This window comes from Nipponia nippon, unplaced genomic scaffold, assembly GCF_047370975.1.
Source record: "Nipponia nippon isolate SJK-2023a ecotype South Korea unplaced genomic scaffold, ASM4737097v1 scaffold_39, whole genome shotgun sequence".
NCBI classification, from domain to species: domain Eukaryota; kingdom Metazoa; phylum Chordata; class Aves; order Pelecaniformes; family Threskiornithidae; genus Nipponia; species Nipponia nippon.
In genome coordinates this window covers 1,521,837-1,644,747 of record NW_028262357.1, presented here as the reverse complement: position 1 = coordinate 1,644,747, position 122,911 = coordinate 1,521,837, and the positions used below count along the sequence as shown (strand labels likewise).

The following is a 122,911-nucleotide window of genomic DNA, read 5'->3' as shown; positions in this document are numbered from 1 at the left end:
AGGGAACAAAGCACCTCACATCTAATAGCAAAACTACCTCCTTTTCTTAGCTACAAGTGGGAGAAGAGGAAGTGAGTAACTAGTAACTCTACTCACCCAAGGAAGCATGGGTATCAGAAACAAGAACACAAGAGCTAGGGAAGTTCCCCACCTTTTTTTAGCTCTGTTGAAAGCAAGCACAATTACTTGTTCATGGGCACACACAGACTTCTTTGTTGTGTGGTGAACTTCTTCCTTTTGTTCTCCAAAAGACTGTGAATCCAAATTACTTCAGGCTGGAGACTTCTTCTCCTTAACAGTACCCAAAGGGTGAGCTAAAGCCCATCGATATCAGGAGAAAGCCTACGCCACAGCTGGATGGGAGGCAGAGTTAAATCAGGGCTCACCTCTCGTCCTCAGTTCTCAACTTGCAGTCCAAAGGGACGTGCTAAGGAGCTCGTAGAAAACAGGAATGATAAATAGCTATATGGTCTTCCTGATATCAAAGAGCTTGAATTGACTCTTCTGTCTTGGAATGAACCCCAGGAAAGAGAAAAGCAACATTCAGGTCCCAATTTGGATGCCAGTCCATGAGCTGGGTGGTGGAAAAAGCTGCCAAGGGGTCCTTGCTGGAGTTACTGGGCGGCCCCAATTCTTTCTGCCCAAGTAACTTCTCCAAACACAGTGAGGATGGAAAGTCCTTGAGGAAGATTTCCAGCTGTCTGTCACCAGCTGGGAATCTGGTCCGTCTAGTTCAACAGCTGTTCCTTGCAGGACTTCTCCCTGCTGGGCATGAGGACTGCTGCTCTGGGAAAAGAGAAGCTAGTGAGAACCATCCAGCATCCAAGTCACAGGGTACAGGACAGGCAGGTTCCAGCATATCCACAGGGAGAAATACTCGGTATTGGGCCTAGACAGCAGCCTCTTCTCTTTGTGAAGTACACATAGAGACTTGAAGCTTTTGCTAGCGGTGTCCTGTCACTTCTGTTCTTTCCCTTAGCAGTGAAAATTGCATCTAGCTCATGACTGCGGTAAAACGTGTGCTTGTTTTACTTTGCCTACCAGGCCTTGACATACTCTTGGCTTTGATTTCCTAATGAAAAATGCATGTATGAGTCACTAATCATGGATGTCGGGTATTGACAGAAGCCATCCAGCTAAATGGTCATGCTGTTGTCCCCAGCTCCCATACAGCTGCTGTAGCTAAAAATTCCAGCCCAGATAATTTAAGAAACAGGCACAAACCTACCCTTTAAGGAAAGCTACATGCTCTTTAGCAGAAACTAATGGTAGAATGCAAACATGAGTCTAGAGGCTGGCTCTAGCTCCCCATTTTTGTCCCTGACTCCACAAAGGCCTTTGTCTAAGGAAGGTAAACCTTTATTTGGCTAAGACAAACCACTCTTTGAAGCAGCAAACTTTGTAGAAGCAGCAAATCTTGTAAAAGAAATCTCGTAAAACCATATATTCTTCCCTGTTAGCAACTGGCTTTGATTTGCTAGAACATTTTTCTCCAGAATTGCTGTGGTTTTCAGCTCTGGGCCTTTGGAAAGTTTCTTGACCAAATTTTCTGGAATTGAAACATATTCATGCTGATGTCTGCACGGGAGTTTGGCATGCCTAAATGTCGGATGGGTATTTGGAAATGTTTGTCTCAGGGACTCCAGAACTAACCCGCGCTTCCAGAACTGCAGAAGGTTTTTCCAAGGAAATACGTTATTTTAAATTTTCTATTCTTTTCTGATGCATGGGTGACATTTGAAAGGGACTGCTCCTCAGGGAGAATATATAAATCAGCAGAGGGTCAGTGGAAGTTTCTTGTGTGGACTTTGTTCCAAACACTTGTCTTTCAGGTCTGTATTCTCTCACTCTGCTTCACTGCTCCTTGCGAAACACTTCAGCCCTGGCTATCCCTGTAATAGGAGCTCTGAATTGGTCATCCAGTTGTAACTTGGTGCATCTTATGCCTTTGGATATGCTGGAGAACATGCTGGGGACATTAGTTAAAGCATCCAGAATCCTGGTTTATGATTACCCACTGCCATATAAGGAATGCTTATCCTGAATCTATTGCCCTGAAATCACCCCTGTCAGCATCTGCAAGAAGTTTCTTAAGAAATGGATGCAAGACAGCAAAAATGCATGCTATCTCCTCACACAGGAATTGCATCTGAAATGTTCCTCTCCTCCTGTTCTCAATTATTTGCCAGATACACTGTTCTGACACGCGTTTTCTCAAGTCTTCCATTATAAACTCTTTCTCAGGTTGCCTTCCTCAGTGGGAATCCTTACCTGGGAGACCTTCTGTAGCTCATTTCTTCTTTGCAGCCCCCCAGTAACTCTGGACAAATCAAACCTCTTTTCTCCCTTCTCCTATGCCTACTCTGAAATGTTTCTTTTTTTTCCCTCCAAAAGTATTTACTTGTCACTTATTCATGAGATAGTCATGATTGTGTTTCTAACCACTGCTCTCTTCTTATGCACTAGCAGAGATTTTATATTGGTTTTGCTGCCATGGCAACTTTGCTGCATCTTTTTTTAAATTTATTTTAAAATTTTTTTAAAACTCTTTTTTTGGCAACAGAGAGGAACGCTGGCGTAGCTGAAACACCACCCTTTTCTCTTTGTGCTTGTCACAGCAAGGTGAAAATTAACTCTGCCTTTCCAAATGGAGGCTGCTGCTAACGACACAGCGCGCTCTGCTGTTGTGAGCACACAGAGACGTTTCAAATATTAGTCCAGCTGAGCCTGTTGATTTGCTGCATAACACTGCATTTTTTTTTTTTTTTGGCTGTGCAGCATTCATTTTGATTTCCAAGTGTTCGGAGAAGTGTGCTCACACACTCCCCGACACTCTCCTCTTCATTCACCTGTACGGGCGCAAGCCATGGACACGACATGCACAGTTTTGTCCGTGAAGTAGGATAGATGCATGAAAGGTCAGTCCCTTCTCTTCATGTTCCCCTTCACCTTTCCTTCCAGCTCATTTGCAGTGACATTTCGTGTAACATTTATTAACACCTCAGCTCGGCTGGCCTAAACCATTTCAGTCTCAACCTCCTCAGTCACCTGGCACTTCTTTCTTCTTCTACGCTTTTGTGGCGCACTGCAGTTGCCGCATGGGTGGCAAATCACGTACTGGACTAGGTCTTCTCTCTGCATGAAATAGAGCCTTTCTCTTCATTTTCCCACACTATTTTTGTAGTTGACTGTTTTACTACTTGATGTAACTTTTCTTTCATTTCCAATTTGGCTTTGATTTGTAGCTCTCTAACGCCTTCCTCATTTTATTTCTTCAGTTGGACTCATTTAATTAGTTCTGTTCTTCTTTCTGATATAATTTTTCTTGGGTTTTTTTCCCTTTCTTCTTTCTTCTGAAAGTAATAGTTCACTCAAAGACTACTTCTTTTCACTGGAGAAATGCAGCTATTGAGGTGATAGACCATCAAAGGGAAAAAGGCTAGGAAGAGCAGACATTTTCCTGCTAAAATGTGTGTGCCCTTGTTCTGTAAAAGACCACCAAAATTATAATAAACTTGAAACAGAAGGATACATTATCATAAACAATACATTTGGGAATGAAAATGTATTGGGTGACATTCTTGATACTCATGGCCATAAAAAGCTGGTTGCTTCGTATGACAAATAAGGGGAAAGTCATGTACACGTTATTGCTGTTCAGTGCATTTATCAGTCATCTGGATGCAGGAGCTAAACGCACCGTTAGCAAGTTTGCTGATGGTACCAAACTGGGAGGTGCTGTTGACTCTCTTGAGGCACAGGAGGCCTTGCAGAGGGATCCAGGTAGACCGGAGCATTGAGCAATGATTAATGGGATGAAGTTTAACAAGAACAAACTCCGGATTCTGTGCCTGGGATAGAGTGACTCAAGTATAAACTGGGAGAGGAGTGGCTGGAGAGCAGCACTGCAGAAAGGGATCTGGGGGTGCTGGTGGGCAGCAGGCTCACTGTGAGTCAGCAGTGAGGGGTGCACCAAGCACAGCACGGCCGGCCGGTCAAAAGAGGGGATCGTCCCGCTGTATTCAGCGTTGGTGCGGCCTCACCTTTAGCACTGGGCACAGCTCTGGGCCCCACCGTTTACGAAGGATGTGAAGATCCTTGAATGCCTCCAGAGGAGGGCAACAAAGCTGGTGCAAGGGCTGGAGGGCATGTCCTGTGAGGAGCGGCTGAGGGCTCTGGGCTTGTCTGGTTTGGAGAAAAGGAGGCCGAGGGGCGACCCCATTGCTCTCTGCAGGTTCCTGAGGAGGGGAAGGGCAGAGGGAGGTGCTGAGCTCTCCTCCCTGGCATCCAGTGACTGGACGCGTGGGAATGGTTCAAAGCTGCACCAGGGGAGGTTTCGACTGGACATTAGGAAGCGTTTCTTTATGGAGAGGGTGGTCAAACCCTGGAACAGGCTTCCTAGAGAGGTGGTCCATGCCCCAAGCCTGTCAGTGTTTAAGAGGCATTTGGACAGTGCCCTTAATAACGTGCTTTAACTTTTGGTCAGCCCTGAATTGATCAGGCAGTTGGAGTAGATGACCATTGTAGGTCCCTTCCAACTGAAACAGTCTATTCTATTGTATTCTATGCTATTCCGTCTCCACTTACAAAACACACACAAAAAATTATTGAAGTTACTGGGAGAAATTGGGATGGCATTATCATAGGCACTTTACTGCGACAAGCACACTCTGTTGCTGATACCACAATGCCTCCTTCATGATTATCCTACCTTCCTGAAGGTGCAGTTTCACATGACTATATTGGCAACACTCTGGATCCCACTGGCTCCAATTCTTAAAAGTACCATGCATGTAAATACATGGTAGTTACCTAAAGAGTGCTATTCCAGACGTCCTAAGGCATACTGAGGTATCCACATGGGGCTGGCAGCTATGGGCCTGGACCTCTGAGGCGCCTGTCCCCTTTTGGAGCAGCACGTACCCTAGCAGCATGTAAAATGACAGTAAACGCCTGTATTCAGGCACCTCCATCTCTCCCGTGTTGTTCTGACTTGCACTATTAACAGTGCAGCTCAGCTTACCATCTCAGTAAGAAAACATTAAATTGTATAACCAGCACATTACTGGCAAATTTAAATGTATGCCTGACACTACATCTGTGATAAGGCTGTCTTACATATCCTGGACAGAACTTCCTTATCATATATGCATACAATTAATACAAACACGATGCAGCATGCAGAAAAGGAAAGAAAAAAGCGTACATAAGGAGCAAGGTTTGTGATTCTCATGTAGAAACGAGGCTTTTTGTCTCTCTTTTAATGTTAAAGTAACCTTTTACTGTAGAAAAAGTGATTTATTTTCTCTTGGTCAGCTATTCCATTCTGCAATCTTAGATTTTTAAATATAGAAAACTACAAAAATCCATACAGGTTTCTTGATGCCATTTGATGTTTCTTTGCATTTAGGATATCAACACGAGATAGGATTGATGTAGAATATATGTGAAAGTATTTAAGCTAGGCTGAGCCTCTAGAAGCTGATAGGTTTTAAACTACCCTGCAATAAATGAATCACTGGCTTCAGAATAAATATTAATAGCCATGGCTTTGCAGAACAGTTTAAGAAAACACACTTATTAAAGAAGACGACCCTTAATGATGACCCATGCTAATGCAGGTATGTTAAGGCTATGTTAAATGGGAAAGTGTGCACTGCGCAGGATAAAAATCCCCAGGAAGAGCTGCCAATCATGTACCCATGAAAAACAATGACCGTTACCCTGTTAGGAACTTTACACTTGGTAAGTGTTAGTAGGGCAGCATTTCTTAAAATGCAAACTGTAAAACATCAGAAAGCAGTTTAATAAACAGCAAAATTCTCTCAGTACTAGGAATATATGTGCACATTTTCATAATCCAAATGAGAAAGTGGAACAAAACAGAAGAATACAAATTAACAGATATTTACAGAATGAAGCCTGATTTTTATCTGGATGTAAATCAAAACCATTGTGATAACTCTATAGATGGCACTCCTTGGATTTTTTTTCCTCTCCAAAAGACTGGATGTCTGTTTCATTTTAAAAAGGCTGAGAAATACCACACTGAAGGAGAAAAGAACTCTTGAGAAGATTTATAAAAGAATCTCTCAGGAGAAATTTAATTTGCTAGCCTTTTTGGCTAGAAAGCTCTTTGGCTTACAGCTGTCAGAGAAAAAAAAACACAACAACAAACAGAAGGAAACCAGATGTTTTTGTTGAATCTATCACTGTACTTTGGAAACCTACAATGTAAGTGGAAAAAACATATTGCAAATTGTGCCTACTACTTTTTTTTTTTCCCACTCTATTATTAATGCTATGCCATTAAAATCCATTTTGGTAGTCCAAACAAGTCTTAACTGTTTAATAAAGAAATGAATTCGACATTTTGTGAATACTTATCAGACTAATGATTAGCAGATATTCAACCATCAACAAGAATGTTAAATATGCATACAAATTGTTGTAGAAATATTTAAAGTTGATTCCAACTCTCAGAAATTTGCTAGGTACAACAATTTTAAGTACCATTAAATCACTTCTGAGTAGTGAAATAGGTCTAAAAATAGAAGCAGTAAATGAACCCATCACATTCAATAGCTCTGTCAAATTAACAGTTCATCTAGAATTTCATAATAGGGCAAGAAGCTGATGGACTATGTCCAACAGACTTTAATTTCTAGCAATGCCTCTATACAGGAATCCATGTGAAACCACACTGCTCACAGACAGGACACGCTTATAAACTAAGCAGACAAGTCAAAGTTTGAAAAAGCTTCAAAACAGAACAGCTCACATTTTCACAAACTGTTCCTCTAAGGTGAGCACTGAGGGGAAAGTTCTTGCTGTGTACATTTCTCTCTTGTGTATGATGACTAGGTCTCTGGGATTTTGAGATTCAACACACAGCGTTGCTGAATAAAAAAGGCAAACACTGCTTATTAGTAACTGCTAGCATTGCCAAAACACAGGATATTAAAATGATTGCTTGTTCATAAATTGATTACTTGGTCTCAGTTTTGTCTTCCTAAGTGCACAGTGTAATATTTAAAGTCAAAGCTAGCTCCGTACTTTTTAAAACCTTGTTTTTCTACTCTTCTTAGATTAACAACAGTCAGAAGTTACCTAAAATAGCCCATTAAAATGGGCAGGAAAACCAGAAACAAACTGCAAATTCACTCTTCACCACACAGCGCAAAAATCATGGTCACAGCTTCATATTTAATGTGGAATCACTTTAAGTATACAATATTTCAAAAGATCCAGAAACTGGTTAAGAGTTAAAAGCCAGTAGAACAAAAATACAGGAAATCCAAAATACATCTTTGACCTTTTTAATCCTAAATTTTAGGGTCACATGCCTGAATAGACAAGTTTTCTTTATGAGGAAAGAAACTTTGGTATGGAGTTGAACTAGCCACATGAATAGCACCGGTAGCTTTCAGAATAAATAGTAATGGCTCATGAGACACCATGGCAGCAAGATATCCTCTTAAAAAAACACTAAGAACAAGCACGTGCTTGGAGCTATATATCAAGGCTGGACAACAGAAATTAGTGTAATCTTTTTTTTTAAAGTAACTTTAAAGCATTTCTGCTTTCTATATTTCTGATGCTGAAATTAGTAAGAAATCTTTCCTAGAAGGAGAAAGCTTTCCTTTTATTTGCTAACCACTAATCACTCCCTTAAAAATTGCACTCTGATGCTTGAAGAACACTGTATTAATTTTTTTCTTTAAGTCTTTAGACTCCCTCTATTTTTCTAAAGTATTGTATTTTTACTCCATAGGCCCATGCTGTTAGCAGTAGGTGTTGCAAACAGAACATCCCCCTACTCCAAGAGTTACTTATTAAAAAGGTCAAAGATAAATTCGACCTCAAAAGGGAACACAAGTTTTTTTAATAAATGGTACCAGAAATAACAAATAACATTTGTAATGTGTGATACTCTCCTACAGCCATCGATAAAATAGTTACCGGAATGTTAGTCTATGTTAATCTGTGTTTTATGGATTTGCAACAAAGCATAACACACGTTGAACAGAATGAATGAAACTTCAGTTTCCAGTGTATAATGAATTTTAGTCATTTAATAAATTTTAGTTTTTATTTGTGTATTCCACTGTAGTGCTGTGACAACAAATCACACCTGTGTACCAAAGCATACATCAACAGTATGATGTAACTTTACTTACACCACTGCTATATTTAGCTTTTTGAAAGAGACATAAGCATACACTATGGCCACATCAAATAATTTTCTGGGTTTTTTCTTTGATAACCTTCACTTTTTCAGTAATACTTCATTTTTAAATTTGAATTATTGAAAAAATCACAGAAAGTTTATACAGGAATAGCTATAAGGAATAACCTCACAGGCACTGATATGACAAACATTTATTTTAAGGGCTGAGAGGCATTAATATCATATTGACAAAGTTGACTGAAAAGAATGACTAACTTTGTCTAAATGGGAAATGCCTGCTTTTGCTCGTATGTTAAGAAAACAAATTCAGAAAGTTATTTTTTGGCCTTGCTATGTCACAAAGTCAATCATACAAAGACCTACGCATTTAACCTAAGATGATAGTTTTAAAAGCCCTTCTATGAAAAATAAAAACATCATGCAAAACTCTGATCAATTATGCAGCTGCTTTAAAACTGTTGCAAGACCATACTGTATATATTAGCTTTTATACTGCTAATGCACAACTAACAGCAAACTTGATTAGATTAACACAAATTTGTCTTAATTACACCGTTATATCACACTAAGGAGACAAATGCCACAAGATTGGCAAAAACATTTAATTCTGAGCACTCAAATGGCAGGATAATTATGTGTTGTAACCCCTTCACATTTAGAAAAAAACATAATCCTGCAGTCTCACTTTACAAAAAAAAGTTCTGTAAAATATTAATTGGGAGGGGAACAGTTTATACTATCTAACACAAAGTAACTTATACAACTAGTGTCAAAGGCAAACAAAAAAACTTGTAAATAAAAAGTCAAAATACACATAGCAACAGAAGCACAAATGCTGCATTAAATACAGTCAAGATAAGACAACGCACTTGTTAATAAAAAAGAAAAAAACCAGAAAAGTTACCAAAGTTAGCAATACATTTAAAGAAAATGCAATGAGGGAAAACTATTTTTTCCTATGACAACAGAGTTTCCATTTGCAGTCTTTCCATCCATAATTTGTCTGGTACAGTACATCCATTAAAATATTCAGAATCTCACAGAAGAGCTAGGTTGTTCTCTTCCCAATCTAATTCCCGAGTTGGGTTTGGATGTTTTAAACAGACATTATTATGAATGAAGTAAAAGCAAGGCAACAAATGGACTTCTTATCACCTTTGATCTTAGCACTGATGACAAACATTTTTAAAAGTTATCATAATCTTTTTTGTCTTTTTTCCCCTCTGCTTCAAATCCATCAACCCCATCACTGTCCCTTCTCCTTTTACGATTATTATGGATGTTGAAGCGTTGATTCATCTGTGGTAACGGATCCATTCCTAAAACTTTGTGTATTTGACGGAATGCAAGGAGTCTCAGTGCAAACTAGAAAAAGGGTAGAAAGAAGACATTTCTGTTAGAAACAAATATCAATTTTGAGTACTTTGTCAAACAATTAATGAAGGACATTAGTGGTGTATGATATTATCCTTAACTCTCATTATCCCCTCTTCCTTCCCCAAACAAAGTCAACACAACAAAATGTGTATGTCACATTTGCTGCTTCTGTACAAAATACATCATCTTAGCTTAAAAATAATGCACATATGTTTTAGCTGCTGGACCTGCACTGCAGCAGCCAAGGCTTGTCACATGTCCCATTACACCTTAGCAATCTTTAGCAAAAGGATCAAGCGAAGAGGTAGGGGCAGTAACATCTTAAGCTGCAAGTATGAATGGTCACCACTGTAAGTGGATACAATAAATATTAAAAATTAAACTTACACAGACTTATAAATAAAATATTAAATGCCAATGTAATTTTAAATCTAATAACATACTGCTGTAGAGTGAGCATCTCTACAGATATATATAGATGGCAGTGCTTCAAACTTTTCAGGAAAATATGTTAATTTTAGTGCAAAAATGAACACTGTTACAATCCTCTGTTGTGACATTTTTATTGCCTAGCTTAAGACTGAGCATCTGAAAGACCAACCTATATTCTAAGAAAGGAAAATTCATGTCCACCATATAGCTTCATTTAAAAAAAAAAACAAAACCAAAAAACACCCCAAAAACCAGCCATCAAGTTTAGTTACTTCACACATATGTTACCTTACCTGTGCACTCGAAGTAATATCCTCTCGTTGCTGATCTGTCATTACAGCAAGTGTATCAAAAGGATCTTTTTCACAAGGGTCCAGAAGGCCAGGACCACCTACAATGGTTAGGCTAATTAGTAGCACATCTCTACCTTACTTCAACCAAGACTACAGATTTTACTTCAGTTAAGCATAAGTACACAGGCACTGATCGAATGCAACTTGCCTTTAAGGATGATTCCTGAAGATATACACTCAAAAACTCTTCTCAGTGCATCCCCAGGACTCTGTGGTCCAGTAGCACTGCTAATCGCTTTTTCCACAAGCAACTCCATAGCCTACATCAAAAATAAGAAAATACAGCCAATTTAGAAGACGGATTAAAACAGAAAAAAGCTGCTACTGTTGTTCAATACAGAACTTTTGTATCCAGAATTCTGAAGAACATTACACATCATAGAACACTTTCCAGTAAAATGGGAAAAAAAAAATCAGATCTTTTATAAAGATGAATAAAAAGAAAGCTGGTGCAAGATTAACACTGAGTACTGATACTGATATGCTGCTCATCACAAGTTGTTCAAAAGTTTTCTAGAAATGTATATAGTAGTAGCCTACATACGCAGGTAGACAATTTGTCCAGCCAGTTTTTGAGAGAGTATAAAACATGGTGAGCTACCTGAATCTGTCAGCCACATGAATATAAACAGCACACAGTGTATCTAATGAAATTAAGATGATGCTATAGAAAAATAATTTGTTTTCTACAAGAGTACAGAAACTTAAAGCATCAAAAATTTAATGATCTTTTAAGTGGCTACTAGTTCTTCAGTATAGCAAAACTGAAGTTCACAGCAAGTTTTCTCCTGGATATAGGTTAACACTAACTCTGATGTTGAACAAGTGTAAAAAAACCTTGATGATAAACAGGCTTTCTAAAATTTATACATTGTTTGATATTAATTAAAATGGTTTAAATGCTTAAATATTGTTTTTTTCTGTGAATATTTCCATTGTTTACTTTTACTAGACACTATTTTTCCCAGAAAAACCTATTTAAAAATATTTGCAAAGGCAAACAATAGCTTTCCTTAGTTTTTTTTTCAGCATTAAATGATGTTTCAATACTACCTCTTTGGCAAGTTTAATTCTCAAACAATGCCCCTCTCTTCTTTTTGGGTGTTTTTTTTGGGGGGTGTTGTATTTTGGTCCTCCCCCTCCTCAACGAGTTTACAGTTGTTCAAATGTTGCCTTTTATTTTTACTTTCCAGAAGTAAATGCCTATGCTGATGCATGAAAGTAACTATAGGCAGTATTGATTACAATCCTTCACTAAGGGTGCCCATTCCTTTCTATTTTAGCTCTATTTACCTGACAAATTTCAATTCCTGAGCACAGTATTTCCATACTCCCACTGTATTACTCAGGATTTAGCAACAGTAATTTAGTTGTTTTCAAGTATGAAGCAAATACAGCAGGAAAGAAAAAAAACACATAATGTTTTTGCATTTATTCAAGTCTAGTTCTTTTGGATCCTCATACAACACACTAAAGTCTACAACTTAATCCCAAGAAAATGTGAATTATGATGCCCTGGTGTTTATGTGCACAAAAGGCTGGATTTCAAGTTTGAAAAATCAACCTTGAATAACAGTTCCTTCTAACTTGTAGGAACTTGACAAAATTCTTCTAATTTATTTTTTATTTTTAGGTATATAAAGAGGGCGCTACTAATGTCCATATTTAGACTTCCTACTATCTTCTATTCTTACAACTACTTAGGTTCTTTTTGAAAAGCTCTGGCATCTCTTTGGTTTGTAACAGGCTTCTAGCATACAGGTTAGGAGAAGTTCTGTATCCGGAAAAATATATTTCTTAAAGCTACGAAATTCCATCTGTGACTGGCAGAAATTACATATATTTAAAATCACCATTTTCATTCTGTCATTGTTTTTATCAGTAAGACTTTGGCAACAGGCCAAAAGAACAGCTGACTACACAGACTTCAGTGTTGATCCATGTCACTGACAATGCATCAGGGACCAGGAGCAAATCAGGAATCACTTTTGGAGAGAACTGAGACATGGCGAGGCCTGACATGCTGCTTCATACCTCTCTTCCCTTCTGGATGTGCCTTAGAACAGATAATGTGAGAAATAAGAAACAGCATTCCTTGTTCTTCATCTATGTGCCTGCTGTGTGTTGCAATAATTTTAAGAATGCTTTTCTAAAAGTATGCCAGGGTTGATTCTTTGGCAACTCAGTATCATAGTGATACCAAGAGGGCACTTACATACTTCCTAGCTTCCTTTAAGCTATATTGGTACAGTGTATCTTTCATGAAATGCAGCACAGAAACTGGCACTATTTTTTACTTTAAATATTTAAAACCCAGAAATAACTGCTCCACATTTTTTCCAGAAGCAATAAATATTATCAGAAGTAATTTAATAAAATCGTCTGCAAGCTTAGTACAGTTGTAAAACATTTCTCATTGAAATAATGCCAGCTGTTCAAACTGCCTTGACAATGTTAGTACTCTTCCTGCCAAAACTGAAAAGGAAGCAGCACAGTGCAACAGGATTTGGTCTGTGAAACAAAACAGTCAGAGCTAAGTTTACTTCCACATGATACACGTTTCAGAGATTTTGTTTCAGACTAACTTTGTCCAGCCCACAGATTGAACATCTGTTAATATCTGGAGCACAAGTTGCACTCCTGGAGAGCATCACTTCAGACAGTTAATGAAAAAGGAATGCTCCAAGAACACGCGGCTGCAAGAATTAAGAGAGGTAACCCAGTACAACCTAGAGATCTAAGTGACGCTGATTAAAATGCTAATGGTGACACATCCACAGACTGAACTGAAGTACTGTGGTATTTCATCTTGCAGAAGGGACATACTAATGATCACAGGAATTACTGTGATTTGTTCTTTCAAGTAGCCTTTCTGTTATCACAGAACTATCTGGGCACAGCTGACATTTTAAATAAGTTTCAGTAAACTCCAAGCAATTCAGAATAGGTGGTTAGAAAAAATTAGATTCTTTTATACAAAGTAAAGGAAAAAATGCCAAAATCTAGAATAAGAATGCTACCCACAAAGAACACAAAAGAGCAAGAAAATTCCTTTTGGGAAAAAAAATAAATTCCATCTCCAAATGATAAAAACCTCAGAAATTAATTTTTTAGAAGGAATCTGGATTATTTGTTGGGGAAAAAACCTCCAACACCCCCCCCCCCCCCCAAAAAAAAAAACAACCCTACATTACTTCTTGAAAAAGTCTACATTTAAAAACTGTAGTAACACTTCCCTGTGCTTTACTTGCAGTACTATGTGTATTAAAAAGACTCACTCAAAAGAACATTACTCACCCAGCTTGGAAAATCAGACCAAGTTGGAACCCGCTGACAGAGGTCACGAAGAATACGTATGATAATCACACACGACTGCAGACCATTAGCTCTAGCCTTGAGAGCAATACAAAATCAAATTAATTAATCCCAGCACCTACAGCAAATAGGAGTTACTGAAAGACTAAAACACCACTGTTCAATGGAAGCTCAGATACAAGATTGAAACAAATCATTCTACAACTTTATTCCGTGAGCTGCCATTTACAGCAGTATTTTATACAGGGTTAGTAATTTAAGGTGGTAGAAGTCAAAGTGCACAGGTTATACAAGAATAACATTTCTTGATCCCCTGTACACTTTGACCTATGTTCACTTGTAACAATAAATACAGTATCTTTCTATATTAGAAATAAAAAGGATAAAGTAAAGATCTAAGAAATAGGTATAGAGACTGAAAGGTCAAGGGAATCTGTTTGGTTTCTTTATTGTGCCTTTGCCAGAATGCAAAGTCACTAAACCAAACAGTTGCTTCTCACCTTTCATTCCCTACACTTAATGCACTTAAAGAAACAGGAAAAAAAGTCTTAAATCTAAACACAAAGCTTTAAACACATATTCCATTATTTAAAGCAAAGTTACTCTGCAGCCTTATGGAATATATAACAAATATACAACATATAATCACCCCAAGCGAGTCAAGCTTTCAACATCGCCTTCTCAATGACCAGAAAAAAAAATCATGTCAAATGAGCAATAACTGCATAAAGCAGTTCCTCCATACTCAACCTTCTACATTTAAATTTAGGGACCAGAAAAATATTAAGTATTATTAGCATGAACAACGCTGAGTGTTTTCACACAGTTAAACATTTATATTGCAACTGAACTAATCTCTCATAAGGCTACAAGAAGAAAGTAAAATGATGTTCCGAACCTGGAACCACTTAGCGTGGCGTAGAGCAGCCAGAGCGTCAAGGCATTTTTGCCTGTCCAAGACGTCCGGTGGGTCTTTCACCATACCCGAGGTTACATCTAAAATGGATTGAATTGGCAAAATGCAGTGAGGAATGGGTGTTTGACCAGGTGAGCAAGACACTTCCTTAAAGTAGCTTCAATGTCACACATGCCATTTAAAGTTTAAACCCTTGAACAACAAATGTAAATGTTCAACAGAAGCCATTCAATTAGGATTAGGGCATCAACCCAGTATGAAGATCAAGAGCATATTATACTTTAGCTCTGAGGTTATTTTCAAATGCATTGCAGATTATGCAATGCGTAGTACTTCTTTATTTCACCTAACACTGGAAAAACACATATGCCCTAAAATTAAATACTGAAGGAAGGATGGTTGGACACAGTGCACCAGCACAGAGAACACAAGACAGAAGGAACACAAAAATCCACTTTAACCAAGTAGAAACATTCAAACTTCGTTTCTTGTAAATTGTAATGGTCACGTGTTATTTGGGACCTATTCTTAAAAGAAAAACTAACTATGACAATCTTAAAAGCTAGATGTTTTGTAATGATGTTATTTTTATCATACCCTAAACTTGAAATTATTTTGCTTTAAAAACCTGACTAAAGGAATGTGAAATGTTCTTCAATATTACAGAGTTTCATTACTTTGTAGTACTCTCTTACTCATATAAATACGAATATTATGAAAGGGAGGCCCTGCTTCACTAACCTGGTCTCCTTCTATGACAAGGTGACCCACTTAGTGGATGAGGGGAAGGCTGTGGATGTTGTCTACTTGGACTTCAGTAAGGCCTTTGGCACTGTCTCCCACAGCATTCTCCTGGAGAAGCTGGCTGCTCATGGCTTGGGTAAGTGCACTCTGCACTGGGTTAAAAACTGGCTGGATGGCTGAGCCCAGAGAGTGGTGGTGAATGGAATCAAATCCAGTTGGCGGCCGGTCACAAGTGGTGTTCCCCAGGGCTCAGTGTTGGGGCTGGTCCTGTTCAATATCTTTATCAATGAACTGGATGAGGGGATCAAGTGCACCCTCAGCAAGTTTGCAGGTGACACCAAGTTGGGTGGAAGTGTCAATCTGCTGGAGGGTAGGAAGGCCCTACAGAGGGACCTGGACAGGCTGGATTGATCGGCCGAGGCCAACTGTGTGAGGTTCAACAAGGCTGAGTGTCAGGTCCTGCACTTGGGTCACAACCCCATGCAATGCTACAGGCTGGGGGAGGAGTGGCTGGAGAGCTGCCTGGCAGAAAAGGACCTGGGGGTGCTGGTTGACAGCCACCTGAACATGAGCCAGCAGTGTGCTCAGGTGGCCAAGAGGGCCAATGGCATCCTGGCTTGTATCAGAAATAGTGGGGCCAGCAGGAACAGGGAGGTAATCATCCCCCTGTACTCAGCACTGGTGAGGCTGCACCTCGAGTCCTGTGTTCAGTTTTGGGCCCCTCACTCCAAGAAGGACATCGAGGTGCTGGAGCGTGTCCAGAGGAGGGCAACGAGGCTGGTGAAGGGTCTGGAGCACAAGTCTGGTGAGGAGCAGCTGAGGGAGCTGGGGTTGTTGAGCCTGGACAAGAGGAGGCTGAGGGGAGACCTTATTGCTCTCTACAACTACCTGAAAGGAGGCTGTAGCAAGGTGGGGGTCGGTCTCTTCTCCCTAGTAACGAGTGATAGGATGAGAGGAAATGGCCTCAAGCTGCGCCAGGGGAGGTTTAGGTTGGATATTAGGAAAAACTTCTTCACCAAAAGGGTAGTCAGGCATTGGACCAGGCTGCCCAGGGCAGTGGTTGAGTCCCCATCCCTGGAGGTATTTAAAAGACAGGTAGACGTGGTGCTCGAGGACATGGTTTAGTGGTGGACTTGGCAGTGCTAGGTTAATGGTTGGACTCGATGATCTTAAGGGTCTTTTCCAATCTTAATGATTCTGTAATATATGTGCTCCAATATCATTTGGGATGCAAGAAAGGATCTGAAAAGGGACTCCTTTACTTAAGATCTGGCAGGAAGAAGAAAAGCAAGGAATAGTTTAAAAAAATCAAAGCAGAATGTCTGAAAGATAAAGAAAATATAGTAGATCTTGTATATTTAAATGTTCAGAAAAGGATTTAAGTACCAAGCCGATTTCTTTGTTACCAAAAAAAGAGACGACAGGCCCTTTTGGAAGTGGTTTAATCAACAAAACTGGAACCACTGAACTATGTGAAATGGTATCCTCATGTAACTTAAAAATTGTACAGATATAATGCAGTGATCAGCTTTAGAAGTTCTTTGTTTTACTAATTATGAAAATGTCTAGTGACATTTTCACATCATGAAAATGTGACTAGTAACAAAGTATATTGGTAGCATAACTGGTGATTACACCAGATAAGATGAAACAAAAAGCCCTCACTCAATGGCACTCATTTCACAGGAGCTGGCTGCATGGAACAATAGTTAACTCCAGGAAGATATAAATTTAGGTAAGTTAGAGAATAAAATTTAAAAAACATATATATATAGAGAGACTCATTAAACATGCCTGCAAAGAGAAGCTTTTAGGGGTGCTGCAGAAAGACAGCTCTGAAACCACCTATTTTACACAAATGTAAAATAAATAGTAGGATACTTTACTATACAGAGAGCTAAAAAGCCATGAATTAACGTGGTGGTACAACTTTGCAATATAATAATTAAATTTAATCTGAACTACTACATTCAGATTTGAGCATTTTTAATAGGATGGTCCCATTGCTCTGCATAGAGCTAAAAGGGGGAGGATATTAAAATAAGAATGAAGCTGAGAAGAACAGAGGTATCTTCTCACACAGGTATTTAAACTTATGGACTGCATGTTAAAGTGGAAAGATGAAAAACTGCACTAACAAGGCATTTACAGAGCAAATGAAGACATTTAAAGTGGTATTTCCTTTAAAACAAAACAAAACAAACAAACAAAAAACCACCAAAGGTAAACCTATACAAGAGAGGTGCCAGGTAAGATAACTGATGAAATGAGTACAATCTGGATATAAGAAACAAGGAGTATATTTAGAGAAAACCCACAGCAGGAAAAAAGTGGCAAAGTAAGGTTGAGAAATTGAAAATAAAAATATGGGTTGTTGGGCCTAGTAGCCTAATCAATTATTCACATTCTTCTAAAACTAATATGTAAATAGGTGACACTGTGTAAAATTTTAGCACAATAATTCATTATATAATTGGAAACTCCAATTGCTTCTAGCTCTGAAAAACTTCGATTTGGAAAATAATGTTACTAAAAAGAATTACAGTTTAAGTGAATCTTACTCAGTGCTGGAAATGTCTATCTAAAATGTGTTACTAATAGATACCATATGAACACCCTTGAAACTCAGAAAGACTCTGAAAGTCTGAAGTTGCCAAGGCACCTATTGCACTAAGAGTACATTGACTGAAAAAATGTATCAAGGAAACTCTTGTAATATTTAATCTGTGGATTTTTGCATCTGTTTCACATTTCAGGATTAACCCCTTAAAGACTATTTAACTAAATTCAGATGCCTAATCTACCACCCTGTTAAGCTGAGACAAAAAAACTGAATTAATTTACAAAACACAAGCATGAATGCTTACCCTATATAACTTAACTTATTACTGGCCTAAATATAAGGGGTTAATCTTCAGTTAGACATGCTGTGTCCACACTACCTCTTCATTAAAAGTTAACAGGTATATCAATTTAGGTAAATTTTATTATGGGAAATACATTTTACCCAGTCAACTATTTCAAGACTAGTGTGAACACTGCTTAATTCTAGGAGAGACACAAAGACGAAAAGAAAAAAAAAACAAAACCACAAAGTAACAGTAGATGCTAGGACTATGCATCCAAACCCCCTCCTTTGTAAAGCATGGCAGGTGTGACACTGAGCTTTAGAAAACCTTGGTCAAAAATCCTTCCGATGTCTTGGCAGCAACCCCTGACAGGAATCAAGTCCCTCTGCTAGAAGGCTTTGGACCGGGGCTGTTAGCTAAGGATAAAAAAGACACACGCGCACACATATAGGCGTTTATAAGTATGTACACTTTGTTTGCTGAAGGAAAGATTCCACAGCAGGGGTTAGAGCACTTTGAATATATCAGATTTCGGTAAACTGTCAAACGCACAATACTGTAAGAAACAGTAGCTATGCGGTTAACAATTTTATTTCACTGTATTTTTTTTTAGCCTTTTATCATGTAATGGGATTATTAGACATCAAACATGATTCTACTCCACGTGCAAGTCTCAGTCTCATCTTTACTCAAACTGGTTCTTCCGGTAAAGCCTTCCTTATCACCTGAACTAGCTCCCCAAGCGGGCTAAAAAAACCGAAAACTTTAAACCATTGTAAGACACAGAGCATGAGAAGCTGCAGTAAGAAAAAACACAAAAACATACTGTTACTCTGCAGCAAATAAGCAGCAGTCTTCGTAATAAGGCCTTCCTTGCTGCAATAATTTGCAATTCAGTCTTCTATTTGCTCTAGTTTCAGAAGTGAACGTTTCTGCACATCCATTTTATACTGCTCAGTGTCTTGAAGAGAAATCTAACTTGATTTTGCTTGCCTAAAGGCAGTACTGCATTCAGCAGTGAATAAACTCACAATGATCATTTTAACTCAAGTGTGGGTCAGACAAAAATACAGATTTGTTTCCTTTAGGTGGCATAAATTAAGGGATTGATGGCAGTAATTTGAAATTTATTTTATTTTTAGTCCACATCATAAAATTTTAGGCCAGAAACCACTTAATTGAAATTGAGTATTGTGGCAGGAATCAATACTGCACTTTTGCACAGTACGTAGAGAAATAAACATGGTGTTTAAGGTTAACTTCATTTAATGGTTAATCTAATTTAATAATTAAATCTTTTAAGTTAAAGTATTCTTTATCAACTTAAAATAATATGTGAAGTCTGATTCAGCACAGACAAACCAAGAGCCATGTTACACTTAGATTGTCAAAAAACAAGTCAAATTGGTTGGGTGTGACAGTACATGTACAAAGCCTTTATAGCTAGGAATAATATGCACAGCTTAAAAATCATGTACAAAGCACTCTTAAAGACTCTTCAGAAGTCATCCAAACCAGAGAATGCATCTTGAAATTTTTCTTTCTGATTATGGAGGACGATTTTGTTAACACAGCTTGCTTACAATGCACTAGTCACAGCTACAGGACATTTACTAATGCAATATAAAAACCTCAAGTATTTCAGAGGACATGTAATGATGAGATGAAATAAAAAAACCTCTGTGGCTTATATAAATACGTATATACGCAAGCACATGTATACATACACACATACAATTTTTTTCAACCTGCATATGAGAAGTGTTAAGATAGCCTCCGATTTCCTATTTGTAGGTTCACTGTCAAACACCAGAACCCTGTTTGCCATGATCTCTTTCAACTATGAAAATACAGGATTAAAAGGAAACAAAAGTTAATTTTATCTGACCCGTAAACAAAAAGAACCAATGTACTGCAGACATTAATCATGCTTGTTGGCTTAAAAGCTTTTGGAGCTTTGAAAGTGTTACAGAACAGACCCTAAAGCAACACTGCTGGCACCAGAGAAACTGTGGACTTCAGAAATGTAAATTGATTTACAAGCTCCACCTTCTGCTTCAGCTCAACGACAAAGCCATTTCTTATTGTACTAGTCTGGGTTTGCCAGTTGGATAGAAGACTGATTGTAATACCAGGAGCGTAAATATACTCAAAAAGCACTCCAGACAAAAAAAGCAACCTCAGAGAGCTGGAAAAAATCGCATCGTCTTTTTAAGGTAGAAGCACTGTTACCATCAAAAGTATTACAAAAGTGCATTTTAAGTGGTGCGGCTATTTGGAATGTGTAAGTGATGGTAATACTGATCCAGTTGGAACCCAAAAACCTGTGATTTGATTTTCTAAAGCCATACAATCTTTCTCGTAGGGCAAGACTGCTCTAGAAAGCCAGTTTATAGCCACTTGTTATCAAATCCTTAGTTTTCCACATAATTTTAAAAGAGGGGAAAAAATAGTCAAGTTTGTACCTTTTCCAGAAAGCTGAGGTTGGATACAAAGTTAGAAATTTTAAAAATTAAATAAACATAAATATAAGCATTTATTTTAACCAACTGTTCTCTACCGAGACTGGTTGTTGAAAAACAAGGTTTCGATCAAATACGTGTGCCAGCATGTTGCCTTCCAGGACCTTAATGCCATCTTAAGCAGAACAGATAAACATAAAAAAACAGGTGAGAAAGAAGTAACATCTTTAACAACTTCCCAACCTCCATCCCTCATGTTCTCCTCCCGAATGACTGGAGATGTCAGGGTGATAGTAACTTGCATTTTGGGTTCCACACATGAATTTAAAATTATTGCTGCTTCTGGGATTGCACACTTGATATCGTATTTCTCAGGACTTATTACCTAAATATTGAGAAACAGAAATTTCCATTAGCATGTGGCCAATAAAAGTAAGGGGAAGAAAACGGATTTCAACATAGTCTTTTTAACAGAAAGACAGAAATGAAATATAATTATATGAAGCAGATACCTCAGTGTCTCCTGAAGAAACCACAGTATACACAATAAAGATAAATATATGGACTTGCATACTGTTTCCAAATCATTAATGAAAATACACAGCAGTCACCAAGAATGCAAAAGAGAAAAAAATACCCAGAAAGGAAATTCATATACAAGTAAATTACATAACAAGAATCTTGACAGTGTCTGAGATAAGTGCCACTTAAAATGTCAGCTGGATATATTTCTCATTGGAACATATGAGCCTGTAAAAAGCACAAAGATGCAGCAGTTGTTCTTCAAGCTCACGGTTACAGGATGGGTACTGCTAGGTACATTCCATACTTGTGTGTCACAACATGGTAAGAACAACAGGCAAGAAAAACACCAGGGAAAAAATGTCAGAGTAACTAAAAAGGTGGTTATTCCGAATTGCTTCTTGCAACTAGATTTAATAACTCTAAATACCCCCAAAAGGAAGCTGTAGGCACCTCTGTCACCTTCTTCCACAAACTAGAGGGAAAACTGACTTCTCCACAAAGCCAGACCAAGATGTGCAGTTTTTAAGTTTTCTTCTGTTCTGTTACTTCAAACAAGAGCAAACTCAAGATTATTTTCTCATTAATCTGATCCTGCTAAAGCTTCAACCATGCCACTGATTCTGCTGAGCACTTTACCAGACAGTATTGAAATACTAATGCTGTGACAAACACTCTATAACCATGGTGGACGGGCTTTGCTCAGCAGAGAGCAGAGACTTTATTCTACACTTTCATTTCTTGTGGAAATACAGCAAATGGTTTATATGAATTCTGCTGAATGGTCTAAGACTGTTTTTAAAAAAAAAAATCACACAAGACTTAGTTAACTAATTGTGGAACTACAAAGCACCGACACATACAAATCAGAAACAAGATGTAAGTACAAACAGACTGGCATTAATGGAGAACTTTCACCTCCAGGCAGCAAGCTCCCTGTAACACTGCACAAATTAGCTCTATTGCTGCTGGTAACTGGGTAACATTCTGTCTTCATTTCTATTTCCCAATTAAATGAAATCTGTTAAATGATGATTTGATACTACACCACTAGCGTAAACACCTAGACACTTGCACAGACACAATACATGGAAAGCAAAACATGCTGCATAGTCCCTGAATTCAGATGGAAACACTCTGAAAATGGAAAGAAAGTGAACCTGAGCTATGAAATTTGGCACAGTGAGCCCTGCAGACATTTGACTGGATGAGAGATTTTTACAGTATCTCTACAAAAATTCAAATCCAAAAATCTAGATTCTACTTACTGCAAGTTGCTTGGGAAGACTTTCAGCAATACGACTGAGTAACGTCTTTGAAGGCTTCTCAGCACATAACAAAACAAGATTGACGTTTCGGTCTCCACGGAGTAGCAAACCTTTAGCCAAAACGCCTACACGTAAAACTCCTTTCAAAGCTCTGTGAATTATAGTTAAAAGTTGCATTTAAAATAATACAAAAACCTTAAAACAAATCCTGAAGATAGAAACGTGAAATAAAATAGGAGTATTCCACATACTTTTGAGGTCATAGTGACATATACCATATCAAAGCCCAAAGACAAGAGAATCCCTGGAAGCACTGACAACAGTGCAAGAAAAAACTTCAGAAACAAATGATGAAATTCTTAAAAAGTAATTAAAAATAATACCTGTCTTTACTGCCATCTTTTTTGTCATCTCCCTCTTTGTTCTTGCTTTTTTCATGATCAGTCATGTTGTCAGAAACAAGTTTCAAAGCCCGCTCAGTAATAGAAACAATTTTTTGGACTGCTTGAAGTTCCTCCTCTGTTGGATATATAGCAGCATGTTTGGTCATCACATAGCGGTCATCAGAGGAGTCAGGGCGGCGTAGAGGCTAAATAGACAAAAAAGCATGTTTCTGAAATTTGGATACACTTTGAAGTTCACAAATGGTAAGTGACCAAAAACCAAACATGTGGCTAAACAACAGAATATTCAAATCTTAATATCGCTGAAATGTAACTCAACATGAACTGAAGTGTCCCTGACAACTTACACTGGTCACAGTCATTCATGTCTGAAAACATTAAATGTATCAAAATTAAACAAATGATGAAATGATGAAATCCTGGGATCGAAAGTATCTCCCCAACATAAATACCTATTGTCTTTCTGTCAACTGGGAAATACTTGCATAATAAATTGTCCATGACTGCCTCATGACAACCTCCCATGCAAACCATGGTCAGCTGTAAGACCACATCGTGTTGCTCAGTGCTTAATCCAGTTAGTTCATCCGCCAAAGATGGGGGCTGCACAACATCTGTGTGAAAAATATTATTTCCTGTATTCAGTCTGAACCTCTTTTGTCTCAGGTAAAGCTGGTTGTCTCTCGCCCTCTCATGACTGTAAAGAGCCTGGCTCCATTGTCTTTATAATGCACAGGTATTAGAAGGCTATTACATCCCACTGAAGCTCTCTCTTCTCCTGGTTGAACAAGCCCAGATCCCTCAGTCTCTCTTCACCAGGCATGCGTTCCAGACCCCTGACCATCCTGGTAGCCCCACACTGAACCTGCTACGGTTTATAGTATCTTTCTTGTACTGTAAAGCCCAAAACTGAATGCAGTATTGCAGTTTGGGTCTAATGAAAGCTGATCACTTCCCTTCATCTACTGATTATGCTCCTGTTAATATAATACAGGACGCTGTCGGCCTTCATTGCTGCCACGGCACACTGTTGACTCGTGTTCAGCTTGCTATCTGACAAGATCTCCAGATCCCTTTCAGCAGGGCTGCTACGCAGCCTGTCTCTCCCCAGCCTGTATCAGTGCGAGGGGCTATTCCTTCCCAAGTGCAGCATTAGGCATTTGTCCTTGCAGAATTCCATAAAGTTCCTGTTGGTCCATGCCTCCAGTCTGCTTAGGTCCCTCTGGATGGCAGCCCTGCCCTCAAAGGTATCAACTAACAAATAGGCTGGATCATTGGGCCGAGGCCAACTGCATGAGATTCAACAAGGCTAAGTGCTGAATCCTGCACTTGGGTCACAACAATCCCATGCAACGCTACAGGCTGGGGGAGGAGTGGCTGGAGAGCTGCCTGGCAGAAAAGGACCTGGGGGTGCTGGTTGACAGCCACCTGAACATGAGCCAGCAGTGTGCTCAGGTGGCCAAGAGGGCCAATGGCATCCTGGCTTGTATCAGAAATAGTGGGGCCAGCAGGACCAGGGAGGTGATCGTGCCCCTGTACTCGGCACTGGTGAGGCCGCACCTTGAGTCCTGTGTTCAGTTTTGGGCCCCTCACTCCAAGAAGGACATCGAGGTGCTGGAGCATGGCCAGAGAAGGGCAACGAAGTTGGTGAAGGGTCTGGAGCACAAGTCTGGTGAGGAGCAGCTGAGGGAGCTGGGGTTGTTGAGCCTGGACAAGAGGAGGCTGAGGGGAGACCTTATTGCTCTCTACAACTACCTGAAAGGAGGTTGTAGCAAGGTGAGGGTCGGTCTCTTCTCCCTAGTAACGAGTGATAGGACAAGAGGAAACGGCCTCAAGCTGCGCCAGGGGAGGTTTAGGTTGGATATTAGGAGAAACTTCTTCACCGAAAGGGTGGTCAAGCATTGGACCAGGCTGCCCAGGGAAGTGGTTGAGTCTTCATCCCTAGAGGTATTTAAAGAACGGATAGATGTGGTGCTCAAGGACATGGTTTAATGGTGGACTTGGCAGTGCTAGGTTAATGGTTGGACTCGATGATCTTAAGGGTCTTTTCCAACCTTAATTATTCTATGATTCTATGACCTATTCTCTCTACCCTAAACTGATTCAGTTTCACACCAGCTGCAAACCTGATGAGCGTGCGCTCACTCCATCACCTTTCAGATCATTGATAAGGTGCTAATGAGACAAATCCCAGGATAAACCCATGTGGTACTGCACTTGTTACTGACCTCCAGGTAGAGTACGACCCACCACTAACCATTATCCTCTGTGACTGACGATCCAAGCACTTTTTATCCATACATCTGCCCACAATTAGATAAACAACGCTGTATAATGCAATTAAATAAAATAGAAAGTAGTACACAAATCCAGAGTGACTTGTATTTCAGAAGAAACAGTATTTGTCTTCAAGGCATCCTTTTGTCATTTTGGTGGACTTAATTTGGAAGACAGGTCCACCTACACAGTTTCATTAGCATATAATTTCTTTATTAAGAAACAATGGAGACAACTGAAGTAGCACTGAATAATTTAGCTCTTAACTGTGCCTCCTGGTAAGTATGATTTATTTTTTTTCTCAAGTTAAGAAACTCACAGCTGGTCCTTGGGGCTGAGGAGGCATTCCTGGTCTAACTCCCAGCAGGCCCAGAGGTCCTGGAGGACCATGCGGATATCCTCCGTCTGGTATTCGGCGACGGTCATCCCAGTGATGCTGCTCTTCCTCCATTCTCCTCCAGTACATGTCCTCTTCATATCGCCTGAAGTGCATCAATCAAAGTGTTCTCTTTAAATAGCAGTTAATAGTTGCAACCATTCTAAATATATTCTTGTATGTCCTCACTAACTCATTTCTAGCAGTCATACAGAAATACCAGTGAACTCCAGAGGGTAACTAAAATGAATGGGCATTTTGAAAGTGGGTCTGAATTTATAGCAAAATAATTCTAATAAGGCTGCATACCCCTGAGAGACTGAACACTAACAAACAAAAACCTCAGAGGGATAATGACAATTTAAAACAAGGCAGCATAGAGTTCCCAAAACAAGTATTCAAAATAAGTAACTACAGAAGCAGAGTTAGTTTTAGATAATCTGACTGCAGCTTTGTCTCATTCATTGATAAAACAGAATGCATTACCTCATTTCCATCCTCCAGCGTTCTTCCTCTTCTCGCCTTCTCCAGTATTCTTCTTTCTGCATCTGTTTCCTCATCTTCTCTTCTTGAATTTTTCTTGCTCGAATACTGGGCTTTACTTCTACTTGTAAGTCTGGGTTTACTTTTTTCTAGTTCAGAAAAATAATAAATGAAATGTTGTTTTTCCTCTTGTCATCTCAAGGTTACAGAGTTCTTCTGACATGTTAACACACACTACCGGTCTATGATAAACTCAAGGGGAGTAAAATGCAGTTTTAGAACTGCATTGAATGAGTAGCTAAAGAAGGAAAATCTATGTCCAGTATTTTCAAGGAAAGAAATATCAATGTATTACAAATAGCATGAATTCCCTCTTCGCTTATATGAGAACAAAGCAATTTAAGATTAAAATGTTACATGAAATACTAAGTAATTTGCTGTTCATTCTGTAGCAGGATGACTACTCTATAGCCTGAAAGAAACATTTCATCTTAATTACAGTGTGCTTCCTGATCCCCTGTTCCTGAAGGGCCCCAAATACAGGGGCATAACCATGAGTTACTGAATGAAATTTTCCAGCAATTTTTTCTCCTCTTTCATCCCTTTCATGATTATGCAGGTCCACTGTATCTCCTGTGACCACAATAGATTCTTCCAACATAATCTTATGATAATCAAAATGCACACCATATGTCAGTATGAGTGCCTCTCCATTCATGACTAAAAAGTCTGCAACAATTGTTTCTCTAATGTCTCCACAAAGGGTTTATGTGGTTTATCCTGCTGAAAACATTGAGCACTACTATTTTACACTATTTGAAATTAATGGTAAACAACATAAAGAACCTAGTGTTGCTTGCATATGTTATACCATACTTTAACGTTGTAAATGTTGCCTGAAAGCAATGTTCAAAATGTTTAAAAAAACCCAAACAAAAATACAGTTTCACAGTCTGCATTACTTCTTTAAAGACTATACTCCCTAAGAAATATGCTTCTATACCTTTTTTTATATGCTGTTTCCTCAGAGTACCTACTTTTGTCTGGCCTTTAAATGTAAGAACACGTAAATAGTCAGCTGACATCTGGTGGATTTTCAGACAGAAGCATCAGCATTTCTACTAACCTTATACTGAAGTCTGTGCCGTCTCCCTTTTAAGTGCATCTCCTTGGCATTAGGATCATTAAAACTGCATTCACAAAGTTTACAGTGAAACCGGATCACCTTTCCTTCATCATTCCTTACCTGGAAAATAAAGTTAGAACACATTTGGGTATTTTTTTTAAAAACAAAGCTGATGTAAAAATTAATCTAATTCAGTGACATTGGATAATGTCTACCTGGCTCAAAACTTGCTAAAAAGTTCACACAATAACTGAAAGAATGCAAAATACAACTTTCAATTCTGACAAACACACCATTGTGCTTGGTAATTAACAAAGTTGTTCCATCCCAAACAGTACACAGCTTTAAATTCGAGCCTGAATATATTGAGTTGAATCATTACAAACTTGCAAATCATGAAAAATTTACATCACACTTCATCGACATACCTCATGCCACCACATGAAGAATGCCCCACTGAGCATAAAAGAAACATGCACAACACAAAATTATGAACATATGCACAAGCCTTTGCATGTCCAATGCCTTGTCATTCTTATCTTCAAGGAGGACCCAGGGAATTACAGGTCAGTCAGCCTCACCTCGATCCCTGGGAAGGTGATGGAGCAGCTAATCCTGGAAACCATTTCCAGGCGCATTAAGGGCAAGAAAATCATCAGGAGTAGTTGCCATGGCTTCACCAAGGGAAAGTGATGCTTGATCAACTTGATAAAGGAAGAGCAGTCAATATTGTCTGCCTGGACTTCAGTAAGGCCTTTGACACAGTCTCACCATAATATCCTCATACACAAGCTCTTGATGTATGAGCTGGATAGGCATACAGTGAGGTGGACTGAAAGCTGGCTGCATGGGCAGGCCCAGAGGGTGGTGATCAGTAGAATGAAACCTAGTTGGAGGCTAATAAGTAGCAGTGTACCCCAGAGGTCAATACCGGGTCCAGTCCTTTTTAACATCTTCATTAATGATCTGGATGATGGGGCAGAGCGTACCCTCAGCAAGTTTGCTCACAACACAAAACCGGGAGGAGTGGCTGACATGCCAGAGAGTTGTGCTGCCATCCAGAGGAACCTCAACAGGCTGGAGAAATGGGCTGACAGGAATCTCACGAAGTTCAGCAAGGGGAAGTGCAAAGTTCTGCACCCAGGGAGGAACAACCCCATGCACCAATACATGCTGAGGGCCACCCAGCTGGAAAGCAGCTTGGCAGAAAAGGACCTGGGGGTCCTGGTGGGCACCAAGTTGAACATGAGCCAGCAGTGTGCCCTTGCAGCAGAGGCGGCGAATGGCATCCTGGGCTGCATCAGACAAAGTATTGGCAGCAGGCTGAGGGAGGTGACCCTTCCCATCTAGCTCAGCACTGGTGAGGCCACACCTCGAGTGCTGTGGCCAGTTCAAGAGAGACACGGACATACTGGAGAGAGTCCAACAAAGGGCCGCAAAGATGGTGAAGGGATGGGAGCATCTCTCCTATGAGGACAGGCTGAGAGCTGGGACTGTCTAGCCTAGAGAAGAGAACGCCGAGGGGGGATCTTCTTAACGTATATAAATACGTAAAGGAAGGGTGCAAAGAGGACAGAGGCAGGCTTTTCTCAGTGGTGCCCAGTGCCAGGACCAGAGGCAATGAGCACAAACGGAAACACAGGAGGTTCCCTCTGAACACCAGGAAACACTTTTTTACTGTGAGGGTGACTGAGCCCTGGCACAGATTGCTCAGGGAAGTTGTGGAGTCTCCATCCCTGGAGATACTCCAAAGCTGTCTGGACATGGTCCTGGGTGACTGGCTGTAGGTGGCCCTGTTTGAGTGGGAGTGGATCCCCAGGCGACCTCCAGAGGTCCCTTCCAACTTCAGCTGTTCTGTGATTCTGTTTCATGTTGAACAAATTTTCACTAAAATAGTTAAAAAATAATACACATTTTCATATCAATACCTCCTCCACATAGTCATGGCCCACTGGCTGGACATCACTTTGCAAGGAAGCAAGAGTTGTGGGAGTCACTGGTTCAGCTGCTGTGTCTGGTTTTACTTCCTGTGTTTGTACTGTAGCAGCAGGAGTTGTTTTAACAGTTTCAGCTGATTTCATTTCTTCCAGTTTACTTCCTGTTGTCTGAAGCTTATTGCCACCTATAAATCAAAAAAGTTAAATCATTAACTTTCATAAAATGGGAGTGTGATCATGCATGATGTGCAAACTGAAGACTTTATTTGCAAATATCAATGTTCTGGCCAAAGCATTATCAGCCTTTTAAAATTAGTTAAAACTTAAACATATTTAAAATACAATTAAAGATTTTTTAAAATAAGTTTAACAACATTGAAGTTATTTAAACACTTGGCTTTTTATTTTAGCAAGAAAAAATTCTGCTTTATATAATTGTAATTTTCTTTTTTAATTTTCATGCTTTTTTCAAAAGAGAGAGGACTGAATGGGAACAACTCAGCAAATACATTTTAATAATCTCTTTTTGTCATCAGATAATCTTTTTTTTGGTAAATGGATCCAAAAAAGTACTTCAAACACTTATAATATTTGTACTAATAAAGGTAGTATACTCTCAGTGTTGCAACTGCATAGGTCTTTCCTTCAAGAGCAGGATATATTATTGTGGAACAGCTGCTTGCCATCTCTAAATGTTTGTTATATTCATTTCAAAAGTTTCCACTGTTAGATTTCCACTGTCACAAGGATGTTCCAGTTGCCCAGTTATCAACTGCCAACCTACTGCAGGTTGCCTTAACAGCCCAGGCTGTAAACTGAAATTAGGACCAAGCAGACTATAAACTGCAATACAGCTACTGCATAAGAAACCAAAGGTGGGAGGCTTCTCATGAAGGTGGGAGAAGCCTCCAAGAGAGGTCAGGTGGAGACAACTGGGCAGAAAATACTACAGATTTTGAAGCAAAACTTTAATTTACATTCTTATATTCACCTATCAGTAATTCTCTTAAACACAACAGAGTTACTCATGCATAAAGTTAACTAGATACATTTGTATTTGCTGCACTAAGTCTTAAAAAAATTATAGAATAGGTTAGGTTTCAAAATAAAGACTGACTTCTGTACTTGCCAACAAAGTTTATTTTCGGTGTAGATATTTTCTTTACAGCTATATTAGCAGCGGTTGAAGATGTTTTGTTGTTGGACGCAGTGTTAAGTGGTGTGTTTGCTGTGGGAGTAAGAATTTTCACTGCAGAAGATGCAACAGAGGAGTTCACAGTACTGCTGCTAGTTGCTATATTTGAAGCAGAGGCAGTTGGTTTGGATGCAGATGTGGATGTTGAGGAAGTAGCTTGGGTAACCACATTTGGTTCAGTTGAAGGAATGGGTTTGCCAAGTTTTGTGTGCAACTTTACTACCTATAAGAATAAAGAGAAATTCATAATATGATCTCCCTGGGATAACTAAAAAATTATGTAAACACAAACATCATGATAACTAAAAAAAAAAAAAAAAATCAATATAACTAAAATGTTAGCTATTGCTTCTTTACAAAAAGTAATCTTGGGTGGGAAAAAAAAAGATGGACATGTATAAGCTCTTGTCACCTGTAACAAGCAAATAGTTAATAGTTATTTCACATTGCTCATTTCCATTAGAAATTCAGACATTTACTCCAAAAGCTGCATAGATGAGAACAGAAAGCCAGTAAACTCACAAGCCAGTACAACTCAAGGAAACAGTGTGACTGTTTTGTTGCCTGGTTGCTTTTTACTCTCCCTCCAAAAAGTGCAGTACATTGAACTATTTGGTTCCAAATAATATTTGTAAATAAGTGTTATTTAATTCAGAATCAACAATACTGTCTCTTTTGATCACTACATTTTAAGAGTATTCATATTGAAAGAATTTCCAGGTTACCTAGCAGAACTGAGAAGATTCCTTAGACAAAGGGGTTTGTTTTCTTTTGTTTTGTTTTTTTAAAAAAAAGCACATCTGCAGAGACAGTTAAGGAGGATGTGAGATGCATATTTCAGAGCTCTTTAGTATCTCATAGAAAGTAAAGAAGTACATGCTTATTCTTAGAAGTAATAAGCAGAGGCCTTCCCACAACACGCTTGAGATAGAATAATACTTCATTTTGGTGACAGCTGACCATCACCTGAAAAAGCAATACCTGTAGTCTGTAAGAACAAAACAAGAAAAATCAAAACTAAACACTGGGTTTGAAAGTAGCAGTGAAAAAAAATACAAATCTGCGAGACATGCCTTTAATGCAAACACATGTACACAATCATGACACACACACAACTGTATAAACACACTTCTTAGGTTTTTGTTCTTATTTTTTTAAGTATGTTCCCCATCAGAATACAGACATATTAGTGTCACTAATACTATAAATTTAAGTTCAAGCAACTCTTCAAAATTACTTTTTTCCAGTAGAATGCACAAGATTCTTCAGTGTACCACAGAAATAAATAGAGTCCTTTGAGATTTCCTTTTTACACTGATAACAACCTAAATTAGCAGTCGTTAGTGACTATCTATGAGGAAGAGAAAGCTACATCCAAATATATAAGGATAATATATACTATACTCCATATACTCATGGAGTTATTGGTCACAACCCAAAGATTTAATGGCTCAACTTATTAATGAAAGAAAGAACACTAGGCAAGTCTATCTAAATTATAATTTTTGCTTTTGTACTAACAAAAAATGACACTGGGAAAATTGTTTTAAATTTGCTATAAGATTTATTTATTTTAATAGGAACAATGTCACTGATGCCACTTTCTACAGTGTTCTGAGATGCAAAGAGCTATAAAAGCTGAATATTAACACTGTATTTGTTACTGACATTAATTTTTCCAGAGCTATGAGGAAAATCTGTAATATCTAAACAAACATTCTACACTGCCACTGCATTTACTATTGCATGGCCAAATTTAAAACCCAGGTCACAGGGGTTCACAGTGCAGCCCACAGTCTTTATTCCAGAATGCCCACCTAACTGCACCCAAACAGTAGAGAAAATATGCTTACCGAAAGCCCTCCAAACATACTCATTATAAAGTCTGCTACAGGGCATTGTTCCTTGCTCCCATATGCCAATTTTCTTTGCAAGAAATACCAGTGATGCACTATAGTCCTGTCCCTTGGCACTGACTCAGCTTACAGTGTTTCAAAGTGCATGGAAAGCTTCACAGCACCATATAAATAAGACAAATGTCAAGAAAAGTATAGAGAGTCAAGGGGCAAAAGCATGCCACTGTATGCCCTCACTGATTCTTTTCCCCATCTTACTCTACACCTTCTTCCTATGATTTACATACTTTCCCCAACACATCATCATCTCACTGATGCCGTGACAATATTTTCCCCCCTTTCTCCCAACAAGGCCCTTCTAATAGTGAGCTTAAAGGTAAGTTTGACATAGAAAGCAGAACTAAACATCTTTAAACAAAATAATTCAAATTATATTGTTTCTGTATATTTTCTTCTCTCTAAGATGAGAAAAAATGACAGGAAGAAATATACGACTGACTTGCATAATAAGAACAAGAGAAAACTCTTACTTTCTGATGCTTGGCTCCACGGATATGGGCAGCATAAGCATCTGCCCCTGTACAAGACACATCACAAAGCTCACAGCGCAACTGATTCTGAGTTCCACGAGCAGAAGTGCTGCTGTTATTGGTGTTCTGGGAAGCTTTTAATGCAGCTTCTTTCTTTTTGTGTTTCTGGCCTTCTAAGTGTTCTTTGTAAGTCTGTTTAAATTAACAATATACACACAATAAGCGATCTTTGTACTGCTTGTTCACCATTCAAGTGAATACATGTAATATAGAACATAGCATAAAACACATGCTTTGTATAATAAATATTTCCTCCACTGAATATTTCTTCCATATGACATGCTCTAAGGCATTAGCAGGCCACTTCGAAGACCAAGAAATTTTCTTCTCCACCATCAGGATTCCATTTTTAGGTAATACAATATGGGCTTTTCTCATCTAACTTCTCACTTGCACAATCAAGTACTGGTCAACAGTATTACCATTAAAAACTTGGTATGATAAGAAAAGTGCAGTTTCCTGCATTGCATTCAATTATTCTTGATTTTGAATTTTCCTCAAACTGTAAGACCACAGTGATTAAGTGTATCCAGACAACTAAAAAAATCCATTCAAAAGAAGGTAGCGGATAAATAAAGCTGTGCTGAAAATGAAATGCTGAAGTTGATATTTGTTCCTATACCAACACTGGCAATCAAGAGAGCAGACAGGGTGGGAAATAATGACAAGTTTACCTAAAGAACAAGAACTGTTTAGCCAGACACACACATAAACACCCTGCATGAATTGGTATCTACTTTCTACACACTTGTACCCACTGCGAAACTAAATTGGGATGCTGGAATACAATGAAGAATAAATTTTCAGGCTTACCATTCACAAAATTTATAAAATTCCATGGTTTTGAAAAAAGTATTTTCTAAGAAGTTTGCTATGCTAAAAGAGCAAATCAAATTCAAAGTTTAGAATATTTCTGAAGTCCAAAGCACAGCTGAAGCTTCTCTGTACAAGCTAAGGGGATGTATATTTTTGTCTTCTCACAAAAACTCTTTCTATAATAGTGCACATTTTCATCTAATTATTCCTTTAGTAGAAGTACAGGATCAGATCTTTAAAAATCAACAAATATTCTTAAAGGGGTCAGTTTTTAGCTGAAGGAACGATGACTAAAGCATATAGCAGAATATTACATAATACAGGTACCTGTGGTCCAGCACAGCTGATCTTACAAACATCACAGTAGTGGATCTGGGGCGGTTTGGGAGGTTGTTTTGGTTTCAGTTGCTTATTTTGGAATGGTGCCTTTTTAGTAAAGGTGGTCCCTGTCCAAGCAGCTGTTGCAGCAGCAGCAGCAGCTGCTGCCGCTGCTTGTTTCTGTTGCTGCTGCTGCTGCTGGTAATAGGACGATGCAGCTGAATACACTGCAGCTTCATAGCCGGAATAAGAGGTACCTCAAGGATCAAAATAAAATAAATGTTACATCACTGTACATCATGTATCAATTACATAATACACTAATTCAAAACATGTTGCATAATAGAGTTGGGGGGGGGCAGGGCAAGATATGAATGATTTATTGAGGTTTTGTTAGGCAGTCTGAATTTTTCTTGATGTTTCACAGTACACAAATACACAGCTACCAATTGTATCAGGAATACATTTGATTTTAGACACATCTTTGCAGACACACAGTTATGTTAGGTATATCAAAGCATCCCTAAAGAATATGTGAAATTTCCTGGTACATCTAGTAAGACTGAGTATGATATAACAAGAATCTTAATAAAAGATTTTTCAAAGGCCACTTGAAGTAAGCAGTCTTCCAGAACTAGATTTACTGTTCAAGTTTCAAAATGGCAAGGAGGACAGACATTATGTAGAGGAAGGGGGAAAAAAATGAAGATAAAAGACAGAACAGCTAGTGCTATTACATTCTATTTCACTGATTTGTGTTGTTTTAGTGCAGAGAAGCTACTTGCCCACTAAAACCTGGCTATGCAGTCCTTGATTTCTAGTATCAAAGCTGAATAAATCAAGGAAACTGGGCTTTCATACCTTTGAGCCAGTTTTCCCATAAAATTTCTACATCTACTGGTTCAACTATTCTAATCCTCTGATCAGGCTCTGTCTCAAGGAAGTCTTAAAATCCTTTTTTAAACAGAAAACAAAACAAAACAAAAAGTTCAAGGTAGCTATAATATGCCAGTTGATTACCATCTGGCCGTAAAGTTAAAATCTTTCCATCTTTAACTACTTTTTGGATTTCTAACGTTTGATGGAAAGTCTCTTTTTCAGCACCCATTCTCCTCCCATTTTGGGTCAAGACAACCCAAACTTACAAGATTTACATGGGACTGTTCCTCCCTATCTCTTCAACTGCTGTTTGATGACAGCATGCTCCCTTCCAATTTCCCTGGGTAATATTTGTGTAGATGCGTTTCCTTATTTTTTCTATCCCCCATCTTTTCTCTCCAAACCTTACAGTAAGTCACAAACACTGTGCACGTAGCAATGCCAATGCTTTGTATATTCTCACATGAAACACAATAGGCACATACAAATATCAAACCTCTTTTAAAGATACATCAAAATATTTTGCCATTATAATGATTTAACTGGTTGATACTTCTCCATAGACTATGATGGAATTGAACACAAACTGCTAGAATTCTGAGTATTTAAAGCCTCTTCTGTAACAACTGCAAAGATCCCAGCAAAATAATATGCAAAATTCTTACCAGAGTAAGTAACCGCTGTTGTACTGTACGTTGCACTTTGAGTATACGATGGAACAACAGTAGCTGCAGCTGCTACTGGCTGCACAGTAGAGGATACGGGATATATAGAAAACGTAGTTGTTGCAGGACTTGGGGTTGCAGGTTTTATAGCTGTCACTTGTCGTGTTTGTTGGGCTTGGGTATACTGAGTTGCCCCTTGGCTATATCCTGCTTTTGGAGCTAATTAGGATAGAAGATAAAAGTGTACAAACATTGATATGTTTTAGCTGAATGAAATGCAAACCATACTAAGTGATACTTAATGATATGCTGGGGAATAAAAGAGTAACAAGTGGGTTTTGTTTTGTTTTTTTTGTTTGATTGGTTTTGGTTTTTTGTGTTGTGGTGTTTTGGTTTTTTTACAGTCATGGTTATGCATTATGTGCCATGTATCACACAACTGTTTAATCATGTCACAGCTCACACTAGTAAGCCTCAGATTGATTGATTTATTTTGAACTGTGTTGCCATGTTTTCAAACAACCTTCTCATTCAATGGTTTTACTAGAGTACACTAAACCAAAGTACACCTAAAATTTCCTATTATTTCTAATTAAAGTACAAAAAAGTAAATAGGATTTATGCTTTGTACCAATCATGATACCAATAATTACAGAACTACATACATTAAGTAACTAAAGAATTAAAAAAGAGGGTCTTCTAACCAAGTTATCATCTGAACCCACCGTTGACTATTTGAACCTACTTCAGCAAGGTTTCTAGACAAATCAACAAGAATTTTGCCTAGAAGTATGTTTAGAGTGTGTTTAGTAACAATCCAAACCTCAGAGATAGCTACTTATAGCAATGTCACAATAATGTTCAAGTTCTAGGTGCAGCAAATTTTTCTATGCTGAGAGAGATTACATGACAAAACAAAAAAATAACCTGGATAATGTGAAATATTCAAAAAACTATTTTTGAGGTATTAAAGTAGTACACAGACTGTGTATAATGACAGCAGTTTGAATCATGCCACCCACCTGTCTGGTAGTACGATTCAGCTACTGAAGGTTGAGGCTGGGCAGCAGCAGCCACAGCCGCCGCAGTTGCTGTTGGCTGTTGATAGTACTGTTTGCTGTCATAAGCTACAGCTGGGGCGGTAGATCGAACATAGGAATAGGAATCCTAAAAATTAAAAAAAGAAAAGCAGGCAAATTTCTCCTTTAAGTATATATGTGGAGTTATAAAAGTCATTAGCAGAGTCAAAGAAACAATGTATTTTCTTCTAGTCTACTAAAGTAGATTTATAAAAACTTTTACAGATACAGTATACACAAATAAATGCATTAAAGAAATTTATGTTTACAGATACTTCAGGCCTTAAAACAACCCTGATGGTCTTTTTCAGACTTAATACAGGAATTAACCTCATGCTATTAAATCACTTTCCCTACCAAATTATTTTTGTTACTGAAAAGCAACTACTCTCACTTGTTTTTCATGATTGTATCAGATTACATTTCTGCAAAATATGAAGCACAAAATCCACCAAAGATCTCCACAAAATGTGAATTTCTACAAACCATGATAAATTCACAAGTTTACAGACATGACCCTATGTTGGATTTAAAAATCCCATCATTAGCGATACTTTCCTTGGTTATATTTTTTAGAGTGCGAAGGTGATACTTTGCAAACCTTCTTTACTTTCTGGTGTATCAACTCGTCCATTAGGGAACCATATCCAGTCTACAATGGCAAGGCAAGTAGCTCATTCAACACCTCTAGAACTCAGTAGATGGCTAGTAAACTTAGAAGGGGAGAGCCTGGAAGCCACTAGATGTATGTGCCTATATTCTCTCATGCTCACCATTTTTATGGTAAAGCATAAAGAGCTGATCAACTGAGGAGCAGCAAGGCATGAACTACTACAGCTGAAGTGTACTAATGTATAAAAATTCTTTTTATTTCCAAGAAATATAATAATAAAAAAATCTTTTCATCCAAGATGTGTAAACTGGAATTATTTTTATTTAGTTTAGGGGACTCTCTGTTCTGTCCTAATGCATCTAACAACTGACCTCATAATTATGAGTACACATGCTACTGGAAAGCCTCCTACATTACAATTCACTACCATATGTAACAAATTATAAAAGCTGTACAAAAGAATTGACAACATGCAGCAGTAGTATAGTCCTTTTAAACAAACCAAAATACCAATTAGAATCTAGATAATGCCTTGATAAATTTAGGACTAAAAAGTTAAAAAATTATTACAAGAAACACACTATTTCAACATCCAAAATGAAAACAGACAAACGTCTCTCTTTTGTAGAAGCCTGTAGCCACATAAGGTTAGGCAGTGATCTCACAAAGGGTACCCAAAAACTACCCCAAAGGGTAGTTCCTCTGCTAGGGCAATCTTCTGTCCTCATATGTTTGGTGCTAGAACTCCTGTAGCACCCAGGAATCTGACAAGGGAACTATTTCTACCTCCACTGAAAACTTTTATCGGAACATTTTTTTCAGCTACATCAGTTCCACGACTCAGTTCACTGCACGCCACTCGAACATTTAAGCTAGCTGAGACAATACAGTACTACTCTTTTCAGCAGTAGTTTCACATAATCACCTGGAGGTAAACATCAGTTCATTGCTTATTGTGTGAATGTCTAAATCTTAGCTACTGCAGTACTAGTGCTGATAATCCTCTATACGGGCCATGTGAGACTGCAGTCACCTCACATTCTATCAGTTTTCGCTACTAAGTAATTCGAGTTGTACTCAAACTGTGATTCACAGAAGAAAAAAAAATATAAATATCATCACATTCTCTTATCCAAACAGGCCTCCTCCTTTTAAAGTATCATTTAAAAATCATACAACAGGAGTAATTTTGTTTTGGAACCTACCTGGTAATTCTGCGTAGTGACAGGAGGTGGTGGTGGTGGAGCTTCTTGTTGCCTCTGCGTATAACCATAATCTGTAGCTGTGTGCGCTGTAGGATAGCCTCCATACGCAGCAGCTGTTGCAGCAGCTGCAACAGCCACTGGGGCAGGCCTGGCTACTGCAACTGTAGCTGCTGCGGGAGCATAGGCTGCAGTAACTGTGTGCGCAGCGACTGGTGCCTGGTGGACAGTGTAGCTAGCAACTGTAGTTGGATGGGAATAGGCTACACCCGAAGCTGGCTGCTGGCTATATTGGAAAAAGACAGTAAGTAAATAATTAGATTAATCCAACATAGTAAGCTAATGCATTTCAAAATCCCAGATTTGATTAACACTTCTCTGTTCTACAAACAGACCTGGAGCAGCTATCTATCTATGCATACACTGTAATGGCTTTTATTACCTCTCTTTACTCCCATTAAAAAGGCCATATCATTTTCAAGTTTCTGTGGATGCACACATATCATGCAGGTGATGACTCGGGGTGGGGGGTGAGGTGTTTGTGTTGGTTTTTTTTTTTCAAGCAGTGGAACCCAAGTCTTTAATTCAAAATAGTACAGAAGTCTTAAACTGTTATCTTTTCACAACTGACAAGTTTTTAAATGCTTTAGTAGTTCTTCAATAAAACTGACATACCCAACAAATTAAGAAAAATAACTACTTTTCTGTGAGAGCTCACTACTGACCTGCACTTGCATGAAGTTTTTCAATAAACCATATTAAAGTAATGAGATTTTAAAGGCTTCCATGAAAATTAGCTCAAAACTCTTACATTTAAGGCAGAGACACTTTAAATACACACTTCTGATAGAGGACTTCTCCCACAAAAGTTTAGTTATAAAAGCTGGCCCCACTCGCTCATGCAGAAGTCCACTGCCTTACAACATGAAGCATCAAAAGAACTGACAAATTGAGTGAGAAGACTGCTACCAGAACTCTGGCAATCTTCCAGGCACATGCTGAGACTAATCTGCCTCTCTAAAATTTGCAGGTAGGACATTAATATGTGGCTATTTACTAAAAAGTTGTAAATATTAACAGTGGAAATAAAAAATGATGGCTTCAAAGGTTTAATTATTTGAACAGAAACTAATATTATTGTCCTATACTAATGTGTAACTGTGCATTATGATTAGAAACTTAGAGCAGTTATTTTGATTTTTTAAATAAACAAAGTGAAATGGGCAAAATATCACTATCTAGAATGATGACATGAAGTGCGGATTGAGTGATTATTCCGAATTTTTTAGTACACTTCCTGCACTGTTGTTCAATAACATTTAAGAATCTCTACAGGGATTCACATCTCCATAGCACTACTAAAAGGTAATTCAAAACCAACTCCATGCCTATCAAGGAGGTAGTATCATCTATTTTTCAGAACAAAATAGAAAAATGAAATCTCGCTTGTAGCAAACATATTCAGTGGCACAATGGAATTTCAGTATGATTATGCTCAAAACCAAAAGGAACCACTTACAGTATTTTTTCCTAAAGACTGCAATATTCTCTCTGACATAACTACCAGAAACAAAGCACCTATTAACTTTGGAAAAGATTTTTTTTTCAAAAGATTTTCCCATAACTCCCTTGTGTTTAGTAATTTTTATGTATTTATTTTTAGAAAAACTGATTTTGTCATTTTAATTACAGCAGAAGCCATTAACTTCAATATAGTAAAAGAAACATTCTTACAGCAGAAACAGAGAAAATTTTATTACTATTGGACTTCCATGCCTGGACTCTACCTTCTTCCCACTGTAGGCCCCTGGTTACTTAAAAGACCACTTCCATCCCATCCAAATTTAAGTCAGTTGTGAGTTGTACTTAGAATCACGTTTCATTTTATTTTCAATTTCTTAGCATAACAGTAGAAGGAAAAGACCTAAACCACTTTGGTGTAGCTCCCACCACTGCTTGAAACAATTCCTCCTACTTGACGTACACAGGAACACTCAGTTTCATATGAGAAATTGGACTCCACCAGAAAATTCAGGAAGACTATTTTATGATCGTAAAAGTGAATGACAGGCTATAAAATTAGGCTGCATTATCTCCATAACTAACAGAAGTGTAAAATATTCACAAATTCTGAGGTAATTATCATATATCATATATATCTACTAAAAACACATTAAATTGAGAAAACAGACAGCAGACTGTTTAACTCAGACTGCAGTTGAACACAACAGTCCAATACCACCACCAAGGGAAGTCTTGCTCCACCCTATCCCCACTCTTATTCTTCCCTCCTCCCATATACCAAACCTGGCTATGCCATGCTATTCCATCCCTGGTGCTAGCTCTGCTACTTGTCAAGCTATTCAGGGCACTGATTTAACTCATTGATCTAGCAGAAAACAATGAGTTTTTTTTTTGCTGGGCTCATTTTCTAATGCTGAGTGCCAGAACGCACATAAATTATACATAGGGAAACAAGGGAAAAAAATGGGAGAAGAAAGAACAGGGACCTGTCTAGGAAGCATTAACTTGGCTTTTCCAAGTTTCATGAAACCATGCTTAAGATACTACTACAAAATACGATTCAGTGCTCACAACACACTATGAAGTAACAGTACCAGTCAGTTTATAAAGCAAATGCTTTTGTCCTCAGAATATATATGATTAAAGCTACCTGACAGTTTTCAGTATTTAATATTGTGAAGAGATTATGATCACTATCAGCAGAACTATTAACAAGATTCTGGTACAGACAGTTTCCTGTCTTCTGTGCTATTTTTGTATCGAAATTCCTTATCATGGTATAGAATTAACAGCCCCAATCATTTGATTTCTAAGGCTAACACAGTTCTATGACCATGTTTACTTTAGCAAACCTGTTCCCCTTGCTTCTGCAACATCATGCAGAGCTAGTGATCGAGTTTGCAACACTGCAAGAAAAATATTCTAGAACTGACTGCTTCTTCCTTTTTAAAAGTTATGTTACATTACGTTACAGAAATTGCCATGACATCTTTTCTAAACTTATAACATTCCTTTTTCTCCCCATGGTCTTACTGAAAACCTTTTAACATTAAGATGACCAGACATTTTCATGTAATTAATTTACATAAAAAGATTTTTGTGCCAACTTTTTCATTTAACTTACAAGACTTTTTATCCTTGTTTGGCGATAGTGCCTTATCGTATTTGCTGAGATGAACTCACCTCCTCCTAGATTATTTTGCCAGACTCCCTATTCCACTGATCTTTCTTTGTAATTCATCTGTGCACCTATCCTACTATTATCTATTCTTCTTTCTCAACTACAGATGGCAAGAACCATCTGCATCGCTTCAGATGAAGTTTCAGCTCTGCTACCCACTCTGCTCCAGCCAGTGCTCTCTTTCCAAACAGTCTAGCTTCCTCAGAGTAGCTTCTTGTAAAGTTACCTGTGTATTGACAATAGTTTCCTTGCATCAAATCTCATGACATGCCATACTAATATAAATACTAAGTAAGACTCAGAACCAATCCCTAGGGAACTCCACTGCAATTATTCCTATTTGATAATTACTCTTCTAATTCTACTAACCACTTCTACCAGCTCCTTCTCTACAATTCTTTTACTAATCTCTACCTTAAGTAATAATTTTCTGTACTGCACCACATCAAGCATTTCAACTTAGTCCCAATAAATAAGACTTCAAAAGATTTAGGCATGTGATCAAGTTATTAGAGCAACAAGGAAATACAGTATGTCAGCTGAGCTATGGTAACAAACCACATGCATGCTCTTCACCACAACAAAGGTGGTAATTCAGTTTAGCTTAATCCCCCAACACAGTGGGAAAAAGTTGAACCAAATTACTCTTTATGTTCTATGGGCTAAGGACATGCAAACAGGTACTGCAGCACAGCAGACAGAGAAGCTAACTCATTGACCTGGTAACTTAGCCAGTTTTCTTTGTAGATCAATTTTTCTCTTCCCCAAAATAAGGTCTAATACCCTTATTACCATCTTTGAATTCAAGGAATTCCAGCTCTCTTCAATGTAACTTCGTATTACAGTTATTACAGTATTTTAATTTACTATCAAAATAAACATCATTCTTTAAGAAGTTATGGGTGAAGGACTTGGCAGCTTCAAATTGTACTGTGCTGTATTGCTATTATATTACCTCTTCCACCAGAAGTTTTCATTCAAAAAGAATACATTTCATTCATACCACAGCTATTTCTTTAACTGATCATAATAACAGTGCTTCCCCACCAAGCTGACTTTTAATATCTACTTTCTAGGAACAACACACATTCTTTGATGCTCGTCTTCCAGCTCAGATTTCTATTTCACTGTGTTTTCACTATCCCAGCCAGAGCAGGTTTACAGTCTACGTGTTGCACTCAATTGCTCTGCGCCAGGTTGTGTAGATAGATGTTTCAGTCAACTACAGAAGGTCATTTCCAGCACCTTACCTAATGTATTTTGTCTCTCCCTACCTGCTTTAAACTGCTACATGCATATTGCTATTTCCCCATGCTCTTTGCTTTCTCCTCCCAATTAAGCTTGCTTCTATTCAAAAGTTTTACACCTCAGTGTATACCTACCTTGCCCTCGTCTTCCACATCCTACCAAAGTAACCTCAAGATCGAGAGAATTAATTCTTTATTCACAATCACTGTATTACAGTGCACGAGAAAAGTATTTTTTGTCAAACATCTTTCACTCAAATCTTTGAATAACACCTATTCTAATTTCTACTGGCACTAATGATGGGAAATACTAATCTTTCTGATACACCAGTATCAGAACAAGTGCCATATATTATGAAATACCACTATGATATTAAAACTCCTAGATAAGACTGACTGCAGTGAGCTGTGACCATGTATCGTTCTCCATGCTAATCTCCAATTCCATGTCAATCTGATTTTCTGGGGCTGAGGGGCCACACTGGCTCACAATCTTGCAGAATTCATCCCAGAGCAAAGGCCACAGCAAAAACTAGCCTTGTCCACACAGCTGGCTGGTGTATGAAACTCCTTTCACTAAGTGAAAGTACATTTTCCCAAGACAGGTGCATGTTTTGACCTGATAATTTGCAAGACTAACACTGCAGCTACTTTCATGGTATCAACATTTGATATCGCTGTGTACACTCATAACTGTGATTCTGAAACAGTATAACATGTAAAGATCTTCTCATTTGCTAAGTCTCCATTCCAAAACACTGAGACATCAAAGAGTTATGAAGATCTCCCTGCCCAATTCTACACGACACAATCAATTCGGCTACAGTATAGCTTTAAAAAAAAGTGTAATTATAGGTAGATACTTAGCCAGAAAAATTCCAGCCTGAACACTTACATTTGGCCAAGTGGTATTAAAACACTAGCAACAAAAAATCTACACCCTGAGGACAAGCTCTCAAGACAGGTGTTAACCACCACTACTCCATACTAGCTATTAAAATAACTAGATTAATTTCATAATTCTGTTGGTAGTTTTTGTTCCCCTTGTCAAAAACCAGAATATTCAAGCAACAATTAAAAACCTTTTCTGAACTGCACAAAGATCTTTAACAGTGAAACTGTAGCAGTGTTTTTGATACTGAAAAAGAAATATGGACTTCCAAAGTGAAAAAAAGCTGGCAGCACACTTAAAATTATCAAGTCAGAAGCTAGCTAGGAGGCAGAAATTGCTGATCGATAGCAATTAATGAAGTATTGGTGTCCACTTAGCAAAACATTGCTCTCCCGTTCCAAAACCGCACAGGTTTGTCTAACTTAAATAGCTATATAATGTAGGTTTGTAAATGAGCAACATTCTTTCACCAAAAAAGCTTAGATGAAAACTTGTGTTATAACTGTTAGATCTAATATAGCAAAAGCCTCACTTGCTAGTTACTTTTCTATAGTAACACTGATAGAAGGTCTGGATTTCCTGTGATATATCAGCCCAAGAATGGCAGAGAATTAAGAGCAATTAAGAAACAAATACTGAATTCTCTTCTGTAGAACACTTGGCTCACACCCTTTTCATTTCCAGCTATTAGCCTTTCCTAGTAAAAAAGTTTTGAGGCTTTTTTGTAAAAAAGTAACTTGAAAGTAGAAAGCTTTATTTATTTTTTGCACAATAGCAATATCAAGAAAATACAACACGTTGATATAAAGCTATCTATTTTGCCACGTAATAACTTCAGATGACTTAAGATTGTAAGATATTTTATTTTCCATGTTAAGATATTTGCGGAGTAAGTCACGCGTTAAGAAACTTAATAAGGTATCTGTAGCAGTTATTGTCAGAGGAATACATTTTCAGGAAAATGCAGTCTATTTCCATATAAGATATATAGCACGTAAAAGGAATATATAGAGGAAGCACATAAAAGGTTCCCTATAAGCCTTGCTTTTCATCACACCGACTGATTTAATTTCAAAACAAAAATGAATTGTAACTCATGTGCATGGAAGCTGAAGAAAAACAAAAATGCTGATCTCCAGTGCATCTCCGTACTAACAACCAACACACACACACATATTAACGCTGCTGCTATTCCAGCTCTGTTTAGGGTGCTGAACACTGAAAACTCTTCCTAGACGCAAAAAAGATCTTAAATTTTTTAGTTTTCTGAAGAGTGCTATTTTGATATAGAGTTAAGATCAGGACTAAAACCAATTTTGTCTCTATTCAAACTACAAGCTTCCTCAGAAACTACAACTTCTAAAACATATTTCTTGCAGGTCTCTTTTTTTTTTTTTTCCATTTAAAGAAATGATTTTCAGGCCAGCTTAGCACAACATTTAAGCTACTCTTAAAATAATTTTTAAAATACAAATATCTTGAATTAAAAAAAACCACCACACTAATTAAGACTTACTTACTGAATTCTAACTTTTAAGAACATTTGAACATTTTAGCATTAAGGAAACCACATTTATTTGAGACCTAACTACCATATTTCTCAAAGTGTCATAGATTATTCTATTAGTAGCAGAATAGCAAAAAATACTGTTTTGCAGTTTTTTCTTTCAGGGATATGAAGACTGAAACAAGTATGACCTAACTCTACAAAAACTGAAAGAAGCACTACAATCTGCTGCTGCTTCCGATCCTAACCTAGGAAAAGGCACTACTGAATAACTGGTCAGATGAAGTTTCAGGTGTATTAATGGAACCTGGGAAGAGCAAAGTAAAAACAAAATAATAATAATAATTTTTTAAAAAGTGACTTTTTTCCCTCCTAAACACACTTGACAATAAACAGCATGAAATGGTGAAATGAAATACTGCACTACAGTACGTTGTACTTTAGAACTGACTTTACTTCTGCTTTTCTAGAGCCTGTCACTCACTACGAGCATAAAATTTTGAAGACTGACTCTATCTTTTTAGAACGTTAATGAAAATTATTATTTCCTATTATTACAATTCTGTGAACAGAACATTGTTTATAACGCAATTCAGTAAGAATCAAAAGCGAGGCCTGAAGGCATGCAAATGTGCAATGCCCTCTTGAATTCTGTTAAATTTCAGCAACTCCTAGTAACGTATTCTATGGTTTAACTACATAAGGCCTAAAAAAAGTCCTCTGTAGCAATTTTGAATTTCCCTTCCTCTTCCTTGTTTCTAAAAACATCCTTGCATCATTACATTACAAACAAAAAATACTGATTGCTACTAGATAGCTAAGCCATATACTCACCTCAAAGATGAATATCCTCGTGTTTTCGATACCCCCTTACTGCTCTGTTAAACCTTCACACGTAGTTTCACAACCTGATTTAAATCTCATCAAATTCTGCAATGTTTTCCTCACTGTACATCAAAACACAACTCTAAGTGTCTGTAACAGTGATGCAACATATGCTCTGTATCTACCGCCCTTTATGCAGTTGCACACAACGGAGAGCACATTGCCTACACTGCTTTCTTCATTATCGAAACATCGATTTTATTCCAGTCTAGCCAACAGCCATGTTCACAATGATAACATGCAAGACAAAAAGAACTGAGCTTGAGATGTTACGTCTGCCAGAAAAAGTACCAACTACTAACATTCTCCCTGTCAAAATCACAGAATCACAGAATGGTTGATGTTGGAAGGGACCTCTGGAGGTCGCCTAGGGATCCACTCCCACTCAAGCAGGGCCACCTACAGCCAGTCACCCAGGACCATGTCCAGACAGCTTTGGAGTATCTCCAGGGATGGAGACTCCACAACTTCCCTGAGCAATCTGTGCCAGGGCTCAGTCACCCTCACAGTAAAAAAGTGTTTCCTGGTGTTCAGAGGGAACCTCCTGTGTTTCCGTTTGTGCTCATTGCCTCTGGTCCTGGCACTGGGCACCACTGAGAAAAGCCTGCCTCTGTCCTCTTTGCACCCTTCCTTTATGTATTTATATACGTTAAGAAGATCCCCCCTCGGCGTTCTCTTCTCTAGGCTAGACAGTCCCAGCTCTCAGCCTGTCCTCATAGGAGAGATGCTCCCATCCCTTCACCATCTTTGCGGCCCTTTGTTGGACTCTCTCCAGTATGTCCGTGTCTCTCTTGAACTGGCCACAGCACTCGAGGTGTGGCCTCACCAGTGCTGAGCTAGATGGGAAGGGTCACCTCCCTCAGCCTGCTGCCAGTACTTTGTCTGATGCAGCCCAGGATGCCATTCGCCGCCTCTGCTGCAAGGGCACGCTGCTGGCTCATGTTCAACTTGGTGCCCACCAGGACCCCCAGGTCCTTTTCTGCCAAGCTGCTTTCCAGCTGGGTGGCCCTCAGCATGTATTGGTGCATGGGGTTGTTCCTCCCTGGGTGCAGAACTTTGCACTTCCCCTTGCTGAACTTCGTGAGATTCCTGTCAGCCCATTTCTCCAGCCTGTTGAGGTTCCTCTGGATGGCAGCACAACTCTCTGGCATGTCAGCCACTCCTCCCGGTTTTGTGTTGTGAGCAAACTTGCTGAGGGTACGCTCTGCCCCATCATCCAGATCATTAATGAAGATGTTAAACAGAAAAAATGCTAAAGTTGGCAAGTTCTCTAGAAAAGGAAAGAAACTTCACTAGTATGGAAAACTGTATTCAATTCTTAAAACATTTCCTGCCTTTAAGCTCCGACTTTGCTTTTCTAGTACCAGTAATGCAACTTCAGTTTAACCTACCACTGTTACATTTTAGTAGCAGACAGAATTTTACACGTAATTTAACACCCCAGAGTTAAGCCTACAACCATCAATCCATTTTGAGGTTACAACTACAAAGGACGTAACTACACCATTAACAGAAAAGCTACCCCAAGTATTTGGTTCCTAAGACATGAGCCTGCTGCAAATTTCAGCTAGTTGGCAGACTTCCCTCCTAAAAATGACAAAGGCTCCTCCGATTAGTGAGGCAACTTTCCTCCCCAATTACCACCACCTCCTCTGCCTTCCCATCATTAGTCAACTGCAATACTGGCATACAGCCCATGTTAACAAACCCAGAACCCCTTATTGACTTTCTAATGTTGGCATATCTCCTTTGAGAGTGGGACATCACTGATTTGAAAATAAGCCTATCAAAATCTTTTTATAAACAGCAGTAGCTTACTGGAGGCTTCTTGTGTAGATTAAGTAAAGTAAAAGAGCATGTTTAGGATAGCACTTAAGACTAACATTGGTTGAACAAAAGAGAATCAGCACCACGCAGCTCTATCATATTCTGTGAAGTCTCTTTTGCGAAAAATGCACATGCTTTAAGATGTGATGCAACTCAACATACCATGGGCATAAAATTTGCAGGAAGCAAGCATTTGGAGTTTTTCTGCTGTGATACAGGTACCTTCATCCTATGATAAAACTATGATTACTTGCATTCCCCATGCATTTTAGAATGGGGTGCATATTACACAATACTGTAAGACGAATAAATGTTTTTCTTAACACAAGCTTAAGTCTAGTAGTACACTTTAACTTCAGAAGAAGCCGAAGTCCTACTCAGTATTGTCCTTATCTGGCTGTTGTCTACCAGTACAAGTCTGAATTATGTTTAGTGATACTTTAAGCTTGGGCTAGTAGGCCTGTGTGAATTACAGCCCTAATGTCTCTGGAAGACTGAATACTTTTGAAACCAATATCTAGTTGAAGAAGAGATAACTGGGGCAGACACTGAAGACAAAAGTAAAGTTAATTAGAAGTACTAGCAAATGTGAAAAAAACACTCTACCTCTAAACAATTCTCAACAGCCAACATATCCATCCAAGCATTTCACCTTCCTTTGCTGTTCTGCACCAGCCTCAAACACCCTGTAACATGGTGCACTGCACTCAAATTACAAACCAGCTATAACTGCAAGAGTCCACTTCCATATGGCTGCCTAGAAGACTGCAACTTAACCTAAACTCACAGGCACTGTGGTCTGCTCTGGACCTGAACTGCTAAAATTGCCTTTATCTGTGAAGGCTTGCCACACTTGGTAATATTCATGCTACTTGAAGGCAATTCAAAGTTAACAAATCACTCCTAACTACCCAGGAATCCCCCGTCTGTGCCCTGTCTCATTAGAGCAGGGACACGGTATGAATATCACTAAGATGAAACTCAGACACTTAAAGATTCTTTATCTTCTTAATAGAAACCAAAATCTTAACGCAAGGTTAATTAAATGAGACTACCACATTTGCACAGTCCTCTGTCCAAACATTTCTCAATGCTCCTATCTCTCCACCAGCACCCCCACATTTCAATCAGCCGGCTTTAGAATACAAGCATAACTATGCCCCTCTCCAGCACCGAATCAAGAATGCTAATATTCTTTACACATGAAAGACAAGCCAATATTAGGTTGTTTGTTTCAAACTGAGTAGACACACAGTGGTTCAGGTGACCTACAGAGCACAGACACAGAAAGGAGGACTAGTATCACCAAATTCCACATTTTAATACAGTTACTTAAATACGTAACAGATGAAGTTTGCATTGCATGCAGGTTTATAACCTTAGGCCTTAATACCACCACTAGCAGAAAGCACAAATTGTAAAGGTATTGCAATACTCAGAGAAATTTCCTGTATTGGTATTCGCATAATCTAATGCTTCTCTCATTATGTCATGATATTATTACTGGGTAGTACACACAAAGTATTTTGAATAAGCGGGGCAGCAGGAAGTTTTATGCAGTGACAACACTGAAGGGAACAAGAATGCTTCTAATCCATTATTTACAACTTTAAAGGGCACTTAGTTCTTTCGCTGCCTTTGATTAAATATGAAACGAGTTAAGATTTCAAATGTGGTTTATGAAAACTACTGTTTATGAACTAATAAAGACAGACATCTATTTCCTTTCTTATCTAGCCAATTCAGGGAACTATTCTACTTACACTGTTACAGGAGTAAATTCGTTATCAACTCCTGCACACGCTACTTCTGAATTTCCCAAATCCAAGATCTAACACCTGAACAGCTACTAATCTGGCCTTTATAACTGCTTCAAATATCAGTATTTAATTTAAAGACTATATTCCTTGGACAAATTTTAATTTATCCTTTCTGTGAAGGATGAGACTATTTAAATGATCCACCATGGCCACCCGTAAACTTGAATCACAGGAAGACACAGTGATTTCTATGCCAATTTTCCAGTTGTTGATTTAAAGCAGCTATTTCCTTGAACCCAATGGTTCTAATATGTTGTCCCTTCACTACTATTAATGCAAATTAGAATATTATCATTTTGAGAAACTGGAGTTCCAGCAGGGTTTATACAGGTCTCCAACAAGTCTAGAATTAAATACAGAAAACCTTTCTTACAAGTACCTTTTAAATATCACTTAGTACAGCAGATTTCCTCCTTTGAGTCCTCTGAGTGGGAGGACCACGACTGCCATGACTTTCCATATGTGGATGCTGAAATTGGAAAGGACCGGTCGCAGCGGTTGAATGTTCATAAGTCCATGCGGCCTGATGGGATTCATCCCAGAGCATGGAAGGAGCTAGTGGATGTTACAGCAGGACCCCTCTTGATTACCTACTGAAGGTCTTGGGAGTCTGAGGAGGTCCCTCCTGACTGGAAGCTAGCCAACGTTACTCCAATTTACAAGAAAGGCATGAGGCAAGACCTCACTGACAGACCTGTCAGTCTAACCTCAGTTCCTGGAAAAATTATGAAGAGCACTGGGTGCTACTGAAAGGCATTTAAAGAACAATGCAATCATCAGGCAGAGTCAACATGGGTTCACAAAGAGAAAGTCTTGTCTAACTAATTTGATATCCTTGTGTGATAAGGTCACCTGCCTAGTGGATGAAGGGAAGGTGGTGGATGTAGTTTCTCCAGGTTTTAGGAAGGCATTTGATACTGTCCCTCACAGCATCCTTCTGGACAAGTTGTCCAGCTGTGGGATGAGTGGGTTCACAGTGTGCTGGGCAAAGAACCGGCTGAAGTGCAGGGCTCAAAGGGTTGTAGTGAATGGGGCTACATCTGGTTGGCAACCAGTCACCAGCAATGCTCCTCAGGGCTTAATTCTAGGGCCAATTCTGTTCAGTGCATTTATCAATCATCTGGATGCAGGAGCTAAACGCACCATTAGCAAGTTTGCTGATGGTACCAAACTGGGAGGTGCTGTTGACTCTCTTGAGGGACAGGAGGCCTTGCAGAGGGATCCAGGTAGACTGGAGCATTGAGCAATGATTAATGGGATGAAATTTAACAAGAACAAATGCCAGATTCTGCACCTGGGAAGGAGTGATGCCAGCACAAGTATAAACTGGGAGGGGAGTGGCTGGAGAGCAGCGCTGCAGAAAGGGATCTGGGGGTGCTGGTGGGCAGCAGGCTCACTGTGAGTCAGCAGTGTGCCCTGGCAGCCCAGAGGGCAAACCGCATCTGGGGTGCACCAAGCACAGCACGGCCGGCCGGTCAAAAGAGGGGATCGTCCCGCTGTATTCAGCGTTGGTGCGGCCTCACCTTCAGCACTGGGCACAGCTCTGGGCCCCACCATTTACGAAGGATGTGAAGATCCTTGAATGCCTCCAGAGGAGGGCAACAAAGCTGGTGCAAGGGCTGGAGGGCATGTCCTGTGAGGAGCGGCTGAGGGCTCTGGGCTTGTCTGGTTTGGAGAAAAGGAGGCCGAGGGGCGACCTCATTGCTCTCTGCAGGTTCCTGAGGAGGGGAAGGGCAGAGGGAGGTGCTGAGCTCTCCTCCCTGGCATCCAGTGACCGGACACGTGGGAATGGTTCAAAGCTGCACCAGGGGAGGTTTCGACTGGACATTAGGAAGCGTTTCTTTATGGAGAGGGTGGTCAAACCCTGGAACAGGCTTCCTAGAGAGGTGGTCCATGCTCCAAGCCTGTCAGTGTTTAAGAGGCATTTGGACAGTGCCCTTAATAACATGCTTTAACTTTTGGTCAGCCCTGAATTGATCAGGCAGTTGGAGTAGATGACCATTGTAGGTCCCTTCCAACTGAAAATTTTCTATTCTATTCTTTGAAATTGATCAGAAAGTATTTAGACTCTCTTCTTTCTGATGCAAAGTTTGGGGGTTTTTTTAATGCATGTCTCCAGCTGAAGATTTAACAGTTTCATACTTGGAGATATTCCAAGAAAGGTCTTTATCCTAAAAAGAACTGCACAGATTTTTTGCACTTAGCTGAACCAAGTGCTGAAATCAACAGGATTCTATATATTATCATTAGGGATCAGTGACTGAGACTCCTTTACAGTTGCAGCCTGAAGTTCTCCCCATACATCAGAATTTTTTACAGCCATTTTGTCAAGGGAGAACTGCAAAAATGTGACCAGTAATGTGTTTATTATGAAAATTTATGTTACTTGCTATAAAAACTACAGCACTAGGACTTCTAAATGGCATGTATCAAAGAACTAAGGTCTTCAGTTTCAAATGTCTGATGTGACCTCCTAAAACAACTTGCTGTTTTGAGCAACTCTTAAAATCCATGGATTAGTCCTGTGGCTAGAAACATTTTTTTGGTAGATTTATGAGGCTTACCTATGTACTAATTATGCAGACAAACATCCATTTGTTTACCTATTATCCTGGTTTCTAAGAATGCAAAAATTTCATTATTTTGTAAACTGTTACTTCAAATACTCGTAACAATCTTAGAGGACCTGTTGCAGTACTAAATCTTTTACTATCTTCCTCTGCCATCACCACACCACCGTCTCTTTCTCAAACATACTGGAGTGGAATATACATTTTATAGCACTCTGTAAACAAGCTCCTAAGGACCTGCCAAGTCCACTTCATGAAGGTAAGCTCCCTTTTAGACATTTTAAGTGACTCCTGTGTTTTCTGCTCAAAATATTGAATTCACTCTTATGAAAGGTCTGCTTCAACACTGATTGCTGTATCTCCCCACTTTCAGACGTGGTAAATATACAAACCATTTATAGGATGTAGAGTCTTTTACTGATAGCAAAGGAAATAGTATCTTGCACTTGTGATAGCAAAAGAAAAGCTTCTTTTGATCGTTTTTTCCATTTTCTCAAGAATACATTGAGGATTAACTATGAAAACAAGTTTTGAACTTGAATGTTACTCCAATTATGTTTTCATATTGCAATTCAAAGGGAAATTTCAAACGAGTTGTTCAGGTTCAGGAGTCTAGAGACCACCTCAGCTCCACAATAAAAAGAATAATAATTTTAAAAATTCATGTCCACTTAACAACTGCAGACATATGGATCTCAGTTTATTATTAAAGATAATTTGTTTACTTACAAAAAAGAAAAAAAAGAAAATACTATTTAGAAATTCCTTCATGCCCCATGACAACTCAGTTTCAAATTTCACTATAACTGTCAAGTAAAACATAAACATACTGTGAGCACCTAATCTTAAAAGAAGACAAGCTAAGTTTACTCCTCTCCTTTAACTATTAAACATTGGAGTAAATGAAATTTAATGTACTTTATGTCCATTTCCAAGAAAAAATAGATAGAAGGAATTGATTGGGAGTCATTCCAAGACCTCAATAAAACTGTATATTCCTGAAACTATGTAAGGTATCCAGTTCTTATTAGCTAGTTAACAGTAGCACACATCTGCATTCGTTTGTTAATAAACTCTCATATACTTCCTTCATTCTGTTCTTCCCCATTAACCAAGACTTAGGAGTCAAGGAAGGTCTTTATGACAGATTTATGAAACGAGTAACGTACCTTCAAACATGGACTTTAAGGTGCTATTCCAATACAAGCCAAAAATGTGAAGATGTTCCTGACTGTATCTGGTTTTTGCCAAATTAAGTAATCTGGTTTCAGAAAATGTGAGATAATACATGCTAACAATTACTTTTTAACACTCTGATACACAATTTGGATGCACAAAAACTACGAAGATACAAAGACTTATGGCAGTGTGTCTATACAAGATGTAAGAGGTACAGTTACCGGCTCATGAGCTCCACTAGAAGATCTGCTCCTGGTCTCAGATATCAAAGTAGGAAATCTTTTTAAAAGGTGCTTGGCCGTAAAACTACCTTCTCTACTTTATCTTAGAGACATTAATTATAACATTGCTTCAATGGAATGCAGTCCGATGTATTTTCTGGTGCTTCAGCTATACCCTTATCCATCCAGCCTCTCATAGGTTGGGTTCTAACCTATGTTAAAAAGGATTCTGCCCTCCCACACTGACATAAGTGGGAGCAAAGACTTGGGGAGCAAGCCCCATCTTCCCTGAAGCTGAAGGAGGAGAGGGGCCCAGGGGTGGCTGATGGTAACTCACTGGTGGTGTTGACTGCAAGTGGCCATTTTAATTTAAGGGCCTTGGGACCTGATGCTGCCGCTGATCCTCCTCGCCCGTGGTGCCCAGCTCCACCTCCCCACCCTCACACCGCTGGGGATACAGGGAGGCCCTTACCAGCAGGATAAGAAAACACACCCGCAGGCAGGGCAGGCGAGCAGGAGGGTCCCGGGCACAACCACCCCGGAGGAGCGGGATGCAGAAGAAGCCCCCGCCCGGGGTGGGAGCACTGCCGAGCCCGAGGGGGCGGGGAGATCCCGACCGGGGACCCGGGACCGGCGGCGAGGCGGGGAGAGGGGGCTGCGGGCCTGGACAGAGGGAGGGGCGGGGCAGGGCAGGGAGGGGTCGCGGTAGTTACCTGTACTGGGCAGCAGCCCCGCTATGGGTGAATCCAAAGTAGTTGCCGGTGGCCATTTTGGCATCTTCTCCCAGCCGGCTGGGCACTGCGGCGACGATAACCAAGAGGCGGCGGCAGCGGCGGCGGCGGTCGGGGCCATGACAGGAGGCCCGGCAGGAGGAGGGGGGGAGGAGGAGGCAGAGGAGGAGGGGGGGAAGGAAGAGAAGGGGACAGATAGACAAGGGACAGAAAGAGCGCGCGAGCGCCAGGTCAGACACGGCGCCGCAGGGACTCCCCCCGCCCCGCTCCGCCGCCCCGCGCGCGGGCCGCATCCCCTCCCCCTCCGCGCGCACGGACACACATACACACCGAACGCCGTTACTCACCATAGGTGAACGAAACTACCGGGCATATGGGAATCATGAGTCCGAGCTGGCAGCGACCGCGGCGGCTGAACTCTCAACTCTCACCCCCCCTCCCTCCTCCTCCTCCTCCTCCTCCTCCTCCTCACCGCCGCGCTCGCTCCCTTCCCCCCACCCACCCACCTACGGCGACAACGGCGGAGTGCGGACGGGCCGACGCCGTGCGCACGCGCGGGATGTGCGAGGGGCCGCTGGGAGTTGTAGTCCGGCCGGTGGCCACGCCCCCTGCCCCCCCACCGCAGGGAAACGCGCTGGCCGCCGCCGCCGCGACGGAGCCGCCGCGTCCTCCTGTGCGCATGCGCGGGATGTGCAAAGGCTCTTGGGAGCTGTAGTCCGTCTCCCTCAGGCCCAGGCGCGACGGGGAGCCGCTGTCGGGGGAGCGCTGCGCTTAGCGCCCGCCTCTCCCCGTTCTCCCTCGCTTGTCCCCTCTTCCGCACCCGCAGCCACACCGTGCCCCTGCCCGCGGACTCGTACGGCAAAGATAAGGTCGGTTTCTCATTCTTGCCTGCAGAGGCACGACGCATGGCAGCAGGGAGCTCCAGTAACAGAAGTCCAGGTGAAGCGGGGTCACCGCCGCCCTGCCACACACTGGTGCTTGTCCCTGCCACACGCTGCACACGGCAGTATTTACCGGCTTTCCCACACAAGCACATGGTCAGCTGCAGCCCAGCACACGCAGCAGGTACCCAGTTAGTTCTCTTGCAAGGCCCCGGAGCTAGAAGGCAGCAGCTGCAGTTAGCACACGCATGCAGAGTTCACAGCAAGTCCTCGGACTTGTCTAAACTTCAAACCAGTTTGAGATTCACCTGGGCCCCCAGCTGCACCACCACAACAGCACACGTGAAGAGCAATGCCACTGTTGTCCACCTAAAGCCACGTGCACATCGTCTGGCCTGTCCCCAAAGCACCGCAGCTGACCTCTCCGCAAATCAATTCTGCAATAGTTCCTATGTGCTACTTGTACGCGTGAGGTAAAGCCTCGCCCATACAGGGCCCGTCCATTTGCAGTTTCTAGGCACTAGCAGTCCATCAGATTGCTTGTAAAAGCTGTTGGGCAGAACATTGCAGTCAGTGCAGTAACCTCCGGTTCAAGTGACCGAATTTCCATCTGTTCCCCTGTTGCACCTTTAGGCAATCTTTCCCTTGGAGCAGTGGATGCTTCTCGAAGCTCTGAACAAAGCAAAACTGAAATCCTTAAACGCTTGCATCTCAATTGTGTACTTTGTCTGCGCTATGATGTGCATTTTTCATAAACTAATCAGGACCTATAAAACACTTCTGGATTAATTAAAAAGTGATCATTTTAGAAGCATTTGTTTTCCATAAGCCACACCCACTCAAAACACCCATGCTCGGGATCTCTCTCGTGGCACTCACAAAGGCACGGGTTTCCCTTACCCTGCAGTACCTGCGGTCATCTTAGGCAGTAAGACTTCAGCAAAGATTTTTTTTTTTTTTCATAAAACAAATGAGAAGAGGGAGTAATTTCTCATCTAAAGCTTACATTATTGCAGCTGCATATGAAGTATTGCTCCTTAAGATGCCAAATATCCTTGCCAATTCACTGAACATTATTTGTTGGTCATTATTATTAGTTTCAGGAACTAAATAGTACTGTACCTCTTGTTCTTTCTTATCCTAATCAAGCACAATAGGAAAAGGAACCTGCATGGGAAAAGGAATGAATTTCCAACCTGTGTGGTATATTTCCACTCAAAGTGCTTTTCTGTGAAGAAAGCAGGTATTGGGTGAAGACACTTAATTACTATTGCTTATAAAACAAAAGCCCTAATCCTGACGTTATCTACAAGAGTACTTTAGAAGAGCATTCTACACAAATCTTCTGTAGAAGAGCATGACTTCTGCCATGAGAACATCAACGGACTCAGGATACATAAATGAGAGATATCTATATTCTCCCCGCCTCATTTTTAATAAAAATTGTTCATAATTGGACCACTGGATCATAGTACTTGCATAAAAAGGAAATGGAAGTTATCTTTGTTTCACTGTCTTTCAAGTTTTTTCAGTTATAAGCCTTCCACTATACTGATAAATATACAGTATTCAATACATATTTCATTAAAATATAAGCAGCTATATAAACACAAAGACATTCACACACCTTTTAACACTGTAGCATTAAACCTATATTTTGCAGGTGGGTAGGCCTGCAATTGCATATTCCGTCTTCATTGATGAGGTAAACTTGGAATATTTACCCTCTTTTCAAGCTTTGGCTCCACAAGCTGAGGAAAAATAAAAGCTTTCTTATTCACAGTACAAATTACTGTCTTAGGTTTCATAACTTCTTTCATCCAAGTAATTTCTAGTAGTTCTAATTCAAATATTCCACCCTATATCTTGTGATTTCAGCCCTGCATATGTCTGAGCATAAGCTCCCATTTGGCAGCCTGATTCAGCTGCAATTTCAGCAGAAGTTTCAGATTACTTTTCCGAGTGAATTTTGCATATTGAATCTTCAGTGCATATATCACTTTAAAAGATTACAACATACTTTATGAGAAGTCACACTTACTGTGACCAAAAAAAAAAAAAAGGTTTCCCATTTTCTTGGAAAAAAAATCCCAGTGGTATTATACAAGTCTTTCCCTCAGCAGTTTCCTAATAAGAACCTGAGGCTTCTTGATGACTTCGTGAGCCATTACACAACATCTATTTATGTTACTACTAGCTCGCAGGATCAGATTCATAGTCTATACTTAAAAAACCTCAGTGGGTTATAAAACAAGATTGCATCTCTGTAAGACATGTGTATCAAATTTGCTTCAAAATGAAACAGTAATAAATTCAGATTAGATGCTTTACGGCATTTTGAACTTTAGTGATTTCTGTATCCTTAACTGGAAGGAAAACAAATGGAGTGATAAAGTGCAAATCATGTGGCAGAGGGAGAAAGGCAGAAAAGCTATAGTGAAACATTCAAAACATTTTTTTTTAAATAGGAAAAAGAAACTTCTCCATCTCTGTTCCTAGTAAGATTACAGAAGAATAGCCAAGAATTTCCAGAATGAAAATATACACTGGAATGCAAAACTTCAATTTGGGATTAAATAGTACAGCTACTCTATTTGTGCAAAGTTCAGTGCATCTAAAAATATCACAGACAAAACCAGCAAGCTAGCATTCAGAAAAACAAACCTTTGACCTTCATGTCACCTATATGAAAGGAGATCTCCAGTACATGGTGAGGAAAAGAAAGCACCATATAACATGCAGTGTCATCAGTCCTACTTATTTAATGTCCAAAATGTACATCACGGCTGCTACCACAGGACTGCAAAACTGTAGTTGAGACACAATGGGGAAAACTCTAAATCTTTTGCACCTTCTCTGTAAACAACTAAAAGTGAGCAAACATAGGCCTTTTTGGGTTTCCTTTTTTTTGTTGTTTTTTTTTTGTTTGTTTGTTTGCTTGGGTTTTTTTTTTGTTTGTTTGTTTTTTGGTAGCAGATGGAGATAACATTTCTCAGAGGTAACCTTCCAGTTTACATGTAAAACCAGACTCTCAGCTGGCCTTTGTGTGACCACCAGAGGGCAGGGCAGATGTAGCAGAGGAGTAAAACTTTCCTACACGGTGGAGTACAGACTCTTAACAAAGGCTGCGCTTCTATTTCCTGAAAAGGTAATTTAACACTTAGTGCTCTCTTTGTAAAAGCCCTAGATAGAAAAAGGCTTAAAATCAGTATAAGGAGTCCAATGCTATCTTCTCACCTGGAAATTATTTCAGGTAGCTACAGAGAGACAAGACATTCATCAGCTTATCAACCTTCTTATTTTGAAGTGAAATTATGGGTTTTTTTAAGCAGTAAAGACAAAGACCATATGTTTTCACCAAGGTTTTAAGTGATTAAAGCAAAAAAGTGTTACCTTTTAACAAAGTTTAGACGTTGACCAATGACCATAACAACAGAAGTGTTAATAATTTATTAAATCACAAATGGAAGTTATCAGCATTTAGAACACCAAATTGCAACGTAAAAAAACCCACCACCCAAACCCAAGCATTATACAAAATTATGCAAGTGTTAATGCAAACTCAAATTACGCATCCTATGCACATGAGAAACAGACAAGTTACAGTACATAAGCAAAAACACTGCCTGGCAGTATCCCTTACTCTTTCTTTCTTGACACTTTAATAAAGTTAGTGTCCATATTATAGACTAACTTTCTCTTCCTCAGCCGATTTCTTCATCCACCTTTTAAACTAATAAGTACTGAATACTAAAACTTTACAGAGCTGTCCCTCATTCTGCCTGGCCCAAAATGTGTTTCCTACCAGTTCTACTATTTCTAACGAGAGGAATCAACAATCGCGGTTAGTAATTGCTATGTGATCAGAAGCATGAGCCTGTATTTTTCAGCATTCCCATTGAAATCTGCATGCTAAAATTTCTCTTTAAAGAAAAAGATAATGCTTCAACATTCTTCTCAGCCAAAGACATGTGTGATATGAAATGAGGCAATCAGGCAGTTACTAGAAGAATTTAAGCCCTTTTAAGGCAGCTACAGAAGGAAAGTGTCTGATGAAGGAAAAAACCCATTACAAAAATTTATTTTAAGAGCTCAGAAAGCGAACTATACCCCTGGAGGGGATAGACGACTCACTCAGAAAGTAACAGAAGAAATTTACCTTGGAAAAATTAAGGCCTCTTTCCCACAGCCAGCATTTTTTCTTAGTATCTTCTTTCTTTTTTTTAAACAGAATAAAATATAGTAAGAGTAATTTACCAGAAAGCTCAAACAGCCACTATACTCAACGACCTGAATAAACCTCAAAGAAACCTATCATTACTGAAAAACAGAACATGAAATCCGCAGTTGTAGCAAACGCTCCTTTCCCCTCACTGACCTGTTATTTGGGAATTCAGCTGTAAAAATTAACTTGGTGCTTGCTTTGGAGGAAATGCTGCAGGTGGGAGAAATTAACTCATTAAGATCCAGCAGAAAAATCTCTTTCTTTTAGTCATTTTGATTTATTTTAAAGCTGAAGGACTTGATTAAAAATGCATAAAGAATCGTTGATTTGAATGTGATGCTAGTAAAACCTTAGCGTTCTTTGAGTACCAAATGTTGACCTATAAGAAAGCCAAGCAGATAGGGATTAGAAAGACCTGAACTGCCATTACTATTCTAATACGAAAATGTAGTAAAAACCTTGAAAAGAATGGCTATGTTTTTTCAAATTAATATTCCACATGTGGAGACTATCTTGTGTGGAATAGGTATTTTCTTTTTTTTTTTTTTTGTTGGAGTTAAGCATTAAGTATTAAAAGATCATCTCTTCATCTTCCACAATTATATGGTTTGACAAGCCTGATATTTGCGCAGTGGTGATAATTATTATATTTGCACGCAGGTGGTTTACTGTGCTTTGATTCTATATAAACAACGATAGTTTTATTTTCCAAAGGTCAGGCATGTAGTAAGAACTGTAACATTATGAAACAGGCAATTTCTAAGAATTAGTTAAAAGAGTGCACTTCTATTAGCTTCCTGTTCTCCTGCTACTAAAGTGAACAAGTGAAAAACTGGCTCTCATACTGAGAGTATATACCAGTTTACCTCAATTCATGGTGAAGGCTGTAAAGACCTCATGGATCCCTTCTAAAAACCTCTTTGCCCACCTCCCGTAAGTATTTTTTTAGAAATACTGCCTAGGACTTGCAGCTGCTCATGCTGACTCTGGGTGATTACCCCCTCTTGAAACATGATGCTTGTCCTTCTGGCCCGTGTTAATGAACAGGGATCTTTGGAATTTGAAAAAGCCCAAGACTTTTGATTTTAGATACTTTATTAATAAGTGTTTGTTCTTAAAACTACAGAGGCCAATCAGCCACCACCCCACTACACCTGTACCAACAGTAGCTTTATCTGGAAGCTAGGATTGGGATTAGAGTCCACTTCCTATTTTTGATAGTTTTCTTGCACTTTTTACGAAAAGCTTGCATTGTCATGGTAGCTGAAGCACAGGTTTAGAGGTAATAACAATGAGAAGAGGCCTAACCGACACTGATAACGGGTATCTGAAGCACTGGCATCCTGCCATGCTTACAGCACAACTACAGGACCCATTGCTGCAAACAGCGGTAAGCAAAGAGTAACAGGCCGTGTTCGCTTTGTGTGAAGTTGTATTGACTACAATAATATTTTAGTGTTAATAAATCTTGTCATAAAGAGAGGCTCAAGCAGGCATTGGAAGACACAACATGAAACCACTCGTGCTCCGACAGCGTGCTTGGCCTCTTGCAGTTAGCCAAGGCTGCTAAAAGCCTTCTCCTTTCACCAAGCTGGGGGCAGAGGAGCCGCTCCCCACCTCGCCTCTTCACTTCGGTTTCTCCCAGAGGCTGCTGCGTGCTTGCAGAGATGGACTGAGCCTACAGCCCCTCGTCAAGGCCCCACGCACCAGGCCGCACCGGCAGGGCACGGAGGACGCAGCCCTGTCTGGTGTAAACGTGCTACAGAAGTAGGAAAGCCTGTCAGGTGATATTTTCAAGGTTTTTTTTTTTGTTTTGTTTTTTGGAGGGCTTTTAAAAAATAGGTGTTTAGAACAGCAGCAGAGACAGTTTTAACCTTCGGTCCCTTCAGAGCCGCGCTTGGCCCGAGGGGACTGCCCAGATGGGAGCCCCCCAAGCCCACCCGCGCCCCAGCCCTGCAGAAGACGGCGAAAGGCGGGCCGGCCGGTGGGAGAAAGGGGAACCGGCGCCTTCCTCAACAGCGCCTCGGCCGCCGCCCGGGGCTGCGGTTTCGGTATGCAAAGCCGCCGCCGCCTCACGGCGCTTCCTCGGGCACGGCTGCTGCCCGGGCGGCTCCGGACGAGATCGAGGAACCGCTGCAGCGTCCAGAAGAAAACGGCCATTTACGGATTTCTTTTATTATTTAAGGGCTCCCGTTAGGCATTAAGCGTCCTCCTCCCAACCTCCTCAGCGGGGGGCAGGCGCCTGGTGAAGGCTCGGCCCCGGCCCCGGCGGCGCCTCCCCTCAGCGGGGCCGCGGCGCTGCAGAGGCCCCGGTCCCAGGCTGGGCCGCGGGGCGGGAAAGGCCCTGCCGTCAGCCCCGCAGGTTTCCCTTTGGCAGGGCGCGTTTCTGCCCCCCTCGGCGCTTGGTTGGCGTGAGGAGGCGGGGAGCGGCCCCGCGGGAGGCATTTGCTGCTGCCCGCCCGCCCCAGCCCCTCGCCGGGACGGGGGAGGCAGGAACGGGAAACAAAGGGACGCGTCCCCTTTAAACACCTCCCCACCGCTCCCTCCCACGTGGTGCAGGGTAGGGGCGGGGATTCCGCGCTGCGTCACTTCCGTTTCTCTCGCGGTGCGGAGGAGCGGCGCGCGGAGCAGGACGTGAGTGTTGGGGTCCCCCCTCGCGCCCCACCGGGGCCGCCGCCATTTTCTCCCGTCCGCCGTCCCCGTCGCCGGCTGCCGGGGCCTCGGCGCCTCCCGGCCGGCGCGGAGGAGGCGCGCTGGGTGGCCGTGTGGCGAGGCTTCCCCTTTTCCTCGAGTGCCCGCTGTGCCCTGCGGGAGGGATGCCCCGGCGTGGAGCGGGCCTGGGGCGGGAGGAGGAGCCGCTGTCGAGGAGAAGCTGCCATGTTGGGGGGGCAAAGAGGATTTGAGTGAGGGAGAAAATGGCGGCGGGGAACCGCCCGGCTCCGTTCCCCCCACGCCGGGATCTGACCCTGCCCGCTGAAGACCCCCGACCCATCTTTTTTGTGCCGCCTTTTCTCTCCTCCGCCGCCGGTGGCCTGCAGCCCGCTTGCTGCCACCCTGCCCCGGGAGGACCTGGTCGTCCTTGCCCGTGCCCCCCATTCGGGCCCTCGCTCCTTTCCCCTGGGGGGCAACACGAGCCGTGGAAAAGAGGAATAGGGGAGGAAAATGGCGGCTGGGATCCGCCTACCTGGTGTTCCTAGCTCGTCCTGGCTTGTCTTTCTTCTCTCCCTTTCCTTCGTCCTCTTTCGGCCCGTCTCTTTCGGCCCCTGCTCGCACCGGTGCTTCGGTGTCTCCTCACGCTCTCCCTGCCAGCTTCTCCCGAGGGGCACGTGCCGCCCCCCATTTCTTTTTCCTCCAGTTTCCGCCCCCACCTTCCTCCATGTTGTCACTCCCTGTCCTGGCGCGGACCCTGGGGTTATCCCCTGCTGGGGCCTGCGCCCCTCGCCTCTCAGGTCTTTTCTTGTTCGGCTCCTCGATTTCATGTCATTGCTCTGCTTATTTTTACATCGTCCCATTCCAGCTCTCCTCTGCCTCCATCCTGCAGCGTGGTTTATCTGTGTTTCCCCGTACCCTGTTTCATTTTCAGTGCTACAGCTTCCATCGTTGTGCTCCAAGCTGTTACGACAGAACTTACCCTACTTTAGAACCACGTTGATCCATTAGCATTATGCAGACTCCGTTTTTTCATTTGCATATGTTTTTTTTTTTTTCACTGCCAGTTTAAAAACACTGCTATTCCTTTTTGTTTCCTGAGATTTGCTTCTTCAGTGTTTTCTTAGCCTTTCCTAGCTGTAGTTCATTTTATGTAGTTTCTCTCTGGGATGCTTATTTTTATTCTGAAAGAACAAATGAGCTATTTATCTGTTACAAAGAGTTTCTAGTAGCAGGCAAGATGTGCAACTGCTATGTCTAACCACATGTTTGCATACTAGAGAGATGTAGAAGCACACCTGGCAACATGTATTCAAGGAAAGTTGCATGTCTACTTGTTTGGCAAATGCAGTAGACTCTAGTGACTGATGTGTTGAAGCTGCAGTGGAAACATTAATTGCAGTACTGTAGTTCACTGTAACCGAGGTGTTTTTCAGACTCTTGTATTATTGGTGGGAACTTTAGCTTCGTGGATGATGATTGTGCAGCATGTTGCTTGCAAATCCAAGTGGGCGAAATGCCCATGTAGGAGTAAAGATAATGCTAGGGCCTTAATAGTTTATATTTGTGAATGTAATATATAGAATTCAACTGGAGGACAGTATTGTATTGTATTTTTTACATTATGGTTTCTGCCATATCCACGGGTCTATGAAACTGGTGGGAAAATTGTCCCTTTGTAAACAGTTACGAAACTGAAACGCTGCATTTAATGCAGTTGAAGCAAAAAGGGGAAGAGATATAAGAGGGAAGAGTGTTTGAGATCGCATCTCCAACGTGTATTAAAGCTTATATAAAAAGGCAGAAAGTCTTTAGGAGGGTTTTGAATAAGATGGGCTTTTACAAACAGGTTTGAAGATGGCTTTCCAGCCGTAATTGGACATACTCCGTGTACAGTGTTCTCACATTATTTTTCTCTTCCTAGAATGCCTAAGTCAAAGGAACTTGTGTCTTCAAGCTCGTCTGCCAGTGATTCAGATAGTGAAGTTGACAAAAAGGTGAACATTATATGTGGTTTATTACTACTGTATTAACTCTTACATTTCAGGCTGGGGTGAAGGAATTGTGTGAGCGTTACGTCACGACATGCATGTCATTCCATATCATTTATCAGATGCTTAACCCAAACCACCCCCCTCTCCCACCCCCCAACAACTACAACAACAACAAAAAAACCACTTCCCGAGATTAGGGTTTGGGTGGATAGGATGCTTTTTGCCTTGCAGTGAACTTTTTTTTCCTAAGTTGTGTTTTGCTCTCTTCAGGGTTTTCTGTATGATGTATCTAACTACAAGCTTCCTGGCATTTTCTGCTGCTTTGTGGCAAGTAATAGCAGGCTTCTGTATAAGCTGCCCCTGGTGGCAAGAATTTGGACTAATTTTGAGGACAAACCCCCCCCACCCCCCCCCACCCCCCGCCTTTGGTATCTGGATTACTTGTCCAAAACAAAAAGCTCCACTTGCCCTGTCCTTCATGTGCCACTTGCTTATCTTGTTTGCATGTTCTTTTTCTCTATTTCAGATTCCTACATTTACTGTAATACCATCTGCTAGTTTCTCACTTAAAAGCTGAGCCAACCTGAATGTCTTCAAGTTGATTAATTTTAACACATGTTGACCGTTTTAAATGTATAAATGGAGTGTTCCCATTTATTTTTAATAGTTATTTAATTTATAAGTGTGTATAAACTTATTAAACTGTATAAACTTATTAAACTGCATAAACTTATTAAACTGTTTTGTTGACAAACAAAACCAGAAAAAAACCAGTGAATTTATCTTTTTAAAAAATGTTAGGTGGTAACACAGACATAAGGTCTTTTAATGTAGTATGTGAAGAGACTTGATCTGCTTTACTGAACTGGTTCAAATGTGACTTGGTTGCACTTTGCAAATTAGGCATTCTGTCAGCTCTTAATATAAGAGAAAATGGTCAGGTGATTTTTTTGATAGGGAGCTGTATTCTTGAAAAGACGTAGTCTAACAGTCTGCTTTAGTGGGCAGTAGGGTGTTTGGTTTTTTTTTCCCCTGCTACAACCTCCTATATTTGTTGGAACTGTTTGTCTTTAAAGGAGGTTATCCACAATACGATTGTAGCAGGTGAGACTAATTTTTGGTATCTTTGTATTACTCTTTTTTTGGGATGGGCATGGTTACTATATAACCATTAGTAGAAATAGTAATTTTGTGGCATCTGTGGGTAATCGGATTTACCAGTGACACTGTCTGAATGTTTTAAAAACATGTTTAATTTATCATGCTATGAGCAGAGATTAGATGCTGATTTAAAAAAAAAATATTTCTCTGTTGGACGTGATTTCCAGATCCTTTCTTTATTATCTCATCTAGTGTTTTTCTTTTCCTAGAAGAGTTGTAAGCTGTCCTGCATTTTTTTGTTGCACTCAGAGGAAAGGAAGGTGAAACTTGAATCAGACTTCAATTTTTTTATTAAAACTACTGAACCAACAGTATTGGTGCGCAGAAAGAGTAGGATTTTTGAAATGTATTTTGATCTAATTCAGTTCTCCTTAAAGCCAAAATATCAGGTAAACTTTACTGGGAACAGAATTAGGCTCATTTGAAGTTTTTTTTTTTTTTAAATTCTAGTCTAAATGTACAGTATTGGATTTCTGCCTTCACAACAGGAAGGTGATAATGTGCATTGCATAGTAGTAGTTTGTGACCTCTAACGTAAACTTTTCTGTAACTTATATAATGAGTTGTGGTTCGTGCTTTTTTTATTCTTGCTCCAAGGCAAAGCGGAAAAAGCAAGCAGCTCCAGAAAAGCCTGTAAAGAAACAAAAGACTGGTGAAAGTTCAAAAGGCGCAGCTTCTTCTAAGCAAAGCAGTAACAGAGACGAGAATATGTTTCAGGTAAAATTGATGACTCTTAGAGCCTGGTTAAGGTAACATGTTATATCATCTTCAGTATAAATTTTACGAGGTCATCTGAGTATCTTGACAGCATAGTGCTTGGTCTCCTGAAGCCTTGGCCAAAGGAGATTATGATGCTAGCATGCAGATAGATGCTCAGAAAAAGCATTGTCAGATTTCAGCAGAGTAAAAGAATCCGAGTTGTAGCAGTTGGTCTAACCCTCGTGTCTTTGCCTGTGGTAACTCTGGGTAGTCATTTTGTCGGTAAATACAGCACTTACCATGAGTGTACTGTAAATATTAGATCAGGACTGTCTCTACATGGAAATGTTTTTTAATCAGGGCTCTTGAAAGAAAGGTTCTTGGAAACCGAAGTATGGACTCTTCATTCCTGTTTAACTAGGTCAAGGGCAACTTGGCTTCTGTATTATAAGACAGTGTCTTGGAATAAGTTTTGCTTGTTCCTTTGTTTTATGGTGCAGGTTTTTCTCACTGAACATCAGAAAGATTGTAATTTTTGACATTGTCCTTGTTTTTAAGATGGGATGAATATAACTTTCTCAGTAGCAAGATGCGTTTGTGAATTCAGGGTATTGCAGTTCCTGGGGTTAGCTGAGGCAATAGCAGTGTGTGCTGAAAGCTGTGCAAGAATACACGTAGCTCAGAATTACCTTTTTTAGGGGTGTGAATCGAGACTTACGAAATGCCTCTGACTAGCTGGCTGGAAAGGTACTTAAATTCATAGAGACTTTGATTGTCAAGTTTGTGAAAAGGTATGGGAGAGGTGCCTAGTGAGATGGCCCGAAAACTGAGTAAGGCAAAAGAAATGGTTTTGGGCTGTAGCTGTGCAAAGCAATATGGCAAAAAAAAATCTTTTCTAGAGAGAAGACCTGCTTAACTGATACTGTAACACAGGGCAGTTATTTTTAATGTATCAGTTCTCACTTTCCTCTTCACGTATAGTTGGGAGGGAGAGCTTCAGTTGAAGGCAATGCCTAGACTTCCCTATCAAAGGAAGGGTATAATATTTCTAGTTCTGCTGGGGCATGCTTTGAATTATGTAGGAAAAATGAGATTGTGTCTTCTACACCTTATGAGGTGAGCTGCAGTTAAAACTCAAAAAAACTCTGTATAAGCTTTATGCTATGTTTGTTCAGAAATTCCAGCCTTGGAGAAAGCTGTTAAGATTTTTAATACTCCCCTGATGCAAAAATACCCAAACCCTTTCAAATGAAAGCAAAAGTATTTGCATGCTCTGATTTCTTTCAACCTTTTTGACCTAAGATAATAAAAAGTTACTAAAAACAGATAGTGGAGGACTCCTATTAGTCTGATAAAGAACAGGATTCTTCCAGTGTTGAGTATAATGCAGAAAAAATATTTGAATATCACCTTGACCTAAAACCATCAGTGTTAGTCTCTGCCTGCCTTCTAGTTCATCAACAAAATTTTTTTTAGATCCCTTATTGTGTTATGTGAAGCATTGTCAGGTTTTTTCATGCTACATCAGCTTCTGTGCATTAACTAAGATGCAACTGTTTCAGTGTAGAAATAGCACTGTAGGTCTGAGGATACTTCCCCTCTCTCCCCCCTATCCAGGAGACCATGCTAGAAGATATAGTTGCATGTTAATTTTCTAGGTATGGTTTTGTTTGTTCCAGGACTATTAGTAATACTAGAAACTCTCCTTTCTGCTTTCCCATGGCAGTAAAGTGATCTCTGATGTGCTAGTGGTTTTGCAGTATAACTTACAAGTGTGGCTTCAATTGACGGGAAGCAGGCTGTAAAGCGTTCATAGGATAGCCAGAAGTTCTGCGGTGTCCATATTTTGTGTGGGAGCGGCAGCAAATGATGTGAAACTTAGAGGCTTGTTGTTCTACACCCTCAGGCTGTGTTTTTAAAGTATATAGGTTCCCTTCATACAGAGGTCATTGTGACTGCTGTATTCAGAAGATTCAGGATTTTCATAAAAATGTATGTTTTATTTTTGTTAGAGCCTGATGTTGGTGTAATGGTATTCTTGAAACTAATTATGAAGAATAGTATAAATGTAAGCAGAAGGAATTAATTCAGTATAAGAGACCAAGTGTATTTTACTTATTTACATGTCTTGGCCTTTTTAGGTTTTATAGGTAGCCTAGTATACTTCGGAATTTTTTAAAAGATTTGGCTGCAGCTGGGGAGCAGAAATTTATCTTACTCCCATTTGTGATGTATTACTAGAGGCCCTAAGGACAAGCATTATTCATGTTAGTGTGGAAGGGTTTAGTGTTGATACATTAGATTCTTGTCGGTGGCTTCAAGCCAACGTGAGCTCTGCATCCTGTGCTTTGGTTAGTTTGACAAATCCTGTTATCCACCTATGCCTGATTTGGATAAGGTTTGTTAATGCTGTCAGGATGCAGTATTAATGACTACCCAGAGTGGAACCACATGGCATGATCAGGCATTTCACTGAAATTGTTACTTCAAAAGTCGCCCATCTGTGTATTGTCCCACCTCTCTTGTCCTTCTCATTTTTTTTTTTTTTTAAACTTTGGGTCATACTAGCTCTTTGACTTGTGAGAAATAAGTTCTTCAGTTTCCAAGTGTAATGTCTGTATCTATCATAGGCTCTTGAAAGTAGGTAAATATGTAAGTTTTTGATGCTCTGGAAAGATGATTGGTTTAGCACATTAATTCTGAAACTTAGGTGGTCACCGATGCGTTTCACAATTGATTTGCTGTGTTGCAAATCTTACTGCTTACAGGACTCTTTATTGTGCTTCTCCTAATGCTATACATATAGTTATCAGCTAAGAAAGAAGGATGCTTTTTTGCTGTTTCTACTTCCACAGTGTGTATACACTTTAATCAAGACAAACTGGAAATAGGAGGAAAGACAGTGAAGAAGTTTGTTGCCGAAACTCATACAGGAAGTCAGTTGTATAGCTGTGAAAGGAAATGAGACACAGTTCAGTGCATTTTATTCTAAGAAACAAAAACCTGGAAATAATGCTTCTAAAGTCTTCTAATATCTGTAATTCAATAGAACAGTGTAATCTAAGGAGGTGTAATATTTAATAAAAAGCACATGAACTTGTCTGTGAAGGTTCAACTGCGGTAACGATGCAGTGATAAGTCAATACAGCCCTTGGAACACTACTGTGGTTATGGAGATACAAAGGTGTCTTAGATCAGTGAAATTATTCTAGGGCTATCAGCTGCTGTGTGAAAAAAGAACTGTTCAGAAATGAATCTGTGCCAGAATTGCAGGTAACTGAACATCAAGAAACATCAATTTTCTTAAATAGTTAAATTTAGATTTGGCTTGAGGTTTTTAACCTTAGCTGTTAATTGAAACTGTACTTTAGAAGCCTGTTTAAAGCTTTGAGCAGTGGCAACTGTTTTGCACAGAGTTCAACTAAACATTCAAAATCTAATGTGCACATTCAGCTGAAATCTAGACAGTGATGTAAAACCTGACTTAATTTCAGCATTTTCATATGGAACTGTTTCCATTTAATGTAGACTTACTGATTGAATAGATGTGAACTTTGCATTATTGCCCCTTGCCTTACTGTAGTTGAATTAAGACATACAGTCTTATCCTTAAAATTCAAATCCTAAACCCTTGCACTGTATTTGCAGCTGTAATCTGCTATATTGTTTTAGACTTTCTTTCTCTAGAGCAAATCTGGAATTACTTGGCAATGCACTAATAGTCTTTGATAGCTCTGGAAACAAAAAGTGTTGTGGAGTACTACTACTTGAAGCTGTGCTTAGAGGTGACCTTAAAACTCACTGAAGCATTGAAGGGTAAAACCAAGAAATGTTCATGTAGGCTATTTGGGATATTCTTTGCCAGCAGTGCTGACTGACTTGGGCGTGGTACCACACGTGATCTGAAAGAACTAAGCTACTGTGACATCATATCTTATTTCTGCATGTTAAATTTGTACTACTGTGAAAGTCTTTAATAAATCAATCGAAAAATATTGTCTTATAAACTGTAATGTCTTGTTCATTGTAAAGGATGCTTTGAAGTAGGAAAACTGCTTCAGGCTTACGGTATCTAAAGATGCCCTCGTGGTTTTAAAATCAATGGAAGGTTATTAAATTGCATTAAATTGTATCACAATGCAAGATGCATAAACTAAGGAAGTTAAAAACTAAAGTTAATGTTTTATCAGGAAGGAATATTCTATCTTAAAATTGTTTACTTTAGAATGTGTTCTTTCTTCATTAAGTGTATCCAGAAGGTGCATACAGAATTCTAAGAAGTTCTTACATGAACTGTATTTGATTGTGTTTTTATTATCTGATTTCTGATTCTCAAATTCACATTATACTTTGAATTTATGTGAACAAATAGTTTTATATCAAATTTGGAAAGAACTCTAATGAGCCTAAATCTGTAAATGCATGGTTGTCAGTGCGACTGCTTCACTTTCCCTGTGCTCCCCTGCCCTGCCCCCCCCACCCCAAAGCACCCTCATAATTCAGTTAAGCCACTGTGGTGCAGAAATTACGGAATTCCAAAATCATTTCATACTATGGTACATGCTGGTAAACATAAAGGATTTGAATGTTTTTTTGGAACACCTGATATGGTGATAGTCTTTTAACCACAGTTCCAATGAAGTGCCATGAGGACTTGGGAGTAGCCATGGGACAGCTGGTGGCTAACTTTCATTTCCATCTGTATTTACTGTGTTTAAAAAAAATAATAAAAAAAAAACACCAAACAAAAACCCCTCTAGAAATTGTGGTAGTCTCATGTTAATATCTAAGTTGCTTTCTGTACATGTGGAATGGACTAAAATTTAGATTTGCGAGTAGAGCTCCCTCCTTCCCTGTTTACAACTGCTGCAAACAAAGGTGGTTATAATAGAGGCAAAATTTTATTTCAGAAAACAGTAAATTAGTGGCTTTTCTAAGAAGTAAGCGTGTTAAGAATATAGGTATTTCTATTCTAGGAGAGGTACTTTTGCACTGTGCATTGAATGCTCAACTCATTTTAAGTCGTTCATCCATTTATATAGTCATTACTTATTAGCCTACTGACTACTCTGGATTAAGCTTTTGATCTAGTTGTTTCTCTGGTGTCTAAAATAAGCTGCAGTGTGCAATGTCACATGTCCGAGTCTGATACTGCTGGGAATAGTGAATGCTGTAATATGTAAAATACCTAAAAGACCCTTATATGTGTTTTGACAGATTGGCAAAATGAGGTATGTCAGTGTTCGTGACTTTAAAGGGAAAGTCTTAATTGATATTAGAGAATATTGGATGGATCAAGAAGGTGAAATGAAGCCTGGCAGAAAAGGTATTGTTCTGCTTTGTTATTTTGTATTAAAACATTGTCTGCAGTTTGCTGGAGAACTTTGTGTATCAGATTTTTATACTTTGTTGCTACATGATATTTTTAGAGCTGTATTTTTACTTTTTTATAATTTATATTTTAACAAAGATCAGTTTTATCTGTAGATTATAAACAAAATGAAAGTGGGTTCGTTTGAGTCTGTTTTCCTAAATGGATCCTCCATGATTTATGAAAAACAAGGCATCAAATACAAGCACATCTGGTGTGGGAGTTGTAAACATAGCCATACTTTTTCATCCCCCCCCCCCCCCCCCCCCCCCGTTGATTAACTTAATCAACATAATTTCTTTCTTTCATTACAAGCGTATTTCTTCAAAATTCACTGAAAAGCTTTAACTTACTCACTTGTGATAAGATGTTAATTTCTTTAAAACATTTATGTCCTTCAATTTCTATCAAATTGTAGATTAAAATAATTAAAACATTTAAAGTGACCAATGTTGGAAAAAATATGTCAAGATTTTATTTGAGGTGAAAAAACCTCAAGTGTTCAAGTTTTGGTACTGTGCTTCTAATCTGCAGCACAGCATAAACCATTGTACCTTTGATTGCCACTCCCATACCTGCTTTTTATGGCACACATTCACTGAACAATTCTCAGAACCTTGCCACCTGCAAGATGAGGATGCGAGGATAGTTGCAGTAGTAGTGCTTTGCTTAAAGTCATGTTGCTTCTGTTAGAAAAGCCTACTTTTAATTGGTTTCTGTATTGCACTGAGGAAAGAGGTAAGCATGAAACATTCCGCCCTGGAGATTGAAGACGTTTAATGTACAATCAGCATGAGGTTTGTTACATTCTTCTGGTGTGTCCAGGAGCAACTCGGTGAATAGACATTTGGAAAGCTTGAGAAGCATTTTCAACATTTCTTAAATAACCACTGAAAATAGGTTTGCATGAACAGGTGTACTGGTACTGTACAGGAAAATTTCTTGGTTTGGATTTGTTGTTGCTACTTAACAAAAAAGATTAACTACTAAGGACTTTAACCTGCTGTGTTTTGAGGTGGAAGTGAAAAGTATATGCAGTTTGAGTGGCAAACTACAATGAGATTTGATGGGTAGGGCAAGTGACAAAAATTACATGATGTAGATAGAAATGTTTATCAATGTGGCAAAAGGGTCTGAATTTTATTAGGATAAAATTAATAATTGATACAGTATGTGAGTCAAATGTTCCATTGATGCATTTATGAGATGCTTATCTAGCTATCCTAAAAACATATAAGCAGTTGAAATTTTGTCATAAAAAAAAAAACAGAAAAAAAATGCCAACAGTTTAAATTATTGTGTCACATTGTTTCGAACAGCAGGTCTGAACTGTATGCAGTTCATCTGGTATGTGGTTCAGGGACATCTTGATGACATTTGGTCCCCTAATAATGGTTAGCACACCTGACATAACTGTTTTCAAAAGAAACCTGCCCTCTAAAAACTGGTGGAAAACTGCTTAGAGTAGCTCCATGCAGACTGCTTGCTGCTCAAAATTATGGTGGTGCTCTGATAAGACAGTGATGGTAGAAGAGAAAAAAGGCGATGAGCCCCAAAAATGGAATTCAAAGTTTCACCTGTTTTCAGGTCCTGCTCCACCTACAGGGAGAAAGCAATGAAGGAAGCCTGATCACTGAGGGGGGAGAGTGGGGGTAAATAGTAGAAGAGCCTGGCTGGAGAGAGTATGAGAGGTAGGCCTGTGAGTCTATACTTGCATGGAGTTGGCATAGAGATAGAGATTGTAGGAGAAGAATGAGGAGACTACAACACATAGGAAACATGTGCCTGGACTCAAGCTTGAGGAAGTACAAGTTTAGAACTGAAGATATGGTTTGTGAGCTACTGAATTATTATTGATCGAATGTCACTAGAAACTATGGTGAACTTGAAGTGAAAAAATAACTTCTATGATGGTTTGTGAGTGCTAGGGAGTGGGATAGAGTCTCTCCAAAATGTTACTTATAGTATGTGTTATTGACAATGCTTTAAGAAACAGGAGAGAAAAAAAAAAATCCCAGAATTATGGTACTTTAAAAGTGCATAGAAGTTCAGTCCACAGCGGTATGGCTTTTAGGAGCCAAAAGGAATACGAACGATTTCCAACATCTCACTTGGCTTTTGTGCCGCCTTCTGTCAAGGCCAGAGGTGTATTTCACATCCTGTGTTTAGCCTAACACTTATGAATTAATTTGTTACACTGTGCTCATTTTCTTTGTAATTTATACTAGTCCGGAGATAAGCTAAAGTCTAAAGTTAAACTGAAGTGTTCCAAATGAGTAGTTTCACTTTGTAACTGAGATGGTTGTTGAAGTAGCTCAAGCATGAATAGTTACGACATAGACTGATAGTATTTATGCAAGATCCTGCACCACAATTTTCTTTGTCTTATGTGTTTATTTTTAACACATTTCAGGTATTTCTTTAAATCCAGAACAGTGGAACCAGCTGAAGGAACAGATTTCTGATATTGATGATGCAGTAAGAAAACTGTAAAGACAGAGCCATACCGAAACTTTTCTCATTTTCGTTGTTTCAAGCGGTCTTTTTACATTGGCTTTTGTTTTCTAAAATATTGTTTTCCAAGCTATTGTATATTTGGATTGCAAAACGATTTGTAAGATGAATACTTTTTTTATGTGCATTAAAAGTGTATTCTGAGTGAGGTTATTTGTGTATACTTTACTAAAAGGAAATGTGTTGCTTTCACCTCATGGTGTAAAATAAACAAATCAAATAATATGTAAAGCATACTTGTTTATGGCCTTTTGATTGAAGGTGTTTGCTGATAAGACCGCCTAATAGCTTTAGTCTTTGTTTTAGTTTCAGTTTAGTTTACGGTTAATATGAATTTGTTTTCTGAGGAGATTTCTTAAAATGTCTCCATTTAATTTTTTCTTTTATTTCATACTATTTGGTATTGCCATGACAGCTTTCTGCTTTAAGACTTGATACAAACAGTCAATACTTGGTAAAACACATTTTTGTAGATAATTTTAAATACTGTATTTGCTAATTTACCCTATTTATTCAGATGTAAACACTCCTGAGTATATTGACTTTTTTGCATTACTTGCATGAGGTGTTATGCTAAACAATAACACTTGAACACAAGCCACATGCTATTTCTTCCCATTTTTCTCTAGCTTGCTTGACTTAGAAAATACAAATAGCCTTTTTTCTTGGACCCTAGGTTTTAGAATGCAATGCATAAACTTTTACAGTAATAGACATATACCTCAGAGTAAGATAGTGTTTAAAAGCTCCAAATGTGGTTATTAGCTAGGTACCCTTTTCAAGCTTTGCATTAAATTCATTCTTGAACACATACTAGCTAGTTATTCTATAGTAAAGAACAGTTAACCTGTCTTTGTAGGGCTTTTGTTTGTTTGAGAGTATTGCGTAAACAATGATGCTTAAACTAGGCTGTAACACAGGTTAAACAGTCAAACAGGGTTAAAATTGCTTCAGCCAAAATGGCTGGCTATCATGCTTCTGCCCTGTCCACGCTGCCTGCCCAAACCACTTAACTTGGCTTGCTTTGTGTGGCTTACATGTGCACAGCTGTTTTATCTTTTGTACGGAAGACACTTAGCGCTTAAGTGAAGCGCTGGTACGTAGTGGATCATGACTCCAGCAAACTTCACTTGTCAACATTGTACTATTCTGGTAAGAGAAGCTTCTGTCCAGTGGAAGCTCTGTTAGCGTAGATGCTGCCCCAGTTGAAGGGCTCCTTGGTAGGCGTCACAAACAATGGAATGAAGAAGGGAGAATATGATATTTGAGTAGAACTTGGAGAGATAAGGGGCACGCCAGTATGGAAGTTAACGGTGAAAGATCAAAGTTAGCTGACGTGTAACTACAGTGAAGAAATCTATGTTAGCGGAATTGGAGAAGAGTTCATTTTCTGACTTGATTCAGTTAATCGAAGGAAGAAGATGAAACAACTTCATGAAAATTGCCATTTCAAGACTATGTAGTGAATGTACAACTTAATTGGTTTGGCCGTAATTTTCCCATTTGATGTTAAACTTAATGTATTTTTAAAATTTTGTATAGATAAACAGGATTTACTATTTGTTTAATTTTGGGATATCTTAATAGAATTGTTTATATTGCAGACATGCGTGGAAGTGCCATACACAGACTGTTCCTGTGCTGCAGAGTTTATAGTTCAATACAAATAGGTATTGAAGGGTGAGGAAGGGTGATTTCATCAAATTAAATATGTTACTTAATTTAAATATTATATCAGATATCTCCACCTGCTTTTTAACTTACCCGTTGTTGACGTATTACAAATAAAATTAAGATCTGTTTTCCTATAGCTCAGGAAACCTGAATTTGTAAGAACTGCTTGAGGGTGAAGAGATGTTTTATGGTAGCAGATGCATTTTTGGGCACATTCTTTTTTGAGTGACTCTCAAAGGCATGTAGGGATATTTGGACCAAATAAAATAAATATGAAATACCTGCTAAAATTTCACAGATGAATGAATGAAATAAATTGCTTTAGATGACTATCGATAGGTTCTAGGTGTTTTTTATTTGCGGTATGTATATATGATTTTTTTTCCTTTAAATCTGAAATTTTGCAACCAGTTTTCGCCCATTTTACCTCAAAACTTTCATGTGGCTACTTTAAAGTGCATGATTATATTAGAGGGAACACTGTCCTCACTTAGATTACTGTGGTAGTAGGTCATAGGATGGCAGTTGTGTATCAAAATACAATATAATTGTGTTCAGGAAAGTGGAGAAAAATTTGTTCATTTGAGGGGAGTAAGTGAAAAAGTTTTAATATAGTGATTAGTTCTCTTGTGGAAACTGATGGTAGAGGTGTTCCAAGAAATTAGTATTTGTTAACCAAGATCTGTTAGTTCCTCTTCTAGATAACCCCCTTGCTGAATTTGTGGTGATAATTACTGGAGCTGTTAATCCCATTTTACTTGATAAAACTCGGGGCAGTTTGATTTTACTTAGCTTGTGTGTTTAAAGTTTTCCATCTGCCAGTTATATTTCTGCCTGTAATAATTATAAAATATCATGTCTTTGACCTGAGCCAATCTTAACTAAATAAAACTAAATAAACCAGTTTCGCAAATGAACTCCAGATGGGATGCGTTGAGTTGTGAGGGAATTCGTTGCATCTCAGATGACTGATGCGCTTGTTACTTGATAAAAATTTGACACATTCCACGTTATTTTAAAATAAATAGTTGGTAGTGATTTGTCATGTAATTGTCTACGGCTGTACTCTTTCTAATTTGAGAAGAAAGTTCAGATTTTTTTGAATAAATGTTATTTTCTTGCAGACAAAATGGTAATTAGGGTACATGTAGAAGTGTCCATGGAAGAAAATAGTGCATGTATGAAAAGACAGTGTAATATGAGATAAAAACACTCCTCCCTTTCCCATTGAAGTGGCAAAAGAAAGATGCGTTTGATTCTTCATGTTCATGCAGGGCATATTAGCAATATGTTTTATAAATTAAACCTTCTGTTGAGCTTAGGAGGAAAAAATACGTCACAGTTAGAGCTGCCAAAGTACCATATGTGTGATAAATCAAACTGTCATGTACGATGTTGCTCTTATGTAGAGATGTTCATATTGAAATTAAACGAATGCAGTACTAATTTTGATATTTCTGTTAAAGGAAATGCCCCAGTTACGTACTTCTTATGTGATCTGTTAGCAAAAATGTAATTCTGGTAACTCAAATGTGATGTTGTTAACCATGTGGAATGTTTCATGTTTCGCTCTGGTGGTATCTGCTGCAGAGAGGCCACTGGAAATATGAGCCCTCCAACTGTAATTACCTTAATGTTCAAATAAAACCTAGTTAAATGGCATATGTGTAATAACAATCTGAACACTTGGAAATAAATGAAGCCTTCTGTTGACATAGCGTTATTTTTAATAGAAATTTAGCTGCACTAAAGCTTATTTTTTTTCTTAAATTGTTGTGCAAACTGCTGTTTGTTTCTTTCAACTGTTGTAATTTGGAAATTCGAAAACTTAATCATCTGATACTCGGTCCATGTTTGTGGGTGGGGGATTGATTGTGTAGCCTGGAGGGATAGAAGTTTTTCACTGATAGAAGAACTATTGTCATGTATATATGCCAGCAGCAGATGAAACACACTTTTCTAACATCAAACAGAAGGAAAGTGCCTCATAAGTAACTACTGTTAAGAAAATGGCTGATTATCTTTTTCAGTGGAGTTTCTTTTTGATCTGACAATAAATGTAACCATAGATTAGATATAAAAACCCGTTTATTATCATTGGTCAGTTAGGTCAGTGTACGCTTCTTTAGGAAGGGTATTTGTTTTTCACATGCTTGCTGTGACTGATTTGTAGGGAGTGGATTAACTGATCGTATCCTTGAAGCTAACAGATTTTTCAAGTAATTTTGATTAGTTTAGCAATTTGTAGCCACAGAAACAGAAACGGCTGTGGCTCAAAGGGAAGAAATGGAGTTTGGGGTTGATGAAGGGTCATTGTGTCCTACCTATTTCTCATTTGCTGCTGTCCACTTACTGATAGTAGCAGACTGTAGCTCTGGTGACTTAGGTATGAAAGAGCCATCAGATAGGCAATGTTTTTCCTGTTGTGAATCAAGCCTGTGTCCCCTGCTCTTAATTTAATATTGTTAGGTAAAAGTCTGAAGACACCTGCTGACAAACTGAAATAAATGGTCCTTGGCTTAGTGATGGTTTATCAGGGAAGCTTAAATTGTGCTGTCTTGTGAGCAGAGGGACATGCCATTAGTCATGGGGATAACTGAAAGGCTGAGAACTTGGTGACAGCTGTTCTGTTGGTATTGTGCTTCACTTAACGAAAATGTTATTTTTTTTAAGATCTGCTTAATTTGGCTTTCATTTTACTTCCTTTTCATTTTTCAGTGAATCCGTATACTTGTCATGGATGGGATGGCGAATGAGGTAGGAACTGAGGTTGGGTTGAGGACTCAAGTTTTTAAAAACCTTGTTATCCTTTGGAAGGAAGGTGGGGTCTCAGTCCTGAAGGTGGAGAGAGCTTGCTGTAACACTGCAAAAGTTGGTGGAATGAACAGACTGTTCTTGGAAATCTCTAGGTGTATTTGATAAGGCTAAATAAGAAAAACATTTTATGCCTCCTTGGCCAGCATGCCTAGTAGACTACTGTTAGTTATCAGTTCACTTGGGCAGAAGTTAACAAGATAAAACCTGCTGAAGTAAAGACATGGTGAGATTTTACATAACCCTGTTATTTGTGTTGTTATCTAAAGAAGAACTGTTTCACACCTTAAGAGTTTAAATGTTTTATGCTTTCACTAATAGGCTAATGTGTCACAATAATTTTCAGGCTGTTGAAAATAAAGCCCATTTCATTTTAGGAACAGAAAGACCTAAGTTGTCCTATTTACTAAAATACCATCACACAACATATCTGAGGGAGAGGCAAATGACGTTGTATATTAAGAACAAGCTTGAGATTGATGTGACCCTAACAATTAACTACTTGAAATTGCAAGTTAGGTGGTATATAGCAATAAAACTTTGCAGTCTGTTTGTGGTGGTGATTTTATGTAATCTTTGAAGCTTTTTGCTAGCTATCTCAACGTGAAATGGCTCTGCAGAGCTCTTCTGTTTCCTCTGCTTTCCGTTTGCCATCCCTTACTGAGGTCTGCAGCTCCCTTTGCATTTTGTCTTACTTGCATTCTGACTGGAAGCATCCTTCCACCTCTTGGAACAGAAGCATCACTGGCTGTCCTCACGTTATCTTAGCGATTATCTTAAGGAATATCTTAACGATTGGATCCTAATGATAGTTGGCAGATATAGCTGCTGTTGCTAACACAGGCCAATTAATGATTATCTCTTTGTATCATTATTTTTTAGCATTGTGATAAAGTATACTAAAAATAGTTGGATTACTGGTACCAACATGCATACTTCGCAAAGGAAGTAATTTCCTTCATACTCGCTTGGATTATTGTCTGCAGTGAAAGCACCAGACAAGCGCTTTTTCCCCTGAAGTGATTATTAACAACTCGGAAAATACCACGGTGAGACAGTTCCTGGGGTGAAAATGAATAGATGTATCACCTGGATATCTGCTTGCCATAAGCAAGGGTGTTTGTAATTGGAATGGTTTGGCTAATGGAAAGAAAACTCAGTTGCTTGGGTAGTGTGAAAAGTTCCTGAAGTGCCACGTAGGACATGAGTAGCATTTATGATGAGGTAAAGACTGCCCTCCTGTCTTAATGTATTAATTTGCAGTGTGCTTGTCCCTACATATACCCTACTTTTTTTATCCTTTTTTTTTTTCCTTCAGAGATTTGTCGGTGTATGTTGTGTAGTCCTGTTTCAGTAGTAGGAGAAGGAGTTGCCCTGATTTACTCAAGTCACTCCTCTGAGACTGTGTAGCGAAAGTGCATATCTTTTTCTCGAGTTCACACAGCATCTATTATGTTACTATTCCACAGTAATGTGCCTTTCATCTATCAAAACAATTTGTAGTAACCTGTGGAAAATGTTTGTGGCTTATCTGTTAAAATGTGTAGGAACAAACTGTTTTGCAGGAAACTGAACTGATTTTTTCCTGTGATCATTCAGGAGTTTTGCAACTCCTTATTTTTAATAACATGTTCCAGTTGCAGCTTTTGAAAATGAACTTGCAAAGGTCATGCTTGGATGCATTTCTTAGTAGATTTTGTTAGATTCCTAGATTGTTATCTGGCTGAGACTGTTTGCTCTATAGTCTGAGCAACTGTTGAAAAGAGATACAAGTGTCTGTCAGGACTATAAAATTGCAAGCTTGTGATATGCCATGTGAAAAGGTGAGGAGAGGGAAATGTGCAGCTAAAGAAATGAGTTATTTTCTGAGCTTTCTTAGGACATGTTCCAGAAGTAATATTTTTCTCATTTTGAAGGCAAAAACTAAACTCAAAACTGTTAAACACTAAGCTTAAATTTGGAACTGCTTCTGTTCAAACACAAGTTCATCACGTGCCCTTTTTTTAATGCAATATTTTTGAAAAAGTTATAGCAATGAATTTTTTTTAAAGCAATCTGCCTAGATAAACACTATGATTAGCACCACAAAATTTTTAAAGCTAATTGAATCTATACCAATGTATAGTTTTTAAGTGTTTTTATTTGTGCTTTTGATACTTCGAAGCATCCATCTTAACTGAATAGGTAAATTTCTGTGAAGCTTTGTGAGAACTTGGAGCCTTCCACAGATGGAGGTCACATCCTTGGCTGAAGGAAGAGACTTGTTAATTTCTTCTGTGGAAGTTCTTGGCTGCTGTGTGCTTTGGGCAATGACTTTGATCTGCTTTAGGTTAGTATTGCCCCAAAGCCTTGGTATTAGCAGTCTGCTGTATTAATGAAGGGCACAACTGACTTTTGGTGTGTTTATTCTATTGAAGTCAAATTTGGATGAATATTTAGCTTTATTAATTAAACATTCTATTTTGTGTGGTTTTGTTTTCAAGACAATTGAGATTAGCACATAGTCAAGAAATTTATAATTCTGCAATTGATACACAGTTTAGCACATTTTCCGTTCTGTTTCACATCTGGTTATGTTTCTGCTTGAGCCATTGCTAATGTACTTCCATAGGCATCATCAATCAGTACAGCATTTAGGATGGGACTCCTGGTGCAAGGTAAGGTAATATTGGTCTGCTGCCAAGCAGATCTTTCTTTCATTATGGATCTTTTGAATGCAACATGTATGGAAGGTGTAAAGAAGTGGAATAAAATAACTCGTGTCACTGCTTTTCAGATTAAAAGCATACAAGATGTGAATTAAAAACCTCCCTGTAAAACAGTTTGACAGCTTGTTCGCAAATCTTCAACAGTGTATGTAATATTTCAGAGAACTGAGATTTTTTTTTTTCCCCTGGGGTAAACCTCAATAATTACTTTTTAATAACTTACATTTTCTCTAATAAATATTCAACCAAATCTCTATGTAAGTGGCTACTAAATGCAAGTTCTGTGCTGGCAACAATACTTAAGTAATAACTCAGTATAGGCTAGCGCAGCATATGTGTGTGCTGTGAGTTTGTCAATGGTGCTGTGATGGATGCCCCCCCTCTGACCGAGTGAGCAGTGCTTTGGTTCAGGCATCAGCGACAAGCGGGCCTGACCGATACCAGCCCTGCCAACCCTGAGAACCGCATCTTCTCAGGGACTGGGGCGTCTAGGCCATGTCTTATCGGGAGGTAACAGCAGCCCGCGCTGGGACTAGGCAAAGCTAAAGCTGCCACAGCTGTGCGCCTGCACAAACACCAAGCGGGGGTTGACTGCGAGTCCATCATTTTATGCTCCACATGCCTGTAGCCTCCCCGAGCCCACTGAGCTCCCCTGCACGGCAGCGATCTCCCCCTGGAGCAGGGACGCCTCTCACGGTTGCTCCTCGAGGCTGAGAGACCCTTTACTCGGCATCTGATATCTACAGCAATGTAAGCGACATTTTACATTTAGCCTAAAAGTATATTTTATGCTAGCGACATTGGAGAGAGAGAGAGAGATATCCAGCTATAGGTTAGTTATTAAAATGGTGGTAAGTAGCAGAGTGTTTGACCGCCGTCTAAATCATCATTTAAGTCATTGTCAAATCGCTGTTTAATTACCATTCACTTATTGCATAATCACCATTTAATTTCCATTCAGTCATCGATTAATTATTATCTGATCATCATTTATTCACTAGTAAACCCCTTTTAGTTAACCCCATAATGATGACTTCTCTTAATAAATCACCTGCAGCAGGTACTAAGTCTCAATCCATGCACTTGGATTTGGATGTTGTAGAGTAGAAAGGTCGTCGCAAGTATTTGTTGTAGAAGAACTGGAAATCTGCATGTATGTGGCCTATAATAACACTGCACTATTGGGTTGGAATCCTTCACTCTGAAAGTGTTTCTAAACCTCCTAGGTACTTTCTTGGTCTTTTAGAGGTCAACCTCCTCCATATTTTATGGAGGACTCTGTTGTGAAAAGGGTATTGGGTTATGATAGCAAATAGCTGTGAATAAAGCTTGTTTGAGTGCTCTGCACTGCTGGCTGCCAGTAATGCTGAGGCACTTGCAGCACTTAGAAATGAAACATCTGTTGGAGTGCTTTCCTCCACTTCTTGAGACATGAGCCTTCAGTCAATACTTTGACTTTGGTGGGACAGGCTTTTGAGTCATTGTTTTCAAAGTAATGAGAGTTGAAATTAAAACATTGTGTTAAATAACACCCTCTTATTGTGTTAATGATGCTACTGGGGATACTAGAGAGCAGTTGTTTTCAGCCCTCAGGAAAAACGTTCCTATGTCAATTCCATTTGATGACTTAATTGGCCAATGTTTTGCAGATGTATTTTTTTGTCTTGGTATGACTACTTTGGGCAATATGTTAAAACAAGACAATGTTCATTGTTCAAGATATTTAGAACAACATGTGTTTATTGTTGCCAAGAATTTTGTTTCAGCCTGTAGGGAAGTTGCCAGAGCAATGAGATGAAAACCAGCACAGATCACATGGGCCACACAGTGCCTCTATTGCCTCAGGACTTTACTATTGCAGACAACGCTGAGCATTTATTGCTGTAAAATACATGAAAATTTGCAAAATTTTTGAAGATGGATCACTGCAATGTAGGCTTGTCCTCTGATGAGGTGGGCTCCACTCATATCTGTTCTTCTGGTACTGAAATATGGTGGGTTTTGTGACATGAAGTGTGAATTAATCTCTACTACATTCAGGTTTTCCTGAATGATCAGCAGTCCTATGGTCCTACCTTTTATAATTCTTTCACACTTGTCAGCTTCTCAGTGCCAGTGGGCATACCTCCTGGGATACCGGTAGCAGCAGCAATGGCACCTATGAGATCTTACTGTCTGCTTTGTTGCCTATTATCTCCAGCACTCCTTGGCACCTGGAAAAAGAACAGTCTTCCTCCACCAAAGGCTGCTCTGAAACAAGGCAAGGTATGGTTGCAAAGTACAGCACCAGTCTCTTTGGACTCTTCTTGGTGGACAAAAATAATGCAAGAACAGCTGTATGAAGTATATCTCTAGTCCAGTAACTTGTTCCTAGATGAACATGCGCCTCCTGTCACTAGAAAATGGCACAACTCAGTTTCCAGCATGAGGAAGGCTGACTTGCTTGTCTCTGTTTTACTCCTGCACCAGGTAAGATGCAGGATCAGCCTATGCTCTTCTATCACCAAATGCTCTCCTACCAACCAACATTTTGAGAAAATTTCAGACCAGCTTTGCATAACTCTGAAGAGAGGGAACCATCTCACAGTTTAGTCAGCATGTGAATATATACAAGGCTTTCCAGTCTCATCTTCAAGGGCCTGATGTTTAATTCATACTGGAAAATGTAAATGCACTGCATAAGCAAGGGGTCTGTCTTGGTTTTTAATGCACCAGGAGGCAAATGCAGTGTGGGAGGGGTGTATGGGCAGTGATGTTCATTTGTTGGTGTCACAAATGAGTGGTTAGGTCGCTTAAATAATCACCACCAAAGATATTTGCAAATAGTGATTTTAATAGAAATTTATAAAGGGGTGATTTAACAAAGTTTGATGGCAAGGTTCACTCTATTACTTATTAAATAAATGGAATATATGTGTAGAGAGAGAAAGTGGGAGAGAGAAGTGAAGATTGAGATAGAAGGAAATACAAGGGGGGTAAAGGAGGCCCTCCTGTTGAGCCACGAGGTTCAGAATGGATCCCCTTGCTTTCTAAACTCCTCAGAGAGGAGCCTAGGTGCAGCTGGATCCAATCCTAGTCTCAGGCTTGGTCAATGATTTATGGCTAAGGATTATATGTATTTAGCAGCAACTTAAGGTTTGTTCACAGTTAAGGAGAGAATCACAAGAATTTAACAGTAACCAATCATTGGTTACTCTAGCATCTACAAAGTGGTTAAATAAGGTTTACTACAATATTTGTATTGATACACATGCACACACTATAGGCCTAATAAAGGTATCTATTAAAATTCCCTAGGGTTTAGTAAAAATACAGTATGTGCAGATAAAGGTACCTGGTAAAAATTCCCCTTGAGTTCAGTGAAATACTCGCTTCAGACGATGGTCTCAACAGGCGAAAGTCGATGCTCAAGGAGCAAAGGGCGCGGGAGATCAGCCCAGGTCCTGTTGCCAGGCCTCCGTACGCAAACTTTAGAGCTTGCAGCTCTGAGAGGCGTCCCGCTCCGAGGGAGATACTGGCACAGCCCGCCCGGAGAGCTCGAAGGCTCTCCCATGGTACCATGGTTTGTAGGGCTGTGTGATGATTGACTTCGTCAGTGAATTTCCATTCTGGCCACAGCTCCGGTCAGTAATCGCCGAGTTCTCATCAATCTCAGCAAGGCAGGTACGATCCTCCCGTACCGATCCGCCTGAGTTACGATCCCCAGCGACACGTTCCCGTGCTGTCAGGGGGTGACTGATGAGATCAAGGCACTATGGTTCCCCAGCTCAGCCATGCAAGCGTGCCCGGTGCGGCCAAGGGGTGCCTAACCGCCAGACTCGTGGCTCAAAGGCCAAGCCTTGACAGGAGCCCCTGTCACCATAAGGCGTCCAGAGGAGGGGGGGGGATGCACCACCACAGTTGGAGATGTATCTATTTAGATTTTTCCAGTTTCCTGGCAGTTAAAGTGAGCGGAGGTGCAGTCTGGGGCCAAAATGAGATCCATGCAAATTTCTTTGCAGAACTTTCCGATAAAGACATTTATCCTTGTATAGCTTTATTTGATTTGTGGCTTATAGGGCTCTCAACAAAAAGCTCACTGTCCAGATGAGACAGGACAAGACATTGTTAATCTTTGCCCGAGCCAGGTTTCAGGCTCTTCTTTGGCTATCTTTGGGGTCTCTCAAGGTCTGGCTGCTTCTTCTGGGTGTGTTCTCTTTGTGTATCGGTCACTTAAGACACTTCAACCCAGAAAGTCTCCTCCCTGCTCAGGGCAGGAGCAGCAGTGCTCTAGTGCAGAGCCAGCCAGCAGCCATGCACTGCGAGGGGGGCTGTTAGCTGACAGTGAGGAGTGATTGGGGTAGGGTTAGTATTTGATGTGCCTCACTCCAGCTCATCAAATCTGACAATTTTCAAGGACCTGATATTTCTGGGAAAGTCTGGACTCTTCTCTAGTTTTCTTCAGCTCCAGTTGGCTGCAGTCTTAACCCCATCAGCTTTTAATCATCTGGCTGCTAATTTCTTCTGTCCTGTGGTAATTTCCATCTACAAAAGGGGAATAATAATATTTTCTTCCTCTCCTCTTTTTTTTTTTTGCCCATCCTTTTTTATTTAATTTATGATCTCTGCAGAAGTAGGATGCATTTTCTTTGTTTGAATAGTGCACAACTGGGAGGGACATGATACTTGCAGCTGGAGCCTCTTGCCTCCAAAGGGTAAGAAATGGTACTGCACACACACACACAGACAAATAGCTTTAAGACCTGCACAGACGTGTATGAGTGCAGCCAGCCACTAGATGTCAGCATTATTTTAAATATTAACAGCTGAGATACCAATTGGCCATTCCTGCTTAAAATGTGCTGATGTGAATTTGATTTCTGACAACATAAGGCTTGGTAACTATTACCTACTAGTACCAACTAGTACCTAGGCTACAGGCTTTTGTATTTGTGAAATGCTCATGTTGCAGCATAGCAGAGTGAATTTTTCCTAATAATATCCCACATTTTAGTCCTCATGAAAAAGACATGCTAAAACAGCTAAGAACAAAGTGAGATTTAGTAATAAGACTTTTGAAGTTTAGTTGTCCTTGCATTCAAGCATGGATCCCATCAAAGAGGTGAGGGAGGCAGCTCCCTGCCAGCAAAAATGCTTTTGCATCATGGAGTCCCTCAGGAAAGCTCAAGAGCTCTTGTGTGCAGATTAGGGCTGCATCTAGGGGGGAAGATGGCTAAACCAATTTAGTGGCTCACTGATGCAGAAATGATACAGTCCTATTCCTCTATCCATTGTTCTTCAAGTGGCTAATCTGGCAGAAAAATAACCCATCAAGAACAAGCAAGTAGTTTTCTTTTGGGGAGAAGATGATCCCTCTCTCATCAGATGAGTGCCTGTGTCAGCCCCAAGGGTGAGATCGAGCACCTGAGGGAAGGAAGAAAGGAAGACAGAGGGGCAACTCTTTTTGGCAAATGTGGGTCATTAGATTTTTCCTAATTTCTCTTTGCTCTCTTTGCCCAGCAGGCACAATATCTACCTGTCCTGTACAAGACTCAATTTCTGTCCTCTCTGTCTTCTTTTGCTTTTCGTGGCTATTCCTTCCTGTTTCTGCCTTATCAAAGATGCTGGGTAGAGCTCTACAAGTGTCTTCTGCAGTTCTCTACTCTGTGCCAGTTTTCTTGTCCTCAAGAGGGGACTAATCCATTGTTTCACTAATCCATCTCTTCCCATTCACATCACTCTTAAACATTTCCTTTTTCCCACAGTAAGTGATTTGTAAAAGTGCAGTTAACTCTTTCTGTATTTCTAGCCTTGTATCATTTCTTCATTGTGCTTTTTCATGCAGTCATTGGGTTGTGTTGGCAGATATCTTTATCCGTCTTGACATTAGGAGTTTGAGAGGACTTAAGACTTGGCTGGAACAAATGGCAGAGGGCCTGCAACTGTAAATCCATAAGGACAAGGGCTCTCCAGTGAAGAACTGAATACAACATCAGTGCTTAACAACTAATAAAGAATAACATGATAATAGCTCATCTCAGGCTCTGCTTCATGTCAGCATTGAAACTATCTCTGCTGACTTGCAAAGGACATATAAACTCCCATTCTCTTCCTTTTTGGTATACTGTTATAGTTCCCATGCTGCATAGTTAGTACACAGTTCATCATTTTAAGTGGTTTATAACATTTTGGATTTTATGTGGGCTTTTGAATGCTTCTGCTAGGCAGATCTTTTGCTGAACTCCTATTTTATCTATTACCATTATTACTCAGGGTAAATCCCACTTGAGTTTCTGGAGGAAGGAAAGAAGTTAGCCCCTGTGTCTCGTGAATCCCTTTGTCTCAAATGAATCCAAGATGAAGAGGTTTTGAATTGTGATTGAATCCTATACTCCCTGAAGCCCTTGTATGTTTTGCAAAATTGTTATGTTTGGTAGAATCCAGTAAATACCAGACGTATACTTTATTCTGAGTTGGGAATTTCATATCCTTCTGGAACAAAATACTTTATTTCCCACATGTTTTGACTACATTATATTGGCGCCATTCATGTCACTCCACTTAAAATTGTGTCAGCATTCTCATTATAAGTTGTTTTTCAGAGGTTATAACTTGGACGTAAAAATTTGCTTCCACTTAGAAACTTGGTCTCAGCCCAGAAGTAATTACAAAAAAATAAATACAGTTTTTTCCATATAACTTATGTCGTTGTTTTGGAAAAGGAAGAGAAAAAAATTAAGAAAAAAAAAGAAGAGAAAAAATTAACACTGAAAAATGGTGAAGTGTGCATTGACCAAATAAATGATGGAAAAATTCAGAAATTGTCAATCTTCTTAAGCTGTAGTAAATTGCAATAGCTTTTTCAGTTTTATAGGTTTGTTAGGTGGAAAGATGGAGAGAAATAAATCTGAATATGTATGACAAGATGCATCTAATTCCTATCCCTGTGTGTCTGCAGGTGGAAGCCCTTGAGCATTTTTCAAAAGCTGGGAGGACTGGACATGTCGAGAGTCCCCACTCTGAACTTTAAATCCCCTCAATTTGAAAGTGCCTCAGCCACTGAGTTTGTTACACCTCTAACGTATCTCAGAAGTTATAATGCGTGTACCTTTCCCTGGGGTGCAGGAAGACATTATGTAGAACCAAGGTAGGGTACAACTAAGCAATTCCATTTTTTTGTGGTAGATGCATGTGGACTGGCTGCTTGGGGGGAGCAGAGGGACAGAAGGGAGTTGGGGTGCCCCAGGTGTGTGAATTGTAGCCAGGTGATGCTGCTTGTAGGGCTTCAATTTTGGGCATCTATTTTGTTAGTGAGAAGTGGTTTACTGAAGTTCCAGTGGGTCTTGGGTTTTGTAGGATCGAAGACAGGAAAAAAGAACAAAAAGATTGTTTTGTTGTTTGGATTTGTTGAAAAAGCCCTACAACAGTCCAGCTAAATCAATGTACCTCTTGCCATGTATGCTTACAGAAAACTTCAGGAAAGAGGCTGCTTATAAAATACAACGGGGAAGCCAGGTGAATATTTCCTATAATAGAAGTGAGAAGGCATGTTTCTTTAATAAATCTGCTGCTAAAGTTATTTTTTACTAGGAGAGGGGAATCAAGGAGCAAACTTTAACTGCCTATTAAGTTAATCAGGATTACGTCAAAGATGCATTTCAGCAAGCAAGTATCCTGTGTAGTTAGGAGTTTCAGCAGTGGTAACTGCTGAGGATAACTGCGCAAATACCTTTACTGAACAAAAGAGAATTTAAGTTGAAAAAAGATGGCTATCTTGTTACAGTGAAATGTGAAAAAATAAAGCGAGCTCTCCTCACATTTAAAACCCCCTGATTATAGAGTGCTTTATGCTTTCCAGCTTGTATAGAATTTAGGGAGATAAAGGGAGACCTCGCATCCAGTGTGAGGTCTCAGACAATATCGGGTATTTCTTTCCAGTTTTCTAAACATAAGGAACTGCAAAAAATAATATCTTTTAAAATTGCCAATCTGAAAAATGCACCATCAAAAAAAAAAGATGAAGTTAAGCCTCATCCTGAAGGAAAATCAGATGATCTCTCTGAAACAAAAAGCTGCAGGTTCAGGAATGCGAGTAATAGTGGACGGAGCTGGAGAAACCAGTGTGGATACATGCCTACCTTCCCCCCATGGAGTTCTGGATCTGCTGTGCACACTCAAGTAATTTGTTATGCCAAGGTATTTTCTTTGGATTGAAGCAAGATCTGGGATTAACTGGTAAATACCTCATGAGTGCCCCAGTCCAGTAAATACACTGGCAAATACCTCTGTACAGCAGGACCGGTCACCCTGAGTTTTCAGGGTCTCAGTGAGAAGAGGTGAGGAACTGAGGTCAGAGGGAGGGTCAGTTATGTGGCTTTGCTCCTGATGGCAAGAGGCTGTATTTGTGATGGCAAATGGTCAAGGGAAGTGGTCCTTCCCCTTTGCTTGGCACTGGTGAAACGCAGCTGGAGTGCTGGATGCAGTGCTGGGCCTTCCTGTATGAGAGAGATGGACTCACTGAAGTGAGTCCAACAAGGGGACACAAAGATGATGAAGGAACTGGAGCATCTGTCCTGCGAGGAGAGGCTGAGAGGTCTGGGCCTGCTCAGCCTGGGGCAGAGAAGGCTTGAGGTGGGATTATCAATGTGTATAATCCCTGATGAAGGGGATTAAAGAAGACAAAGCCATACTCATCTTAGAGAAAGGACAAGAGCCAATGGGTACAAACTTGAAATACTGGAAATTTTATTTAAACATATGAAAACTTTTTTATTCCAAGGGTGATCCAACACTGGAATAGGTTCTCCAGAGAGTTTGTGGAGTCTTCATCCTTGGAGATATTCAAAACCCAGCTGGGCGTGACCCTGGCCAACGTGCTTTATTTGCGCCCTTTGAGGAGGGGGGTTGGACTAGATGTTCTCCAGAGGTCGTTTCCAGCTGCGTCCTTTCTGTGAAACACTGACTCATTGAGAAGCAGATCGCAGAGCTGGGACCAGACAAGCCCCTTATGAAAGATTTAACAAATACAAACTTCTACTAAATATTTAGTTTCCAGCAACAGTTTTTTGAATCAGGATGACAAACTAGCCTGACTCTTACCATCACAGCAACAAAGAGAGTGAAAACCAGGCTCAGAAACCATGGAGAGTCAAGGACCCTCAGTGTCATGGTGTCAGTAGTTTTGCAAGTTTGGCCTTGAAACAAAATGCTCGAAGTGAAGGCTATTACACCAGGCCTAAAAGGACAGTTTTGCTGGTTACACTACAAGTAGTTTTTCTTTATAAATGCATTTTGCAGAGCTTAGTACAAACGATATTTTTTAGGTTTAAAAACAAATCCTCAAGAAGTTTATTTCAGAATAGAATTTCACCATAATTGTATGTCCTCGAAGAGTCAAATCCTTGTCTGGGGAATCGGATATCATAGCTCTGTTCTAGTTCATGAAAATGTCAGCTATGATTCAGGCCTGGCTTCATTCATGAGTGAAAGTTATGATGAGCTGAGGCTGATCCTAAGCTGATCTGCTGGGGAGCAGACTGAGCTTTTAATCGGAGTAAAGAGGTGGCTGGTAATGAGGAAAAGAAAAAAACGGTGAGTGAAGCATATTGCCTTCTGAGTAAAAAGATGGGGAGCATGAAAGTCCAGACTTCAGTGCAGAGAAATTTAGGATATGAGCCTTGACTGATTGACTGAGTTGAAGAGGGATGTCTTAGGGGGAGAGATAACTAAGGCCCAGCTGCAGGGAGGAGAGGAGACAGAGATGAAAATGCACTTAAGTGCAGTCTCTTAGGCTTTGATTTTGCAAACTGATCTGTTCAGGCAAACCCTTACACCCACACAAAGCCCCGTTGAAGATAATGGGAGTTTGTGCAGGCTCACATGCATCAGCTTGCAGGAATTGGGCCCTGAGTCCTCGGGAGGAGTTTACAGCAGGTGCAAGTGATACAAGAAACAGTTGGAAACAGCAAATCTGAACAGTTCTTGATTTTGAACCAGAAATTGAGAGAGCGAGCTGGTCTTATGGAACATCCAGGAAGACGGAGTTGCATTTATGTTGTTATGCTGTCAATGCTTCTGTTATAAGCCCCAGTGGAATTTACATTTGGTATCATTCTCCCCATCCCCAAATATCTTTCAGGCTAAAATTTGGCATATGAGTGTTCAGCCTGGGAGGCTGATGTCTTCCGAAATGTGAGTGCAATTGGTTTAGACACTCAGCTTTGCAGGGAATCTGGAAGGGAAAAAAATCTCAGCTGGATTCTCATTTACTTTACAAAATAATATTTTACTCTTGAAAAGCTGGGTGATGTGGAGAATGTTGTCAAGGTTTGCCATTAAGCTAAACTAGATTATTCCTTGCCACAGATCCTGTCAGGATATTTGTGACTTATTTTAGAAATGCTGAGGACATCATTACTTTGCAATCCCTATATTATACATTTGAATCTCAATTAGAGGATCTTTATACATTACATTTTACTGTGATTGCATTACCTAGTGGAGCCTGGCTGTTCTGAATGCCTTGTTAGGCCCAATTGCAAAGGCTTAATGTGACAAGGTGATGACTGAGAGATCTTTATTACAGTTTGATTGCTCCCAGGGCAAGGCTAGAATATGAGTATCATCAACTTTGACAGCATAACTCAGCTTCAGGTAGGCAATCTAATCCCGAAGGATCTGCAGGGGTTGGTCATTCCCACTGGCTGTTTTGTGATCACAGCTTTCCCAGAGTTTCTATGGAAGATGATCTAACCTCCTGTTTTAGCTAAAATCCATCTTGTCTGTGCCTAAGAGCATAAAAATTCTTACAATAATGGTATGCTTAGTGCAAGTCCATAATTAGGTGTGATGAATTTTTTTGTATGCTATTAGAAAAAATATTTCAAAGACTTACTGAAATCTTAAATATTTACCTTTCAAACCTTATACCTATCTATTCTCTGTCTGGGTTTCATCCTGAATATATGTTTACTGTAATGAATGGCAATTCCTGCCTATTTCTTTTTGCCACAAACCAAAGAGTTTACTAGTTTAATTCAAAGGCAGGCACTCTTGGACATGTAGATAGATCCATGGTGTTGCTGCACATGTGTGAGGCCCCAGCAAAGACTGGGACTCTTCAGTCTGTGGGGAGATGGCTGAAGAGGTTTACGATTAAATTTAGGAAATCTAGAAAGTGGTGGATAAATGAAATGGAGGATTGCTGTTCTCACAAGTCCCACAACGCAAGAACTAGGTGACACTAGGTGAAGTTAGTTGGGAGAGAGTTTTAAGATGGGAAAAGGAAAGCACTTCAGGAGCCTATTGCCACAGCGGCAATATGGCACATATGACAAAGGCACATGTGTAAAGGGAATCTGAAAAAAACAAGGATGAATATACTCACTAACATCCCTGATTCTGGATGCTGGGGAAGGATGGGAGAAAGGACAGCAGAAAGTAATGCACTTATGAGGCCATGCCCTAAACACTGTCTCCTTTACCACTGCTAGGTATATAATACTGAACTAAATGGACCATTAGTCTGACTCAAGAGGGCAGTTATATAGCAGAATCAGGGCTGTTGCAGATCCTGTCTCATCTTTCCACTCATTAATAAAGCAGAGGGGCAAGGTCCTCATGTGTAAGAAGCATAGAATCATTTAGGTTGGAAAGGACCTTTAAGATCAATGTCCAACCATTAACCAAGCACTGCCAAGTCCACCACTAAACCATGTCCTCAAGCACCACATCTACATGCCTTTTAAATACCTCCAGGGATGGGGACTCAACCACTGCCCTGGGCAGCCTGGTCCAGTGCCTGACTACCCTTTCAGTGAAGAAGTTTTTCCTAATATCCAACCTAAACCTCCCCGGCGCAGCTTGAGGCCATTTCCTCTCCTCCTGTCACTTGTTACTAGGGAGGAGAGACCGACCCCCACCTCGCTACAGCCTCCTGTCAGGTAGTCGTAGAGAGCAATAAGGTCTCCCCTCAGCCTCCTCTTCTCCAGGCTCAACAACCCCAGCTCCCTCAGCCACTCCTCATAAGACTTGTGCTCCAGACCTTTCACCAGCTTCGTTGCCATTCTTCTGATAACTGGCAGGTCAGACCTATGCAGTGAAAGAACTGAAGTGCAAAGTTTCCTTTTGAGTGGCTGTGAAAGCAAATGAACTTGCAGGACAGTAGATAGCACCAGAAATGTGGCTTGTTGCATTAGTTTCTAGTTTTGTAAGATACATGGCTGGCAAAGCTGATGCAAAACTTTCCAAATGTGATTCTGTTGTGGTCAGTGTGATGACAACAGAGATTAATTTGGCCCTGGGTATCTTTTCTTAGCTTATTGAAATATAATTCTAAAATATTTTCTTTCAGCTTTTAATAATATTTTCCTTATTTTTGGAAGATCTGCAACTTAAGCAACCTATGACTGATTGCATATAAACCTGCTGTAGCTAGAGAGTAATGTCTTAGTTCATTCTTAAACAAATATTATCAAACAAGCATCAAAATCTATACTAAACACATAGATGGAGTAATGTTTAGATGTATATTGTCCTTTCTGTGGCTTTGCTTAAAGCCAGTTTCAGGTTAAATCTCTTTTCATTTGTCCGAGTGTGCCTTTGACTCTTTTCGGTCTGCTTCCTGTGCAGAGCTGATCCACAGATCCTGTGGAATTTGATCGCTGCTAGTTTGTGTGATTTTTCTTAAATGTTTTCTCAATAAGTTTATGAGCTGTGTAATAATCTGATACGTGTGGATCTTTTGTGTCCGTTTTTAATATTGAGTATAGAGCAATTACTTCCTCTCTTCGGTTACCCAAGATGCCTAACTAAACCTGGGTCCTCCGGTGCCACAGTAAAAAGCAGGGATTTAAATTTTGTCTCTAACCCATCATGATTTTTGTGGTGCATCTTGTAATCCTACAGACTACATTTACATTGCTGTTAGTGCAATTTACTGACATAGCCAGGAAAACAAAGAAGAGAAATATTTTCTGGTGAAGGAAAGGAAAAGAAGAATGCCTTTTGGCATATAACGGGTGGGAAATTGCCATGGCCTCTTGGGGCACGTTCATCTATTCTGTGTTTTTACATGTATCATAAAAGTCCCCATATTTCTTGCTGCATTGGAACTGGTGGACACAGAAATATTTCCCAGTCATGACCCAGAGATGGATGAAAGCTGCTGTAGGGCAGTGCCCAAAGCCCTCTGCTTTTGGGAGAGGGAGAGGTCATGTGGGCATCCTGGGGGGCCAGACCTCAGGGCATAACCAGCGTGCACCCGCCGCTCACGCCAAATGCGCCCATGGGATCGCTTGTGTGAAACTGGGAGGGTCACAACTCTCTTCTAGGCATTGTAAGTATGAGTGTCATTGGCCTTAAAACCTGTGGGACAAGGATGCTCTCTGACTTGGTGGTTTATAGTGTGTCAGTGTCAATTAGCAGCAAGCTTTTCTGTAAGGCAATGACGGAGGGGTTGTAAGAAGAAAAAGAAGAGAAAGGGCAGCTTCCCCTTTCGAGCAAAAGCTAAGTGTGCTCAGGATAGGAGATCTATCACAACGATATGCAGTCAGTTGGTGTTGCTTTGTATCCAAGCATGACAGCAAAGTCATAATTCTGTAGGGCACAGGCCAATGCATTAGGGATAGCGGGTAGGAGGCAGCTGTCCTTGGAGTAAGGTGTCCTGTATTGCCTCCATCAGAGAGGTGTTTGAAGCAGCTGGTATTTGAGACAAGACATTGAATTAGAGGTCAACGGGCTGATCCAGGCTGGGAATTTCCTGGCACCAAAAAGTAATACTAACTGCAAGACTGTCCACGCTGAAAGGAAGCCAAAGAATAATTATGTGGTTAGAAGGAAATAATATATTTTGCATGATTTCTGATTCAGGAATAAGTAATTGCGTTAATAAAAGTAATAAGGAGGCCTTGTGGCATCTTTAAAAATGATCGATGTTTTTTCAGGAAATGCAGACTTAGTGTGTGACAATGGCACAGTCAATTCTCCTCTTCCAGATTTATATGTTACTGAACATACAGTATGTGACCTTTCATCATAATATCACATAGCACAAGTATGACAGAGTACAGACAAGGCAGCCCACACAGGAAATAAACTTACAAAAAATCTATCTTCCAAGTTGTAGTTGAGATGATTTTTTGATCTTTTCAGCCCTTCTAACAACAGTTCTGCTGTCTCTGTTTCCCACAAGGTACAATTTGCCAAGTTGCACCATTTTATTTATATTCCTACATTTCTTAATTTGTTAAAGTTGACCACCAGTCTTCATATGCGAAGAGTCAAACACTGAAGAATATTAAATGGCAAAAATCCTGTTGACTTCAATCTTATTGACTTGGTCAGGCCATAATCTTTACTGGCAAGACACCCAGGAGTAGTGGCATCTCCCCTTCATGATACAACTGAAAATTTAAGCACTAAGCTATGCTCGGTGTGTGTCAGTGTATACTCTGAGGGAGTACAGAGAAAATATCATTCTTTGTCTATGAATAAATTTAATAGGTATAAAGTGCATTAGTCAAGCTGAGCAGCATTTAGCATATTCTCATTCCTTTTTTTGACTAGTAAAATATATCTGCTGCAAACGGCTTTCTTTGGCTCTTCATCACCTCTGTTCTACGGAGCTTCACTGGCTGCTTTTCTTCACTTCTGTTTCTCATGCATTCAGCAAACTGCATTTCTGTCCATGCTATGCATACTTCTCTCTCTCCTTCCTTCTGGCAAATGATTTCCCCTTATCATTGGGTTCCTGCCCTCACCTATTCTCGCTGTCTCTTGCACTATCTTTGATTTGTATCTTGATCTCTCATTCTTTCCTTTTCTTAGCTCACTGCATCTGGTGTGATACATATTCTCACTCATCTTTTTAACCTCTTTTGTGTTCTCTGACCTTGTTTCTGCCTGTTTGGGAGTGCTCGTCCCAAAGCATTGTGCCTGCAGTTGCAGGATCAATAGTGGGGCCCAGGCTGCATGGGTGACCCAGAAATCCTGTACACAGACAAGGAAAGTATGATGCGTTAAGATCAGCTTCAGCTGATATAAACCCATACAGCTGAAAACTAGTCTTTTTTTTTTAATTTTTGGGGGTGGGATGGGTAGTATTCAGATTATTTCAGTGTGTATCTGCCTGTCTATATAGCTGTGGAGGGTGAACCCAGGGGAGGAAAAAGCAGGAACGTGAACCCAGACATGGGGTAGAGAGATCACCCCTTTTGGTAATGGCGCAGGCATAGTTTGGCTTTATCTGATCATGAAACCACATCCTGAAGTTCAACCAGTTTAAGGCATGTGAAGGGGGAATAAAATCTGACTTTGCCATGGTATATTTGGAATAACTAAAGGAATAAAAGCCTTTACAAGGAACATGGTAACCTGGAAAGCAAAGTCTTTTGACTGCTTATATCTGACTGAAGTCCTGTTTTCCCTGTGAAATGTACACCTGGACATCTCACAATCTTTTATCATGTATTTATGCTTGTGAAATACAAAAAGGCAGAGAAATAACAGCGTGCTTTCTTTTACTCCCTCTTCTGCACAGTTGGTATCTGACCTCCAGCACACCTTAGATGTGTGGGAACCTGCTCAAGGACTCAAGCGGGGATGAGAAAGAAAACAATTGTTCTTTCAGGCAGATTACTTTGGTGTAATACTAGTCACATAACACCATCTACCCTGTTTTAAAAGGATGGTCTTAGGTCAGTGACATATTTCACAGCAGCTAAAATACTAGTCTTCAACTCCTTTATCACAGGACCTTAAGGCACTTTTTTTCCCAAGTCCCTCTGGCACTCATTGGGAAACCAGCATCCAGTTCACTGTCTGGTTTGGAAATTACAACCCTCATTTGCTACGACATTCGGTAAAGTAACTGATTCATGTCTGACTAGTTTTGCTTTTTCGCCTGCTAGATATGTGCTACTTAAATCTGGTTTCATTGCAAACAGGAATCAGGAATAGTCTTTGGCAGCTTTTTATTAATGTCTAGAATTTATATCCCAGTGAAAGGATTTATCCTTCTACTTATTGCTCTGCAAAGAAAGGCAATTATTTTTCTTAATTTTTTCCAAAGAAAAAATTGATGGAATCAGAGCTGCTTTTCCCATTGCTAAAAATGAGTCTCCAATTGCTTTATTTCCTATTGATGCTCATAATATTATTCCTTCAAATAAACTAGCAAACTCAGCGTACAGGACTGCTGCATTGAATTCTGACTGAAATCCCACCACTCATACTTGATTCCTTACCACATAAATGACTCAAACACTGCATTGCTGCCACAGCTCCTCAGCATTCAGAGCTGTTTGTTCATCTTCTGGCAACAAGTATTATGTTACTTACTTTGAAAATAGGTCCTATTTCAGCCTATTGTTTTACATAAACAAAGAAATGAAAAATCTTCTGCAGTTCCAGGGGAAAAGGCCAAAGCCAGTGTCTAATCAGCTATTCTGGTCAAACGATCTGGAAACAAGACCTTGTTTTCTCAGTTGCAGCAGTTTTTAACATAATCTCTATGGGCTACATGAATCTTCAGGAGTCAGTGACTGATAGTGTCTCACGTGGGTTATTATTTTATTTTCTCTGGACTGCAGTGCTACTTTGGGCACAGTAAACCAGGTTCTTCGGAAAAGTGTCTGCAAGGGTACAAGGTTGTCTGAAACACTGCTCAAGCGCTTTCAGCTTTCTTTAGCCAAGGTTACACTGAACTTTAACTGTGTCCAGACTATGTTAGGTTTTTTCCCATCTGGTAAGAGTCAAGATGGATTTTTATTTTGGAATCTGAGACCTAATCGGAAGTTAAATTTATGCAAACACATTTCTTTGGTTCATGTTTATGTGATAAAAGGTTATGCTTTCTGAAATAATGGCTGTATTGTGCCTGTGTGTGATGTGGAGATAATTAGCTATATGGCACACGTCTCATTGCTTAACGAATACTAGTGCTAGAAAATATGACAGAGTAACTCCTCGCTGTTTGGGGACAGAAGTCCTGAAAGCTGTTTTTCCTTTGTAATGCCTTTCATACTCTACCAGACTGCCTTCAGAACATGGCTTTATTCTACCTATTTAATATATATTTCTGAGAGACTATAGCTCTTTGATCTCTTGACACTGTACTTGCTCTAACTTTTAGGCCCAGCATATGAACTACCTACATACATGAACCTGCAGCAAAATGTACATTGTTCCCATATACATTCTAACACGGTTAAGACAGGAGAATTATCATTAGACCACAGTTACTGTAGTTGAAATATTAAGTAATCTGAGTTGTCAGAAGAATGTAGTTACTGAACTTGCTTCAGACTCAAGTCACTGTTGCTTAGAGCATTTATTTGGCTCTCATTAGTCTGTAGCATCGCCTTGTAGACGGGACTAGAGCTAATGCATTGGAATTGCATTGCATTCCCATGCAAGAAACCCAGACAGGGTTAATTTCCAAGCTTCTTCCTTTTATTCCTCAGCCCAGGCTTCTGGATCTTTCCTAGTTCTCCTTCTTGGGAAACCAGGCTTTCAGGCTATGTCTGGCTCAGGGAACACAGACGTACTTTTGAACTCTGACATGCAGAAGTGTGCCTCAGTCACATCTCAACTCTACACTGGTGTGAGACCCAAATTTTGTGGCCAAAAACCAGATTCTCCAGCCAGATCTTCAGTCTCAATGACCAAGAAACCAAAAAACTAAGACATGCTTCAACACATCCTCCACTACACACTATTGCATAGGCTACCACACTTGCCTGGAGAGGGACAGATCAGTTAGATCAGATTAGCAATGTGTGCACAGCAATCCTGGCTAATGGTAGCCCACCAACCTGCCAGCTGCAGAGACACAGAGAAAGCATTGCCAACAGCTGTCATAAATTTGCAAGCACCCTTGCAGGTGTACTGACACATGGCAGAGATTTTATTATACTATTATGGCGTCCTCAGTAACTTTTTAATTCCCATTTAAGTTGTAGTGTCTATCACATACCTGCTCCACCATAGCTGTTTCTGTGGTGGCAGCAGTGTGCAAGACATGCCTGACAGTGTCCTGTGGGCTCATCAATGAATTAGTCTGTGATGGAACTGGGGATCATTTCTGCCTTAATATATCAATTTGGGCATGTCTGTGCTTGAAATTCAGCAGAAACACAACCTGTACCAATGCACAGGTGAGTGTAAGAGGGGGAATGGTAGGGCTCAGCTCCAACTGCACTTCATTCAGCAGTGACATTGTGCCCTAAGCCACCCTGTGGTGGTGGCTGTGATTCCAGAGTGTGCATAGATACAGATACTGGTGGCCTTGAAATTCCCCAACACCTCTAAACCGTGCAAATAAATTTCACAGTTGAGACTGTGTGCACTGTGTTCAGCTTGTTTTCTTTTCCCTTTCCTGCTGAATGATGGTGAGGGGAGAATGGTCCTCCATCTCTTCAGATTAATTGAAAGAAGAAACTAGAGGAGTTGATGAAACATCTTTTTGGTGGGACACCTTCCTGCAGGAAAGGTCAAGCAGTTAACAGCTCTCCCACCATCTCTTTCTGCTGTTCCCTCTTCAGTGCCTCCTGCCAACGAGGAGGAGGAAGGACGGAGTACAGGAGAAGCAGAGATGAAGGAATGGTATTTGGGAGGAGAATTTAGAAGCACAAGAAGCTTGCCTGGAAATCTGCAGCTTCGCAAATCTTCCCCCTGCCCTCTCTTCCAGTGTGCCAGGCAGTTCCCACTATGTACCCTGTCTGCAGGCAGCTGAAGGGTTTTCCGAAAGAGGAGGCACAGCCTGGCTTGAGTCACACCAGGAAAAGTCAGTTTTAGGGGTGGGGTGAGGCATCTGCTTCTTCCCCAGATTTATGGCTGCAGTGGAAGCTCCTGTCATCCCTCACTCTGCACCTGCGTCTCCAGCCGCTTCTCCATTGTTGTTATTTCTAAGTGACGACTGATTTAATCTGTCTCCTAATGCAGCGTGCAAGCTGGGGCTCCTCCAGGTGTGCGCTCCAACTCTGAGATGTCCACTGGCCACGGAGGGCCCACTGCCTACAGACCTAGACATGTCTGATTAAGAAGGACCTGCCAAAAAGTATATTGTTCTGAATTGTTGGAGTGTTCATGTTCTATTTTTTTTCAAGAGTTCCTGCCAAATAGCAAGATAGTGGTACATAGCATATGCAATGTGTTTATTGCTGATGTGAAGAGGGCCAAACAGATGGAGAGCTGAGTCCTGAATTCTGGCTATTGCACAGGTTGTGGAGGGGGAGGTTGTTTCTCAGCTACAACTGAAGGTGGGAGCCTTACAGATGGTTCCCTTGTTCTGGCATCTCCCTCAGTCCAAGCTTGGTTAGAGAGTGTGAATTTTACTGGAACTGGGACATTGTACTAGCACAACTCTTGTGTATCTGGATATAATTACAGCTGCCTGCAATTTTGGATTAATGCAGTACTCACCACCCTGTGAAGGTTATATCACTGTCTCATAACTTGCCAGCTAAAGCGGTTGAACTCACAGTGAAACCCAACCTCTGGTGAACCCTTTAGTCAGTTCTGCTGCAGTGTAATTGTTCACTCCAATACGACTAACCATCGCCTGAGCAAGGCGCCTTTGCCCTTCGTTAGTTTTTCAAGCCACAGAGTTCCACCCTGTGCTCATTGACACTGGAGAGCTACCAGCACAGCTCACCCAGCTCAATGGCCAACTTCAACTTGTGTGAGGGAGGTCACAGCCAGACTCTGAGTGCCTTGTAACTCAGGTCAGCTTTGAGGATACACCCAGAGAAAACCTCCATCTCCCCTGAAAGACAATTTAGTAGCAAACCCATGGCAGACCGCCTGTTACTCATTTTTGTCATTAATGAAAAGGCTACAGCTCCTTAGATATTTTGATAAATTTGCCACTCTCTACACAATCCATCTAAGTTTATAAATACCTTTTACTTTGTAATACTATTTCCACTTCAGCTTGTCTGCCACTTTACATTAATGGTCACTCCTACCGTCCAAGCAAGGGTTTAGCCAAGGCTGAGCCCCAGCACTCCAGGACAACCCAGCTGCAGAGCTGGCTGAACTTAAGCATGCTGCTGAATCCCTTCACTACGTGTACCACTGTCACACAGCAAAGAACAAATAAAAGGAGGGAATTTGGGAACTCCACAGAATTCAATGAGCTGTTTAAGACCCTATTAACAAAATATGACAGAAATGCATTGTGCAAAGTAAAACTCTTTTCCTTACAGCCTGTGCCAAATGGCTGGTACACAGATACAAGAAGGCAAAGCTGAGATTTAGGAGATGATAATCGATAGGCCTGAATTTTGTGTAGCAGTTAAAATCTTAACTTAGCTGTAAATGTTCACTGTAGTGTGCTGTAAAACCCTGGAGAATGGTTCTGCTCTTGTTGCTGGGAGATCAAATAATAAATAAACTAATCTATCTGGATCCACCTAAGGTTGCTCAATAATCTGCAGGAGGTGCTTAGTGTATCAAAAGATGAAGCACATTAGAGCCAGAGTTAGGCTTTTAAATGTACTTAAAAATAAGAGCCAAAGTGTCTGATTATTTGGGCAGTGTTGGGGCTCAGCCTCACTGGAAGTCAGAGTCGTACTAGTAAGAATTTCTAATTTATGTGTGTATTTATATACTGTCACATGTAGAGATGTGTACTTGAACCAGGCCTGGCCGAGGAGAGAAGACTGAGTTGTACAACCAGGGTGTTATAACATTATAACCTGCTGAATTCTCTCTGGCTGGGATGGGAGATGAGGGCTCCTCTGTGCTTACTGGTGTCATTCTGGAGGCTACCTTCACAGTGGTAACACCAGTTTTCCTCCTGGATGAACAGTCTCTGAAGCAAGCAGCACTCTGTCAGCTGTGCATGACTGCTGGAAAATGGGTCTGCGTGCTGGCTGGCAGACACAGGCCCTTTTACTCCAGCAAGAGAGGGCATTTCAGAGGAAATTACTATACATAGCACAGGACAAAATATTTTTCCCATTGTGCTGGAATGTATCTAGAGCAGGGAAACTACACTTAGGATATGAAAAAAGGGGAAATAACAACATGGGGCTGTCTCCAGTGCAGTAAGGGAAACAAAAAACACCAGGAGAGGCATCCTGAAGTATGCTTCCTGCATGTATTGAATGCTTTAAAACATGATGCTTTTCCTTTCAAAAACAGTGACCACACTGGCATTACAATCCCTTATTTTTTTGAGTCGAGTGATACATTCCAGTCTTCATAGGACATTTCTCTTCAGCTGAGATGGCATTTGGCTGCGGTGCCTACGACAAACAGAGAAGAACTGGCATGTGGCGTGCTTGGATGAATATGCAACCAAGTTTTGTGAGAAAAATATCTATAAAAATTAATCAGATACTGCCTTGCCATCTATTGCATGTTCAGTGGTCCATGGTACTGAAAATAAACAATATTTATAAACATTTCATGGGTCATTGTAAAAACACACTGCATTTTACTTTGTAACTTTATAGGATGTTTTTCAGCTTGTGTTCCTTTACAAAAAAAGGGTTCTTTGTTAATTATTTATTTTCTTTTAGTGTGCAAAATGGTTTCAGGCTCACCAAAGATGAGAACACAATACAATATTTGATTAATATTCTTTGTTATTATATCTTGTTTCTCCAAGATGAAAAATGTACTGTTATTCCCAGAACTTGGTTAGAATAGCAAACCAGTCTCTGCAGGGTAACCCTGAATCAAGCATCTTCTTTCATATGCCCAGTCATCGGTCAAAAGGAGGGGACAAAAACAGGACACACAGTGGGGCACATGGCATTAATGAGGTTTCTAGGGACAGCTCATTATTCTATTATTCTTAGTAATAATATTTTTATTTCTTTATGTCTAGAAGCCTTGAGCTAGATGGTGGGCTGAGGGCACAGTAGGCACATTCCTGACGTGAAATAAAAGACAGTCCCTGTCTGAAAAATTTTGGACTGAGTGAAGGAGAAAACATGCAGGGAAGAAGAGTTACAGATCCAGAAAAAGACAGAGAGGTCTGAACAGGTTGACCATAAGTGCCTAAGAGCTAAGTTTTTAACTTTTTGCATGTCTTTTGTGAAATTACCTCTGAATCTTTTAATGATGAAGTAGTGATCTGGTTTTCAGCAGAGACTGTCAATTATGGTTTTATTCTAGACATTTTGCTGCTCTTTGTGAGCAATTAGGGATGAACTGCAGCAGCACAGACCATTGGTCTTCATGAACACTGTAGGTCAGGGAGATGTTATGACTGTAACCCTTCATAGGTAACATGACTGGGTGACATGCAGTAAAAACAGAGTGGATCAGCATTTCACAGCAGTTACTTACGTGGCAATTTAGTGTATAATGAGTCATCTCAGCAACAGAGAACACTGTAGAAATGTTATATGGCATTTTTACAGTGAGAAAAACTGAAGGAAAATTATAAACACTTTATCCCTCCGACATTTTTGGCATGTCACAAGTCACATTGAGAATTGTACTAATAAGGCTGGTGGATTGTCTGGCCCAACTGTTTACAGCATGAGGTAACGCTCTTTTACCATGATTTAATATCATGGGCAATGTCTCCTTCTAATTATTGACCTCAGCAATGTATTAACCTACTAATTGCTCCTAAATAGGATTTGAGGTATGATACGAGGCCCCGTGTATGACACATGCGGATGGATTCAGTATTCATTTGTGTGTGGCAGAACCAGCCGTCTCACTACGTCTGTCCAGATCACTTACACCTGACTCCGTGGCGAGCTGTAAACCTGCTGCTACCCATGAGAGGTGCTCCCTCAGGGAAGACATGTAGGACAAAGCAACTGAAACCGCAGCCATTTCAGTGTCCACCTCTTCCACATGGAAAAGGCCAGTGGATGGAGTGAAGATGGTTTAATTCCACGATATTTACTTGTGTTCGGCTGGAAGTGTAGACGAGCAACCTGTTACTGCTGTGATCAATAGGTAGCAACCATGACTGATATCTCAAATGATAGGAATACTGAGCAAATTAAAACTATGTAAGTGGAAGACAGAGAAAAGGAGGGGAAGGCATTGTTGGAAAAATACACAAAAAATACTGCTGAAGTAAAAAACATTACCAGCCTCAAGAAAAAGTCTAAAAAGAACCTATAAAAAGTGAGCAGAACAAAGAACCTGTGAACACTTTGGGTACATGAACTTTAGAGTTGAATCTGCAGCAAGCCCTGCAGCCTCCGGCTTCCCAAGACCTGCCTAGGGCATGAGATTGCACATCACTGCCTGGTTTTGCATAGCTGTGTGTGTATCCAAGGCAGCTGGCTCGTTAGATGGTCTGTTTTAATCCTGGCTGCTGACTGCTGCTCAATCATGCCCTACCTGCAAAGTGGTAAACTTTGGCAATCACATGCCCACATTTTGAAGGTTTCTGGTCCAGGCATTTGAGATATTGTCATGTGAAACAGCTGCTGCTGCTCAGAAATAGATGCAGTAATAGCGGACAATAGCTAAAGACTTGTTTTCACTTGTAAAACCTAGATATGATCGCAGCCTGCAAACCGAAAATTATTATTAATTTGTGTCAGCGTCTGCCACATGCTAGGCATTTTATAGACAAAAAAGAAATGATAAATTTTTGTGCATGGTTAGACAGAGAAGCAGACAGCTGCAGGGGAGGGGGAATAACAACAGATTATTTCAGTGTAAAGTTAGCACAAGCCTCCTAAAGCAGAAAGATTGGAGTTTTCTAAAACTACTTGGAAAAAGGTGCAGAGGTAGTGGCTGAAGAAACAGATAAAGGAGCCTGGAAAGATGGGGAGGTTTACAGATTAGGGAGTGTTTGGGATTGCTTTAAGTGCTATGTATGCAAGAAGGATAGGACTAGTAATATAAATATGATCAGAAAGCAGATGTTCAGCTTTTTTGCATTTGGTTCTGTAAACCTGGGAGGTAGGCACCTTGTCCAAATGCAGGCTGATTTTGGTGTTGCCCGCTACACTAACAGGATACACTGTTAAGGCTTTTACACTCCTCTGCAAGCATTCAGTTGTCTGGGGTCACATCTTATGGGACCTTTGATCAGATCTGAACCTAGTCTAAGCTGAACTGAAACTGTAAATACACATAAATATGGTTTGAAAGCTCTTGTCCACAGCCCTTCTTTAATGGAAACAGAATGCCTTACGTGAAAGAGTGGTCTTACGTGATTCACTTACTTATCCCCACCCTTAGAAAAAATATATTTTGGATGCTTCTCTTTTAACCTGACTTTAATTTTCATGAAAACATGTCTGATGATAGCTTTGGAGACAATATTGGTATGTTCTGTACAGAAATTTTACTAGCTGCTTTTTTTTTTTTTTTTCCTTTGGCATCAACTTGAAAGAATTGTTAGAAGATGATGCCTGCTGGAAACATTTATCCATTTCATTTTAAGAATGTGAGTAATTGCGTAGTGTATGTCATGCATATTAAATGTTTCACTATGAAAACAAATTTTACTCATTATTGCTTCTTATGGCATTCCAACATGTTCTTTTAGAATACGCTTTGCTTTCTGCCATCTGCCCAGTTCTGGAATTAGGATGCAGGACTGATCCAATACTTTGTACGAATCTCAATGGTTTTAAGATTAGGTTTTGCAAGAATGCATTCCACCAGCTCTCCAGCCTGGAACCGACAACAAAATAAGTATGTGGTGGCAGGGAGGGACGCAGCCTATTGGAAGTTTTGAATCGCGTGATCTAGTGATGGAAGAGCGTTGTTAAGTCTATTCCCTGGCAGACAGGCTGTCAGTGTAAGAAGCAGCTGAATCCAAAGGCATGTCATATTGGCATTAGACTGGTGGAGGTACCAATTTTTATAGAACTTCTTTTTTCATTAAAATCTTAGATTTTTTTAGTCCCTGTGCAGGTCATCTTCTGAGCATGAGCAAGTATGCAGAAAGGCTTTACAAAGTTATAATTCAAAGACTATATGATGTTATAGTTCAGAGGTCCCAAATGTAGAGTGACAGACAGAAAGCAGCCTTACAGATGCTATGTCATGCAGGAATCACAGAAACAGTGGTGGGGAGAGACCTATGGAAGTCCTGTAATCCAAAGATCTAGCCCAGCCTCCTGCTTAGATCAGGACTATTGCCAGCACTAAATCTTATTTCTGTGTAGCGGTCTAGGTGAATCTTGAAAACCTCCATGGATGGAGAATCCACAGGAGGGTAACTAACAAGGTAGCAATAAGAAAAACTGCTGGACATGAGGAAAAGCACTTAACCAATACAACCTGGGGTTAAACTAACAAAACAATAATGAGTGAAGCTTTTAGACAAAAGATGTGAAAGGATACATTGGGAGGTCACATAGGTGAAGAATGCTGAAAGACGGTAAAAGCAGAGTGGATTTGCTGACCAAGGCCAAAATTAAAAATAAGGGTGTAAGAAAGATAAGCAAAGCTAGGAACAAAGAAGAAAGTTTGAAGCAGGGTGGGTTGTTTATCTGGGAGGGAGAGAAAGGAACTTAGGCAAAGCAAAGCAGCAGTTTAGGGCTGTGCAGGGATGTCTCCATCAGCCAGACCTGTGCATGATCACCGCAGTCTGGAGCAGGACAATCAACCCTTTGTTCTCACCATGCATCGTGCATCTGCCCTGCTTAAGCAGTCAAGGGACCTGGGGTGATTTTCCTAGAGATGACTGGAGAACATGAGAACTAGAGCCACAGTTGGAGAAGAGGCTTTCAACACTGTCGCCAGAAGCAGAAATTGCAGCATGCAAAGAGATTTTTCCTGAGTTATGACTAATGCAATTTCTGTTGTAAAGAGTATGGCATGTTTTGAGGCAGCTGTAGTTTTGGGGAAGGAGGAAACTACCTCACTTCCATGCTCCTTCTCACCCCAGCCCCTCACACTTTTTGACCAGAATGGATTGAAATGCGTGAGCCCTTGAGGAAAAGAACAAAGAAATAGGAAGCTCGATTAGGAGTTTTTAATGAAGTTTCAGTTCCTTATAATCCTATGAAATCAATGGAAAATACCCTGGGCCACAAGTTACTACAGTATGCATCATCCTGGTTCCCTGTGTGCAGCATTCAATGCTTTCAAAGGGCTGGGATGCTTTGTGCCAGGGCTTTGCGACGGACAGACACGTTTTTGCTTTATGTTCCCTGAAACAACTTCTGGAAAGACTGGTGGGACATTAGCAGGCAAGGACTGTCAAGGTACAACCCAGAAGACTAACCATCAAGTCTGGATAACTGAGTGCTGGAACAGGTAACACCTGTAGGAAGACATGCCAACTGGACTTCACAGAATCAGAATCGTCAAGGTTGGAAAAGACCCTTAAGATCATCAAGTCCAACCATTAACCTATCACTGCCAAGTCCATCTATACCATGTCCTTGAGCACCACATCTATCCGTTCTTTAAATACCTCCAGGGAAACACTTCCACAAGGTTGGCTTTGTTGATGACAAGCACATGTCCTACAGTGAAGAGGTACCTGATTTCAGAGCCCCATCCCCAAGGGGAAGCTTGATGTAAGAAAATAACTGAAGAAACCAGTCCATTGTACACCTTTTCTGGGAAAGCCGAGGTCCAGGAATGAATTTCAAGCATAATACTGTCACAGTTAATATATAGTGTAATTATACTACAGTAACCTGTAAAAACAGATATCTAAAAGGTGGATGTGAAATGGGGAAGTAAAACAGGTTTGTCAGCTATCACAGCTAGATCTCAAAAGCATGAACAATGTAAGTTAATGACACAATAAATCAACCAGATTCAGAGTCATCAAATTTCAAATACCATTTCCAAATCTCACCAGACATCAGCTGTGTGTGAAAAACCCCAATTTCAGCTAATGGCAGATCTTCCATTAACTTCAATAGGAGCTGACGGTAGTGGTATGAATGTGCAATCCTGGCTCTCTGCCTGCTCATTTCAACAGGAGTGTGGTGAATGTTGATTTTGGAAGGTAAGCTGAATTGAAGTTAAAGGTCTGATGTCCCTGTCTCCATCTAAGTGCACATGAATTAATATAGCTGTCAGTGCAGATGGTTGCTGCTTGGGATTGTTGCTTGAAATAACCTATTTATGATAATAATTGTCACAAGGAATATATGTTTTATTTTGTTCTTGCAGTGGTTTTTACTGATTGTTAAGCTTCTTCCTTTGTCACTCCTTTGCCAAAATCCTGGTTAGTGTCCAACACTAACAAGTGGCTTTAAAGGCTTATGAAAAGGGTCATCAACATGATTTCCACTCATGGAATTACTTCTTGTTAGAAACAAAACAAAAAGCCTTCACATAAAATCTCCCTATGTCCCATGCCCAACTGGCCCTGGGAGAGTAACTTTGCACTCTTCCAATTGTTGCCCATGTGTTTGTAAATTCTTTTGTAAATCTTTATTTTCTTAATGAAATCACTCATGGGTTCTGCACCCTGTCTTCATCCAAAAATAGCATGAACCTTACCTGACCATATAATGTAAGTAATATTTCTTTCTCTTCTAGAGTTTATAATGGCAGATCTGGGATTGTACTTAGACAGTAAGGAAAGTGAGTAACCACCTTTAGTCTGTGCTGGTCAAAGTATGAAAGAGTTAACTATATTTAAATCCTTCTCCCTACCTGTCTAATCTTCTCCTGTGTTGAGGGAGTGGACTGTGCTGTGTTTATTACATATTAGCATCTTCCTTCTCCATGGAGTGAACTGCCGCTTTGCATCCATCCAATGAGTGCAGAGCAGACGTTCCAGCTCTTTGTAAGTGCAGTATTAAATTTATAATCCATCCTGCTGATGTTAAGTGCACTTACTAAAGATAATTCATGTATTCCTTTTCCCACGTCATGCCTCCATCCATGCTCAGGTGATGTCTTCAAATGCTCAGATTGCTTTTTCAACTTCCTGCCTGGTACTGATGGGCTTCACCAGGGCCACCAGGCCCATCACAGACTGTCCTCACCTTTCTTGGCACCAAATGGCCTGCTAAGCCTCTCTCTGATGGTTCAACTACCTAGCTGCCAATCCTTCCAGTTCTGCCTCCCTGGGCTTTGTGGCCTCAGGGGTGTTTCACACTTCTCTGCTGCATGTTTAACCCCATCCTTGATCATCCACCTTGAATTAACACTTGTCCTCTTGGATCTTTGTTTCAGGCACCACAATAATAGAATGATTTAGGTTTGAAGGCACCTCCAAAGGCCATCTAGTCCAACCTCCACTCTAAGCAGATCTAATTAAATCAGGTGACTTAGTGACTTGGGTAGTCAAGTCTTGAAGACCTGCAAGGGTGGAGAGGACAAGGATATATCTTCCCAGATGGAAAATGAAGTATTCAAACTAAGCAGCCAAGAACAAGAACCTCAGGTAGATGCTGCTGAGACACTGCCTGAGCAGCCAGGCATAGGTGGCAAGACCAGCAAGGCTTCAAGACCCAAGGATACAAACTGCAAAGGGATACAGGTATGCTATGTACTGTAAACATGGGGCTACATATCAAAGCCATGTATTTCTTACCTGCACGTATACCGAATGCTGTGTCTGATTTTACTTTGATGTATTTGAGGGAGGATGGGATGCACAACAGGGTGTCAAGGAGCAGAAAGGCATGGTGAAAGACAGTGAATCCCATATCAGGAGTAGGAAGAAATCTCTCCAGTTCTTCCAATGCAGGAGGCAAATTTGGTTTTAAGGGGCAGTGGGAAAAGGGTAAGCAGGTCAGGAAAAAGGAGTTTGGCTATAACTGAGTCACTGCTGGAAATGGCCTCTGTGGCACACATTGTGGCAATTCCATGGCTCTGAAGCCATGGCTCTGCATGAGTGGTGGCTTGGCCACCAGGTGGGCAGCTGTGCTGACAGAGGGCTGCTGGGCAGTGGCAATCCCCAGCTGCAGGGGGAAGGGAGCCAGCAAGTCTTCCCATGTCCCCATCAGCAGGTCACTTCTTGAGCCAGCTATGTAGCTGTGCAAAACCCAGACCTTGCCCTCAGGAGCTCCCCAAAGCTGGGCTTCATGGGGTTGGTCAGAAGCATCTCAGTTCTATGAGCACTGTGCTGTGTAGTGCTCAGGGTCAGGAAGACTGTTTCCCCTTTGGCATTTGGGAATAGTGGCAATGAAAGGGCTAACGTTTGAGAATGTGGCCCCACTAGCCTGAAATTTGTCCATGTGTTGGCAACCCAATCACCAGTAAATATAACTGTCCTTTTAAAAGATTTGTCCTGAAATACAGCAGCTCCTGGAAGGTCCTGATGGTGCTGGAAGCCTGGCTGAAGCCTTGCACGTACATCTGCCTTCTTTTCAGCTCTAGCCTCCAAGGTTAGTTTACTTTTTTTTAATGAAGATTTGATGTTATTATGAGTGCCAACACAGGTTCTTATTACTGAGCACCTAAGTGATGTCCTTTTTGGTTCCAGATATTAAGATCTGTTGTGGCTGTTCTTACTATAGCTACTGTAAGCTCTTGAACACTGAGTTCCCAAAGTAAGAGAGCTGTGTCAGTAATATTACCCAGGGTGTTGCAGATGATAAGCATAGGTTAAAGATAAGCAGAACTGGACAGTCTGCAGATCAGAGATGATGGTAAGGCGATACTCTGAAGAGACTCATCGCATGTAGGCTGTTTTTCTGCAGTGCTCAGCCACCCTTCTTTGTAGGCTGCAACTGCACGGAGCAGTTCTCCTCTGAAGTCTTGCATTAGAGGGAGTAACACCAAGTCTCCAGAAAAGAAAACCAGCTTGAAATCCTGTGGAATGTAATATTCTCTCCCTGTCACATCAAGCCTTAAGTCCCTCCACATTCTGAATGCCTCTTATCTGTATCCCAAGTCTCTGGGGTCAATATGAATATTTCTTTCTCGCACTGACCTCTGGGAAAACATTTGGATTAATGTTATTAATCCCCCTGGTGCCCTGCATGTCTAGAAGGTGTCTACAAAACAGCACACAAGCAGTGCTTGGAATGAACGTAACGAGGCAGGTTTGATCCAAATAACAATGGAGGCCTGTCACACACCTAAATAAACAGGCGAGCATGCCAATGAACACAGTTGTTTGAAGGATGATATGGTCTTATGAAGAGAGGCTGAGGGAACTGGGGTTGTTTAGTCTGGAGAAGAGGAGGCTGAGAGGAGACTTTATTGCTCTCTACAACTACCTGAAAGGAGGCTGTAGCAAGGTGGGGGTCGGTCTCTTCTCCCTAGTAACAAGTGATAGGACGAGAGGAAACGGCCTCAAGCTGCGCCAGGGAAGGTCTGGGTTGGATATTAGGAAAAATGTCTTCACCGAGAGGGTAGTCAAGCATTGGACCAGGCTGCCAGGGCAGTGGTTGAGTCTCCATCCCTGGAGGTATTTAAAGGACGGATAGACGTGGTGCTTGAGGACATGGTATAGTGATGGACTTGGCAGTGCTAGGTTAACAGTTGGACTCGATGATCTTAAGGGTCTTTTCCAACCTTACCGATTCTATGATTCTATGGTAGGAGTAGAACATTGCTGCCTGGATAGTCAGGCTGAAGGCTCTTTAACACACAAATGACATGAGTTGTTGTGCCGGGCCTAGCTGCCAGACTCTGGTTTTATTCAGAGCACCACAGAAGACATGTAGCATTGCTGTCGATCCTCTTCAGCCTCTCTAAGCACTGGAGAGACATCGACCTCTCTTCCCTCTGCAGTAAGATACTGAATGATTTCCTGTTCTGCAGGTGGCGTAAGGAAGCCGAGCTATGCCAACTGCTCTGTAAACAGAGCAAAATAAACAAAAAAAAATCCCAACAGCTCTGAAGTGGACATAGAGAAAAGTAGCCAGAACCAGCAGCAAGGAGACAGTGACTCTGCCACAGCAGGTCACAGGCCGTGGGGCCTCAAGCGCAGGTATATGTGTCTGATAGTGTCTTGTAACATTCACTGCTCTGAGCTAGAGACTTTCCAAACAGAAAGCAGTGGAGGAAACATGACCCTAGGTGATTTGTACGTTAGCTGTATCTGCAATTCAGCTGAGGAGCAAGGAGCTGACTCCTGGCTTTGGCAGGACCTACCTGGGAGAGGTTGGAAGGAAGACGCCAACTTGAACTGAAAGAGGAGAAATGGATGAAGACGAGGGCAGGGTTTGGGTGCCCTGTTGCACACAGCTATCAGAGAGGAGCAGCATGAAGGGGACGGAGAATCATGCCTGCTAATCCTCAGTGCATCTGGCTCCTCCACAGGGCAAGGCAAAGCCTGGCAAAATCTGACAGTAGAGTATAACCACCAGCACTCTGCCTTGCTCCTGGGGCATATGCAGAACGTATATGCACGTAGCCTAAATGATCCATGTGCATCTGTCCTTGTTCCTGTAGCCAGTCTGGAGAAGATGAGGGTCTACTATAAACGGTCTGAGTAAGAATCTGGCTTTTTGTCACCCTTTTTTTCTCACCATGCAAAATGTGGCCTGCCTGTGTCTAGACAGTCATCTCAAAGCCACAGGTGGATCTGAAGCAAGCCAAGAGTTCATGGTGGACCTTGGGAGGGTGTCTTGGGTACCAGCTATTTTATTTGAGCTGTTATAAATAAAGGAGCCAACTACAGCAAGACAGGTCTGGGAAAGCAATAATATGGGATTCACCCCTAAAAGCATATTTTAAATCGATCAATTAAAACCCCATCTCTTTAAATAGGAAAGTGTAAAATGTTTGCTCTCAGCTCAGAAGCAGCTTTTGTCTGTGGCTGTACATTGAATTAAGGACTTTGTCTGTAACAACTCAATCTGTGTCCCTGGCGGATTTTTCTTACAGCCTTATTGTCCTCCAGTTATCTCTTCTGGGCTATATTATGTAGCTGCTTGGTCCAAATAATTGGATAAATTTTCACCTCCCTTTTTCTCTGAGCAGAGATTTGCTAGGTCCAAATAGCAAACCTGGAAACTTTGCTTTTACATTTGTGCTATTTAGTTACACAAATCAAGAGGCCAGGACTTCCTAGTGATTCTGTACTGTCCTTTGGTACTCTTACTTCATCTCCACATCCTCTCTGTTCATCTATGTAATTCAACCAACACTGACTTTAACCTTCAGTCTTGAAAGTTGTCAGGCAGCCTTACTTGTGTGACAGCTGCAGATCTCCAGGCAGGCGTTTCAACCAGATATCCTGAAATGTCCTTAAAAATTTTCAGTTAAATTAAGTTAAGTTAAACTAATCCTTTCACTTCCCACTACATTCATGCTACTGGGAAAATAAGTTTGTTTACCTAGCTCTTAACAACTTTTACAGGGACCATGAAATCAGGAATTTATGCAATTTTTGTGCTCCTTCAGCACCTTCCTTTTCAGGATCACAGCGTGTCCCCTGGCTGGGTTAAGGAAACTTCCTGTATTACTTGCATTTAATTAAATTAGTTGCTCACTTTGTGCAAGTAGGAAGGCAGCCCCTGTCACTGTACTCCTGTGCTCTTATTGGAATTGGATTCAGCAACTTCAAAAAGCTTCCCAGTGCAAATTCATTTAGAAACTTTTGTAGCATATTCCTTTAATTAGTTTAAAAAAATGTTAATATTGTTTTCCTTTATTATTTTAGCAGCTTAGAAAGACCCTCTTTTCTCTGCTGCATATAACCGCATAAGATCAATGCCCCAGAATTCAAGGTCTCAGCACCTTGACGCGTTATTTCACATTTTTCTCTGCCCATTGCCCTCTGAAGCTGTGGCTCACTTTCCCAGTGTGAAAGCAGCAGAGGCATTAGCTTGATGCCCTCTTTCATTTATTGTCCTTTTTATAGGGTTCCTTCTGTCCACATGAGGTTCCTGCGTGTCTCATTCCCAGACGTGCTCCTGCCTATGTGCTATTCTGCTGCAGTTAATGATCCCTTTGAGCTTTAGATCCCGGGAGTCAGGATTTCCTGGTGCTGGCTGCAGACACAGATTCCTGACGCTGCAGAACTTGGTGTGAGAATAGGGGAAATCGATGACTTCTGAGGGATAAGTTATTGCTTTTTGTTTACTTTGGCTTTTGTTTGTAAGCCACGCAACGTGCTATGCATTTTTTTAACTCTTCCATCATAAGCTTTCTGGGCAATGTGAAAGGTGCTTATGTCTCCTCAAGTTGCCTCTTCATCATTTTTGATATGGTGCTTGCTACAGCGCCGCTGTTGATCTGCCTGCAGGTGAACGGCTCTGCCATGAGCCTCTCAGGCCTGAATGTGGATATGCATGAGATCAAACCTTCCCAGCCTGTTACTCAGTGCATCTGCCTGATATCTCAAGCAGGAGAAAGGCCCTAAAAGAGGACAAAGGGTGCTATAATACCCACAGCCCTCTTTGCAATCCCCGCCGTGCTCGTTGTCCCTCTGAGCCCCAGAATAAGTGAAATCCCACATGAATCATGCACTTTCCCCCCCGCCCCCTGCCTCTCTCTGCAAATCTCTTATCTGTATAAACACTTCCTGGACTGCCTGAGCTCTCATACTGCCCAAGAGCTCGAACACAATTTGACTGAACAGGCTACTGAACTGGGAGATTTATGATTTTTGTGAGTGAGGCTGCAGGTTGTTTTTGTTCCAATTAAACAATGGAAATAAGGAAAAACAAATGCTGCTGTTAAAATAATCACAGAATCCATGTGATGTGGGGGACAGAAATGAAGTTCACCGCTGCTTTGCATGTGTGTGCATATTCCACATCCCTGTATATAAATGCATTACCCATGACAAAAAATTAAATGTATTGCTTAATGACCAAATATGTGAGGTTGCACTATTTGCCTAGACTTTAATCTAAGTTATAAATCCCAGCCTTTAAAAGAGAACTTGAATACCATGACTTTTTTTTGTTTTAAATTTTAGTGTCATGCTTAAAAGCCCACAGAACTATCCTAGGTTTTGGGGAAAAAAATCCAAGGCCATCGTGTGCTGTATTGCAATAATGGCTTTCACTTACAATTAAATGAAAGTTGGGCCAAGCTTTGAATGTCCATTTAATATTTTTATTTCCCCTCATTTTGTTGCCTTGCCTGTGTGTGGCAGAGTGTGCGTGCTTGTGCTGTTGGATTTTTTTTAGCTGTTTTGCAGACACCTTCTGATGTCTTCTGGCCGACTGCGTGCAGACAGCTCCAGCTGGGACCTGCTGTGCTAGGCCATTTGTAGAGAGATTTTTAATTGTCTGGGGCTTTGTTTTGCCTGTCCCTAATTAAGTTTGTTTAATTGGGCAGGGGTAAATGAGGTACCTGCCTTTTCAGGCAGAGCAATAAATGAAGCAGTACCAGTAAAAGGGACTCTGTGATAATTCACAGGGCCATGCCTGTTTAGAACTTGCCTGTGTATTACAGGAGATAATGTAATGTATGTCTACAGCATACAAAAAGAGCTCTGCAAAAAATTTCTCATCTGATCAAGATCAAGAAAAGAGAACATTTGTCTGTACAAAGAATAACTTATTTATATCTAAGAATTGTTCTTATAAAGATTACCATTTGATGTCTTCTCAGATGAGCTTTTTACAATACTATACCACACACAGCAGGAGTCAAATTAGGTGCCCAGTTTTGCAATTATTTGAGAAAAAACGGTATTGAAACTTTATGTGTAATTCTCAAAGAGATAAGGACTTTGAAAATTATTTTTTTATTGTCTTATTTTTGCAGAAAGTTTGGAAACGATATTAGGACCCAGATTCATCCTACATAGCTTTGGGAGTCTGAGGGAATAGTCTTTATATGATGAATGGAGGAAGATGAATCTTGGCTGAGCCTTTCGCTGAGGTTCATCTCTCTCTAATAATCGTGTAGGGAGCCTGAATCACTCCTAATTTAAAAGGGATGAAACTGATCCTTCAGTGTGACTAGGAAGTTCATCAAAGCAGCTGTCCTAGGTCAGACCAAGGTCTCCTCCAGCTCAGTATCCTGTCTCCAGCAGTGTCTGTGAGTGATAGACAGGGAAGAGCAAAGCCAGGAAAAGCAAATAGGATGCTTCCCTGGAGCAGCCTCCTAACCTCTGTCCTCAGCTTGGGAATTTCTTCAGCTGGTTATGTTTTCTGTGTATTTAGAAACTCTTAAGGATTTCTTTTCTATGTACTTGCCTGGTCTCCCCTTGAGCTGAGCTATATTTCACATGTGTCACAGCATCTGCTGGCCGTGACTTCTCTGGGGGCACCAAGTGCCACCCCATGTGGATGTTTTAAACCTCACTGACAGGAGATTCTTCTGCAGTCTTTAAATCCAGTGACCCAAAGAGATGTATGAGAACATAGTCAATCCCTCTTCCATCCCAGGAAGAAGCTGGAAAGGCATCAAGTCATACATGTTGTCCATGCCCTGTGTGCACCAAGGGGCTCTGCAGCCTTGTCCCCCACCCTCTGGGGCTTGGGCTGCCTGGGCTTACGGCCAGCCCTCACCTGATGCAAATGGGCCACCTGGGATCAGACCACTGAGAAAAAAGTAAGTGTGAAAGAGCAGTGAGAAGCCTGGCTGGGGTATCCTCTGCTATCCGGCAGCCGCAGTCAAGCTCAGGCCCTTATCCTTGGTGCCTTCCTGAGCTGTGTTGTGGGAATCCCAGTGCCCAGTGCACCTTGCTCATCCTCACCTCAACCCACTGACTTGCCTTCTTATCTTGGCCTCAGCTCTGCCTTGTCACTGTGGACCTGTCAGGTGATCCATGGGCTGTGGCTGACCCTGGCTATCATCAATGGACTTGTAGGATGGGGCTGTTGGTGTTGTCACCTCCTTAGTGTCCTTGTTGTCACCCTTGGCTCTGGCTTACTGTTCACTTCAAGCATCCAGCTTTTGCTGGTCCCTGACATGCTTTCTGGTCGCACCAGTGCATTATCGTCCATCAGGTCATTCTGGATTGACAAACAAATCTACATATATTATAGCTATATCCCCCCTTCGCCTCCCCGGCTCTACTGCATGTGCAAGACCTATAAGTCAGCCTCTGGTCAAGCTGACAGTTTTAATCCTTTACCAGCCTCTTGCTTTTATCCCATTGTACCTTCCACGTGAATGACACAGCCTGACTCATGTGGCTTGGCTGTAAGCAAGCCTAATAACTTCAAGGAATAAAATAAGGAAGTTTAAAAATGCAGATATTGTTTCAGTTTCAGCATAAGAGAGACATAAAGAGAATTATGATGACTATGAAGAAGTGTGAGAAAATGCCCCAGATTTATGGATCTGTTAATGTTTACAGTAACATTATCCCATTATTATATTAGTTTTCACCATGGAAATTAAGGACAGGTAAGGTGACGACCTTACTATCTGCATGGAAATACGTACAAAGCAATTAGTCTTTCAAAAAATGTATTTTGAAATGCTGTTGAAAGGTATATTTTCTTACAGTTCTGATGAATTGGTAAGCATCTGAGTTTTTGGAGTTCTTTTATAGTTACTGGATTGAGAGAGCCGTTCTTTTTTTATCCTTTTACAAGTTCTTGTCTCAGTTGTAAAGTGCAATGAAAGCATGAGATCTATTTGCTAGTTTGAAATGTTCTGTCCTGCTAGCTCACTCTAGCTCCCTATTACAAATCCTCTAGCCCTGTTATGGGTTGCTAGGCAGAAGGGAAATAATGTCATTTGTTAAACAAAGCAGACAATGTCTTTCTTTGTAGACTTCACACATTCTTTCAGTGGTGTGAAATCCATGTTAACAATCAGCTCACAGTGAAAAGGTCCCAGTTAAGCATTACCACGAAAACCGTGGGGTCTGTGTACCATCTGAAGGCACAAAACCCAGCATTTTCCAAAACTTCACCTGGATCCTTAAACTGGTCAACGAGTTTGTTGCCAAGGTTTTCTGACCAGGAGAAGCAGAAACATGAACCAGCTGTGTGCAAGAAAGGAGGACACAGGACAGACATCTGGCAGGGATGGTGACACAGGTCCAGCCTTCCACTGGCTTAGTTTTTCCTTCCCTTACTCTCTGTTTGAGTTTTGCTGATATTTTTCGGGATATTTTAGATTTTTTTATTCCACTATAGTTTGGTCAAGGAGAAATCCTAGTTGCCCTATGATAGCTACCCTGTGCCCTCTGAACTCCACTTACTGCTGGGGTGCCCTGTGCAGTCCCAGCTGATAGACGGGCTTCATGCTTTGCTGAAAGAGTTCTGGGACTGATGGAGAGGGAAACTGCAGAAAATACCTTCTTATAAAGTTCTGTCTTTTGAGTTGTCTTTCCTTGCTGAAGCTTTGCCTTTTCCCTGCCTGGATTTCTTTGGAGGGAGGCAGTTCTTTGCCTTTGAAGGGAATGATTGCAGGAGAGACATACATATTTAAAGTACTCATATCTCAACTTTCAGAAGGGAAAGAGTGCAGCTCTTTTATGGAGACTGCACTGTGCCTAGATATATCTGACCTGAGGCTCTGTTGTTGTCAGCAATTATTTGCTATGTGCTGACACCATCATGTGCACGGAATGTTGCATCTCTCTAACAGCTTGAGCCATACCAGGGTGTGACAGCAGAAAGGAATATGAATAAAGCCTTAGTATCCACCTACATGACTTCTTAACACCCAGGCGGCAACATAATCCCCCTGAGATTCAAAGGTATTGCTTCAGCTTTAAGCATTAGGGGCTGACTGAGCAACTTACTTAAACCCAAGATCAGCCTCTCTGTTGCTGCTTTTTTGTTGCAGATTTACAAGACCAGAAAGTCCGGTCTTTTAGAGATAATTTAGTTTAATCTGTTTAAAATTCCCTGTTTTAATAATTGGTTTGAGTAAGTGTTCCTGAGTTAGAGGATATTTTTAAAGAAAAGTCAATTTTGATTTGCATTTCCAGGAAGACAGAATCCACCTCACAAATACAACTGCTTTGGAAGATAGCTGTGTTCATCATTAAATCTTTATTTCCATTTCCAGTTGAAGCTGATTTAATGCCTATTTTCAGTATCTGGATCTCATTCCATCTCAGCTAGTTTGAACAGCCCTCTCTCAAATGCACACTTCCTTCTTAGCACTTGCAGCTACAGACTGCTGTGAAGTTTCCCCAAGCCTTCTGTTTAATAGGCTCTATAGACTGGCTTAGTAATTTTACAGCAAAGATATTTTTTTTTCATTGAATCATTCTCCAGATATTTTTCTAGATGTTTCCATGATCTTGCTGGTGTTGCAGGTGGCACGACATCTCATTCCTGATCTCAGCACTGTCTAAAATAGGTCAGTATGATCCCATTGTTCTAGTTTATATATCCAACAACTGAGTTAGCCTCATTGGTCTCAGATTTGCACTGGGACAGGCGATTCGTCCATTGTCTAAAGGGAACTTCCCTTGTTTTTTTTAATGATTTCTTGCCAGAAGAGTCCCCATTTTATTTATATATTTATACAAATATAGATGTATGTATATGTATGTCACTATCTAGCTCTGGGGTCCTGAGAAGGAAGACTTACATACATGGGAGTGGAACTAAACCCATGGCAACTTGTTCACCTTAAATCACTATGTCAAACACCATCCCCCACCGAAGTGTTCTCCCAGGGACTTGGTGTCATACCATCTTTTGGGTTTCAACACATCACTGGTAGGAAGCCAGGCAATACAGATGAAACCACTGGCAGAAGGATTGCAGATCACCTACAATGCTGTTGTACAGTTATTCTCTACTGCATGCTTCCCCTCTCAAATTCTTTAATCTCTGCAAGTTGTGAAATTGAGCAGGATTTTTAAAATAAAAATCTGTAGTTCAGAGCAGGATATTGAAGCAGCTTTTACACGTTAACTTGATCTGTGGACTCAGTGGCTGCTGCTTCTCATTATGGCAGTGCTGCAGCTTCTCTAGCTGTGATGTGTGGATGCAGTCCAGGCCTGGCCAGATCTCACTTTTCTCTGAAGTAGTCACAGCCACCGTGTTCTATTCTTTGAAGTTGACTTTAGCTTTCCTTGGAGTGTGAAAAAAGCTCTAACGCTGCTGCTACTGCCTCCTAGAAGAGGCTGTGTGCACATGCATCCATGTTTTTCCTTGCAGCACACCCAACTGGCAATATAGGAGCAAAAGCAGCCCCATTCTGATCACGTTCATTAAACCCCATTGGCACTGACGGGGGAATGTGACACTCTATGTACAAAGACCATTAGGTACTGACCATCTCCTGGGTTATTAAAGGGACAACTCAGTCATCAAAGTCAACAACACACCAAGGGAGAAACAAATAATAAAAACAAACTGAACATAGGAAGACAGAGCAGGTATGAGCAGCCACTGCAGACTTCCTGGCCCCATCCTGTGGGTCACAGCAAGGTTGATCTCCACACTTGGCATCTACATTTCATGTGTTTGCAGTCACCAGAGTGGCTATGTTCCTTCTTACAGGCAACAGCAGGAAACCAGCCTCTTCTTAGGAAAGTTTCTTAGAACTGTAAGTAGCCTTTGCTGTTGAAATATTCCCCAGGAGACTGGGTGGTGTGTGCCAGGTGAAGATGTAATATGAGTGGTGTGATGTAGCTCCTGCGCCTACTCTTCAGCAAAATAGTGCCAGCCATGTCTCTCAGCAAAGTTTCATCCAGGCTTTGCTGGGAGATGGCATTTTATTTTTTGCTGCAGAGATAAAGCCAGCTCAGTTGTGAACACAGCAAAAAAGCCATGGTAACAAGTGTAAATGCTAAAGACCTGACATATGTGCTCAAAAGAGCAGATTGACTGTCAGCCCCATAATGAAAACCTTCAAGATATCTGACTGCCCATCCCCAGCCTCAAAACCAAAGGGTGGCCTTTGAAATCTGGGATGCAGGACTGGAATGAGGATCACGCACACCAGTGCTTTAATCTCTTTTTTGGTGGAAGACCTTTAGCTGATGTGGATGTCATTTGATCTGCCTGACCTTTTGGAGAAAAGTTGCTGGCTTAGAACTTACAAGTTGTTAATAATTTATTTCAAGAGAAGGTGCTGCAGCAACAAGGCAATGTCAGGGTAAGGGAGGGTTGGGTTTGAAATGGGAAACACGGTTGCCAAGGGTAGAGTTACTTTGAATGCCACTGGAGAAGAGCAAACTGGATTAAGGAGGGCAAAATAAAAGGAGTCATCCTCCTCTGCTTTCAATTGATTTCTACAAACCAAATCGCTTTGAATCTTTTTAGGATCTGGAAACATTATGATCCATTTTTAATCAAAATAAATTATTCTGGTTTCCAAACTGATCTAATGGTATTTTCTAGTCAGCAGAGGAAATACTGAAAATCTTGTATGAGATCCTGTTCTCATAAAATGCCCAGCCCAATTTTGTAAATTCAAGAGGTTTTGGCTAGGCCAGATAAGCTTTGGAGAAGCATCTGAATATTCACTCAAGCTGAACCCACACTCCAGACTGTGGTGAGAGCAGTTTCCTGCACTTCTGAGATTCTGATGCTTTGAAAAATTTTACTGACTCTGGAAGAATGAGGACAGTGAGAAAAAAACCTTGTTGCCCCTCTGTAGTTAGTCCATTGGGTAAAGAGAAGCACAGATGGTTGCCCAAAGGCTGATGGATGGGATAAATTCAGCATGGGTAATGTCCTCTCCCCAGCGGCATGCAAATGAGTAACCATGAAAGCCTCCAAGGTCCAGAGACCTCTTGGGAAATCATAGTTACAAAGGCTGCTTTGTTGGTGATGGTTTAAGGTAAAAATTGCCTAGTAATTGCTGCCACTCTTGCATATACAAGACATGTCTCCCACAAGAAAAAAATGTGCCTCCTATGCAGCCTCAGGGCTTCCCATCACATAATATTTGAGCATGTCCCAAGGAGTCAAAAATAACCCAAAAATAAATGTAAGAAAAAGGTATTGTTTCCTCAGCCCGGTAAGAACACAACAGCCTTTCAGGCTGGCTCTGACCTTGTGCTGGTATGGCTGAGGGCAGGACTGCATATTTCCGTGCATCTCTGAATCAATATTTTGACAAATTGCCATTTCTCCCTCTGGCTTACCCAGTTTGCTGACATGTTGATAGGCTCTCTGGTGTCAGGGCCGATAAGGGATTCATGTCAAGCTGCTCAGTAATGCTCAAAGTCTCCTTTGATTATTTTGGACCCACTCAATGCAGAGCAACATTTCCCATCTGGGAACTATTAGCATATGCTAAGCAGTTGTTAACATATGCTAATGGTGTCTGGAGGTTTTCAAAGCAACCTTGAGTGACCAAAACGTGCAGAATGGCTGCACAGGAACTTCTGAGTCATCCTATAGGTCTCAGCAAGAGATTCGAGACACCAAGCCAGACTCCTCAAACAGTGCCCAGTGGCTTCACAGACTCACTTGCTCCCTTAAAGGAAGGCTGTAAAGGCAGAAAGCAATGGCCTTCAGAGGGACCGGCTCTGGATCTGGACCATCAATGAGGCTAGCAATGTAGGTAGCTACTGCAAGAGATCTGAAGAAAAACAGAGGGTTTTTTTTTCAGAAGCAGCAAGCAGCTGAGAGGATTCTTGTTGCATGGGAGGCTGCAGGAGGTATCAGGGCTTGATGGAGGTCACTCTTCAAGACAGGAGTTTTGTGCCCATCACTGAGGTAAGACACACAAACATCCCATGGAGAATCAAACAATGAGAAAGTCCCCTTCACATGACTGTACAATACTGAACCACTAGGTTTTCCCTTTGTTATAAAATCCTTTCTTTAGTATCAAACATTAACTGTGCTATCATCATTCTTATGTTAACAAGTTCTTGCCATTAGCTCAGTGTCCACAAGTCTGAGGCATGGGGTTGTTGTTAGCACCCCCAGTCCCCGTCTTAGGAACCAGTGTGGGCGCTCATGGCAGAGCCATAAGTGTTTAGCAAATACTGTACTAAGAACTTCAGGCAAATACATGTTGAGGTCTGTAATCAAAGAATCATAGAATCATAGAATGGTTTGTGTTGGAAGGGACCTTAAAGATCATCTAGTTCCAACCCCCCCTGCCATGGGCAGAGATGCCTTTCACTAGACCAGGTTGCTCAAAGAGCCATCCAACCTGGCCTTGAACACTGCCAGGAATGGGGCATCCACAACTTCTCTGGGCAATCTGTTCCAGTGCCTGACCACCCTCACGGTGAAGAACTTCTTCCTA

At 40.5% G+C, this 122,911-nt stretch overlaps 2 protein-coding genes and 1 non-coding gene across 7 annotated transcripts; 1 reads left to right on the top strand and 2 right to left on the bottom strand.

Moving 5' to 3' along the window:
* Window positions 1-8,055: 8,055 nt before the first annotated feature.
* On the bottom strand, window positions 8,056-54,761 carry ZFR (zinc finger RNA binding protein). Of its 4 annotated transcripts, none has more exons than XM_087773232.1 (20): window positions 54,677-54,761; window positions 54,312-54,396; window positions 38,249-38,531; window positions 36,374-36,518; window positions 35,352-35,570; window positions 33,817-34,064; window positions 32,614-32,805; window positions 30,150-30,450; window positions 29,024-29,217; window positions 27,096-27,215; window positions 25,973-26,118; window positions 25,430-25,592; window positions 22,813-23,018; window positions 22,430-22,580; window positions 20,883-21,024; window positions 14,567-14,664; window positions 13,651-13,746; window positions 10,502-10,613; window positions 10,294-10,391; window positions 8,056-9,556 (listed from the first exon to the last, which is right to left on the bottom strand). In XM_087773232.1, exons 1-20 carry the CDS (start codon window positions 54,711-54,713, stop codon window positions 9,377-9,379), a joined length of 3,216 nt encoding a protein of 1,071 aa, XP_087629358.1. In that variant the 5' UTR covers window positions 54,714-54,761; the 3' UTR covers window positions 8,056-9,376. The 4 variants fall into 4 exon arrangements, 3 of the variants coding, with proteins under 3 accessions (XP_087629358.1, XP_087629359.1, XP_087629360.1); XM_087773233.1 differs by having other exon boundaries at window positions 30,162-30,450; XR_015707946.1 differs by lacking the exons at window positions 8,056-9,556; window positions 10,294-10,391; window positions 14,567-14,664 and having other exon boundaries at window positions 10,576-10,613.
* LOC148053571 (small nucleolar RNA SNORA66) lies at window positions 41,037-41,173 on the bottom strand. Its single transcript, XR_015707960.1, has one exon. It is a non-coding gene; the product is annotated as a small nucleolar RNA SNORA66 (small nucleolar RNA).
* Window positions 54,762-61,983: 7,222 nt separating the features above from the next.
* Window positions 61,984-77,210, top strand: SUB1 (SUB1 regulator of transcription). Of its 2 annotated transcripts, XR_015707956.1 has the most exons (6): window positions 61,984-62,069; window positions 64,009-64,081; window positions 65,837-65,956; window positions 71,156-71,264; window positions 72,897-73,000; window positions 73,723-77,210. XR_015707956.1 is itself a non-coding variant. In XM_087773284.1 (5 exons), the coding sequence occupies exons 2-5, from the start codon at window positions 64,010-64,012 to the stop codon at window positions 73,800-73,802; spliced, it is 381 nt and encodes a 126-aa protein (XP_087629410.1). In that variant the 5' UTR covers window positions 61,984-62,069; window position 64,009; the 3' UTR covers window positions 73,803-77,210. The 2 variants fall into 2 exon arrangements, 1 of the variants encoding a protein (XP_087629410.1); XM_087773284.1 differs by lacking the exon at window positions 72,897-73,000.
* Window positions 77,211-122,911: the final 45,701 nt, after the last annotated feature.

Coding starts and splice junctions, on each gene's coding strand:
- ZFR (XM_087773232.1), bottom strand. CDS start 54,713: ATGATTCCCATATGCCCGGTAGTTTCGTTCACCTATG. Junction 54,397..54,676: donor GGTAGTTTCGTTCACCTATG/GTGAGTAACGGC, acceptor TCGTCGCCGCAG/TGCCCAGCCGGCTGGGAGAA. Junction 27,216..29,023: donor GCCATGACTATGTGGAGGAG/GTATTGATATGA, acceptor TTTATTTTCCAG/GTAAGGAATGATGAAGGAAA.
- SUB1 (XM_087773284.1), top strand. CDS start 64,010: ATGCCTAAGTCAAAGGAACTTGTGTCTTCAAGCTCGTCTGCCAGTGAT. Junction 64,082..65,836: donor ATAGTGAAGTTGACAAAAAG/GTGAACATTATA, acceptor TCTTGCTCCAAG/GCAAAGCGGAAAAAGCAAGC. Junction 71,265..73,722: donor AATGAAGCCTGGCAGAAAAG/GTATTGTTCTGC, acceptor AACACATTTCAG/GTATTTCTTTAAATCCAGAA.